The 120,476-nt window shown below is 39.4% G+C and overlaps 7 protein-coding genes across 8 annotated transcripts; 4 read left to right on the top strand and 3 right to left on the bottom strand.

The window, feature by feature from the left end:
* Window positions 1-1,926: 1,926 nt before the first annotated feature.
* Window positions 1,927-19,259, top strand: nsd1a (nuclear receptor binding SET domain protein 1a). Its single transcript, XM_084719330.1, has 22 exons — window positions 1,927-2,789; window positions 3,518-3,659; window positions 3,803-3,975; window positions 4,062-5,916; window positions 6,433-6,557; window positions 8,007-8,232; window positions 8,420-8,523; window positions 8,616-8,669; window positions 8,763-8,984; window positions 9,903-9,995; window positions 10,110-10,233; window positions 10,333-10,533; window positions 11,132-11,311; window positions 12,679-12,835; window positions 12,934-13,139; window positions 13,693-13,805; window positions 13,916-14,185; window positions 14,291-14,407; window positions 14,524-14,665; window positions 15,757-15,863; window positions 15,961-16,165; window positions 17,741-19,259. The coding sequence occupies exons 1-22, from the start codon at window positions 1,944-1,946 to the stop codon at window positions 18,514-18,516; spliced, it is 6,438 nt and encodes a 2,145-aa protein (XP_084575456.1). The 5' UTR covers window positions 1,927-1,943; the 3' UTR covers window positions 18,517-19,259.
* A 2,771-nt stretch (window positions 19,260-22,030) lies between these two features.
* On the top strand, window positions 22,031-28,951 carry slu7 (SLU7 homolog, splicing factor). The gene is made up of 15 exons (XM_084719326.1): window positions 22,031-22,187; window positions 22,430-22,589; window positions 24,163-24,316; window positions 24,402-24,482; window positions 24,602-24,766; window positions 25,086-25,151; window positions 25,260-25,391; window positions 25,546-25,643; window positions 25,743-25,810; window positions 26,797-26,936; window positions 27,177-27,338; window positions 27,414-27,515; window positions 27,612-27,689; window positions 27,782-27,910; window positions 28,002-28,951. Exons 2-15 carry the CDS (start codon window positions 22,438-22,440, stop codon window positions 28,179-28,181), a joined length of 1,707 nt encoding a protein of 568 aa, XP_084575452.1. The 5' UTR covers window positions 22,031-22,187; window positions 22,430-22,437; the 3' UTR covers window positions 28,182-28,951.
* A 1,207-nt stretch (window positions 28,952-30,158) lies between these two features.
* c1qtnf2 (C1q and TNF related 2) lies at window positions 30,159-34,981 on the top strand. The gene is made up of 3 exons (XM_084718419.1): window positions 30,159-30,353; window positions 30,723-30,980; window positions 34,273-34,981. Exons 1-3 carry the CDS (start codon window positions 30,326-30,328, stop codon window positions 34,911-34,913), a joined length of 927 nt encoding a protein of 308 aa, XP_084574545.1. The 5' UTR covers window positions 30,159-30,325; the 3' UTR covers window positions 34,914-34,981.
* Window positions 34,982-37,442: 2,461 nt separating this feature from the next.
* ccnjl (cyclin J-like) lies at window positions 37,443-63,097 on the top strand. 2 transcript variants are annotated; one of them, XM_084719325.1, is made up of 6 exons: window positions 37,443-37,754; window positions 39,263-39,370; window positions 45,507-45,717; window positions 58,502-58,801; window positions 58,933-59,092; window positions 60,570-63,097. In XM_084719325.1, exons 2-6 carry the CDS (start codon window positions 39,293-39,295, stop codon window positions 61,102-61,104), a joined length of 1,284 nt encoding a protein of 427 aa, XP_084575451.1. In that variant the 5' UTR covers window positions 37,443-37,754; window positions 39,263-39,292; the 3' UTR covers window positions 61,105-63,097. The 2 variants fall into 2 exon arrangements, with proteins under 2 accessions (XP_084575451.1, XP_084575450.1); XM_084719324.1 differs by having other exon boundaries at window positions 39,260-39,370.
* A 12,291-nt stretch (window positions 63,098-75,388) lies between these two features.
* LOC146326956 (gastrotropin-like) lies at window positions 75,389-76,280 on the bottom strand. The gene is made up of 4 exons (XM_084718418.1): window positions 76,128-76,280; window positions 75,882-76,042; window positions 75,685-75,774; window positions 75,389-75,532 (listed from the first exon to the last, which is right to left on the bottom strand). Exons 1-4 carry the CDS (start codon window positions 76,192-76,194, stop codon window positions 75,473-75,475), a joined length of 378 nt encoding a protein of 125 aa, XP_084574544.1. The 5' UTR covers window positions 76,195-76,280; the 3' UTR covers window positions 75,389-75,472.
* A 2,159-nt stretch (window positions 76,281-78,439) lies between these two features.
* On the bottom strand, window positions 78,440-80,271 carry LOC146326955 (trace amine-associated receptor 1-like). The gene has a single exon (XM_084718417.1). It carries the CDS (start codon window positions 79,895-79,897, stop codon window positions 78,764-78,766), a length of 1,134 nt encoding a protein of 377 aa, XP_084574543.1. The 5' UTR covers window positions 79,898-80,271; the 3' UTR covers window positions 78,440-78,763.
* Window positions 80,272-80,953: 682 nt separating this feature from the next.
* On the bottom strand, window positions 80,954-98,085 carry LOC146326954 (alpha-1A adrenergic receptor-like). The gene is made up of 2 exons (XM_084719322.1): window positions 96,730-98,085; window positions 80,954-82,269 (listed from the first exon to the last, which is right to left on the bottom strand). The coding sequence occupies exons 1-2, from the start codon at window positions 97,682-97,684 to the stop codon at window positions 81,704-81,706; spliced, it is 1,521 nt and encodes a 506-aa protein (XP_084575448.1). The 5' UTR covers window positions 97,685-98,085; the 3' UTR covers window positions 80,954-81,703.
* Window positions 98,086-120,476: the final 22,391 nt, after the last annotated feature.

Genomic DNA, 120,476 nt, shown 5'->3' with positions numbered 1-120,476 from the left:
GGTGGTTGAATAAGTTGCTCATCGAGTGTTTTTACTGGAGCCTTCATCAAATAGGTCAGAGAAATTAAAAACATAAATATCTGAGCCAACAGCCCTGATAGTGTATCTAAAAATCGGCGCAGAGAGGTAAGTTCCTCTGCTGTCAAGTCGCCGTGTGACTACACGGTCTTTGTTTGATCTTCAAGGACTTGCCCACTGCAGCGAGCCTATTGTGCTCTCAAAGTTTGCGTGGTTATGGATATGCATACATTCACAATACGCGCACCAAATCCTGTTTAGTGTTATTTGAGGGCAAGCTGGAGGACGACCACGGCTTTATTTATTTTTTTTTTTATCGGAGCACAGCCCGTCTACACACGCTTACAGCCACACTGACTCTTTATCTCCTTTTCCTGAGCGCCTAGCGGCCTGTTTCCTCATGTCAGAGGACTCTGTGGAGAGGAGGCAACATGGCGCACGGAGTTTGGTTTGACCGGAGAGGCCGTGTGGCTGTTTGCGCATTGCAATCATTTTGCTCCCTCGACACACAAGAGATACACTCAAGGCTGCATCAGTCAGTAGAGACAAACTCACAAACAATGGCACAGACGCGCAGAAATGGGGCAAATCTCTAAAAACAGGTCATTCACTCGTTTATCATTAATAAGTCATGCTGTTATTTTATGACTATTAGAAACTTCACCTGGATGTGCATGCGCGCGCACGTGCGTGTTTGTGTGCGTGCGTGCTTGTGAGCGCGTGCGCGTCAGGAGGGTGAGTGTCACGGCCCAGAGCTGCAGACGGGGGGTTGGGTAGCAGTGCCGATTGGTTGCTGCTCACCAACACAGTCAGTCTGGGCTTGTTTTAACATAACCGGGGGCACTTCGACAGCAGGCAAAAATCATGTAGTAAATAAGCCGCTGTGGCTGCTAGGGGACCGGTTATGGCACACTGAATTTCGCCGCTGCGTGGTGTTGCAGCGTTCATGGAGATTTACTTGTTATTTTGTACCTAAAGGTGACAGTTTTTCAGGGGGCCGCCGCTGATGAGGCGATGAAGTGCAGAGAATGAGAGCTGTGCCTTGGCCTACTACTAGTGCTGCTGCAGCTGGGATTGTGCAGACTCGCTTTCACAAACCGAGAGAAATACTCGCTTTTGTGCCACATTATCAAACATCCGCTGTTGGTTTCACGCTGACCGACCTCCAAATGGTGAGTTATTCGCCTTTTTCCACGTGTTGGTGGTGTTGTGTGAACTTAGTGGCGATCAGACCTCTTTTTTTGTGTGTGAGTTAATAGTAGCTTCCTATGTCGGTGTGTAGCTTGTTTGTGTGAGCCAGTGCTCACTGTGTTTCTGTGATGGCTCGGTGTCACCACCTCTACTACAGCCTCAGCGCTCCTCCATTGACTGTACTGCTCGGCGATCGGTATGGCCCACGACCAGCAGACAAAGCGGTACTATTTTCTTGTAGTTTGTGAATGAGATGTGGCAAAGGAGCGAGCGTGTTCTGTGTTTTTGTCTTGTGCCATCCGACCGGCCTCTAGTATGGAGGCCAGGCAATGTCGGCTTATTAGTGTGTGTGTATGTGTGTGTGCGTACAGTCCATGGCTGGTATTCTTCTTTAGGTTTCTGTCGGACTCGATATGATTGCAGCTCTATTTCCGCAATGTTTTTTTTTTTTTTGCTTTATTGTAGTGTACAGTATGTGTGCCTCAAATACCTGCCCACAGATTATAGTTAGTGGGGAACTTGAATGGCACATTTACCTCATCTAACCTGCCTCTTTCGTTTTTCGACAGGATATAGCCATGACAACATATATCAGTCACACATGTTTTATTGTATTGTTAAATATAAAAACCACAACAACTCACACAGATTGTAGATAGTGATAAACTTGAATGGCATATTTACCTTATCTAACCTGCCTCTTTCTTTTTTTGACAGGATATAGCCGTGACAACATGAATCAGTCATACAGACCAGCTGTTAGGGTAGGCTCAGTGTTTGGCTCAGGCCAGCCGGAGCGGAGGCCCCACAATGGTCTTGTGAGCACTTCCTATGGAAACCAGTGTGGCATTGTGAGGCGCGGATCAGACCAACAGTCAGCCGTGCGACTGCCGTCCTCCAGCCTCAAGCAGCCGGCTGTACTGGGGTACAACCAGCCAGACCAGTCTCACTGCTGCAGCCCACTAAAAAGGCTGCAGGACCTGAACACTGTGGTCAACAGGCCTGACCTGGAGAGGGACCTCCATCCTAGGAACCACTTGCACTGTGCTAGCCCAATCAGCGATGATGACGAGTTTGAGGCACCGTCAGTCCAGCTGCCTCCTTCTCCGGGGGATGATGACATGGAGCCCTTGGAGACTCTGCAGGACGCTAACAGAAATGGGTTTTCTCCACACAGTCCCGACAGCTTGGAGCGCTGTTCCCCCATATCCAATGGCTACCTGCATTTTGGGTCCACGCTGTTTGACAGCAGTGACATTAAGGAGGAGGATGATGAGGGGGAGCACAGTAGTAGTGAGGACCTGCCTTTTCACCACTCCCCGAATATGAGTCAGGACCGGACTGTTAATGACAGTAAGACCCCATGCAGCTCTTGGGCAGATAAAAGAACATACAAACCTACTGTCTTTAATCTGATGTCCAAAACTATATCTGAACTCAACCCTACACTAAGCCCCAGTGCACTGCCAGAAATCACTATGAGAGATGGGTGGAGTTTGGGTGAGGAATCAGACAGTGACGGTGAACTTACCTCTCCTGTTGACCCTGGACTTATTTCACCAGCCGGCACCAACTCTAATGTGAGTCTAAAACATCTGGGACACTTACGCATGCACAACCAAGGCTACATGATGTTATCAAAGTTCATCTTTTTATGCATTCCCTCACAGAATAGTATGTGTCGAAGTGTTACTTGAATATAATTTCATTGTACCTGGACCACCCACCCACTGCCAGCTGTAGACCTGTGACAGTGCCATCCTAAGCATGACTTTATTGATCTGTCAGAAATTAATTGAGCCATGAAGTGAATGTTTTTAAATATGTACACAATACAGTAGGAGTGGGATGTTAAAGTAAATAATGCAAAAGAAAATTTTGTCTCTTAAACCCTTTTTATACTGGACAAAAAACCCAGTAACAACTGGGATAGGGTACAGTTGATATTCATCCCTGGGTCAAATGACTGCAGTTTAGCCTCTTTTCATGCAAAGGCAATAACAGCTTGTCACTTCTATTGGTAACTTATGCAACTCTGTTATCTCAGCCTGAAATTGAACATCATTCCAAATTCATTCATCATTCCAAAAAAAAAAAAAAAGAATTAATTAAAAACTCATGAAAACTCATAAAACTCATGAAAACCTTCATATACATGCTAATTTGGGTGTAAAAATTGTATTAATCTGTTATTACCCAGAGTGTTAGTTCAGTCATGGCAGAAATTTTGATTTGCTACCATCTATACAACATATAGTGCCAATGTTTTCTGCATTAGATATTAAAGTATTTTCATTGTCCTTGTTAGTCCAACAGCCCAAAGAAAAAGCCTCTTCCTACAGTGAAGTATGTGGAAGGGGACTTGGTGTGGGCTAAATTCAACAGACGGCCCTGGTGGCCCTGCCATGTCACCTGTGACCCAGAGCAGGGGACCCACACTAAGATGAAAGGTGAGGTTTCATTCATAAAGAGTGTTGCAGGTGGGAGGCTGCTTGTTTCCCACAACTTGTCTTTTATCTGACAGGTCAACTCCTGCCAAAGCATTATATTGTGTATGCGGAGTAAATTGACCATTATTTTAATTTTATTTCAGCTCCCAGTCCTCGTCCTTGTCGGATGTATTTCCTGGAGACAATTGGGGAGATTGCAGAAAGCGCTTGGGTCCCAGGGAATGTCATTCTTCCTTTTGAAGGAGGCCAACAGTTTGAAGATCTACCTGTGCTTCGACGGAGAGGAAAGCAGAAGGAGAAAGACTACAAGTATACGGTAAATTCATGAAACATCATCTAATTTATAATATCATATAATGTTATTGTAAGCATAATTTTGAATGTTATTTCTGTTCCTGGCAGATACCCAAAAGTCTACTGACTGCATGGAAAGTCAGTGTGGCAGAAGCTGAGTATCTGCTCCCAGATCGACAAAGGAATACTGAAAGTGTCCTTTCAATATCTGTCAATGGAGAGGAGCGTGTGCCCAGCCCACTTCCTACTGAAAAACTACAGGAGACCCCCTCTGTCTCCGTGGACCCTGATCAACCTCCATCACCCAATACAGCCCCCAACGGAAATGAGCTCCATCTCATCAAAAACTCTATTACGATTCAATCAAATAAGAGCAAATCATGTAAGAAGAAAAAGAAATGTCTGTCAGATATATTTGGTCATATAGTTGGTGGATCAAAAGAGTCATTTACCATCACAAACATGGCGGATCAGTTTCATACTACAACTCGTGCACTGAAAGAAGAGCCAAAGGACTCACCTTATGCAGACCTGGATACAGTTCCAATGCTTCATCGTCCTAAACGCACAATGTCTCCAATACAGGATATGGATATATTGGTCAGAAAAGAACAGGCTTCAACTAAAGCTAAAACAAAGTTTACTGAAAAGTTGAACCATTCTACAGATTCCTGTGATTCTCCTGGCTTTTTAGCAAAAAAATCATCATCTAAAAATACAAACTCTAAACAGAGTTTGGGCAGCTGTAATGAATTGTCTGACACCTCAACTGAAAAGCACTCTATGACTCTTCCTGCTAGCAGTCGTCTGATGACAAGAGCTCTGAAAGCAGAGGAAGAGACAGATCTCAAAGATGCACTGGACACGAGCCAAATCTCACCAGACGCCCGCACTGATGATTGTTCTGATAATACACCTAGTAATGCATCCATCAAAACTGAAATGTCTCTGAACTGGGAATCACCCAGCAATGCATCATCCTCTACAAATCATGGCTCTCCAAAAAGGCGTGCAAGGAAGCCTGATAAGAAACAAATTCGTAATGGCTCATTGATAAAGCCCAAATTTGTAGGGTCTTGTCCACCCACTGTGCAACCTATTGAGATCAAAACAGAAAACGTTGTCCCACATGTATCATCATCTTCTTCCCCGTCCTCATCTCTGTCTCCCATGGATGCTTTCCAGGATCCCAAAGAACTAATGTTTAAGTCTCTTGTGAAGGAGGACAGCAGTGACACTGATTTGACAGTATTTCGGCCTGATTCCAATTACAAATTCAGTACCTTCCTGATGCTCCTAAAAGACATGCATGACACCAGGGAAAAAGAAGGTAAACCCCTGACTCTCCCACCATCACCAGTCCTGATCAAGGAGGAACCCCTGGTCATCCCTACTTCCACAGGAGGGGACCTGGGTTCTTGTGATGGCTTCAGTCAAAGGATCAAAACGGAGAATGGGCAGCCAGTGAAATCCACAACATCCCAAAACAAAGCAGTCAAGCCCAAGAACAGGACTAAAGCTATCATGACAGCTGACACCTACCATTGTGAGGACTTTCCAGTTAATTCTAAGATCGGTTACTCAGACAAACAGCGCAGAAAACAAAAACTACCTGCCAAACTGAAACTCAGCATACCTGGCCTTTCTTCAGACCTGACTGACCTGGCTTTTGGCAGGGAGTTTGTTAGTGGCCATGCTGACTTAGCAGATCCTGGGTCTTGTCCTCCCACTGCTGTTGATCCCTCGGCCAGCTACCTCGATAAGAACTCAGGATCCACAGTGGCTCCAAAGAAACGCTGGCAGTTGGTTGAGGGGGCTGTTGAGAATAAGGGGGAAATTATAAGTGAGGTCTCTACTGAGCTGAAGGGGTCTTGCACCACCAGAGCATCACCAGAGGTGGATCTAGGAATTGAGAAGCAGGCAGAGAATGACTCATACATCCCAGAGACAAGCAGCACATCTGGTAAGACACAAACTGCTGTTGTTTAGTTTCCACTGAGATGGTACAATGAATAAGAAAGTGCTATACCTGTGTATTTCTTGTGCTGAGAAGACAAAACTATTCAGGTGCAAGACCAAAAATATTAGTGAAGGATATAAAGGAGAAAAGTCTGCACACTGTTAGGCTCCAAATAAATTTTTAATTCTCTTTGAAGGCAACATTTTGATCTACAAGGTCTGAGGAAGTTCTTGTAGATTGAAATGTCTCCATCTCCGTAAATGAAAGGCAGTGTTTCGGTCTACAAGTTGTGAGGAAGCTCTTGTAGCTCAAAACATTGTCTGTAAAGTTAATGTCCTAGGGGAGAGTTAAAGTATTTATTTGGAGTCTAACAGTTTGCAGTGTTTTTCCCTTTGTACTTTATTTGTTGTGTTGAGACACTGTTTCTCACTGTGGATTGCATTGTACCTCATTTGTCAGTTGCTTTTGACAAAAGTGTTATGAATAAATGTGTAAATGTATTTATGTGGGTTTACACAGGACATTCAGAGAACAAACGTCTCCGTAAACCGACTAAAAGGCTCCTGGAGTCAACGGAGGAGTATGAACAAATATTTGTCCCAAAAAAGAAATCAAAGAAACACACCTCAGAATCTTCCAAAATGGTAAGATGTTCTTCTTTGTTTTAGTGTAGTACAATACAAATGAAAATACACAGCAACTCAACTCAGCTTTATTTATATAGTGCCTTTTAACAAACATGCAGCCCAAAGTGCTTCACATAGCAAAATTAAAACAGACAAAAAACAAATAAAAACAAGCAAAGAAAAAAACAAAAAAAAACTGATATTAAATATTAAGTATATTCTATTAAAAACGTTTTTTGCCTTAGTCCTTTATATTACAGTCTGTTTGGGCACATTTTGCAATTAGAGATGCACCGATCGACCAGCCAGAGACTGGAATCAAGTGGTTTTCAATGTGACTGGCCCTGACTGGTGACCGGCCAGTCAGCGTCACATATCCGATTCTGTACCTGTGAAATTTACACACATGCTCTGCATGATGACCATGTCATGTGCACAGCAACACAGACTGTGGCTGGTCACAGCCACACATACTCAGACATATGCTGGCATCAAGTTGGTGTTTCAAGGAGACAGAACAACTGAGCAGCTGATGGTGTCGCAGAACAGCAGTAAACTCTCTAGCTCTTTAGGCTAATGTTAGCCAGCAGCAGATTGCTGTTCACAGACTGACCGTTAAAATCTCACCTCCTGTTCCTGCTGAAAAATAACCTGCATTGACGCATCTCCTCAAACTTTTTATCTTTTCTTTCTGTTTTTCTCACTGTGAAGTGTAACTACAGCCAACTGTTGCACCGCGTCAATCTCTGGTTTGTTTACATCTGCTTCCTCATGAGATCATGTGAAATCACGTCCTGCGAGATCCCGCAAGTTCTTGCTCACTCTAGTACATAATCTTAATATATTAATATAGTGAGGGCTGGCTGTAACCTGTAACACTGTTGGAGAAAACGTAAAAGTTATTTCATAGTCAGTGTTTTATTATGAAATTATGACATTTTCAAGAAAAGTTGCAAAAATATTTGTGAATGCTGTCAATTATAGTTCTTAAAAAGACTGAAAATTGGAATCGGCCAAAATCGGAATCAGCAGGTCAGACCCTTGAAAAAATCAGAAATCGGAATCGGTCAGGAAAATTGAAATCAGTGCATCTCTATTTGCAACCCATTTTAAAAGAACAGACATAATATATGTCTGACAGATTCATCTGGTAATCTCAATTGCCTTTCTCTGTAAACATTAAACTAATCTCTTAAATAAAATCAGTGGTGTAAAGTGCTCCGAAACACTTTTTTTTTTTTTTTTTTTTTTTTTTACAAGCTTTTAAGGTATAGATAGAGATATAATTAATAAGCTATCGTTACAGAAACAAATAGCAACTTGATCTCGGGAAAAAATGAAATATCACTTGAATATGTCACTACATGTTATCACCTAACACTGGTAAACACATGCTGTGTATTCAATTCAAAACAACTTATTTGTTGTACTTCACCGGTGTGTCCTCTGTATGTGTGTGTGACACAGATATCAGGGATAAAATCACCCCATGATCTCAGTACCACACCAGGAATTATTACCTCAGCCACGACCTCATCCTCGTCTTCTATAGAGCCCTCTGAGGCTCCATCAGAGGTGCAGAGTCCATCTCAGGATGAGCCCCCTTCTCTAGCACCCTCAGTATCTCCAGTCACGACCGAACCCTCCCCTGACGCAGAGGCAGTGGAAAAAATTGATCTACCTCCTGAATCTGGTAAATAAGTGTGAATGTGTATTCTTACTGGATGTTATGTTTAAGCCAGTATGGTTGATATGGGATTAAACATTATCTTGCTGTATGATGTAAAATAAACAGGTGTTGCTGGACAGAATATTTAAATTATTTGATTATGAAATAACAATTTGAATTATGACACATTACTGGGTTTTTTTTTCTTTAGACACAGGGTCATTAATCAAAGAAAGAAAGAGGCCAAGAAAGCTGTCGCACAGGGTGCTGGAGTGTACCATAGAAGAAGTGTCTGTTGCTCCTACCAGAAGGAAGGTATGTTTGGACTTGGAAACGACGAAAACAGTTCAGTGTTTTGGACTAGCATCATAATGCTAAATGCCTTCCGCAATCTGTTTGTTTTCTAGGAGCTCAAACGAAACAGTGGAGTTACTTCAGAGGTGAAAGTCAAGAAAACTCAGGTACTTAAAAAAAAACACAATCTCAAAGCTATCGCAATCCTCACCACCAAACAATGTGATACTAAAACTGTATATTAATCTCACATTGCATAGGTTGGATCTGTGAAGAAAGAGAAGCCTGCACCCAGCACATCATCTGCTCCTGCTCCTCCCTCGCAGCACACGGAAAGTAAAGATCCCCTCGGAGGCGTCAGTCCAGACAGACCTCCCAGCCCCCGAGGAGCTAAGACCCCCAAGCAGGAGGCAGAGATGGAGGCCTGCAGCACTGAGGAGAAACAAAACGTACACACTGGAACACTAACTGCCAAACCCGAGGTTTGCATGTTGTATTATTCAGTTATTAAAGCTGTATTTCCATTGCATGGTACGGCTTGACTCGACTGGACTCGCTGTACTCCGTTATAAACTGCAGATTGTACCAGGTCAGTGTAGGTGGAGCTGATTGTCATACCCATGCTATTTCAGCAGTTGGGAAACAACACACAGGAGCTTTACTTTTGTCTTGTGGAGCTGCAGCCTTTATTCACTAACAAACTGTAAGCTACACTGTACATTTACTGCCAGACTGACAGCTTTAAAACTAATCCTTTCCCTCTGCTGTACTACATTCACCATCTCTCTGTGCTGCTCACTCTTTCTTGCTCAACCACACGCTACACTACTCTTACAACAGATGATATCGAGGTAATTCCTGATTAGGGTTGTAAGAAAACATTAATACAATTGAGTATTGTGATACTGCATTGTAAACCCTGTCTTAATTCATATTGCCAGATTATTGCCAATATATGACCCTGTTCTTTCTTTCTTTCTGTCTGCACTTTGTCAACCAATTGTTAACCATTGCATGGTTTTGTGGACTGTTTTGAGTGAAAAAAAAAAATGTGGTCACCATTGATGGTAGTGTGGTTATTTCAAAATGCTGGGATTGTGCAGGACGTGCCATGTCACACAACTGATGAAACCCTTTGACCACTCACTGGTCTGTAATGTCTTCACATCCCTTTTTAGTATTGTCCCAACTTCCTTGGAGCTCCAAACAAGGAGAAAAAAGTACTTTCATTTGACAGACCACCAAAAAAGAGTGTGCCGAGTCGAGCCAAGCTGTACCATACAGTGGAAAAGAACCATACATGATTGGTCATCAAGCCAAGATGGAAATAGTCTGTAGCTTTGCATCCATGAGTATAACAGGCTGGTTGAGTAACAATATTCCTTTCTTAATCTCTGTAGGTGCTGTCTGTTGGTTTGAATGACAGCCTCTCTTCTCAAATGGATGGAAAAGGGAAAATAGGAGCAGCAACCTTAAAGGAGAATGTATGTCAGGTGAGATAATCTACATAATCTATCTACAGGGAGTATGAATTTTTTGCTTTGTATGGCTTGGCTTCTGACACACTTTATGTTTCTTATTATGCATTTGTGTGTATGTTCATACAGGTGTGTGAGAGGACAGGAGACCTGCTGTTGTGTGATGGCCACTGTTATGGAGCCTTTCACCCACAGTGTATTGGCCTGTCAGCGGTTCCCAGGGGAAAATTCCTCTGTCATGAATGCAACACTGGTGGGTACAGCTCGTGTCTGAAGGCAATCTGTCACTGATTATAAAATGTGTATCCTCATATACATAAGTTAAAAAATACTTCACGAATTATACTTTCAGGTGCCCACACATGTTTTGTGTGTAAGAAGTCTGGTAACGGGGTGAAGCGCTGCATGATACCATTGTGTGGGAAGTTCTACCACACCGACTGTATACTGGCCTACTCAGCCACCCAGCCACATAACAGAGGCTTCCGCTGCCCTCTGCACGTGTGCCTGTCCTGCCACATCACCAACCCTCTCAACATCTGCAGCTCTAAAGGTATGATCCAGAGGTGACCGTACGAGTCAAGTCACTGTCATGCAACAGAAAGTAAAGTCGTATTGTCATATTCTTAATCAGTTATTTCTAGCTCACCTGTCAGTTTGGATAAACACTGCACATCTCTTCTAAACGCATTATTAATTGGCTTTCAGAGATATCAGGATTTGTTTTGGTGATTATTAAGTTTTTATGAGTGACTCACTGTCTGGAGCAGTGGGCTGGTTGAATAAATGGAGTTACACCAAATGTAGTGGCTGTGAGTGGTAACTCTGGCACTTGTGCTCATGTGTCATGTGTCATCAGAAACTGTGCCAGTAGCCGGAGTTTCTTTGTTCATACTTTTCTTGAAACAGTGTTTGTTGTCTAGGATTTTGGCAATTTCACCTGGATCTATAAAACACTTGCTGCTCAGAATTTTGGCTCACTATACTTGGAGTGGACTAGCCGTTGGCTAAACTTGGCACCACAAGTGTGTTACCATCATTCAGTAGAGTTAGAGAACATTGTGTTGTCTGCTAATTGTCACACAACTTGAATCAAATGTCCAGATGTGCATGGATTAATCTGTCTTTGCTCCTCTTTAATTTTGTCGTAGGTCGGTTGGCTCGATGCGTGCGCTGCCCTGTGGCCTATCATGCCAATGACAACTGCATGGCAGCAGGCAGCTTGGTGCTGGCAAACAACAGCTTCCTCTGTCCAAACCACTTCACTCCCCGCAAGGGCTGCAAGAACCACGAACACATCAACGTTAGCTGGTGCTTTGTCTGCTCTGAAGGTGAGTTTGGCTTTGTTTCATGGTCATTTTAACTTAATATGCAGACGCTAAGAATAACTTTATCTTCCCGCTGATGGTCTGATTTGCTTATTTAGGTCATATAAAGGCATCAGTATTAAAGTGAGACTGTGTCATAGCCATTTAAAAAATTTCTTATCGTAGGTTTAAATAACTTGGATCTGAATACACTTTTAGCAAATCGTCTTCATGTTTATATAAAACCATAAAAGTGGCTGCTTTGGAAAATGCACTGTGCTTTACTCTCCTGGAGAGCATAATGTGTTGTAAATTAATTTTTATACCCCATTATATTTTCCAATTAAATGTTCCCCCTTGGTAAATTCATCTGTAAAATTGCTTTTATTTCTATCTGTGTACTGTCTCTACACACAAATGTGTCTTTGAAACCCAGGATCTGAAAAGGCCTGACAGCCCTATAGGAATATGTCAAAACGGGGCGTCCCTGTAGGTAGAGTGCATGAGCCCCATGCACTGAGGCTGTTAGTGGCTGCTGGTTCGACTCCCCCCTGTGGCCCATTTCCTGCTTGTCATCCCTTCTCTCTCTACCCCCTTTCTCACAGTTAGTTTTGTGGTTTGTGTTGATTTAGAGGTTCACTTTGTAAAGTTCACAGCCTGTCATGGTGTTGCATTGCTCTGTGTACAATGATGCAATTAAAAAAAAAAAGACCTGAAACTTGTTTAACAACTACTCCACTGAGGTTTCACCCTCTCTCATCAGTTAACCACCAGTACATGTTGTCACATGGAGTTTTTTTAAATTATTAAGTGTGTAACCTTATATGAAACTATATTTAAGTGCTATCTGTGTGCATTTCTTTAAGCTTCTACTTGTTTTATCCTGTTATTTTAATGCACACTGACAAAAATACAACAACTACTCCACTTGAACAATCTCAGTTGATGGAGGGGTCGACTTTCAGGGGACAGCTCTTCAGTTGAGGTCATTTGAAGGCCCTGCTTCTTGTGTCTTGAGTATCTGCATTGTCACTGCTTTGCATCAGTTGTAGTGTTGAAGTCAATCAGTGGATCAGCTGATAATCAATGACAGCTTTGATAATAGATAATAGTTTGGTATTTATTTACTGGTTGTGCCTCATAAAATTTGTATTATTGCTAGATTTTTCATGTTTGTTTCATATTGTTGTAAATCAAATACCCGTGTGTGTTTATTATTTAGACAAAATATGAAAATTTAAGACCACTTTTAAGATCTGGCAGTGTGAAATTGCCACTTGTCATAACTTTGAACATTTTATTGACGAGTCCAAAAAATGAAACACAGTAAACTAGCTAATAATGAAAACAAACAAATTAATGTGTTTATGTGTTTTCCTGTGATTTTGCAGGGGGCAGTCTGCTGTGCTGTGAAGCCTGTCCTGCTGCTTTCCATCGGGAATGTTTGAATATGGACATGCCTCAGGGCAGCTGGTTCTGCAATGACTGCAAAGCCGGAAAGAGGCCTCGTATTAAAGACATACTGTGGGTTAAATGGGGACGTTACAGGTAAGGGTGCAACCATGTCTTCCCTCTAAGTACAGCGGCTCTAAGCAAGAGCCAGTGTTCCCATATTTGCATTTCTGAAACCTGATCCGTTTCTCTAGGTGGTGGCCTGCAGAGGTCTGTCTGGCCAAAGATGTCCCAAATAACATCTTGAGGATGAAACATGAGGTGGGAGAGTTCCCAGTGCAATTCTTTGGCTCCAAAGATTTTGTGTGGACATACCAGGCCAGAGTTTTCCCCTACATGGAGGGAGACACTCAAAACATAGAGAAAATGGGAAAGGGTGCAGATGCAGTGTACAAAAAGGGTATGTGTTTGTGTCCTTAAATTGTATTTATGTGTTTTGCATTAAAATATGTTCCTGCTTTTGATATCAGCCTCTTCCACTCTCCTCTCCCTACCATAGACCCATGCCTATTCAAATTTAGAAAGATTAAAGAAGAAGAATTTAGATTGTATGAGACTTAAATAATTATGTTTGAAGTATATGATGGTCGTTCCACGTTCTGTCATGTCTCATAGGTTGTTGCAGCAATTTTTGGGTTGATACCATGTCTTAAACAGATTAAGTGCAAAACTGAATCATTTTTGATCACTTGAGAATTTATAAAAACAGTCCAAAATCCCTCCATAATACCACATTAAGATACCAAGACCTTGAGGAACACCACAAAAAAAATCCATGCTGTGATTTGTTATCAAAAACATTTGATATTTTGGAGATTCCTGTTTGAATTGCAGTTTTCACTGACTGGGCTGATGAGCAGCTTTTGAAACACAGCAAACACAGCTTTGGATGTGGGCATCAGCATGAAGTTGAAGTTTTAATTTTGAGTAAAGATGATTTTTTGTGTTTATAGCCCTGACCGAAGCAGCAGAGCGGTTCAAAGAGCTCCAGGCAGAAAAGGAGATGAAGCAGCTTCAGGAGGACAGAAAGAACGACAAGAAACCTCCTCCATACAGGCACATTAAGGTACTGTGTGTCACCACAAACTCATCTGTGTTATTTCTGGCTCGACTTCAAGAGCACTTCCCTGAGATGTACAATTTAAAAAAAATCAATGCCCCCTCTCTGTCTCTCAGGTAAACCGGCCAATTGGGAAGGTGCAGATCATTACTGCTGACCTATCAGAGATCCCACGTTGTAACTGCAAGGCATCTGACGAGAACCCGTGCGGCATCGACTCGGAGTGCATTAATCGCATGCTGATGTACGAGTGCCACCCTCAGGTGTGCGCTGCAGGGGAGCGATGTCAGAACCAGGCCTTCACAAAGCGCGAGTACACGCCTGTGGAGATTTTCAGGACACTTTCCTGCGGCTGGGGTTTACGAGCTGTGTCAGACATCAAGAAGGTAATTCAGAAGAATCACACGATGACAAATGTGTGTGACTATAACACTCGTATTCAACTCTCTAGTATTAATAATCTCTGACATTCTTCCTCTGTTGCTTCCTAGGGAGCTTTTGTGAGTGAATATGTGGGAGAGGTGATCGATGAAGAAGAATGTCGAGCCAGGATCAGACACGCCCAGGAGAACGACATCTGTAACTTCTACATGCTTACACTCGACAAGGTGATGCTGAGCCTGATGACCACAAACACACTACCTTGTTTAGCTTAGCAACACACTTGATTCATAATGTAGATCACGTGCAGGGTGCAAACCGGTGTCTTATTTTATTCTTCCAGGACCGGATCATTGATGCCGGGCCTAAAGGGAACCAGGCTCGTTTCATGAACCACAGCTGCCAGCCAAACTGTGAGACTCAGAAGTGGACTGTCAATGGGGACACCAGGGTGGGGCTATTTGCTCTGCAAGACATCCCTAAAGGTTAGAGTGATGGCCTACTTCTCATTTTAGTGTTTTTATTGTGTAAGATAATTAAGAGCAGCCTATCCGGGTACTTCGCCCTTGCATCATGCCCATGTCCCTTTTTGGGTGAAAGCAGTCTTTGCTGATTCAATAGCATGAAATAAGAATACTGTAATGCTTTCTAGATAGTAGGAACACAAATCCTATGGCCAATCAGGCAAACAATTGTGTTATGCCATTGTCAATCAACCCTCTGCATCATTATGTGGAAAAAAAACAGGATTAACCCAGCTACCACACTGAATCTCCTGATAATAACTTTCTGCCATCTATCATTTTTCCATTGTGTTGACACTATTTTGCTGTTTTGCTTATCTGTCCTTGCTGTAAACTCTGCTTAATTGGTGCTTAACACAGCAATCTTTCACTTCTCAAGAGCAGTAGAAAACAGGTCACTTTTAGTTCCACATTATGTTAAATAATGCTGTTTACAAGGTTCATTATTAGAAGATAGCTCAGCTCATTTTATATGAATCATTAACATTAAAATGCCCTCTGCTCCCGGCAGTTTTTCAAGTGGACAGACTGTTAAACCAAACCCCATTTTAAAAGCAGATGTTTTATGGCCAGGACATATTTTTTCATCATAAAAACTTTAGTTACATCATCAGTAAGACTCTTTCTGATTAGCTTCAGTCTACAGGTGCAATCATCACATGTCATTAACTAACCTGTGATGAAGTACACATCTGGCAAACACTTTACCCACAGTCCCACAGTTTACCAGTTCATCCTTGCAGTGGATGGCCTGAAGCCACAGATCTCTTCTTTTACTGTCCCTCACTCTTTCGGGAAGTAAATCAAATCATAAACTTAAAAAAAAAATTGTTTGACGTGCAAAATTAAATGCAGCAGCTTTTAGGCATGGCACCACAATTTTTTTTCCAGTTTGGTGCCAGCACTTCTGCAACGCTTGCTTTCACCCAAAGGGTGGTATGGGTGTTGTCAAGATAAGGATGCATTAAGTGCATTAAGACTGTAGATTATTTCATTAATTTATAATCAACACATCAGAGTGCAGCATAGATCTAACACAACATGTACCTTAGGTGTGGAGCTGAAGTTCAACTACAACCTTGAGTGTCTTGGCAACGGGAAAACTGTCTGTAAATGTGGAGCACCAAACTGCAGCGGCTTCCTGGGTGTCCGGCCAAAGGTAAATGCAAACTTTCATCCTTCAGATGATGCTCTGAACAGCTTAAGTTACAACTTGGAAGAAGAGCTGCCCTGTAACCTTTCTTTTCCTCGCTCAGAACCAGCCATCAGCTGAGAAACCGAAATTAAAGGAAGGGAAGAGGAGGGTCACCATGAAGAAGAAGACCAAGCAAGAAGTTACCAAGGAGAGAGAGGACGAGTGCTTCAGCTGTGGTGATGGGGGACAGATAGTGTCCTGTAAGAAGCCAGGCTGCCCGAAGGTCTATCACGCTGACTGTCTCAACCTGGCCAAAAGGCCTGCAGGCAAGTAGAGTTGGAGGGCTGGTACTGTTTATGTAATAGAGCTGTCAACATACCAGAATTTTAAATTTCAAAAATTTAAAAAAAAAACTTGATACATGTTTTGATACCACAGCAAAAACAAAAAAAATCCTTGGAACACAACAGAGGATTTTTTTTTTAATGCACAACCTGCACACATCGCTGGTACAGAAATGTGTACCTGTCACCGAACGCCATCTGGTTTCACTTCAAGCCAAAATTCAGACATGACAATAAAGACCTAACTCAGATCTTGAATGAGCACTTAGATATTTCTTAATAGTGGCACTTGGTACTTCCAATACTACTACTATTTACTACAAGTTCTTGTGTAGCCAAACAAGTTCTCATTGGGCTTACATAGTTTTTGAATATCTTAAATCACATGTGGTTATAAGGTAAGAAGAGAGACCACAAGACAGCCAACGTTTTTCAAATAATTAAAACACAAGTGTGGAAGTGAAAGTAGAAAATGACAAAAGGAAACTTCTTTCTGCATTAACAGGAAACATATCATTCATATCAACTTAAATGAATTAAAATTTTGAAAAAATGAGATACTCTTTGATAACTTTAATATATGTGTGAAAATAAATGTTCATAACTATTAGAAAACCTAGTTCGAAAAACAGCTGCAAAATATATTTTAGACACCTTAGAATACTTTCACCACTTTACTTTGCAGTCAGCCCTTTCCTGAAGCTGCCATCTATGCTCTCTTCAAGGAAACTAGACTCCTTTGACAAAAACTGCAATTTTACCTCACAGAACACAGGAATTGCTGGTGTACCACTGCCTCCACTGGTTAGTTTGTGTTATTGTGTGGTTTTAACTGTTTTTGTCAGAGTAGTCTGGAGGAATATAATGGCTTCAGTTCCCCATTGTTGAGTTGGCTCAGATTCAAAGAGACAGATTAAGCGGGAGCAGAGATTTTGTTGCACTTGTTTGAGAGGGACAACTGACATGGATGTTTTTTTGATTGGTTCTTGGAATCAACTGTGTCATTTTTGGAATAAACACAGAGCACGATCATGACCATTTCAAACCAAATATCAGAAAAGTGTACAAACACTTCAATGAAACTTAAAATTACATCGTTTGAAGGCTATTGTGGATTTGGAATTTTAAGTGGCTTTAAGAAAATATAACTTTTGTTCTTTATGTTTGACATTTTATAAAATGGTTTTGGTAATTGTAAGAGAAATTCGGAGGTCACTGATCGGCTGAATTTGGATGATGGTGAACTAAACATTAACATTTTCAGTGACTGTTTTGGGCTAAATGGTGACAAGGCAGATTTATTTTGAATAACGTCATTTCTGGAGGCATGCATTTTCAAACTCACTGCCAGCTAAATGGCTTCCTTGGGATTTTCATGGTCTCATTATCATATTTTTAAAAAGAATGATTAGACCCCAGTGTCACATTGCAAAACTTATGATTTATTTATCACTCTTATCAACCTTTTTGGTCAGAAATCCATATTGGCTCCTTCAGCCTCAAAAATACACCAGCTCTATTTTATCAAGTTAGTAATGATAGTGATCTTGTCTGCAGGGCGATGGGAGTGTCCATGGCACCAGTGTGACATCTGTGGTAAGGAAGCAGCTTCATTCTGTGAGATGTGTCCCAGCTCTTACTGTAAGGAGCATCGTGAAGGCATGCTCTTCATCTCCAAGCTGGACGGCAAACTGTCCTGCAGCGAGCACGACCCCTGTGGGCCTGATCCGCTGGAGCCGGGCGAGATCCGTGAGTACGTGCCCAACATGACCTCCATGAGGCCTGGGGCTGTAACTGTCCCTCTGTCACTGGTCCCAGACTCCAGGAGAGCCGGCTCCGCTCCCATCACCTCCCCTGCTGGTCAGGCTGCAACGGCCGGGCTGGGACCGCCTCCTCGCCTCTACATCAACACAAAGACCGCTACCTCGAGCTTCATCCCCTCCAACAGGTCGTACCTCACAGACAGGACTGCAGGGAAAGTGTTTTCCACTCCCACCTCTTCCAAGGATGAAAGAGAGGATGGGGAGGTGGAGGATGGGGAGGTGTGCGGGCTGGAGATGGAAGATGTGGAAGACGACGACGACGAGGATGAAGAAGAAGCGGAGGAGGAGGAAGAAGATGATGAAATGGAAGAGATGGAAATAGTGGAGGACGAGGATGACGAGCCGCTGTATGGAGGTGACCTGCTGGAGGAACACGACGATGAAGAAGAGGATGAAGGAGGGGATGTGTTTGACACTTGGGGTGATTATGTGGACGAAGATGCTGAGGATGGAGAAGTGGAGGGGGAGGACTTGGAAGAGTGGGGGAGGGTGGAGGATGATGACAAGTGACTCAGTCCATCTTTTACTTCAGAACTACTCATCAAAAGTTCTCAACAGACATTCAGAGGACAGAAAAGTTAGAAAAAGACAGCGAGAGTTTCCTATTTTGGTACCTACTTGAATGCGACACTGCCTTCACTTTGGTACTGCGTTGCCTTCTCGTCCCCAGACTGCTGGACTCACAGTGGGGATGTGTACTGGTGCTAAGGCTCGAGGACTGATTCAGTCCATCTCTTTATACTTCTGTCGATATGTTTATTTGTGTCTGGTGCTGTTATGTTCTTCTGTTCGTTCTCTCGACATTGTTTACATTTTTTGGCCTTTTTTTTACCAGTCGGAATAGAAGAAAAAGGCGAGAAGTTACACCTGACCAAACTGTCATCATAACGGCATTTTATGTTTGTTACTGTCTTAACCTTGTCTTTCTAATTACAAGAGTGATCAAAATAGTGTTCTCACTGGTCTGTGTTACAGTCAAGCACAACAATACTTGCTCAGTGCTTCTGAGGAATACAAAAATAAACCCACTGGAGTCATCGAGACTTTTAGATGATTCTTCTCACTACAACAACAGCTTGTTCTTTCTTTTATGTCATCCTTTTTTCATCCAGACAGGTAGATCAGAGCTCAGGATCAGAGGCACAGAGAAGTAAAGTAATGTCATGACATTCTACAATTTCTAACATTTGTTTTGCATCCATCACTGCTGTCCCATCCACTAAGTTGGAAAATAAAATCTAAGTACTTATTCACCTGGTATCCATTATTTCTTTCCATTACAGTTACATCTGGCAAAAGAAATATTGTCTAAAATGCTCACAAAGCAATAAATCACAAGGTTAGCTGCTGCAACCGACCGTGTTCGGTAAGTGCACATATTTGATAAATAAGCGAGCGGCAGCAGCAGTCAGGAGATGTTTTTACTTCTGAATTGAGTTTTTTTCAGTGCTCACTGTGCTTCCTGAAACCTGTCTTTATCTACTTGAGGTTTCCACTGCTCGTCGCAGTGTTTGTCATGAACCATGGCCCGTGGCCACAAATAGTTACTCTGTGGCCACCAAATATTCAATGTAGGCGGCCCCCCTGTGGCAACCAAGTTTCATCCCCATACTGTGAATCTTCACCAACAAACATTCTGATTCCTTTGTGCCTTTTAATTCAACATTCAATGAAAACTGCAAACTGAATTTTGCCAGCTAGCTACTGATATGTCGCGGGCTCTGAAGTAAGGATTCAAAAATCCTACTCAGACTGCTAATGTGATCCTTAAAGAGGAACCAGGAACTCAGGACTATTAAAAATGAAACTGGAACAACACTGGACAAGTGAATGGAGGCAAGAGTTTTCAGTGGCTAGAATATGACACGTCTAAGGTCATTATACTTAGCTCTGTGTGCTGGCAGTTTCCTCAACAGACAGAGAAGTCTGGCTTGGTAGTTGTGCTAAATTGCCTTTTCTGTATTGTTTTTACATAAGTTTACATTTGGGCCTCCAGAAGTGTAATTTAGTCACCGAGTTTGAGAGCTTTGTGGCCTGTGGTGCCGGTGTTTAAAAATATTAGCCCAGTATTGTGTCGGAATTGTTCTCCTAAATAAGGCTAACTAATAACTGACTTATAGTCAGGTGTCAAACCACGGTTCACGTCCTCCTGACCACACGGTTTATCATGATAAACACACAATTCAAAGAGAGATTTACAAAGTCTGTTGATGAAGGAACCAAAGATGACAAAAAGCTAGTTTTTGATGGACAGCAGTGCTTTATGATGACAGTATTTTCTATTTGTCATTCATGGGCAGATTAAGCTCTAAAGAGGAAAATGAGCTGCTGGACTCCTGTTCCTTCTAGGTGATGTCTTCAGTTTTTCTATGCTAGAACACTATAAAACTCCATATTTGCTGAGGGAATATTTGATGAAACATTAAGACATTTTCCACACAAGTATAACAGTTAAATAAAAAAGGTCATGAAACAGACCCACATCAAGCAAACACGACTGTATGAAATAGAAACTGTGTGGAAAGTGATACAGTATCAGGTGCATTAAGCACACAATGTAAACTTAATGTAACCAGGGTTGACAGGTTTCATAAAAAATGTATTCCAATACAGTTACTAATTACCTGTTAAAAATATAGTCAGTAACATAATCCAAGAATCACAATATTAATGTATTATGATTTGATATGTGTGGACTACCTCACTATAAAATATGGTGACACTGTTTAGCCTAATTTAGTGTTTTTAGGGCTGCAACTAATGATTAATTGGTTGATTATTTTCTTAATTAGTCGATTAGTTGTTTGGTCCATGAAATGTCAGGAAACTGTAAAAAAAAAAAAAAAAAAATGTTGATCCGAGCCCAAGATGACATCCTGAAATATCTTTTTTTGTCCACAACTCAAAAATATTCAGTTTGCTATCAGATCTGTCAGAGGGGAGTAAAGAAGCTAGAAGATATTCACATTTAAACAACTTTTTCTTCATTGAAAAATGACTCAAAATGATTAATCAATTACAAAAAAGAGATGCAGATTAATTTAATAGCCAATTAATAATAGATTATTAGTTGCAGCTCCAAGTGTTTTATGTTTCTTGTTAATTTTGTTGTCTTAATTAATTGAATAGCCAATTAATAACAGATTATTAGTTGCAGCTCCAAGTGTTTTATGTTTCTTGTTAATTTGTTCAGGAGCTCCTTCCTTTGTTGTGCGCAATTTATTGATTAATTGGTTTAAAGACAGGAGACGGTGACATTTCGAATTGGCAGCTGTGTGCACGCTGTGGATGGTGGTATATCATTCTTTGTTTTAAAATTGTAAACCTACTAATAGTCCCAATTTTTAGTAAATGTATCTGTAATCTGATTACATCTTTTTAAAATCTGTAACTGTAATGGAATACAGTTACTCTACAAGCCTGAATAAACCCTAATACAGGAAATAAATAAATAAATAAATAGAATATCTAAGGGCTATCTTCTAGTGATCAACAGTGTAAAGTAGTTATTTGCTCTTGTCCCTTTCATGTGCAAGTACTTCAGTGATTTGCACTCATGGAATGTAATTCTTACATAGAAGAAAGGTTACAGTGAAATACCTGAGGAATCCTACTTGAAAGATGGTGGAGGCAGTCCTTGAACGCATCACCACACATGAATCACACCTACGGAAATAAAATTATTAAGAAACACAAAAACTTTATTATTTAATTTTTGGCTATTTTATGTTTAATGGTGCTTAATTTGTGTTTACTTTACATTTTAGTAACTTTAATTTATTTTGTGCCTTTTTTGTTGTCGATGTGTTTTATATCTCTCGTGCTGTCTGTTCATTTCATCCTGGAAGGTGACGAGTCCTTGATATTTGCATTAATGTTTGTACATTACTTGTTTGAACAATAAAAAAGTCAGAACTGCAATCTAATCTTCCCGCGGGAGACACCAACGTCCTGTAAAGCGTCGGAAACCCGGAAGAAGAAGAAGAAGAAGAAAAAAAAGAGGAAGAGGAGGAGCGGAGGAGGACCGGACGTGACGCAGCTGTTGTTGCTGTAAGATGGCGACGATCGTATCGTAGTCAAAACACAACCGTCGAGCTCAAACACACGGCAAGATACCGATAATATTACCTTTCTTAGGAACGAAACGACAGCCGCTGTTCCATTTGTTGGATCATATAAAGGTAACCAGGTTATTCATTAACTTAAAATCAAAGTAAAAGAGATAAAATAACATCACTTCTGCCACGTTGAAGTCACTCAGCTGGTGAACAGCTAACAGCTAACTCACTGCTGTGTGAACACGAATCAGAGGAAGAGCATAGCTAACTCATAGTTATTCAGGGCAGATATGTTTCTACTGAACACTTGGTTGTGTTACTCGGGTCTGTTGAAATGTTAAAGAGGTGTGTATTCCTGGTGGCAGGCTCAGTCATGACCGAGCAGACTAACGGCGGCTCCTCGGAGGGGATCGTGGGCCTGGATGAGCCCAAGAAGATGACCCGAGAGGACTGGAGGAAGAAGAAGGAGCTGGAGGAGCAGAGGAAGCTGGGAAACGCTCCAGCTGAGGTGGACGAGGAAGGGAAGTAAGTGTTTGTCTGCATAGAGAGAGTGGGTCCTCTGAGCATCTGTAGACATGCTTCATTTGAGCTCATGACTTATTTACATCTGGATGTTCTTACTGGCAGAGGGCAGTGCTGTAAAATCATTTATGTATGCTTCAAACATTTAGTATCACACTTTCATGTAGAATGACCGGGGGCACAGCATTTTTGTCCTATGTCCTACATGTTGCATTGATGCACCTCATTTTGATTTGCCTTAGTTTTCAAAAGTCAAACCCCTACAGGACAGACACTTTTCTAAAAATCTGGCTTTTATCCAGCGATTTTGAAGAAATCAGGGTCCTGTCATCACAGGGCACATGTTGGTCAAGTGACCATCTTTGCTACCCTTCTCCCAAGGAGTCAACACAAAGTGTCAGGCTATGTAGATTTAGAAACTATCACAAACAAAAGGACATAGAACTTCAACAAAAACTGGGAACTGCGTGTTTATTGAATCAACAAGAGAGCATTGTATAAAGGTACTACAAGCTAAGGGGCAGAATAGACTTTTTTTAATCTCTCAGCACTGGTAACATGTCCCACATTGTCCCACACATAGTCTTGGTCCCACATTTTGTTTGTTGGGAACCAGTCACCCTACTTCCATAAAGTTAGAGGACTTAAAAACAACACCTGACATATTGGGCACTATGTTTCAATTTATCTTTCTTAATATCTTTCCCACGGAATGAATACCACATTCATGTCGTATGGAGTTTATCATAAGTACAGTCTCTGACTTGTACATAGGGTTCATATTAAGTAGGGATGGCTCGATACAACTTTCTCATGTACAGTATCGATCCTGCAAGTATCTGTCAATACTGTCTTCTTTCCCTCTCTTAAACAACTAAGCTGTTAGTAATATACATACATTGTGTTGCTGAAAGTTCAGTTAAGAATTTACATGATGGTTAATACCACTGGATCCAATTAGATTATACTGTTTGCGTTCTGATATCTGATCCAGTGATTTTCCTCAGTATTGAACTGATACTGAGCATTGAATTGGTCCATCCCTAACATCAACATTCAAATTACAATTATGACGAAGAAACTCCAGGTTACACAAAACAAACATGGATGCCTGAACTGTCAAAGTCCATCATTCAGTGGAATCAAAATTTATTGGATATTGTTCTATCTTGATTTTGATCCTTGCTCAACCAACTCCTCCATCATACAGCCATCTTGAGTTGATTGAGGTGAACCGTTGCAAATTGTAAACATGGAAATCTTTCTCATCTCTACCATCCTTGCTACATGATGTAAATGAAGCAACTAGTTTGTAACAGACTTTCTATTACAAACTTTAAGCCAAGGCTGAGATAATCCCAATGACAACATCCATTCTTTAGATGTGACAAAGGTCCTCCAAAGCCACAGGAGACATACATTTTTTTTTTTCACAGGCTGAGTGGTGCTTCTCATGATGAGTTCACTGATCTTTATGTGTAAAATCGGTGGTTTGCCTTTTTTATTGTCATATTAACAATGCAGCTCCTGTTGTAGCATTAATGTGGCCCTCTCTGTTGCTTCTGTTCTTTTCCAGGGACATCAACCCTCACATCCCGCAGTATATTTCATCAGTGCCATGGTACATCGACCCATCCAAAAGGCCCACACTAAAGCATCAGAGGCCACAGACTGAAAGTCAGAAGCAATACTCGGCCATTGGAGAGTGGTACAAGAGAGGAGTGCAAGAGGTCAGAGTGGATCAGTGAGTTATTTTCATGTAGCCATTTCGTGTTGACTTTAAAGGTAATAGCTTTTTTTTTCTTCCCCTAATAGAACACTGTCACCACTAAATATCGTAAGGGAGCTTGTGAAAACTGCGGTGCCATGACACACAAGAAGAAGGACTGTTTGGAAGTAAAACTGATAAATAAATATTTTATCTTCCAATAGAGAAAATTCTAACCTTGTACATTAATAGAATGTTATATCTGTGATGAATAATATTAAATGTCTGTTTACCTTTGTCTCATCAGCGACCCAGAAAAGTCGGGGCCAAGTTCACAGGCACAGGCATAGCTCCAGATGAACACTCTCAAGTCCAGCTTGACTTGGACTATGATGGGAAGCGGGACCGCTGGAATGGATATGATCCCGAAGAACACCAACGCATCGTGGAAGAGTATGCCAAAGTAGACCTGGTAAGCAGTCCAGTAGTAAATTAAGGTTGGTGTAACTCATGTTTAAGATTGTTTGTTGGGTATAATATAAGCAAACACAGATATCTGCTCTCTTCCAATGACCATCGTGTATTAGAAAACTTTTTGGATAACCAAACCAAAAATCCCTGATTTTTACAAAGCCAAACCTAGTAAATGTAACAAACTGAAGGAAGAATGGATGCTTACTTGACTTTATTTCTGCACATTTTCTTACCTGGTATATAGACCATAAGAATTACAAATGTGTTGTCTGCTTCCTTTATATGAATCTATTTCTGTATTTATTTCTGCTTCTCAGGCCAAAAGGACACTGAAGGCACAGAAACTTCAGGATGAGTTGGCCTCTGGAAAACTGGACCCAACCGTAAGTGTTCAGTTATGTCAAGATTTTAATTATAATGGATTGTGTTGTTGTCTACTTTAAGAGATGAAAGTTTCTTGTCATTTAATTATTTATATCCTTTCTGTGTAGGAGCGGGAACACGACAGTGAGGATGAGGATGAAGATAAATATGCAGATGACATCGACATGCCTGGTCAGAACTTTGACTCCAAGAGACGAATCACTGTCAGGAATCTGCGTATCAGAGAAGACACAGCTAAAGTAAGAGACACATCTGGAAACACAGGCTTATTGCCTTTCTGTGGTCAACTATGGTAGCCTCTGTTTAAAGTTGTTGATTTAAGTGAGAGATGTGGTGCTGCTGCTAACTCAGAGAATCTCAATAATGTAAACATCTCTGGTGTGTTTCTCACAGTACTTGAGGAATTTGGATCCAAATTCAGCGTACTACGATCCAAAGACTCGAGCTATGAGAGAGAACCCGTATGCCAACACTGGCATGAACCCTGACGAGTATGTTACTGTTGCTTTGTTTCCTGTTTATTCAAACATTCTCACTGGTTTACATTGAAATGATTTTAAATAATAATAATTTTTTGTTTTATCTGACAGAGTCGGGTACGCTGGAGACAACTTTGCTCGCTATACTGGGGACACAATCACCATGGCCCAGACACAGCGTAAGTTCCTAAGATATTTTCCAGCTCTCTTTCCAGTAATATAGGTTATATTATATATTACTTCTGTTTCTGTTATTATATGTTTACTCCTGCAGTGATGAGAGAATATAGTCTCTAATGGAGACATTGGTAAGGCAGTGATGTAGAAGTATTGATGGTAGCATCAAACTTTCCTGTGTTTAACTTAAAATTTACTCTCCAGCATTGTTTACATAGCAACTGTGAGTGTGTATGTGTTGACAAGAAGAGACAAGTTGGTTGTCTTATCAGACTTGATCTTTGCTTCATGCCACTTACTTGTGTTGTTTTGTCCTGACTAGATCAGACAAGATGTGACACTTAAGAGTGTCTGCTAAATTAAATTGTAATATTATTAAAAAAAAACCCTCAAGGGAGAACAGCTTGGAAAATTTTGGTACACAATAAGAGATGAAATTACATGAAAATGTCATATCACAGTTATTGTCACCAAATTTTTCATGGCAATCACAGTTTTATTAAAATGTGCTGGAAATGTTCAAAATGTTCTGTTCACTGAAATCATTTCACCAAGTTTTACATTGAAAAACTGAACGTGGCGTCATGTCCTTTGTGATGTCACTGTTTTAATGGACACAAAACAAACCCATGTTGCTGCTGCACCTGAGTCTTGGAGACTGAAAAAGTCACAGTAAAAACTGTCCAGCATCAACCAAATTTACCACCAAAGTGCTGTAAACAAACACTGTTATCACGATATGTACGGAGAAACAGATGGTTTCCTTCCTGTTTGTGCAGAGATGTTTTGACACAGGCGTGTCATTCAACTTTCTGCGGGGGTGTGTGAACTGAGTGGCCACAATAGGTTTTGCCAGGTCTGCAATTAGTTGCCATCATTATTGCATACACACTCAGAAAGCAACAACTACATTCACTCTCAAACAGGCATGTTGCATGTATTTGTGCTGCACCTTGTAAATAATAATCAATACTTCATCATGTGACAGTGTTTGCCTGGGAGGCCTATGAGAGAGGCTCTGAGGTGCATCTGCAGGCTGACCCCACCAAGCTGGAGGTGCTCCACAAGTCCTTCAAGGTCAAGAAGGAGGACTTTAAAGAGACACAGAGGGCTGGCATCCTAGAGAAGGTAAACAGCTAATATCTTTTTTAGCAGCAGGCTGTTAATTTCATGTTAAGTATAATGTAGCCTATAATCTGTGTCAGATTATTTAATAATCCGTTTTGATGAATGCAAAGAATATTATTAAGTCTTCAATATGTTTCTCTCAGCCCTGTGTATTTTTTTTTGCATGTGTAGAGGTTTATGTGTCCATACTAGCTGAAGACTTCACTTATGATGTCTGTGCTTTTTGTGTGTGACAATCAGTATGGCGGTGAAGAGCACTTGAATGCACCACCACGGGAGCTGCTGTTGGCCCAGACGGAGGACTACGTAGAGTACTCTCGTCACGGTGCTGTACTGAAGGGGCTTGAGAAGGCCGTCGCTCGCTCCAAGTACGAGGAGGACGTCCTCATCAATAACCACACTGTAAGGACTCTGGGGGAAAACTAAATTTTGTCACATTTGGTTTGTTTGTATTCTAAAAAAATCTCCTGTCTTTAGTGTATTTGGGGCTCCTACTGGAAAGATGGCCTGTGGGGATACAAGTGCTGTCACTCCATGGTCAAACAGAGTTACTGCACAGGAGAGACTGGAGTTGGATTAGTAAGTACATGTACTGACATTGATCAAAGGATCTGTTTGATTTCAACAGTAAGTTATGTAACTTACATGCTGGTTTTGTTCTTTTTAAACCCGAAGAGCAACACAGACTGTGAGCCATTTGAAGAGGGACTGACTGAGCCACAGGAGGAAGAACCGCCCAAGAGTCTGCTGGAAGTACGTGACATTAAGGAGACAGTTCCCCTTAATGATCACATTGGTGTTTTCACATGTATTCTGTTCATTGTGTGAATGTTTGTAATCCCCAGATGCATCGAGATAAGATGACGAAAGAGAAGAAGAAGAAGAAGAAAAAGAAGAACAAAAAGAACAAGAAGCACGGCTCTGACAGCAGTGATTCAGAGGATGAGGAGAAGAAGAAGGAGAAGCTGAAGAAGGTAAAGTTATTTTTGTTTGTTTTTTTTTGTTTTCATCTTTGGTTTTGTTAATTTCTTTGCGACTGACCTCCAACCTGTTTCCTCCACCCAGGCACTAGAAGCAGAGGACAAGCGGGTGAAGCACATAGAGGCTATAATGCAGATTGATGAGAGAAAGAGGCCATACAACAGCTTGCAGGAGGTAAAGGCGCCCACTGAGGAGGAGATGGAGGCTTTCCGCATGAAACGCGCCCGGCCAGATGATCCCATGGCTTCCTTCCTGGGACAGTGATGTCTTTTCAGTCCACGCTGACTCTTCCAAACTCTCCTCAAGGACTCTGTACTCTACCAGAGCTGCTGCTCGGTGAAACAAAATGTCTCAGACTCATATCACCCGGGTCGCACTGACTGTGAGCAGGGCATGTGTGTGGTGGAACCTCACCCTTTTCATTTTGGTGCAGTTTCAGCCACACTTCGACTAGAGATTCTGCATCTCACCTGTATTTTCTGTGTGATGGTTGCTGTTCTTGGCAAAAATAATGAGTGGAAATAACCAGTTGATAATCACATTGACATCAAACAAGCAAGATGACACCTCGGTATAATTTTAATGTCTTAATCTGTAGAATTCATCACAGACATGAATAAATTGGGCAGAATCTTTCCAGTGCTCTTTTTCCTTCTCTTGTCTTCCTCCCTACCCTTCTCTGCCTCTCTTTGAGGGCAGGGTGGTCACTGCTTTCTGGTTACAACTGGTCACTCCCTCTTCAAAACCCTTCTGTAAGCGCATCTCATAAACTTAGAGGCTTCTGTTTGGTTTCTGAATGTGTTGGAAACCCTGTACAGTGTTTTAGTCATTTGATTTTGTACACTTTTGGTTTTTGATGCCAGATGTTGGTAGACAATAGGACAATAATGATGTGTGCTTTTGTGTCTCCACAGAAAAAAATATGAAAATTTTTAATTTTCCTAGATTCGGAAGCCATGCTCAGTTTTCCAAGTAATATGTTATTAGTATGATTAATGCATATTTTTTTATAATAAAAAATGTATTTGTCTGAATACTTTGTGTTGTGTAAAAGTATATTTTTTTCAATAATTTAACCAAAAGTTAGCAATTAACTTATTATTGTTATTATAAATTGCCCATAGGTGTAAATGTGAGCGTGAATGGTTGTCTGTCTCTCTGTGTCAGCCCTGTGATGAACTGGTGACTTGTCCAGGGTGAACCCCACCTCTCACCCAATGTCAGCTGGGATAGACTCCAGCCCCCCGCAACCCTTCAAGGATAAGTGGTTACAGACAATGAATGAATTTAACCAAGATGTTTAAATGTCCAGTGTAAAAGATTTATGGGAGATTTACTGGCACATTATGGTAGAAATGGAATATTGTTACCTTAAAATGAACTGTTCAGCGGAGAATGCTGGTCCTTTTCCACTTTCACCATGTGGACTGCAGTACTTCATCCTACATGCTTGAAAGGGGAGCATGAGATGAGCCATATTCAGTTTGTTGGGATTTACAACTTCACCGCTAGATGACACTAAATTAAACTATTGTATGGCATGGATCAAAAGCACTAGAATAAGTTTTTCTTACAGGTCTAACAATTTTTCTCTTATGATTTGCAAGGAGTAGATCAGCTGCAGCAGATAAATGTGCATCATGTGCTTCTTAAATGGCTTTCTTTCATACAGTGTTTTGGAGATCACCAGTGTTAATATTAAATACTTTTCGTCACTATCCCACAATTCAAATATTATAACACCTCATTTTAATTCTTTGACAGTCAAAGCTAAACACAGGTCTGCAGTACAGTCTGTGCAGGTCAGATATGACTTGAAAGTAAGACTTGGATGTGATCATGTGTCTCATAGAAATCTGACACAACACAACAACCAGCTCTGTAACTTCTGTTCACATGGTTCCAGTTAAAGGTGAATATAGTGGACTGCTGAATGCAAGGCACTGCCTCACCCAGCAGCTGGAACATTTTTATTGCTCTCAGCTCTGCACCACATTGATAAACAAAAACACATCTGCTCATATTATTCATGCTTTTCGTACATGTCTGCAGACCAATGCGCTGTGCTGTTTGGTTTAGCAGAAAGTTTTGACTACATCATTACTTCTAACAAAACCTAAGTAGTTATATAACGTTCTGCTTTCCCACAGTACGAGTGTGTGAACACGTGATGATGCGTCACCACTTCAGCTGAGCAACACTGTTGCACTGACTTGAATTTAATGACATCATGGTGAAAGTATTTTTTGGCAGTGTTAACAGGGCGGATGTTATGGACTGATTCTCTGGGCTGCACATTTCTCTGCAGCGCTTCTCTTGAAGAATGATATCTCGACCGATTATTGGAAAATCATGTAGGGACGTTCGTGCACTCTCATGCAGAAAAAGGACTTGGGTAAAGCAGAAAAATGCCCACAGGTCATAATTTCTCCACTGGTGAGTTCTTTCTGTGTTTTTTTTACGCTCCCTTCACAAAAACAGGCTGTAAGCTGCATTCTGTGCCTTGATTTAACCCATACATATCTGACATATCTGATTTTATCCATACATATCTGACATATTTCTCTGCACGAAACTGACTGCACCATTTTTAAAATAACCACTGACATACTTTTTATTAGATTTTATCTGCAGATAGTGTGCATGTACTCTGTCGTCACTCTCCATTTCAGTCTCTTTAACTTGGCAGGTTTGATGTTTTTGTTCACAAACATTTCAGTCATCTGTTTGTAATTAACTCACAAAACTAAAACATATATTTTGCTGTAAACAGTTACTGTCCCTTGCCTTCTCGTGTCTCCACAGTGACCATCATGCTCCAGATGTGCACGATGTTCTGTTTGCTGGCGCTTGGATTCTCCCAGTCAGCAAATGCCTTGTCCAAGAAAGGTCGCAACATCACCATCCACTCTTCCCAGCTGGTCTGCAGTCTGCCTGGCCCAGCAGGGCCTCCAGGGCACCCTGGAGCCCCTGGATCCCCAGGGGCCATGGGCCCCATGGGGCGCCCTGGGAAGGATGGCCCTGACGGGAGAGATGGAGAGAAGGGAGAAAAGGGAGACGGAGGTAGTTATTGACTTACTCTTCTATTGTAATCTTCTGTTTGGGGCCTCTTTAGTAGCTCAAATAACGTGCTTAACATTATTGATAAAATAATGATGACCTGAGGCTTTATGACTTGATGAGAAGAAGTCTGCTGCAGAGACACATTACTTTTGTTTGTGTATTCAGCAGTGGTGGACAGAATACTGAAAATCTGTACTCAAGCAGAAGTACAGTTACATTACTGAAATATTACTCAACCACAAGTAAAATTACTGGTGTTAAAAATAATTAAGCAAAAGAACAAATCAGTGTTCTCAAAATCTACTGAGAATACTTACTTTTACCTGTTTGTGTTTATGCATTATCAATGGCAACCATTCAATTGAAAGAGGTACAGTCAGATGATTGAGAAGACGACTCTATATTTCTGAAAGGTCTTCATGCTTTTAGGTTGTATAACGTCTACTTTACAAATATGTATGTTATTTGTATGACAAGTTGGGGAAAAAAAAGTAAGCTATTGTTTTGTGCAAGTGCAAATGGCTCAACCTGACTGACAACGGAAAGGGCAACAGTTAAATCAGAATCAGAATATGAAAAATCATCTGTCATTGGTAAAAGAAATCAGGATCTCAACATCAAAATCTGTGCAGATTTAAATAGGAACAGTTTCCTGTGAATTACACAATAATGCCTATATCAAACTGGTATTAACAGGTGTTTATTGCTTTAGCAAAGCTATTCATAAAGGGACAATTCACACCAAAATCAAAAATACATGTTCTTCTCGTGGCCTGTAGTGCTGTGTATCCATCTAGATTTTCATAGCAGAGTTATGGAGATAGCCGCTGTAGAGATGTCTGCCTTCCCTTGAATATAATGGAACTAAATGGCACTCAACTTGTGGCGCTCAAAGCACCAAAATACATTTGAAAAGTTGTCTCTTTCTAGATATCATGACCCGGTTCTCTACACAGACTTTGTTGTTTGTCCATGTAGGAAAGACATTTTTTCTAGTAGCAAAAAAAGTAGTTCTGGTAGATTTTACTGCAGAAAAAAGTAATTCCTACATGAAACTGCTCACAACAAGGTCTATAGATATATTTTTGGCAACTGGGTAATTTCTGGAAAGTGACATTGCTGTCAAATGTATTTTTTGGTGCTTTGAGGACCACAAGCTGAGTGCAATTTAGTCCTATTATATTTGAGAGAAGGCAGACAGCTCTATGACTGATATCTCCAAAACTCTGAAACTCACACCAAAAAAAAATTTGATGGATAAATAGCACTACAGGCAAGAGGAAGAATATGTATTTTTTTTTATTTTGGGGTGAACTGCCACTTTAAAACTTAAAGATGGAAATAGAGTGTTGGTTTAGGTGTTGATGCAAGGATACAAGCCGATTTATTTATAATTTAAAACAAGTTTATATAATGAGACTTTGATCTAGCTCCCTCTTTGCTGATTAAACTGAATTGGTTGAAGAGATAAATGGAAATATAGAACACACTGATTAATAAGGTGGAGTGCCAACAGTGAATTCACAGCCTGAGGGAAGAAACGGCTCTTCAGTCTGGTGGTATGGAAGCAGATACTTCTGTATGTCCTGTCTGATGGCAGCAGGGTCAACAGGCAGGGGTGGGTTTTGGATTTGAGTATCATTTGGGCTCTATAGAAGCATCTCACCTCCCTGATATCACTGATGCTCAGTAGATGGGTACCAATGATGTTCTGGGCTGTTTAAATGACCAGCTGTAGAGTTTTTGTGTCCTAGCTCGTGCATATACCATGATGCCAGTTTGTTATATTTCCTCACAGGATGCTCTCACTTACTCTTCCGTAGAAGTTTAGAAGAACATGGCACATGAATTTCGCCTCCTTATTTTTTTTTTAAGAAATACAGCTGTTTCTGAGCCTTCTTTACCAGGGTGGACATGTGTGATGCCCATGACATGTTCTCTGTGATGCTGATCCCCTGGATCTAACACTAACAGAACTGAAACACTGGACATCAGCTGAACATATTATGGACTGACAAATCACACTTTTAGAATAGAATAGAATAGGATAGGATAGAAAAGACTAGAACAGAAAAACTTTGTCTTTGACAAAGTGACACAAATTCTTCTTTGGCAAGGTTCAAGAACAAACACGTAATTCACATTTAAAACGTAAATTTAAAACACATGATACTCATTTAAGATACATTCAGAAATGTGCACATTTAGAAACTCACACATGTCAAGAGTGAAAGTTAAAAAAAAACTCAACTGATAAAACAGTAAAAAGTGCAGTGTCTGTAACCTGACTAAACCTAATCAGTCAAACCACTGAGTAGACCGCAGAGGGAAAAATAATAAATAAATAAATAAATAAATAAATAAATAAGTACGACTGTTAACAAGTTTCTTATAAGACTGCTCACAAATGATGTGCAATCTAACAATAAACATGTTTATTATGCTATTATTACACATACTCATTACAGGCACCTTAATAAAAAGTGTTACCGTATTCTTCCCTGTGATGCAAAACTACAGGGACATCGAATAAATAGAAGTTTTAATAATTTAATTATTATCCTTTTTAGGCCAAAACTGCTTCAAATGTAAATAATACAATAATACTTTGTTTTTTTTTTTTTGTTTTTTTTGTTTTTTGTTTTTTTTAATCTATTTTAGTCATTACTGAAGGAAAGAAGAAAAACATCAATATAACATTCCAAACTTTTGAAAGTTGATATAAATAAAGTCACGATGTAGGATAGCATTTTGTACATTTCTTTGTTAGTGAATCACTTTTTGCTAAACAAAAATAATTAATATTCTTAATGAATGGCCCATGTAAAACAGTTTCCACATACCGGACTTGTATCCAATTTTATTATTATTTATGTATGAAAAGCAGTGGGATACTTGGGATCCCAACAAGAAAGTACAAGAGTTAATGCATGTTGAAGGTGGGGTAAATGATTTTGGAGAAAGACAGTTGAGTTTCATTTCCAGGTCGTCAAATACTGATGCAACAAAACAATAAACCTAACATATTAACCCAACTCAAAGCAACAGTATTCAACAACCTGTGAATCAGGCTCAGCAATCAACCATCTTTCTGCCCCATATTTAAGTTGATACACTCCAGTGCCACTGCACATAATAGAGGTCAAAAGGTTCCTTCAAATGATAAACTGTGTGGTATGAAGTCAGATCAAGGAGTTACATCAGGTTGTTCTGAGATTTTGTTTGGAGTATTTGTGCATATTGTGCTAAGCAGAATAATGTCAGTCTGTCATCATTTTGTTTCTGTTGTCAGGTGATCCAGGGAGGACCAGGAACCCTGGCAAGCCAGGTGTGAAAGGGCGTGAAGGTGTCATCGGCAAGGCTGGACCTCGAGGACTGAAGGGGCCACGAGGAGCACCAGGGACAGGTGGGAAACGAGGACAAAAAGGAGAGATGGGTGACACGGGCCAGCAAGGAGCTCCTGGAGGCTGCAACTGTGGTGGTACGGCCCGATCCGCTTTCTCTGTGGCAGTGACAAAGAGCTACCCTAAAGAGCGCCTGCCGATCCGCTTCAGCAGGATCCTGCTGAATGAGGGGAGTCACTACAACGCTAGCAGTGGGAAGTTTGTCTGTGAAATCCCCGGGGTCTATTACTTCACATATGATATCACTCTGGCTAATAAGCACCTGGCCATCGGGCTTGTTCACAACGGACAGTACAAGATCAAGACTTTTGATGCAAATACCGGAAACCATGACGTGGCATCTGGTTCTACTGTTCTCCACCTGCAGCAGTCTGACCAGGTGTGGCTGCAGATCTTCTACTCTGAGCAGAACGGACTCTTCTTTGACCCTTTCTGGACAGACAGCACCTTCACCGGCTTCCTGATCTACGCTGACCAGGCTTATCTAAACGAGTCTGATAGAAAAGCTAATGCCAAGGATGAAAGTTAATATCTTTATTTTATTTTAATAATTGGTTTAATTTCATTTAAAAATGTTGTGAAATCCATGTTTGAAAAGATTGCAAATTTCAGTTTTGTATCAAGTTTTGACACCAGGGGGCGCACAAGGAGAGGAAAAAGTCAACCTCTGATTGGGAATCACTCTAAATGATTTAACACTGAAAAGTGGTGTCCTGGTTGCAGCATGGTGCTACAATGCTGACAAAAGATCTGTCTTTACTGGAGCTGCAAGGTTTTTTCTAGAAAGTAACGTAAACCCATCTTCTGAAATGCAGAAGATTTTTTTTTTACTGGAAAATCTATTCCTGAGCAAACAAAATAATATGTGCGAGTCATTTGATGCCCTACAAATTTAGTAAAACCAAGAAATTGTCTCTTTGATAATAAACATTAAACATAACACAAGAAGTTTTTAACTGGTTATGTAACAGTCTCAGTTTATTACCGATGCTTCTGTATGACCTACATAGGTTAAAAAGACCATCTGTGAGGGGATATAGTTATTCCTCATGTCACCAGGTCAGATTCTCCTTGAAATCAGATGAAATCAGCCTGTGTTTACATTTTCCCTGGCAAAGTTACAGTGAGTACATCAGCCAGTTAAAAATATCAGTGGGAGATTTTTATTTAGAAAATCCAAATCCAGTATTTCCAGTCCAGTTTTATATTTTGTGGTTATGGCGATGGAAACACTACCGCTTTTATCCACAGTGGCCTCCAATGTCAACACGATATGAAAGTACCTTGTAGCTCTAAATTATTTTTTAGGATACTGTCATTTCTTCATTCACCTTTTTACACATAAAGTCATGCAATAAAAATGTCTGTTGACACAACTAGAAATAACATGATCTCAGCATGCATTACTAAAATGCCCCCAAAGTGGGGTCGAGTATGTCAGCAGGTTTCTCTGGATGAAGAGAAATTTAAGAAATTGATTCATTTCACAGTTTTTCATTTGAATTTAATGTAAAGCCTGAATGGGAAGGTTGGAGAGTAGAGACAGAAAATGCAGAGAGGTGTCCTGTATCTTTGTCCTTTTTTTTTTTTTTCACTCTTCTGTAAGTTGCATATCGGACCATGACTGGCTTACAAACTAGCTGTGATGCCACAGAGTTATCCTCAAATCTTCAACACAGGTACAGAAAATCTTCCTGTCTTCAGCAGATGAATTTTAAAACATCCCTGTAGTCTTAAACTCTGTACATATGTCATTCTGCTCATCATTCATTGTTCAAGCTCAAATATCCAAGTGAAGTCACAAATTTTTCAGCAGAGAGGGACTTTAAAGGTACCGTGTGAAGCAGTTTGAATGTATTTATTGCTTTGTGTTGTCCCAACACCCACCACAACACAGGCATAACTTTCCTTACCTCATCTATCAACATGGTGCTGATTGGTCACATTCAGTCTTGTGTATGTCACATTATTGTTTGGGCTGATGCTCAGGATGCCTGCACCAATGGAGTGAGAGTACAAGCACATATACCTTTTAACTACATATGTCATTAAACAGTTGCAATATTGCTCATTTGTTGCAGAAGGATTTTATTACATGGATAAAAGAAACCTATTGAATGTTTTCTTTAGAATTTATATCATTTGGATTTTTTTACTTTTAAATTACAACTTTTCCCTCTGCTCATTGCTGTTACCTTCTTATATGTAATTTTGACAACATATCTTTGTTTATCATGACCTCATGGCCTGTCAAAAAAGAAAAAAAAAATGAACTGGGTTATTATGAGAATATGGCGTTTTATGGAAGCACATTTACATCAGTAGTTCCCAAACTGGGTGGCAGGCCCTCTGAACTTTTTTGGGTTTCTGAAGAGGAGCATGCCAGAAAAGGTTTGGGAACCATTGTTGAAAGTCATTAGAATAAGAAACTTTCTCAAAGTAATGGCGTTGTATCTCAAAATATGAGATTCACTAAGAGTCTAAGTCATTTTGAGAGTTTCTCATTATTTCTAGGTACTAAATCATTATTTTGTGATACTGTTTTATTATTCTAAGATATTAAACCATTATTTTAAGAAAGTTTCTAATTATTTTGAGACATTATTTTGCAAAAGCTTTTCACTATTGTGAGATCAACTCATCATTTTGAAACATGTTCTCATTAAAATGACGGGATCTTTGTTTTCATCACGTTGGCGAAAATGGGCTTCCAAACATTTTTAACGGGGGTCTAAGATCTACTTTGCGCATGTAAACGGTGACATTAATCAATCAAACTTTTTCTAGAAAGGCTTGTGAAAAGTGCTCCACAAGTAGCCTAAGCTACATGCCAAAGTTATCATTGATTTATTTTTATTTTAATAAGGACCGAACTAAATTTATAACAGTAAAATTGTAACACTAAGAAAATAGAATATAATTCACGCGTAGTATAAAAACGTAAAAAAAAAAAAAAAAAGTGTAGCAGTTTGTAGTTCTGACGCTGACCTGTAAAGGACTACAACTCCCAGGCTGGAGGAGGGCCCGTCACGTCGAGCGCACAGCCTCGCTCGCCTCTCTCTCTCCGCAGCAGCAGCAGCTGGTGCAGCCGAGCCGAGGAGGTTACTTTGTTACAGCGGAGCCACCGGAGAGAAAACGGCCGGGACAAATCTCTCCGAAAAGTGCGAACAGACCGGGGGAAACGGAGCGACCGGACGGCTGCTGGCGGGATTTGTCAGTGGCAGGTGTTTTATGAACTTGTCAGCGGATTTTAACGTTGTCTTTTGGCCGATTTAAAGGGGTCTTTCTCAAAGTTGAGCCGAAGAGGAGTTCTCTGGTTCAGGATGTCGGACTGAGACAAAGGGGTCTGGGGGGCATTCCCATCGGAGCGGTGAGTGGCACATGTAATAACCACGGACGTGAAAAGTTCACCAGGTTGCTGCCGTGTCGGAGAAAACAGTCGTGTTTGTGCGGAGATGTTCAGTTTTATCTCAGTGTGTTGTTTTGTGTTTTTTTAACCGAGGCTCGGTGGGCAGTTAACTTCAGTTAGCCTCACTGTTTGCCCGCTGTCTCGTGGTGCAGACGCGTTTTGAATGATAACCGAAGTGTGGATGGATTTGTTATTAATATAAATATTTGTTGCGATTAGCAACCACGTAAAAAGTGGCATTATTGAAAGGCTGCTTTGATTCATTTGACCTACAGCGTGGTCGAGCGGGCATTTAACTGATCCATTTAAATTCCCCAGCAGAGAAAATGGCCTAAACAGGCAGGAGAGAGACCCCTCTCTGCTGTGGGGTTAGCTAGTGTTCAAAAACTTTATCAAAACCACTGTATTTTTCAAAAATCTGACCATTGACATATATATACTTAAAAAAATATATTTGCCAGTACAAACGCAAGTCTCTAGTTGATTAAATCATCCATTTTATCCCTCATCCTGCCAACATATTTAATATACAAGGACTTCCGACCAACTACTTTAAACAACAGCCGTCATAGTAGAATGATAATTTATTCCTTTCTATTAACATTATTAGTAATTTCTGTACAAAATATGTTATTGCTTTACAGTTAATTTTAGCTGTTTGCCAGACTCAGATGAGACGAAACGTATCTCGACCAAGGGTTAAGATTCAAAGTATTGTGATACTGTGAGCAAAGTGATATATTGCTTTTTCTAATTTAATTTAAGGAAAACTCATTGTGTAAAGTCCACAGATAAAATCTGACTCTAAAAAGTTAACTTTTTTATACAGTCAGAGCAGTAAAGATAACAACACTGCTATCTTGCAGTAGCAGGTTTGATCAGGACACACAAGGAACCACTTCACAAATGTTTGCATGTGTTATGATAGTACAGAATCACAGAACATAATATCACAATGCTCAATTGTATTGATATTTTCTTATACCCCTGATTAATTTGCATAACATGTAAAACAAAAATCGATTAAATACATTAAGACCTGATGATGTGTGATGATACTTTGAATTAGGATTCATGGTAAACATGAATTGATCAATAAATAGTCTCATCTATTAAAACTGCATGGGTATAATCAGATGATTTTGACAGGACCTCAATACAGTGGTATTTCAAAAAAGCACTAATTGAAACAGAAAACAGTGATATCAAGTTGTGAAATATCTGAATGATAGGAAAAAAAGCACCTGTGAGATATGACAAAAAGTGTACCTCTGGGTTCTGCAGGTTAAGGATTGAGGTTAATTCACAGATTGTCTGAATAACTGTAGTCACACCCTCTCTTGTATCAGATGTGCTTTTCTGTAAATATCCTGCTTTAAAACAATATATTTTCTAGTTATCTTCATCACTCTCAGCCCAGCGTTCCTCTTCTTAAGGTGTTTGAACTTTGGACACATCTGTCTCAGCAGGTAAAACTTGATCCTTGAAGTCTCCTCTGGATGGGAAAGATGGAGAGGGAGTTGCAATGGTGGAAAGGACAGCTAGCTGCAGACATCCATCAGTCTCTCCGCATCAAGGTGAGTCTGACGTTATCAAACATTGCTTTATTTGTATAGAAAACTATTGTTACAGTGGAGCTGAAATGATTAAACAATTAGATTTTGATAATTGATTAACAGGTTTCTCTGATTCCAGTTTCTTAAACGTGAATATGTTCTTGTTTCTTTACTCCTCTATGACTGAATATCTTTGGGTTGTGGACAAAACAAGATATTTGAGGATGTCCTTTGAGAGTCACTGATCGACATTTGTCACAGTTTTCTGACATTTTATAGACAAAACAACTAATTGATTGATTGAGAAAGTAATCAAGAGATTAATTGATAATAATAGTTAGTTGCAGCCCTTGTTGACAACATGGGCCAAACCTGTCTATTTAGCAAAGCCTGACATTTATGTTAAGCTCATTAAGTCTGTCTAGTCTTTTCCATCCTCCTAACGACCTGAGAATAGCATTTGACATTTAAAAAAAGTCACAGTGGGCTCTAGGAACATCTCATTTTAATAAGAATATAATCGGTGTATATATATTGTATTGTATGTATATTGGTATAATTGGTAGATTTATCAATAATGAAAAATAGTTATTAGTTACAGCCTTTTGCATTTAATTAATTGATCAATAGAAAATTGAAAGAAAATGTGTGTTTATTTATTTTATTGAGGGAAAAGATAATAATCATTACTTGCAGCCCTACAAATAAAGCATCTGAACAAGAGCTGCAATGATTAAGCCAATCAAAAGTAGCTGCAAACTATTTTGTTAATCAGTTAATTGTTTCAGTCATTTGTTAAGCAAAAATGTCAAACATTTGCTGGTTGCAGCTTCTGAACTATAGGATTTGCTGCTTTTCTGTCTCATTTATGATAGTAAACGAAGAGTCTTTGGGTTTTGGATTGTTAATTGGATAAAAGAAGGAGTTTGAAGTTGCCATTTTGGGCTCTGGGAAATTTTTCTCAACATTTTTCACACTGTTTTTGACATTTTATATACTAAAGCATGAATCGATAATGAAAATAATCGTTAGTTGCAGCCCTGGTCTGAACCAGGACGCCTGTATTGATGTTCCACAGCAGTATCATAGCATATGATATTCTGCACAATGTATTGAAAGTTGAGAAGAAAATATAATTACATGGTCCTGTTGTCTATTTAAACATGATCTAAATTAGATTACATGGAGGAGTTAAGGCTCATTAATTGAGAATGTCTTAATTAACCTCAAAGCGTGATCATATTTCTTCTCATGTGTCACTTTAATGGAGACATCTGTCACTTGACTGGCATGTTGGAGCTGGGACTGTGCTGCCAGCTCCACGCTGAAGGAGATGAATACAGATGAGGTTTTAGATTTCAGGTGCCTGAATGGACCAGAGATTGTATGCATGTGTAGAGTGAGGATTGTAGTGTATCAGATTGTGAATCATACGTTTGTGAGCCTTTTATAGTGACTCATTCACTCACACGCACAGGTTTACTCATGCTGGACCATGTCTGACTCACAGTGAGCTGTCAGTTAGACTGAAAATCTGTACCCGGAGCTGGAAACTAAACAACACATCCTCTCTTTTCTCGTATACTATAATGAGACAGAAAGATGGCCAGTCTAATGTTAGGTTGGATTGTTCTATATCAGCATTTCTGCAGAAATCCCAGGCAACAGGCTTACCACAGTATGTACTGTATAATCCAGTTCCCTCATTGTAAATGTATGTGATTCACATGGTGACACGATAAATGCCTGATTTTCCATTTCAATAGAAACTGATTAGAGTTGATCACTCTATTTAGGTGTGTGTGTGTGTCATTGATCAGCGTAAAAATAGTTGTAGATTACTTTGCTGTCACCGACTAATCAATTTTGAATCAGCCTAGCCAGTAATCTTGTTTAAGTCTCTTATTAAAATATACTTTTAGCGGAGATCCTTTTCTGATTTTTACCTTAGTTTTATTTGTTTTTTCACTACTTTCTTGCTTTTTACACTGTATTGTTTTTTATACACCAAATTGTCTATCAGTTGTCATTAAATTTGTTGCCCTTGTGAAGCACTTTATGACATGGATTTTGAAAAGTGCTCTACAAATGAAGATTATTATGTTATTACTTGATTAATTGATGCAGTTGATCTTTTCAGTCCTCAGAGGAATAAAGGTTTGGTATTTCTTTGCTATGACCTTACATTCACTTCTCAGAGTGACCAGGATCTTAGAAACTCAGATCAGCTTACTTACTTACATATTCATTAACATCATTGTCAAGTAAAAATATCAAAATGCAACAAAAATAACAAAAAACTTTCAAAAACAATTAAAACAACTATTTTAACAGCGTGGTGGTGTCGGAGCTTAAAACAATAAACTGATGTACCTTCTTCAGGCAGACTCCCTGCACTCCTACACCAACAATTCTTAAAAATACTCAGTGTTTGCTTCTTCCTGCTTCTTAAACATGAAGATTTGCTGTATTTTACTCATCTACATCTCATATAAACCACAGTGGGCTCAAATTAACAATTATTTTTAATACAGATTAATCTGCAGATTAATTTCTGGATTAATTGATTGATTTCTTTGGTTGATAAAACATCACAGTCCACTGTAAATATTATTAATAATTTGATATTAATGTAATAAACATCAAGAAAAAGCAGTGAATTTTTACATTTGATAACATAGAGTCATCAAATGTTTAGCATTCTTGCTTGAAAAATTACTTCATGAACAATTGATTATCGAAATACTTGCTGGTTGATTTTCTTTCAGTTGCTGTATGAATGATTTGTTGCAGCTCTACAAAAAATCAATCTGAAGAGTCACATCTAATATATTTTTTTTAACAGATTTTTGATATATTATTGACTGAACAATTTTAACAATCAACAGACTAACTGAAAGTAAAACGACATGTTTTATAGGTTGCAGCACTTATATTTTCTTTTTTTAGATGTCTAAATTGAGCAGATTGCTTTACATTTTAATAAAGATGCTCAAAATGTTTTATAGTGTACTAAAACTTTGGATGAGTGGATGTGAATATCCAGAGGCCTGGTTAAGCTGACAGCAGTGGATTTTGTAATGGAAAAGAGCAGTGAAATCAGCATCAGAGCTGTGTGTAAAAAGGCCTTCACACACACAGTGTTCCTGTATGGCGCCTGCTCCCCCACAGTCTCCTCCAGCCTTAATGACGTTTGCTGCAGCGGTAATGCCCTGATGTGGGAGATAGCTGTGCTGTGTAGCATGTGGCAAATTATCAGACATGCAAATCAGGCAGAGGCAGCTGTGGAATCCTTAATTATGGTGCGGGTCCCCCCACAAAGGCACCTCTCCACCCCACACAGACCCCCCCCCCCCCCGGAGCCCCTCCAGACTCCGGCAGCCTCCACCCCCCATTCTCCTGCTGCCCTTGTACCCCCAGACAGACAGATGGACCAGAGGCAAAGGCTGGAGCAGTGGGAGGAGAGGAGAGTTTGGGGAGGATTGGCTGGTATGGTTGCTTGTGGCACCGGGGGTGGAGAGACTATATGTGGATTTTGGGGTGGGGGTCTGTTTATTTTTGGATTCCATACAAATGTCAGTCTGAGTGTCATTGTTGTTTTACTTCAGCTAAAAATAAATAGTTGACATTTTGCGTAAGCTTGACAGTGTTGTCCTTGCAGCACATTGTGTTCCGTAAAGTATTGAATGCAGTGTGTGTTTCTTTGAGTTTGTTTTTAAATTATGGAGCATCAAAGCCACATTGGGACCAAGGTTGTTATAGTGAACTAAACTAAAAAGTAAAATCATGTGTGTAAAAAGCAAGTGCTAGACTAGAAAACATCACATGGAAACATACAAGAAATGATATTGTCTACTTACAAACCTAAAATGTAGTAAAATATACAGTATCTTTTAGTGTTTGTCAATTTGGTCAAAGTTGTCAACACAGCATGCATGAGAAGGTTTTGGTCAACATGACTACTACAAAATGTTGTGTTTGTAGAGTAATACCTATTCAAAACTTCTTAAATCTGACCCCTGACAAATACTCCCAAATTATGATTAGGGCTGCAACTAATGATTAATTTCATTGTCAGTTAATCTGTCGACCATTTTCTTAATTAATTGATTAGGTGTTTTTTTCTGTAAAATGGTGAAGAACCTGAAGATATTAAGTTTACAGTCACAGAGGAGTAAAGAAACCAGAAAATATTAAGATTTAAGCTTTAACTCTTTTTCCAAGAAACTCAACTCAAACTAATTGATTATGAAAATTATTGGTGATTAATTTAATAATAGATTAATTTTTGCAGCTCTAATTATGATTAAAAAAACCTAAACCTAATACTGAAACTAGAAAAAAAACAAGCAAACACTAAACATTTTAAAACTGTAAAAACTGAATAGAAACCAGCTAATCCACTCTGGAAATGGAACTGAATTGAAAACAAAAACAAAAAACACAATAAAAACTAATGAAAAATATAAAACTATAATAACTCAGTTTGAAGCAGCTGAAGATCAGGGACATTCCTAAACAACAGTCTGGCCATGATGTGGATGTTTTCTGTATTTTTCCTCTAATGTAAGGAGCCCTCATGGTTTGAATTTAAGGAGATTAATCTACCAATCCTCAATCTCTTCTTTAATCCAAATCAAAAGCCCTTGTTTTTACTCCGATTCACAGAGAGCAAAAAACTAGAACGAAACAAAAACATTTTTTTGATATAAGCAGCTTAAACATGGAGATGGTACTTGCTGTGAATCCCAGTTTTTACAGTTGTTGTATTTTTCATGTGTTTTTATTTTTATTTCATTTTTAAATTTTGTTTTTAGTTCAGTTTCGGTTTCCAGGGTGTCTTTGCTCGTTTCAGTTGGATTTGTGGTTAAAAATGTTTAGCTCGAGGTTAGTTGTTATCATTTTTTTTTGGTTATCGTTTTAATTTTTTAAATGGATAATATTATGGGTGGTATTTGTCAAGGGCGAGATTTATAAAGTTCAGAATAGCTATTACAATACAAACACAGCACTTTGTGAAGGCCACTGACTCACATTCATGTAGACATCCCAGTCTCAATAAACATTGTCTCCTCATGCTTGTTGTGTTGATGTATTTGACCAATTAACAAATATTTCCTAAAGAAATTTCCTGTATCGTTGTATTTTATTTTAGTTAGTTTTGTAAATACACCATAGGGTTGAACATTTTGTGCATTTTCCTTATCTGATAGTTAACCGATTTATCTTTAATAATTAATAACATAAAAACATTTTTCTCATTTTCAAGTTTGTTTCCTTATTCAACAAATGCCTTTGCCAGACAGAACAAATTTAATTAAATGAAGCCCAATTACTTCCATTTCTAAACTATCAATTAATTATTGATTAGTGCATTTTTAATCTGTTAAATTCCTAGCGGCGATTAGCCTAATCAATTAATGATTAATCATGAACATCTCTACACCATATAATTTCAGTTATGTGTTGTTGTTTTTTTTTTTGTTTTTAATAAAGTCTAATTTCTTTAGTTTTATTTTCGTTTCGGTTCACTTTTTGGTAGCTATAATAACCTTGGTATTTCCAGTACTAAATGTTTTTTTTTTGTTCTTTCTCTAAGGCAGATTTTGAAACTGGAGCTTTTTTGCTCTCCAGTTTTCTGTTCCTGATTGGAAAGACACTCGAGGCTGATTCAATGCTAATGCCCTCGAGTATCTTCCTTCCACTTTGAAACACATGCAGCTAATTGAACATGAATAGGAGATGTGCTAGGGGTGAAACCTAATCCTATCTACTACTCAACCTCCACTGGAGGAACCATGCCCCCCCCCCCCACCAACCACACACACATTTAGCCCTTTGCTCAAAGACCCCTGCAATGACCCATATTAGCTCCTGTTCTCTGCAGTGATGGTGAATTAAATGAAATTGAAATGAGGCTGAAGCGTAATGAAGAATTTCTGACGGTAAATTAAGTTTTATTCTCGATGTGAGTATTTTAGACCCACAGCAGCTCCCCTGTCAGCAGTTAAACACGGTCAGCAGGAGACATGCATGGCTCACTATTATTATGTATATTCTTTACAACCCCCGTGTTTCTCCACCGCTCCTTCCTGCCCACCATGCTCCCCACCCCCTGTCATTTATACCCCCCGTCATTCCTCTTCTCCCTCTCCAGGAGCTGAAGCTGCCTGTCTACCGGGCCCACTCCCCGCAGATTGGCATGCGACGGTACTTCGCAGACTTGTTGGCCATCCTGAGTAATCGCTACCAGCTATGTCCCACAGCGCGTCATCTCGCTGTCTACCTGCTGGACTTGTTCATGGACCACTATGATGTGGCTGTCAAACAGCTCTATGTCATTGCCCTCTCCTGTCTGCTCCTAGCTAGTAAGTCCACCCCTTAACTAAATCTACCTTCATTTTTCTTTAATGTTTTAGGCTGTTTTTTGTTTTACAGGAACATTTAGACCAATTCTTCATCTTTCTTCTCAAGACTGCATTTAAATTGGTGTTTTGTACAATATATTTCTTAAGGTAACTTTTCTCCAATAAGGTTGTAAGTTTCATCCTGAACAACATTGTATTTTTACTTGATCTGTAAATGCAGAAGAGCTACACTGCAGGTTTTCTTTTGCTGACATAGAGACTGTGGCTGTGGTCTCTGCACAGATGGCACAAGGTGAAACACTTCCTGTAACAAAGCTAATTTGAGTTACGCTCAAGAGATCGTGATGGTATTTTTTTTCTTCCAGCTCCACTTTTCAGACTGATCTGATAGCCTGTAATGACAGCTTACTGTAGCTGCAGTGTTTGTTTAAAAACAAAACAAGGTTGCCATTGTAGCGGCATGACTGTGCCATTGTTTTAGGAGAAACTGTTGGGGATTATGCTCGTGTCTGCAGAACATTTTGTATGTCTTTGATCCTGGCTGTACCATCACATCTGAGGCTGCTGCTGTTACTGTAGTCACCTCCAGTCTGTTTGACATCAACTAGTATCACACCTGCTTCGGTCAAAATGTCCTCTAATCAAAGGTGTGATTTTTTTTTTCTTCTTTTTATTCTCTGTCATGAAAAAAACATGACTCATTGCTAAAACAGCACCCGCAGTCCTCATACAAGACCTCAATCTTCTCTTCAGGTTTATTCTTTAGTGTCACCTTTCTCTTTGATCAGCCTATTTTTATACCTTAAGCATAATTATGACAATCTGCATGTTTCTTATAGAGTGACTTATTTTTGTAGGCCAACCTGGAAGTCAGCCGCTGGTTCCCTCCACAAAAAAGCAAATGGGATTTTCCATTAGATTTTGGATTAGTGCAGAAAATAAGCTAATTTTAGGCTGTAAATGAACTACACTATGATTGCATGACTTAACAGACTAGTGTTTGGTGGGATGATGTTTAGCCTAATATTCCCCCAACTACCTCTGTAGTCTCATTTAGCCACTTGTTAGAAACTGTCTTTTTTGTGAGTTTGAAGCATTTTATGTCGCAAAACAAGAAGTGAAAATTTCTTCAGCTTGTGTTAACCACTGACCTTATTTCAGGCTTCCAACAAAAAAACATAAAAAAAAACTCACTTACAGACATGGGAATCAGAAGTGCTGATATACTAACTAATTTCTGTGTCCCATAAAGGACCAAAAGCTGCATTAAATTATTGTAACAAATGTTTCCTGTGCAGCCTGATGTGGCTCATTCCTCTTTACCATAGAGCTTCTGTTGTTACTGGGTGACAGTCATTACCAGGAACTTTGGCTCTATAGTTTGTTTTGAGTCAATCGAACAAACACTGTCCTGCGGCAGTAAATACTCACTTAAGTATCAAATGTATATTAATCTATGGCTGAAAATAGATGCCATCCAGTGCACTATTTCCCCTTGTTTGAGAAACATTTGCTAAAACCTATATTGCCCGGCTGTTGTAGAAAATTACTGAGCCTATTAAAAAAATTAAGCTGGAAATTTGCGACCATTTTTTTTTTTTGTTAAAGATTTACATATTCAGTTGCAGTGAATACACTTGGAGCACAGTGCCACAGATAGGATAGGAAAATTAGAAAGTATTGATAAATGGACCAAGGAATCATCTTTTCTTTTCTTTTCATGTATTAAATTTTATGAGATTTATGAAAACTTTATTGTAACATCCTTGTGTGGTGGTGGCTGTATCTGTAGTGCCCCTGCCCTGCATCATTATTGTCAGTAGTTAATTAATGTCGGTCAGAAATCTACTTGCCTAAGTCAGTATGTATTTGCCCCTTTACATGTTGTTTTATTAGCTGTTATAATACGACAACAAAGACTAAAGTTCATTGTCATGTTTTATCTAGGGCCGCAGTGTCTTTGAAATGTCAACTGTTCATCCCAGTTTTTCAACTAAATGTCTTTCAAAGTCTCATTTTATTAGTTCAGAACACAAATTAAGAAAAGCAGAAAATCTGCATTTGAGAGGCTGAGGCCTCTTCTGCCATTTTGCATAAAAAATTAATTCAGCGGTTAATCAATCTAAATATCTCTTCTTACACTGATGACTGGTTGATGTTATTCTTTGCTGGTGGTTGTTTCCTTTTCTCAAGCTGTCAGTGTTTCTGTAGAAGTGAGTGAAGTGGTGATTCAGTTTGATAACAAGTAACCAACATGCTTCTTTGCTGTGAAATGCAAAATTGTGTCTTTGTGTGTGTTTTGTGTGAAGCAGGTGTGTTAATCATTCTTCCCCTGCTGCTGCTGCACAGCGCAGGATGTGTGGTAGTTATTAGTGTCTCTGTGTCTGTCGGGTGATTAACAGACTGTGAGGTTTTCTGTACATTAATGCAGCCCTTGGCATCATGGGTAATTAGACTAATGATGCCGTCAAAGTGGGAGTCTGGAACAGGGCCCGCTCGCTTGGGAGGGCTGTCTGTGTGTGTGTGTGTGTGTGTGTGTGTGTCTGTCGTGACGCACAAGCCATCTTTGCAATCAGAGTAGTTTCTGTGGTGGGATAAATTTGAATATGAGACTTGAAAGAGGTTTTTATTAAAAGCAGCCTCATGAGAATCCAAGAATAGCTTTGAGAGTTAGCTCATGGAGGGATATAAATATTATCCTGTCAACCTGGACAGAGGTTCTTCTTCTATTCTCTAATAGATTAAACATGTTTTTATTGAATGGTTTGATTGTGGCTTTCAGTTAGTCAGGCTCTCTCCTCTCTGCTCTCCTGCCTCTGACTCCTCCAGGACTCTCGGGAGTCACTGCCTTGATTGATGAAGGCTTGAAAGGGCGTTTGATTCAAAGTTGTCTTGGGTTTTTATCTGTCCTGAGGTGCTTTGGAATCTGGCCTAGTTATTGAACAGCCTCCCCAGGTCCCACTGCCTGCCTTTAACAGACACACATACATTGTCTGTCTTTAAATTTCTCTGGCTTCCGCACTCGGTTAATTAATCGCTACCTCTTTTGTGCCTCTCAGCAGTCACTGCTTAATCCTGTTACTCTATTGTGTGTGTGTGTTTTTGTGGCTGCTTGTGTGTGCATGTGTTTGTTCATGGATGAGCTCTTCTTCATTTGTAGGAGTAAGATTATGGTCAGTTTTTAAATCCACGGGGATTGATTGTTATTGACTGTTGGGCACTTATTTAGAGACTTTGTCTAATTCTAGGAAATCCAATTACTCAAAGAAACCAAAATCCCGGGTAATTTAATGTGTACACTTTGTGCACTGAATATTTTCATTTAAAAACAGCCCATATCCTCAAACTTAAGGTTCTATTAAGTTTTCTATTGTGTTGCATTCCACAAAGTCCTGCAGTGATCACATCAGTCTTCCTGGCAGATCCTGGTCCCTGAAGTCACAACTCTGCATACTGCAGCTATTTGTTATGGTAAATGACATCATGCCTCTGCTGCCAGCTAGAACAAGAATGTTAAGGATTTTTGTAGTCACAATGGTTTGCTTTTTACTGGCATCTACTGCATCTACTGATTATTTTCCTTTGTCAACTAATCTTTTGTGTATTTTCTTGATGTTTGGTCTTGAAAATCCCTGAAAATGGAAAAAAAGGTCAATCAAAGCCCAAAGTGACATCCTCAAATGTCTTGGTTTGCTCACACCCCAGGGATATTCAGTTTACTATCATAAATGACACCACCAAAAAGACACCAGAAACTTTGGCTAGTGGTTCAGAAATCTACTTGTCAGGCAGTCAGTTTTAACTTGCTCCTATACAGATTATTTTATTAGCAGTTATCAAATCACAACAAAGATTAAAGTTAATTATCATGTTAAGTCTATGGCTACAACCCCTATAAAGTGTCAAAAAATGTAAATGGAAATAGAAAATTCCCACATTTGAGAGGCTGTAAACAGTCAAGTAAGACAAATAAGTTGCTTGACATGGCATTTTACTTGCCCCTGGCAAGTGGACAGTGGGAGTGAATCCTGCCTTTATTGAACAATAAATCTGATGTGGTCAGTATTTTGTTTTTGTTCACACATTTTTCCCCCTTTTCATTTAACATGCTTTTACTTTCTTCTTTAAATAAAATGAAAGTAGCCAGCCATGACATAAGATGTACAAAAAAACTGACATTACTTGTCGTTGTCAATGAATGTGTGAACTATGTTTGTACAGTTGCAAAACAAAAACAATGCAGCAGTCAGTAGCAGCCCTGTAAAATAAATTAGAAAGTAATAAAATAAAATAAATAAGCATGTAATATCACACAAAATATTGTCACAGCCTAGTGCAGTGTGAAGACATTTTTTTGTTGTGATATCTTGATATGCTGTACTTTGTTATATCCATACTAATGCATGTATTTTGTCAAGTTTTTTGTTTGGTTCTTAGCTGATCTTGTGATCTATTTTCTGTGGCAAGTTCTTGTTGAACATGAATTTAATCTATTTTGTTCAGTGAGCTTGAGTTGTCTGATATTATGTAGAATTTTTAAACTTTGATACAATTCTACTTAATAAAATTATAATCTATTTATTTCAATACCTTGGCAAAAAAAGTTCTGCACAAATAATGTAGTGCACAGTGCTGGTATAGAAACACTGTGGTTTTGCTGCAAGCCAAATTTCTGTTAGGACAATGAAGGCTGAATTGAACTGAGGTCTTGACTAATCTTTTTTTTTTTTTAATAGGTTTGGTACTTTCGATAGTATGATTAACATCATTCATATCATTTTATTGAAAAAGTATTGGTAGTTCAGTACTCTTGACAACTTTATGATCCATTCTGTAGTGTGTAGTGTCTTTGTAGCAAGTTCTTCTTGAAACTGGATTTAATCTATTTTGCTCAGTGAACCGGATTCAGTCTCAAAACAGAAAAAAAGAGCATCCTGTGAAACGCACAAGAAGGTTAGTCATATTGACTACACAGTGCACTTAGACAGGCCTCGGAGCCCGGGGGTGGGGAGGAACTGTGTGCTGAGGGGCACCTGCCATATGCTCTGCGAGTCAGGCCTCAAACAAAAGCCCATCAAATGCAAGCAGGACAGCCAGCCAGCCAGCCAGCCAGACCCTTCCCAGAGAGGGGGAGGGGAGCAGAGTCTGAAGGGTGGAGGTTGTTGTGCGTGCAGGCGAGTGTTGTGTATGTGTGTGGATTTTTTTGTTGTTGTTGTTTTAATGAGGAGATGGTCGCTGTGGCAACCTTTGGATAAACCTATAGACTATGTTGTGATTATCTAATTAAAATTCACATTGAAGTCTAATCCATTGGAGAATTTCCTGCTGAAAGGCCACTGCTCTACTGCCATATAACCATTTAACTGACTGGGCTATGGTGGTGTCCTTTTACCTTTTGCTGCTGGCTCTGTTTCCTCTTCTTTCTCTCACCTTGTCAGGGACAGGCAAACTGAGCCGGTCCTGGGACAGGGCAGCCAGTAAAAAGCAGCCCCTCATCCCAGGGGGGGTTGGGAAACGAGGGGAGCGGTACTTCAAAGGCAGGTTGGCTGCTGATGTTAAACAGGATAGAAAGGGAGGTAGAGGTGGTGGCCTGCAAAATGGGACATGTTAGAACTGAACCACTCGGCAGGGTGTCCTGAAATGTAGATTAATGGGGAACCCACTTCCCTCTTTATCCCCCATTCGGAGGTTTGACAATAATTCTGGTGGAACTGTTGTCATGTGGGTCTCTCATAATTAAAGAAATTATGTAAAGATGGACAGATGAGTTTGGAAAGTTAATATTATTTGTTATCATCAGATGCTACGAAAGCACCAGTATATCTTTGCATTTGTATTGAGACTTCTTGTTTAATTGTAATCCATAGTCAAAATTAAATCACATTTTGTGTTTTGTCGTGTAAATGCCTGAGGCTCTGTTTGCCCACACACTGTCAGCTCTCATCACCCATACGGCAAGATAATTTACACCAGATCTGCAATGATTACTCAATTAATCAATGGTTGTCAACTATCAAATTCATAGCCAACAATTTTTATAATCGATGAATCGCTTTGAGTCATTTTTAAGAAAAAATGCACAAAATCTCTGATTTCAGCCTCTCAAATGTGAATCTTTCCTGGTTTCTTTCTGGTTGGGATAAAACAAAGGCTTTGTGGAAGTTGCCTTGGGCATTTTTACCATTTTCTGACATCTTATTGGCCTGACAACCAATTGATTAATTGAAAAAATGATTGACAAATAAATTGATGATAAAAAATAATAAATAGTTGCAGCCCTACTTTGCACCCTCAGTTGATGGATCTCCAAAAAATACATCAAACACACACATGTATAGGCTTTATACACAAGGCTGGGTTTCTAGGATTCTCCTTGGTCACCCAGGCATTAGCATCAGGGGTCAGGGGTCGGCCCGGGCCTACAATGTGAGAGGTGCCGGGGCCAGGGGTGGCAACACGGAGATTCTGTGATGGAGCTGTGACCAATTTCACACTCCCAATGAAAGATGAACCAGCAAATAAAAGGAGTTTAAAGAGCAGAGCAAATTCCTCCAAGGCTCTCAAGTCGAGGAGAAAAAGACAAACAGAATGAGGAAGAAAATGAAGGTCGTCTTAAATCTTCACCCAACTGGCTGGAGATTGTCAACATTAAATGATAACAGTAGGAGATATAAAAACTATTTGAAAACACATCCACATATTTCCTATCATTCTTGGAGTCTTGTGGAGGGATTCATTTGTCCCTGTCTTGGGTTTTATATGATGTTCATTTTTGGTAGAGGGAGAGTCATTATGCCCACATCATATAGGTGCAGAAGTATCAGAAACAGTGCCAAATAAAATAAGGTAGTGTCTGTTCACTTACTCCATGCTACATAAGTTAAATAATGTTTTTATTAAAAGTTTCAAATAATGTAATTATTTAAGTTTTGTCGCATATAGTAAGTGCATGTGTTACCTTTTTTCTTTGATAATGTTCCAGTTGTGCTGCTTGTAGTATCAGGATATATTTCAGTTTTTTTCCCAACAATTACTAGCCTACTGCTACTGGTCCCAACTGCTGTTGGCTACTATCCCTCTTTCTAATAGCTTTTTCACTTGTTAGTTAGTGTTTTTTTAACCACATATGTTTCATTTTTTTCATCACATTTTCAAAAAAAAGAGTGAATGTAATATACAACTCAAGGGATCTTCTGTCCTTGTATTTGTTGTAGCATTTTACACACACACACACACACACACACACACACACACACACACACACACACACACACACACACACACACACACACACACTGTCTGTGTGAGTAATCTACAACAAGTGACCCAGCATGTGTGTATTGTAGCTGCTTTTTTTTTTTAGGTATTTTTCTAGGTGTTTTTTTATTGGACAAACAAACAGTTGATAGGCATAGTAGAGCTGCAACTAAGTATTATGTTCATTATGGATAATCATTTAGTTTAGAAAATATCTAAACATTGTGTAAAATGCATCATCATAATTACTCATAGCCCAAAGTGACATCTTCAAATAGCTTCTTTTGTCAAAAAACCCACACTTTAATTTACAAATGTAAATAACAAAGAAAAGCAGCAAGATCCTTAAATTAATTTTCTTTCAATTGTCAAATTGATTAATTGACTGATCACTGCGGCTCTAAGGCATAGAATTGATTTAGGTCTCATTAATTCTATTTTAGAGGAACTTTTTCTACTTTGAGGACTGAGCAAAATGGACTAGAGTTACATGATGTCTGGAGAATGAGGAGCAACAAAAACAGAGGCCTTTCTCTCTGTGTAAGAATAGAGCTCTCAGGTTTCCAAACAGCCCACACCACTCAAAACCTCTCCCCACCCCCAGCCACACCTCCACCTCTTCCAAACGGCACACCTGGGGGGAAAGGCCCTGCATCCTTCCTGGCCTTACCTCTCCCTAACCCCTGACCTTTAACTTCTCCCTGTTTGCTCGACCTTTTCTCATCATCACCATCACCTTGTGGGTGCTGTGAGAAAGGAGAGGTGCCTCTAGCTGTGGTCTTTGGAAAGGTAGTCAGAGTGGATGAAAAGGAAGTCTGTTTTTTTCCCCTCATCAGTGTTTCTCCTCAGATTGCTGACTGAAGATAGGATCATTTAGTCGCCTGCATTCCAGGTAGGCTGAACTCACAGGAGAGGAATGCACCGTCTCTTTCAGGCCACATTCACACAGTAAAATGGTACAGGGGGCTGCATTAGTTTTGGCATGTTGCTGCAGGGGTTTGGAGTGAGGATGACATACAAATTAGGAAATCCAGTTTAATGGCTCATCATATACTTTTACACTGGATGACAATTTCTGTTTACTGAAGATGGAGTTGTACCATTTGCGATGCAAATATTAAAATATAACAGTGCCACAAGGTATTCAAACTGGTGCGTGCAGGTATTGTTTTTTTTATTGACCAGTGCAGTGTGTTGGTGGATACTTTTTCAAAACTAACCAAAATGTTTTTGTAATATGACGTATCAAAAATGAGTATTAAAAGTTAACATTTCATTTTTGGTCAGAATCTTAGTCTTATTCATGTATTCCATGGATCAACTATTTCCTGTCCTAAATAATAACTCTGCTAATATTAGCTTGCATGTAGTCAAATATCCTGTACATCTGTCTGTAATAAGACAGATAAGACACTAACTCTTTGATAAATATGGCATATTAAAATTTCTGTTAAGACATGTTTTAAATAGACTGCTATGATAGATATTTTGTTAAACATTGTTCTCATACAAAAGGAAAAAAATCATGGAAGCATATCTATTCTTTGTCCCTCATTGGATTCTGGATCTGGCCAGCAATTGGCTTTTGATTTTGTGACAAAATCTAGAAGTGCACCAAGAAGTGGTGTTTTAATAGAGCTTTGCAAAGGATCAGTACACAGTCACACAGAGTGTAAAAGGAACTGATAATGAGTCAAGAATGTAAATCTGTCTTATAGGGTTAGGAGATGAAGGAGGTTGGGTCAAGATGGACCTGAAGTGCTTATCAGGAGTCAGGATGTGATTGTGTTATCAGAAGTTGCTGTGCCAAAGGGAGAACAGCTGTGTGTTCAAGGACGAGTAACCAATTAGTGTCTGACAAATCATGAGAACTGACTATGAGGAATAAAATATAGTTCAGCATATATTTTACCACTACAATAAATTCCAAATTTCTTTGGGTTTGAATTTGGTAACATTTGGGATAATGTAAGTAAACAACTCAACTCAAAAAGTATACAACTTTGTATACATTTTTCAGGGGATAGATATTATAGCTATAGTTGGACCAATTTAGACCAAACTATCAATGAATCAAATAAGTAATGTAAATAGTTAGATGCAGCCCTAAATAGCACTTCAAATGTTATCTGACCCTGTTGCTTGATGATGTTGAATTGTGCTGCAGATAAAGTAGTACCAAGATCAACTTTTTTTGCTGTTTTTTTTTTTTTGAGCCCTCTGTGACTGCACCCTGCTGTGCCAACTCATTGAAATGAATGAAACCACTGTTTCATCACACATGCTGTAATACACAGAGGAGTCAGATCCTCTGACAGTAAATGAAACCGGTTTGTGGCTCTAATCATACTGTACTTCTGTAGGTCCCTCTGAAGTTGCTTTGTTTTTTGTTTTCAAAGCTTTTGGGCGTCCTATGTCTCTTCTGTGCCTCGTCGCCCACAGTATAAAACCAGAGGCGTAATCACAGAGCAGAGAGATTGACTTGTACTATGTCTTTCTTAAGATCAAAGAGGCCAGGGTCGTGTGGAGATTGGGGGCATTGATGGCTTTTTATGGCGGCGTCTGTGTGGACATAGCAGTCCAGCAGCAGACAGAGCCCTTATCCAGAGGATATGAGGGTGAGAGAATGGGGCAAGTGTGGACGGGGCTGTGGTACGAGCCCCAGTGGGTGTAAACAGCCCCGTTTCATAGTGCTTCCTGTTCTGCTGGAGAGACGCCATTATTGCCTCTCTGCTAATTACCCCCATGGCCTGTTTGGGCTGCAGATCCCCCACACCCCTCCCCTCATGCTCTCTCAGCCGTTCCCTTTCTCTTCCTCTCTCCTGTCCTGCTTAATGGTTGGTCACAACATCAGTGGTAAAACTCGCACTCGGTAGGAAGACGCCCCACTCCCTAAAACACGGGCATAAAGAGGCAAATGAGGTTCATGAAAGACAACCACAATAGCTGTGGCACTGCAAGACAATTGTGTTCCACTAACTGCAGCTCGTCCAACGTCAAGGACACAGTACTCTGTTGATCTAATTTTGAGTAAAAAGTTGTGGTACAATTTTATTTATATTTTTCTTCTCAAAGATGCTCTGTGAATAAGGGCCAGCCTTATTTTGATGCACAGACTTGTACATTAACAGGATCGCAGCACAACATAGAAGTGAAAGCAATGTTCTGCTTATTTAAATGTGAAACTGCATTAAAAATATTTTGTCCCTAATATTAATAAATAATTGTGCTAAATAATTATGATCTCAGTATTGATGAAAAATAATCAGGATTATCCCTTAACCCTAATTGTGCAGCCCTAGTAGCCGTGCAAAAATACCAGATATGATATGATGAAGATATGTTTTTTTTTAGGTTGTTTACAAACTGTTACCATTACATAGCTTGGCCATCTAACATCTTTTTAATGGTATGTTCTCAGTGAAACTTTTAAAAACGATCTCTTTATCTCAGCTAAAACTTTAGCCTTTAAAAATATAAAAACATTTAATAAGTGGTTTCTAATTCACTATAATGTAGTTGTAAGCAGATATGAAATCATCTTTTTAGATTGTTACTGTGTATTATTTATCAGCAATTAATCATCTTTCCTATGAAGACATATTTTATATTACAACCGTTTTACTTGTATTGTCATTCATTATCTGTTTGTACAGCAGCCTCCTCTCAGCCCCAATAGGAGCAGATATAGTTGACAAATACTACAAATAGTACACAGTGAAATGCAGTTACAGCCCCTACACACACAGAAAACAGATATTCAAACCTTTAAATTAGAATAGAATATGAATTACAAAAAAGCCAATGAAATAGACCAAATTATATGAATGTAGAATGAAAAGATGAAATGAAAAGGAAAACTTAATTAAACACATGTATCTGCTCACAACTACACTGTGATATTTAATAAACCATTTATTTATACTTTGTATATATGATTGCTGAGGTATAATTTTGAGTTCCAGTCAGTTTCATTTTAAATCTGCTGTGTGTCCCAACATCCTCCTTCTTAAAGCTGTGTGCAACTGAGGCACATATTTTAGAGGGAAGCCTGTATCAGAGTAACCTGACACCTCCTCAACCTCATTCTTTAAAGTTTGAGCTGAGGAGGCCTGTTGGACCCTTGGATTAAAGGCAGAATCGCCCCTCTTCATTGGTCACACGTACCCCCGAGGCCTCGAGGCTGTTGCCATGGAAAGGAGGATGTCTTGAGATGGGGAGGGGGCTCACCATAATAGCGCTGCTATAATGTCTATGAGGATCTGGAGTGAGCGATAGGGGCAGAAATATTGGGGATTGAGCTGACTGGCATTTTCATAGGAAGTGTTCTGCTTATATAATCCCACACTAAGTGCCCCACGCTCTGTAAGCCAATAGTGACGCTTCCCTGTTAGTGTAATAGCTCAGCTTTATAGCCAGATGTTCAGTAATAGTCAGCTTAATTGCTAATGCTTAGCAGGCACTTGTTAGGTTTTTGTGGAAGCTGGAGATCTCTCAAGGGCTGACCCTCTCAATGTGGCTGTTGATGATGATGATGATGATATTAATTTAATACTGAGAGAAAGCAATTTATAAACATTCTTTCTGAAGATGACTGTTTTTAACTTTGGTTCTGAACAGGGTAAAATAAGCCTTGTTCCCAAACCTTTTCATATCAAGGAGCCCTAAACTGACAAAACCTAGATCACAGACACCCATTTAATAAGAATTTGTCCCCAGAGTTCCCCACCTGACAAGAGTTTTACTTTTAGATGTGTTATTACTAAAAGCATATAGAACCCATGACCAAATTAGTCATGTTTTGTCATTGTGCTACTTATGGATAGCATTAATGTGAAAACAAATTATTTTTGCTCTGATCATTTCTTTTTCATAAATCCATTAATTTTGTTGTCTGTATTTTATTTCCTATACAGTTTATAGGGACAGTGCGCATTAATACATGAAGCAAAATGTTGATTGCAATTTCCCAAGAGCCAAGGTGACTGGTTCAAATTCCTTTTTTTTGTCCAACCAACTGTCTAAAACCCCAAATGTTTCACTTGTAAAGATACAAAACAGATAATTCTCATATTTAAGATGTATTCCATTTTTTAAATATTTTAAATGATTATCACATTCATTGCAGATAGACTTTCTGTTTGTCAACTGATCTGCTAATTGACTGATTATTTCAGCTCTGCAAAAAATATTTTTGTAGGATAATGTGTTTTGCATGAAAATAAAAAGAAAAAGAAAACAAAAAAACTATTTTCATAAACTTCAGGTTTTCCAACGTATAATGTAACAACATGTAATCCGATCAGAGCATGTTATGTTCAGGTGCTGTTATGCCACTTTTCCACCTTGCTAAAATTCTTACAATCCCAGTACAGTACACAGAAAGTCTTAGTAGGTATAAATGTAAACTCTATTATGAGCCAACATATTTTACATATCATCAGCTCAAACTGCTGAATGTGTCAGTAGAGTATGAATTGCAGTTATGTAACAGTGTTCGGTAATAATGCTCATCCTTTCTCCTTAGGTAAATTTGAGGAGAAGGAGGACCGGGTTCCCAAACTGGAGCAGCTGAACTCTCTGGGATTCATGTGCAGCCTGAATCTGGTTCTCAACAAGAAAGATCTGATCAAAATGGAGCTTCTGCTGCTGGAGACTTTTGGCTGGAACCTGTGCATGCCCACACCTGCCCACTTTATCGACTACTACCTCCATGCCTCGGTGCAGGAGGGCGACCTGTACAATGGCTGGCCCCTCTCCTCCCTCTCCAAGACAAAGGCTTTCATGGACAAATACACACACTACTTTCTGGAAGTCTCACTGCAAGGTGGGTGAAGAGGAGGAAGACAAACTGCACTTTTCTTTGTTTGTTCCAGAGGTCTTAGACATGAATTTAAAAGCGTGTGGTAAAAGTTTAATCAAATAACTTATGAAACTCTTGCCTCTGTGTTCTTCTAGACCACGCCTTTCTGAGTTTCCGACCATCCCAGGTTGCTGCTGCATGTGTGGCAGCATCTCGTATTTGCCTTCAGATTTCCCCAAGCTGGACGACAGCTCTGCATCTGCTAACAGGCTACACCTGGGACCACCTCACCCAGTGCATTGAACTCATGCTGCTGTAAGGGACACACACACACACACACACACACACACACACACACACACACACACACACACACACACACACACACACACACACACACATACCTTTTTTCCTCATTTTGGCCGACTTCTGAGGTCCTCTCTGAGAGAAGCATATAGGCGTAAACAGCCTGTGGATGCCATTACTTTGGAAAATAAAGTGAGGACCAGCCTAAATATTCTCACTTTGCAAAGTGGTCCTCATTCCACAGGTAAATAACTGTTGCCGGTCCTCACAACGCAGCTGTACAAACACACACATCCACATTCTCTCTCAAGTAGCCCAAAAAAAATGTCTAACAGAAAGCCAGGCAGGAAGATGGGCCTCTCACAGTGTAATGGGCAACTCAAGATAGATGGCATTAAGGCCTCTATCTCTCTGTATTTTTGGTTGCCATGGTTTTGGATTATAAGATGCCTGTTGCTGGTTTGTAATGTTGTGTGTATCAACCGACAAAGCTGGTCCATCTGATAATCCTTGCTGATAGCCTCAGTGTTTAATCTAACAACTGTAATGAAATTGCACATTTCTTGGTCAGTGGGTGGCTGTGTGTTTATTGGTGTGCGTCTGTGTTAAGTGTAATTGTTTGCACATGTTCACACTAATTGTGTGGGAGTGAAAAAACGTTGGTAAAGACTAATCTCTGCCACTGTTAATGGATTTATGTGAACGGCCATTTTTTCTCTATGCATCTTTTACTACAAGGATGCAAGGATGGCTTGAATTCTAACTTACCGCTTTTTTGAATTTTTGAAAAAAATATTTTAATGGCTGTTCTGTTGTACACTGACTGCTGACTGCTCACTCCTTTTAACCAGACAGGGGGCTGCAAGTCATCAACAACTGCTAGGTTAAAAACAAGGCTTACCTTATCTGTTGCAGGCCATTATTTGGCCTTTGTTGTGGCTCAGAAACTGATATCCATAAAGTTTACTTTCATTTTAAAAAAGAGCCTCTGCAGATTAATTTCATATGTGATACATAATGATCCTCTAAAGTTGAGTATGATACATGGTGAATAAAGAGCCATTTTGTTAACACCATCTCCTCTATGCATCTGCACAGTTACCATATATTTAGGGTTTCCGGTTTTGTGAGCTTCTCAAAAAAATGTATATTTCTATATCTATTATATTGCTGTAAAGCCTGCTTCTTGCTTGCTGATGTTCTAAAAACCCCTCTAACTAAAAATTAATGTTTACATTGAGAGGTTCTGTTCATTTTTTCTTAATTATGTTTATACATTAAGGTGAACCCAGGATGCTCATTTACAATACCATTACACTATTATATGCATCTTAAAGAAAACTGAGACTATATTATACAAAAACATGTTATTAAAAACTTGTCATATGTAAAATAAAAATACATACTATCCAAAAAGATGTTGTTCAGACCTCCTATAGTTATTATCAGCTTTTTTTAATGTGTACTTTTTCTGTATTTTCCACAGTGCTCATGACAATGATGTTAAGGAGGCCAACAAGACCAAATCCACTCCTCCTCACCGACCCTCCTCTCTGCAGTCTCAGCCCCAGACCTCTCATCTCTCTCCAGTATCAGCTATCCAGAGACCAGCCTCTTCCTCCTCATCTTCCTCCTCCTCCACCTCCTCCACACCGCAGCTGCTCTTTCAGCCGGATGGCTTCCCACACCTTTCCCAGCATTCCCCGTCCCTGTCCCAGCTGCAGGTGCTAGCTGACTCGCAGGCTTTAGGGCCTGTAGTAAACATGTCTCAGGACTTCCTTCAGAGCCACAGGATGGGTCTCCTCACCGGGGCTCCTTCCATGACTCCTGGGGGTGGGTTCCCCTCATACCCAAGCCTGACCTCAGGTCTCCAGCCGGGGGCTCGCGCGCTGCCGCTCCAAGGCCCCATTTCTGTGCAAATGGCCCTTGCCGGGGAGCCACGCCACTGTCTGAGTATGGCCTACAGTGGGGGATACCTGGGAGCTCATCACACATTCACAGCTGGCTGCTTTGACAGGTGACGCCAGAAGACGGAGAGGGAACACAAAACCCTGCAGGAGTGCGCTGCTATGCTTCCATCCCAAGTCCCGACCCCGAAATATCCTTTCACAGACCTCCTGTCTCTCTCCGTCAGCTCCGCAACACCTTCAGCTTGTCCAGCTCCCCTGTCCCTCTCACAGAGACGCCTCAAACGCAAGCAGAGGTCCAAAGGCAAGACAGACCCAGTGGAGGTTATCACGCTGACGTGACACATGCTCCACAGACTCGTATGAAACACTGAATATTGCCATATTGTGAACTGGATTAGTAAATCTGTGTTATCATGAGACTGTCATCACTGTGAATGAGATGAAAGCAGCGGTGTGATCCAACACCCACCTCATTCAGTGCCTGCTCTCAGTTGTGTGATAGCTGAACCATTTTTAGAAGTGCACAGAACACAAAGAATCTGTGATAAGGATATCTTGCTGCTTGACATAATTTTTTTTTTTAAACATTTCTGATCCCAAAAATTGAACACATTTTAGAGAGGAAAAAATTGGCTGGTGTTATTTATTGAGCCACCATGTTAGAAAGATAAAAGAAGTGAAGAGGCTGTATGTCAATAAAATTTTCAGTTGTGTCCCTTGAATGTCAGTGAACATTGAACTAACTCTCTTCTGGAGCTGAAGGGCCCCTCTGGGAATTCCTCGCCACATAAGCCCTCAGAGGGGACGAAGAACTCATTGTTTTGAGCACAGCAGGTGAAGTCCACAGCCCGAACATGCCTGCAGTGTTTCAGGTTTTGTTTGCTTTCTCACTTCTCTCTCTCTGTCCTTGTCATCTCATCTCTCCCATCTCCAAAGCTCAGCCTCATAGCAGAGGCGTCACACTCCCGGGTGAAAACGTGGCCCTCTGGCAGCTGCAGGCTTTGTCGTACTAAAGTTTTTATTTCACCACTCAAAGAATCTAACACAAACTGATGTGACTGGACCAGCATGGTGAAGGAGACATGGACGTCAGTTGTGTGTATTGTACATATGAATTGCTGCTGCCTTCTTATGAACTGTTGGTTCTGTGTCTGTGTTACTGACTCCAATGTTTACATGAACCACTAAGTATCAGGGACTTGAACAAGATTACTTGAATATGATGCCATTGAAACATGCCATAGCTTTTATTTATGATGACTTGTTTTATCTCTTTTTTTAATCTTAATTTTTGTTTGATGTAGTTTAGCTTTTTATACCAGCTTAAAACACACCATTGATTAATTATAGTCCTTTTTTGTGTACCTGTTCATAGAAACTGTGTATTCAGGCTCAGGTTTCAAGGCTGAAGCTAACAGCCTTCCCATTATTCTGTGCTATTATGCTTTAAAGTGGATGCTAATGCAGCATCTGCAGGGGCTGGAATATTTCCCCTTTTTCATCACTGGACCATTCTCTGTTTACAGGTCAGTAAATGCACAAAAACAGTCGGTTTGCATCGTAGTGGAACAACCTCGTGGTCACTGGTTTCGCACACAAACATCTGCAGCCAGTCCACAGTAATTGCCTCCCAGATTTCCAAAGCTGCAAAGCCCAATCTTCCACTTCCTGTATGAGTATAAACACATCCAGATTCCCAGTTTCAGTCACAAGGGTTGCCATGGTGATACCTTAAATGACCGTGGAGCCCAGGTTCTGTGATGTTGTTGACTGAATTAGGGCTGCAGCAATTATTTTAATGACTGATTCTCTCTATTAATCGTTTTGTCCAGGAAATTGCAGAAAAATAGTTAGAAATGTCTGTTATAATTTTCCACAGCTCATGGTGATTTATTCAAATGGCTTGACCAGCAGTTCAAAACCCAAAGATATTCAGTTCACTATCGTTTATGACAAAGAAAATCAGAAAATTCCCACATTTGAGAAACTGGAACCAGAAAACTTTGGGTGTTTTAATTAATCATTGCAGCTCTGGTTCCCAACTTCTGGGATGATGTTGACTGAACCAAAATTAACAGCCACTCAGTGTTGTGGAACATTATGATCTTAATTTGTGATATGTGATATTTGTGTGTAATTCTGAAAAAAAACCTGACTCATTTCAAACTGTTTTGCTGTGGATGCTGGACATTTTAAGCCGGTCGGCAGTTGCCATGCTCGAGCTGTGAGCCTTAAGTTCACAGACAGACGTGTGCATGTCTCAGATAACACTACATGAAGCCTTCTGATATTCTGATACTATTACAGTCATGAATCACCAAACGTTTGTTTATTTTCCTGCCACTGAAAAGGACTAATATACTATGCCTTTTGTTTAAACTTTTTATGTACAGTTTTGTTGTTTTTTACATTCCTTTTCAGTGTGTTTTAGTTAAAGCTTTTTGTGATTCTCCTGATGAATGCTGTTGGAGTGAACTATTTTTTTTTGTTTGTTTTAAGAGTTCAGCTTGCTGTTTTCCTCATAGTTCATGAGCAACTTCTCACTGAGGTGTCAAAGGTGCAATATGTTGTCTTTCTGTTGAAACTGAAACTGACCACAGCCATCACTGTCTCACTGTGTTCACCACTGGTTCATCTTTTGTAACTTATTTTTAATAATTGTGTGATTTGACTTGCTGCAGCTTGATCTCCTCCAGAGGGCAGTGGGCCTCTGAACACGATGAATATGTTGCATATTGCAGCAGCCACCTTCTTTGAATGATAGATATTACTAAATGCTTTTGTCCTTTAGCGATTTAGAGATTTTAACCATGCATTTTTCCCTCTCCCATGAAAGGTGCTGACATCACTCACACCAAACAACACTTTGTCTAATGTGATAGTAATGAAATTACACCACAAACTTTCAATTTATATTTTTGTATTATTTTGTACCAATTTGTAGTCTTGGTTTATGTGACACTGAAGGATAGAAGAATTCTTTTATCATAATGTGCCATGGAAAAATAAACACACAAGTGAACTGAGTTTCTGATGGGCATTTTTCTTTTGTCAGGCAGCATGACTGAAGCGCTTGCAGCAATGATGGTTTTCATTTATTCATCTATTCTAATGGACAATTAATCAACGTCCCTCTAAAAGTGCCAGTGTTAGCCAAAATGCTGATTTTCAGCTGTGGTCCTTTGGCCTGATGTTAAATTAAAACCACTAATAAAACACACAGCCTGTTTAAGACTAGACTGGAGAAGACTTGACACAAACATGAACTGTTAAACAGAATAAAAAGCTTAGAGGAGTAAGGCAGGACATGTAAAAAGCAGATAATACAAAAGTATTTTAAACAGACAATCATCACTTAAAGGAGAAATCTGTAATATGTTTAATGTAGTAAATCACAAAATGACCATGATATGTCATCAGAGATTAAGAAAAAATGCTAAATTGGAAAAAACAAGAACAAAGCTACAGTTCTCCTTTGAAACTTCCATTCCAGTCTTGAATTCATGTTTGTACGTTTCACATTTATTAGAGTTCAGATTAATGCCTAATGCGTAAGTGTCTGTTTATGAGTCATAAGAAATCATTAATAGTCTTGTAGAAAGAGTAGATATTTGTAATGGTTAAACTGAATAATATCTTAATGGAGTCTGGAGTAGGCCTTATGCTCCACAGGAGGTTTCTGTCCTCTGCACTCTTTTCCAGCATGCTTCCAGCATGGAAAAAAGTTGAGACATGAGCATGTTTTACATCACCTTTTCTTTTAACAACACTTAGTAAGCCTTTGGGAACTGAGGAAACTAACTGTTGGAGCAGTTTTTCCCATTCTTGCTTAATATATGACTTGAGGTGCTTACCAGTCTCTTCATATATTCAATGGGAGACAGGTCTGGACTGCAGGCAGTTCAGTCTCATAACTGAACTATTTTACTACAAAGCCACACTGTTGTAACACACAGAAAGTGTCTTGGCATTGTCTTGCTGAGATAAGCAGGGCTGTCTCTGAAAAAGACCTCTGGATGGCAGCATATGTTGCTCCAAAGCCTGTAATTGCCCTCAGCATGAACGAGGCCTTCACAGATGTGACAGTTACCCATGATGCCATGGGCACTAACATGACCCCATACCATTACAGATGCTGACTTTATATTTGTGTTGATAACAATCTGGATGGTTCAGTGAAAGTGGTGAACTACTATCACCTCTTACCTGTTACCAGTTAACCTCTTTACCTGTTGAATGTTTCAAACAGGTCTGTTTTGAGCGTTTCACAACTTTCCCAGTCCTTTGTGCCGCTGTCCCCACTTTTTTTTAAATGTGTCCAGGCATCACATTCAGAATGGGTGTATATTTACAAGAACAATAAAGTTAATCAGTTTCAGCATTAAATGCCTTGTCTTTGTACTGTATTCAACGGACTACAAATCCAAAATGTTGTTACAAAATGAAAACCTATTTTTGTAATCTATTTTTGAATTGAGGTTGTATAATGTTGCGCTTGTCTTGTGTTTGTGTAGGTTCAGTGTTGCTGCAGCCTGCAGGCAAACTGTCTGTGCTTACAGTCAGGGGAGGAGGGTGGGGAAACAACCACGGATCATATATTAAATTGGGTTTTTCAGCCTATTTAATGAACTGTTTATGACTCCAGCTCACTATTTGGACTGCAGTACTCATTTTGAATGCTGGGGTCTTACATATTGGTCCTTTACATAGTTAAAACCTTACAACATGACCTCACATTATGAGAGACACAGCACAAACAGACAATTATTGCAAGAAATTAAAACGTGACAACATAAAATACATTACAGAGGACATGGGTAAAACCAGAGGACATGACAGAGACACAGACAAACAGCCAGGGAAACGAGAGTCGACAGGTTTCCACTGCATTGCTCCAGTTGGTTCAGAGGGAAGACAATGCAGGAGCTCCAGTGATAAGACCAGCAGGTTTTACACACAGTCCTCCAGCTGTGACCACATGCTGCCAGTGCAACACATTATTCATGAAAACAGTGTAGAGGTGAACTGTGACTTAGTGCTGTGCTACAATTCAGTTTCCCTCAGCTTTATTCTTCTTCTCCACTTTTACTTTTACTCCACTGCATTTAGACAGCTGTAGTTACTTTGCAGAAGAGATTTTACTACAAAACATATGAGGATCTTATAGATGGTGATGCGTTTCTCCATATTAAAGGGACAGTTCACCCCAAAATCAGAAGTAAATATTTTTCCTCTTACCTGTAGTGCTCTTTATCTATCTGTATTGTTTTGGTGTGAGTCCCCGAGTTTTGGAGATATCGACCATAGAGATTCTATCAAATATAATAGAACTAAATGGCACTTGGTTCGTGGTGCTCAAAGCAACAAAAAATACTTTTGAAAAACTCAGCATCAATGTTTCTCTCCAGACATCATGACACAGATATTTAGGTTTCATGACTACTGTCTTTTTATTTCTTCCTTTCTTCTTTTATTCATTCCTGTGTCTAACCTTTAAAGTTAAGAATTTAAGTGCAAAAAACCTTTTTAAATACTTTTTCTCCACTTTCACAATTCGAAAAGAAACATTATACACAAAAGTAGAGGGGAAATAATGCACCATGTAACCCTAGATCAGATGTAGCGTGTTTTAATAAGCACAATGTGCTTTATGTATTTAACATCTTTTCATTCAGTTTGACCCTTCCACCTTTAAACCTTAGTTAAAACCTTTTAAAATAATAAGTGTCTCTGAACTGAACAACAGACATATACAATGAATGGGATAATAAGCCTACTTACAAAACTCACAACTCATGTCAAAACTATCTAGATGGACAAAGAGCACGACATAAGAGGAAAAATATGTATTTATGATTTTGGGGTGAACTGTCCCTTTAAGCTGTCCAACAGGTTGTTAAACTTATCCTCAGGTACACATCCTACACAAGCTAAGATGCATCTTACAAATAAACTCTGACATGGGTCATTCTTTTCTTATTATACTATTACTTATGCGCTTCTTCACTTCACTTTCGAATGCAGGATATTTGCTTCTGCTCGAGTATTTAGTGTGTTTTTGCTCCTTTAGTAAAAGATTTGCATGCTTTTCCATTACTGGCTAAAGCAGACTTTGTATTTGAGGTCAAGTCAAAAGCAAATAATTTAATCTTACTTTCCCACACTAATAATCATGGGTGGAACAGCATCTCCATGAGCAGAACTACTTCTCTGACTGCAGACAAAGTTATTATTCAGTGTTTAAGAAAGAAGTTCAGTCTCTCTTCTGCTTCCTAACTCCGCCTCTGCAGCTCGATCACAGCTCTCTGTGTTTTATGGCATTTTGAAGTATAGAAATCTATTCAGTGTGGAAGCTCTCTGTCACACACAGGACATTATTCTCCTCTTTAACACTCACACACTGACCGCCCTCTCATGTTGAACACAGTGCAGTGGACTGAGCCTCAGCTCTGTTCTCTGCAACAGAATATTTATTTTATTGTGAAACTCTCATGTTTGGTAGTTTTTTTTTCCTGAGTCAGAAATCTGGAACATGTGCCTAATCATATCAGCTCACTGATCTTTAATTAGCATTAAGTTAGATAACAGGCTTAAAAAAAATAAAATAAAATAAAGCTACATAATATTCCTCCACATAAGCCTGATCAAAACGTAATTAACTTGGCATACAGATTAAAGAGCAATCAACATTTGGCAGGGCTCTCATGAACACTATTTACATGATTTGTGTATTTTTAACAACTCTGGTAAAAATAAAAATGTGTTGAGCTTGAGAGGAAATTTTCATGATCTCTGTGTGAAGTGGCACATCTGTAAAGGGAGGTGGAGGGGGTGGAGACGGGGGGGTGGGGACTTCTCATAGCCGTCAGTTTGATAATGGATCATTCTCACAGACTCCTGTAAGCTTTTCTAAAGAAGAAGGCTGCTGTTTTTTCTCCTTTTATGTGCCCTCGAGGAAGAATTTGGAGCGGTTTGGTTGTTGGTTGGGGGTGAAGCAGACAGGACCGCTCACCTTCTGTTTGTGGTGGGGGTCTCAGTACAGGTGCTTTAAACCTGCGATACAACATTTAATCAGCAGTGTTGTAGGGACCACAGCACTTACATCAGGACCAGTGAACAAAGTTTCAACACAACTAGTTTGTGCTAATTTATTAAACATTTTTAAAGTTATATTTGTGGTTAAAACACAATAGACTGATAAAATAAAAGCCTTAAGATGGGTCCTGCTTTATTAGCTGATCTTGTGATCCTGTCTGGCTCTGTACACCTAGAGGCCCTTAGCAGGTTTGCAGTTTTGACAGGTTTTAAAAATTAATTGAATTATGAAGATAACATTATTTTTTATAAAGTTACATTAACTTCCGTCTCACTATTAAATGTTTTTAGGGAAAAAATGGAGTGATCTCGCTGCACCGATGCACTGAGGACATAGGCAAACAGTTTCAAACCATTTTCCCTGATTCTGACATTGCTGAAACCTATGTAGTTTTTTTTTTTTTGGGCAGAATTGGTGTGGGTAGGTATCAAATTTTCCTGAAAAGTCTTAAATTTAATTTGCTGAAAGTGCAGAAGCCATGTTTTGTAACGTTTGTGCATTTGTTGTACCTCTATCAACACGATGGGTCGCAGGTCTTTTCATCAAATACACTCAGTGAAACACTCAAAGTAAAGCTAACTGACTGCAGTTCACCATGTTTACCTCTACTTTGAACAGCAGAGATAAAGATATTGTGGCAACAAACAGGAAACCTCAGTTGTATTACTAGAACCAGCCACAGGGGACAAAGATGTGTTATCTTGAGTGTGGCATGGTGATGGGCCTGTTATGAAATAAAAAACATTAAGATTTGTTGTTTTATTAATTTGAAGTCTATTAGTTTAAAGCATTCTCTTAATCATTACAACTGAATCATACATGAGGTCAGTTTATTGTAAATACAAACATTAATTTACCAGGATCATTTTGTCTAATAGAGATCAATCATTCATTTTGTGCTTACTTAGCTTGGTAATAAAACCCCATTTACTCTCTTTAATGTGGTCCATGAAGAAAAAAGCAATCATCAAACTATCTGAAGGATAAAATGTAGAGGGAACACATGACCAAAAAGCTGCCTTCCTTCCTTGTGATGTGTGACGTCACACTCATTTAAAAGCACGACTCCATGACAGGAACCTTGTGATATGATACCATAAGTGGGATGTTTGCCCATACAGCAGCTGCAGAAGGAACACACTCTTAAACAAGTTCTTCTTTTTCTCATCTCCACAGTGAAATGCAGCATGTCAGATGTGTGTGGATGTGTGTGTTGATGTCAACAAGACTGTTACAGCAGGAGCAAAATATGTGTTTCCACTAGAACACAGGAGACTCTTTCTCATTTATTTTGCCACTGTGCAACAGCATGAAAAGGTCACATTTTATGCAAAATTAACACAAATGTGAATGTACCACTTTACATTCCTCTTGCAAAAAGTAGAAACCAATTCACTTGATGCATTGCAACTGCTGGTGTTTTATCAAGGAATGAGGGCGCCTCTTAGTGGTTGCAATGGAAAAGTGCAGCCAATATCAAAGATGCACAACAGTGGTATGCAAAGAACTTATTTATAATATTTATGGATATAACTGTTTGGGACACTTGTCTTTCATTTCAGTATCAACATTTTCACTTAACACTTTCATGACAGCAGAAGGTTTCTTTGTTGACGTTAACGTGTTGGTAAAAGAAGCAGTAGAGAATTGTTTTCCATTGTATCATTTTGCATCTTGTTCTGGTGTAAAATCAGTTGGGACTAGTCTTGTTGTTTGAAGCAATATTCATTTGTGTGTTGCTCAGGATGCATTAATGAAGAGACCAGAGATATAGATTTCCTTACAAAACATAAGCAGAAAATACAGGATATCCCCAGAGAAGCATACCTAACAAACTTAAACTAACAAATTTCATTATTAAATTACTTAGAAAAAATAAGCCGGGAGCAAACAGACTGCATGATAATGCACAATGTGTGTCTGGTTATACTGGCAGTCATGAGACCTGCACAACCTAGACTGTAAATACTAACATCAAGTTTAATTACAGACACTGAGTTCACCTAACTCAGTTTTTATCAACTTGTACACTGAGGTCAAAAAATCTGCCAAACTCAGTGTTCTTGAGTTGGGTTCACTTAAACAAACCAGTACTTAGATGTTATGCTTTTTTCAATGGTGAAATCTAACTAAGTACATTACTCTTGTACTAAGTAAATTAGAGGCACTTTACATAAGTGAGAATGAAAAATGCCTCTAAAAATACTTGTCTCAAACCATCCAGTTATTGAAAGTAAAAAAAAATGCTGCCCAAACTGGGGCACCTGGACCAAAGTTGGCTCACCATAATGTTTGATTTCGGCCCACCAGATGTTTCTATCTTTAATTAAGAATGAATATATAAATTGTTATTAATGCTGTTTTATTTTTGTCTGTCGTCTTCTTTGTCTCTCTCACCTTTCCAGTCTACCTTCACCTGTGTTGTTCAATAGAGGCAAAAGCCCTCCAAATAACATAAAAAACTATAAATAGGATCCTTTATTATTAATTATTTTTCATAATCTGAGCTGACAGAGCGACTCTTTGCACAGGAAGTTAATGGAACTTGGGATCTTAGTATAAGTTTGTATCTATACAACACATCAGGTGTGTGCTTTTGGCTCATGGTCCTAGAGCAGCTCTAATCCTCCATCTTGTGATCCAGATCAAGGTTTTTTGTTTTCTGTTTTTCAAGTAGTTGGCCCACATCTCTTACTTTATAATGGTGGTAAAAGGGAAGAAATGGTGTCTGAAAGACGGCGTGGGAAAAATGCCAAGTGAGTCCTATGAAAAGACCAAATATCTCCAGAACCAGCCGATCAATAATCTCCCTTCAGGGAAGGTAAATTGGCAAAAGCCAAACACGCAAATGACTCCACTCACTTTGCAGAGTAAATTCAACTATAAAATGCTAAGACAGGGTGACATGGTGGTGCAGTGGTTAGCACTGCTGCCTCACAGCAAGAAGGTCCTGAGTTCAAATCCCCCAGCTGGCTAGTGCAGGGCCTTTCTCTGCAGAGTTTGTATGTTCTCCTCGTGTCTGCGTGGGTTTTCCAGGTTCTCCGGCTTCCTCCTACAGTCCAAAGACACGCATGCTAGGTTAATTGGTGACTCTAAATTGCCCGTAGGTCTGAATGTAGTGTGAGTGGTTGTCTGTGTCCCCACGTCTCACCCAGTGTCAGCAGGGATAGGCTCCAGCCCCCTGCGATCCTTTGGGAATAAGCGGTTACAGAAAATGAATGAATGCTATAGACATTCTGATAAATAATTACCCATGAGAAGAGCCAACACTGCCCTCTAGTGAAGAGGTTTTGCTCTCAGCAACATTGAATGCCTGTGACCTTTGATCCCTCAGAAAGCGCTGCATTAAGAAGTTAAGTAAAAGGCAAATATCAACAACATCCTGAAACACTGCTGACTTCACTTCAGTTTATCTGAGATGGATGAATATAAAGTGGAAAAGCATGCTGTGGTCTAAAGAGTCCAAATTTCAGAATTCCTGGATGTCATGTCCTCCAGACTAAAGAGGGAAAAGACCATCCAGATTGTTCTCAGAGCAAACTTCAAAATCCAGCATCTGTGACCGTATCGGGGCGTTTTAGTGCGCATGGCATCATGGATAACTGTCACATCTGTGAAGGCCCCATTGATGCTTAAAAGTACATACAGGGTTTGGAGCAACATATATTGCCATCCAGAGAATGTCTTTCAGAGACATCCCTGCTTATTTCAGCAAGATAATGCCAAGACACATTCTGCATGTTCCAGCAGTGTGGCTTTGTAGTAAAGGAGTTCAGGTACTAGACCTGCCTGCAGTTCAGACCTGTCTCTCACTGAAAATATGGGATGCATAATGAAGCGCAAAATACACAAGTACTTATGTCACATTTATTTTTCTTGGGTTTCTCAGATACAATATAGTGTATGTGTTGGCTTGATAATCAGACTGAAGTGCCTTTTTACTTTATTTCTTACAAATTTTCTTTTTATCATATCATTTTTCATTAGCATTATCAGTGAACAGAATTGGAGACAATGCTATTCAGAGGACTGGAACAGGACTGGATATGTTGTATTTGAAATCAATAGCACTCAAATACGATAAACATTTTACAATATACTGCAATGTACATCACAGACCTCAATTAATAATCATTAAAGTTGAAGGAACACTTAATGTGACAGGCTCACAATAAATTAAAGTTTTTCTTGCATCCTGAGATATTGCATTGTATTAGTTTGCACAGGTGTTCATGATATTGTGTTCATGACACCAGAACCTCCTCAGGCACAGTCCACATTAATTGAATATATCTAATATTAAAATAAATTCTACCACCTGGGCCGAGCTGAGGCCCGGCCCTGCTCAGCTGCTGTGCTCGCACACGTTCATGTTGCTTTTTAAAAAAAAAAACAGGGCAAATAAGCAATGAGAAGAGGAGAACAGAGCAACATAAAAATTATGAAACCTAACAGGTATCATATAAACATAATTCCTTTTCAATCCTTCCTCACTTATGACCCAGTAGAACGCTAGAAATAATCACTGAATTTGAAGAAAAAATAAGATACAGAACTCATTTGTCCATGCTGCAAGATAACTGTATTCGCAAAGAAGTCTTTAAAAAAAATGTTCCAATCTAGATATAAGTATGCTGTAAGTGTTCAAAGTTTGAAATACGTAGAAAATCCAAATTGCATGAGAATGAGATGAAGCTTTCAACAGCAGAGTAAGGAAAAATACAGACCATATTTAAAGAAAGGAGCAGACTGTACACATGTACAAATAGTTCAAATGGTTAGTACCAGTTATAGCGTGATAACATTCATTATGTCAACAACATAACCGGAAATACAACAAGAGAAAAAGATCAAAAATGAAAAAAAAAAAAAATCATAAACAAGGAACACAAGACAATCATACATAATAAAATTTAACGTATTGAAGAAAGGACCCAAGTGTCATTAAATTTATTGGATAAACCAATGACTGAGAGCCGAGTCTAATAAAATATAGGACATCCCTCTCAGGTCTGTCAGTGCTGTGGCAGTCAGACAAGTTTATTATGGAGCTGTGACAGCCTGCCTTCCCATCATCCTTCACTGCAGCATTTGTTCTTCAAATGGTGGCCTGCTCCAGTGTGACGGGAACACGGGCAGGAATGTTGGTGTCATGGCAGCTGGTGTGCAGACTTTTATAGAAGCGGAAATTCAGCTTTATACACAAACACCACAGATGGCACAGAATCAGACAGACTGATGTAGTTACACTCTGTGGATCGACAGAGCTCATTTTCAGGAAATGGAGCTGGAAGTATAAATGTTTTCAGTCCTTATCCTGAGACTTTTATTTCATATTCTATGACTTCTGTTGTATTTTCCTCAGACTATAATTCTATATTCTGACTTTCATTCTCTATTTCCAGACTTTCATGACATACTCTTTGACTTTCATTCCACATTTTCTAGTGGATGTCAACAACATTCATTTAATAACTTTAATTTGATTATTTCAGTAAACTACTGTGAAACAAAATAAAGTTCTATTGTTATGATTCTAAAATTTGTTATTTAACTGATTCCAGGTGTCAAAATTATATGAAAGGTGAGTTCATGTGTCTTGTCACTACTCATGTGGACATCAATTCAAGATGGTCGCCATATAAACCCCACGAAACATTAGCTGACCTTGGCAACATCAAAACTTCATAACTAGAATCCATTAGGCTTAAAAAAAAACACAAGCTAAAAAAACTGCTATGCAGATGCATGGTAACCTCCTACTAGAATATCACAATGACAGCTTTGGGTTGACTAAATTTTTGATGGACCAGGAGCAGATTCCTCATTTGGAATAAGAATGAAGAGGAAACTCTGTTTTTTTGATATTTCAGATGTTTAAACACTGATTGTGACCACTGTCACTTTGGAAGGGAGTAAACCTTCACACTGCTGAGATGGTTGATGACAAGCTTTTTGAGGTGAGGACGTAAAACTGGTGAAATGGTGAATGTGTGTGTGACAGGAAAAGTAGCATTTTGAATGATCTTTTACAATTCATTGTCATCTTCCCATTACTTTTTTCATTGTTTGACTCATAATATCCCAAAAAGCTGCATTAAAGATCCAACAGTAAATTGATTCATTTCAAGCATTCAGTAATCGTCTCTTTGTGTCTCTGTGTAAAATTCTTATTTTTTTCAACAGCCCATGTTATGTCATAAATATTGCACAATATGTTTACTTCACTGAAGACTCTCTGCACGGTTGCAAATAATTTCAGTGTGTAAATAAAATGACTTTTGGTCACATATTGTTAATATGGTTAAAGTTCAGATTATAGCATGGTCTTCATATTTAAAAGTTTTAAATGTGACTTCGCCTTCTTTTATTTTATATTTTTAATTTACGATTTTGAATAACACTTTTTTGAATTGTACTCTTTTGTTATAAAATATATATAAAATATATTACATTTAGGTTAAAACTATATTAGACATACAAACCACCAACTTTCCACATCCAAACAAGTAATAACTGACTAATCACCATTTACATTTAAAAGAGCTACAAATCCTGGTTAATCCAGGAACAAACATCTTGCTGTCTTCAGTTTACCATCTTTTTACCACCACCAACGTGCAAATCACAAACACAATCACAAGTCCCAAGCGACTGTGGTGTGAATCAAGTAAGTCAAGTCACTGCTCAGGTCAACCAAGTCACAAGTCGAGTCATTTGTCTGTGATTAAATAACTGTATTGTTTATTCAAATAAGTGGACCTGAAAAAATCTAAACTGAATAATGGAAGGGAAAACTGTAATTTCTTCTCATTTGAGAAATGTCTGCAGGATGACACATAAAATACCAGATGGATGCTGTCAGTTATTTGGCACAAATTAGCTGAGTGTGTTTGTGTCATTTTAATTGCATCCTCCACATGAATTCAAACTTTACCCATAAATAATAATTCCAAGGATAATAAATCTATCATTAAATCTGCTTTAGCTTCTTGTGAAATGGTAGGGGTTGTCTTTGCAGTGGATGTGTGCAAGTTACCCAGAAAAAATGTTTGTCTGTTTTTAATATTTAGACTCAGAGACAAATAACACAGCATCAGTGGTGTGAAACAAGTAAAAGAAAATCCCATTATTGCTTTGGAAAAAAGGCTATTTTTAGGTGATTTTTATTGGATAAGACATGGAGTCTGGTACAGACAAATTGTTTCATCCTTGTGAAAATACAGTACATAGTTTAACCATTTCTATTAGGTTGGATCTGAAGGTACAACAACATAATGCAGTCACGTGAAGCCATGCTTCAGTTATTGCAGAAAGCTGTTTCATGATGTGTTTGACCTCCTGCAGCCTCTTTTCCATCAAAGCATGTTGAGACCCGTAGAATCAGATTCTCTTGCTAATTCTTTTGAAAGTCACACCCTTCTCTCCTGGAGTTACACAAATCTAGAGCACATGGTATAGAAAAGATTATGAGGATTCGGAATGAAAACACAACAAATTTTGTTCAGGTTACTGACAATATTCTGAGAGACTTTTTCTCAGTGACTAAGTGTTATGGGGTCAGAGTTTCATAGTGAAGTGAGTTGTTCTCTTACCATTACCAGCTTATCTTGCACGATCTCTGCTGTGAGGTGGTACTGAGGAAACTGTATGGAAATCTTGCCGCCTTCCATCGTGACAAGAGCCTACAGGTCAAAAGACAAAAGATCACACAGGGAGTTGTCCACTGAACTCTAATGCATTAAAGTTTTTACTGTTGGATCAGTTTCTCCAGTTGTTGTTTTTGACTCACGTTGAATTTGGAGCCCGTCATTGTCACCAGCTCACACTCCTTTCCGATGGTGAACTTGTTGGACCAGGTCCAGCCGGGAATGCTCTGTGTCCAGGTGAAGTCGCTCCCATCCTGAAGCACCTCTGTCACCACTTTGTGGTCTGTCTTGGCATTGAGAAGCCCTGTGACAGATTCACAAAGTTTAAATGCATGACAAGTCACATTTATTCATTTATAGCTTATATATCAATAAGAAAATCTGTATACCAATCGCTTCCAGAAACTCCTCGTACTGTTCTTGACTCTCCAGCTCATATTTCCCAGTGAAAACCATGATGGTGAGGCAGAAGAGACGAACAGACGAAGTGAGGACAGAGTTTATGAGGCAAATAAAAAAGAGGAGTGGCCCACTGCAGACTCTCTCATTCTGTTCTTTCTGAACTGCTGCCCGTACCCGCCTCTTCCTCTCCTCTCACGTAAGCCTCGCAATGTGTCAGCCCACATGTATGTGAAAAATGTCTTCCGTTATTTTTCCAAAGACGTTTTTCTGCATTGTTTTATTCTACAGTGTCGCAACTTGGCAAAAATCCCAGCTATGTCCCTTCTCCTGTCAGTGTCAGTTTTTTTTTCTTGTACTTGTCCTTGCAAGTTCAAGCATGTATGGTGAAGTAAATGGCATAAAATACAGCGTGTGTGTACATGTTACCAAAGTTTAAATAGAGGTCATGTAGGTATTTTCAGCTTTATCTTTTTCTGTCTTTATTTGAGCTTCAGCATTGACTAACCCTTTAATGTTGTCAGATGAAAAAAATATTAATAATTTTGTTTTGCATTTTTAACTTCAGTGGCCAAATAATAACAGTAAATTGTTATTGTAACCCGCTACAATGTTTCTGGCAATGTCCCTGACAAATACACCAATAAATAAATGCATACATGAATGAATGAATGAATGAATGTATGACTAAATAATCCAGTGTATTTCAATGTAATACAGTGTAACCAAATGTTTTTTTAAACATCCATTTACTATTAATGACCCAGAAGAACAATTAAATAAAATTTAATGAAAAAAAATTACTCTTTTTTCACTTTATTCCTCTAGATGAGGAGTTTGCCAGAGTGAGGCCTGAACTTGTAGAGAAAGTGTCCAGAGAAGTGATTAATCTGCTGCTGGATGACCTTTTAAATGACGGCGTCATTGAATTATGGGGACAAAGATGACTGGCTGCTTCAGGAGAACAGTGCAGACAGGGCATGTTACCTTACTGACATATTGAAGAAGAAAGGACGTGAAGCCAGCAGGAGGATAGTTGCTCACCTTCAAAGCAGAGACCTCACACTGTCTGCTGAGCTGGGGCTGCCCTCTGGTCTGCCTGTTTAACCAGGCGAGGCTTCATGACCTAGGGAGACCTTTATTTGATATTTTGCTCGACAAATAGTATAATTTTTCTACATAATATAATTTCAACAGTAATTTCGGTCCTTGCAAAGTGCCTGAGCTGGAGGTACCGTTTTTCATTATCTTTTTGCTTGACATTAAATATTTGAAGTATAGTGCACAGAGAAATAATGAATTAATAATTTTAAACATTAATCTGAATTTTGGTGTTCTGCAAAGTGAAATCTACACTTTGAACACTCCTGCTGCTGATGCACTGTGGACAGAAAAAAAATGAAGACAGTCCAAATTCATTATGCACTGAGAGCCATATCAGGTGACTAATCAATGTTTATTATTATGTTTATTAAGCTCAAAGAACTTGATTAATGCTGTACTAACTGATATTTCTGTATTAACAGTAACTTTATATGTTGATAACTATTTTGCTGATAACAGACAAATAGGTTACAACATGAATCTGATGAATTTAAGATCATTATTGAAATGATTAATATTAGTTCAGTTTTATGCAAACTAAAGACTGCTTTGTTGTCGTTTTCTGTTGTGCAGTGACTCCACCATTTACTTCAATTGCAGTTTGATTGCAACATTATTTTGTAATCAGATTTAAACAACTTAATTCTGATCAATTATGACATTCTACGGTCTATTATTTCTGAATAGCACACTGCTGCTATGAATAATTGACAGCTGCTATGAACGCAGTTCTGATCATAGATTCTGGAGAAGGACTGGAGGATAATGGATGGATCATGGAGGACACGGCTGCCCACTTCCACTTCCACTCCACTGTCTTCTATTTCAGTGGCTGCCAGGTTACCATGGTGGTTGCCCACAGTTACACATCTTACACAGAGACAGACAAAACATTCAGTTTGAACTTGTCAAAATGTATAAAATGATTAATTTACTAAACATTAGGAAAAGTGATTACTTTCTAAATGTGCTTCTAAAAGCTCTGTGGATGTGATATTTTTTAATTCTTTGTTTATATTAAAATATTATCAATAAAACCTTTAAATCAATAAAATACATTTTAAATCAATATTTTAGATCAAATTATTATAAAGACTGGAGATGATTTTGCACATTGAGATCAGTTTATTTCCCATATGTAGCACTACTCACCCTATGAAACAGCTGTATAATATCACCTGTAGTATGGAAGTGAATTTTCCAAAGACTGAAAAATTTAACAACATTTATAACAGAGAGCATGTAACAGAGTAGGGGTGTGTAGTTTGAAAGACGTGTGCGTTTACTAGTATGGGATAGTCTAATGAAAGGTGCTATTAATTTGCATTATGGGAAATGTAGGATCCAGTGTTTTGGAGTTTGACTAAAAGGACTAAAAGCCAGGATATCTTTACCTGTGCTACACCTGTTTTGATCAGTCTTATATCTATCGCTCATTGGTAGGACAGATGAGTAACTTGCTATTGATTGGTTGTGGCAAAATCTCAAACAAGAACCACATAATCAGGCTGGTACACAATGATCATCTTGAAATGGTCTCCAAGGTAACAACAGTATGTGCTTGTCTACCGAAGAGTGAGGAATCCAAACCTGCTCTTAACTGCCTCCCTAAAGACCCACAGTTAAGCACGGCTGCAAATACATGACGGTAGTTCTTGTTGAAGAAGGTATAAAGGAAAGGGTTCAGAGCAGAGTTAGCATATCCGAGCCAAATTAACGCCTCCAGGACCAGGGGACTGATGCTGTAGCCCTTCAGCGGATGAACCACGTTCACACAGAAGAAAGGAAGCCAACAGACCAGGAATACACCCATGATCAGACCCAGTGTCTTAACAGCCTTCCACTCCTTCTTCAGAGAGTATCTTTCCACATGAGTCTGACCTTGTCTGGTGGAGACAGTCCTCACAGGGCTCTGGTTCATCTGGTTCAGCTGGCCAGTATGGTGATTGATTGCATGGATCCACCTTGCTTGTCTCTGAGCCGCCTTGAAGATTTTCCCGTAGGCAAACAGCATGAAACCCATGGGAATGAAGAAGGACAGAGTCGAGGTTGCAAAGGCATAGGGGACGTGAAACACGGCCAGACAGGTGAGAGAGTCCTGCAGTGTGATGCTGCTGTTTACCACAGTGAGAGGTGACTGAGTGTACATGCCGAGAGAGACGCAAAGAGAGGAGAGGATCAGTGGCAGGATCCAGCAGAGCAGCAGCAGCAGGGCCACATGTCTGCGAGACATTCGGGCAGGGTAGTGCAGTGGGTCACACACTGCTATGTATCGGTCCAGCGCTACGCAGCTGAGATGAAAAATGGAAGATGTACAGAAGGTAATGTCAAGCAACAAGTGAGCTCGACAGAAGCAGCGCCCGAAGTGCCAGCTGTCAATGAGGCGCACCAGACTGAAAGGCATCACCAGCACAGCAACCAGGAAGTCTGCCACTGCCAGGGAAACCACAAAAGCACTGGTGGGCGCCTGGAGGCTTTGGAAACATGCTACTGCAGCCATGATGAAAAGATTTCCTATGATTGCAAAGATGGGAATGGGCAGGAGCAAGCACAGCACACATACTTTAACAGTGGTGCTATAAAATAAAGCAGAATCGCTGCCATTATTATTCAGGCTGTGGTTATCTGAGGTGTTAGTCTCTGCCATGGAAATCATGATGCAGCAAGAACCAATCAGCCACTCAGTATAAATCCATGTGCTTCATCAAGTGGATGTCTTTCCCTTCAGTGCCGATCATGTCTCACTGGTTAATCTACGCCGGTCTCTGTTCCTTCACCATAAGGAGCTGCACGTCCTTTGGTGTGTCTGTTTGTCAGGGCGTCTGTGCGCATTTGTCCAGTATCGATCTGTTGACAAAACAAAGCCCATCAGGAGTAAATGATTAACAGGTTTGTATAAGGCGTCAGTGAGCCATGAAGTAAATGGACAGGCAGGCATATACAGTTAAATGTCTCACGACTGAGCTGTGATCGAAGGTCCCGTTCATATGAGCAATAAACCCACAGATTTATCTCTTCCCACCGGAAATATTCTTCTAAATAACAGCATAATGTTTGCTCTCAGATCTGTGCCCCTCTCTTCACCCAGGACACACCCAAACTTAAAGGTCCAGTGTCTAAGATTTATGGGGATTTATTGGCAGAAAATGGCAGAAATTGAATATAATATTCATAAATATGTATTCATTAGTCTATAATCACATGAAAATCAGAAAAGTTGTGTTATTTCTACCTTTCAATGAGCAGTTTGTATTTACAGAGGGTGCAGGTCCTCTACAGCACTGACAAATGAAACACCAGCTTTAGATACTAGATACTATGATACTTGCACAAGTTGCACGACCACTGCAGGTTCTCCTACACGCCTGGAAGATGAGAATGAGATGAGAGGTTTGCAATCTGCAAGCTCATCACTAGACTCAAATAAATCCTACACTAAATCCTACACACTGGTCCTGTAAAAAAAGTCTATGTTTAAGTGTTTTTATGATATGGTATTGCACCTATATGCCAGTATCTGGCCTAACAATGACAAAAATTTTGTTTTTTTTGTTTTGTTTTTTTCATTTAATGGTATTTCAGGGTGTCTTTTCCTGGAAAACCAAAATTGTTGTAAAATCATCCTGCACATGTGGGTGTACACTATATTTCCCCTTTAACATCGACATTCAAAGCCGCGCCCTTCTCGTCACCCAAGACACACCCCAGATTAAAACAAATAACATCAGAATGGCATCTTTGATCACATATAATGGTACAAGTTCTAGTTGACCAACAGAGAGAGAGATTTCACTTCCAAGCAGCGTTTGAGCAAAGTTCTATGTTTATTCATGTATCACTCACATTTCTAATATTGATATTCAGAACCTTTTGAACATCAAACATACAAACAAGATGATATCTGACAATTGTGCGCACAGCAGATAAACCAGGATATACTTTATTTCCACAACATACCATGAAGAGATATCAAGTGACTGCAACAGAAGGGTGATCATTTGTCTTATCACACATTTTATACGAGTCTTTGTAATGTTCAGTCTTTTTACAGGGCAGATGTGGATTTTAAACTGAAGGGGAGGGGTGGGGAAGGAAGGCTGTATTGTTTCTCAAAAGGTGTAATTTTTCCTTTAAATTAATATTTTGTTGAATGAAAATGCATGCACTGGTGTTCCAGTCCCGAAGAGAATGGCGATGATTTCTGTCATGAACTCTTTACTGTCCACTGACATAAACAATCCTGTCTATGTGAACCACAGATACAGTAACATAGACAAAATACCTCTGATACAGCAGCATAGTACTCCATTATCTTCAGCTTACATCGACCACTAATGACAATGACAGTCCACTGACTGATGAATGATCATGGGTCCATGTACAGTGAATGCAGCAAACCTGTGAAACCCGACATCCACGCTCAGTTTGACTTTAACCCCATCAAGTAACAAACGTTTCACAGTCACACCTTGTCATCAGGCACGATGCTGTCTTTGTTCATCCCTGCCTTGTCTCGATTCTTCCCAAAGGAAAAAGAGAAAACACCCCCAGTTGTTTCCTCAGCTGGTTTCCCTCCTCTCACCTCCCCTCTCAGCACTCGCTGCTGGCTGTCTGCGGGGCTGCCAGGCAGCAGGCTGGGTGTGGACGGAGTTGGGGTGGTGGCCCCCCAAATGTATAATGTTTCCCCTTCAGGGCAAGGCGGGAGACCCTTGCTCAGGTAGCTGGGGCTCGGACTGGCCGAGGAGGGAAGGGTACGCTGGCTGCCGTTCAAGCAGCTGGAGTTGTGATCCGCTGAGCCTTTGCGTGAGTTTCCAGAGGAGCTGAAGTTGGAGGAACGGTAATTGTATGCCTTCCAGCCGGGACGTTTGCGCTGGTGACACTGACATTTCAGGATGCGAATGAAGGCCAGCTTGAACTCGCGGTTGTAGCAGGGGTAGATGATGGGGTTCAGGCAGCTGTTGAAGTAGCCCAGCCAGAAGATCACTTTGAAGAGGACATCAGGCGGGCGCAAGTTCACATTAAAAGACCCTGGAAACAGTAGAATAGGGAGAGAAAAAGGAGATACCAAATTCAATTATTAGCGGGAAATATGTATAGAAACCTCAAATGATCCCTAGGCTAGACATATACCTGCTTTTAACTATATGTTTGAATGAGCATTATGGCTGCCTCATGTATCCTGTATCCGTTTAGAGCATTGGCACATCCTCAGAAATCCACCAATCACAATTTAGCAACATTTCAATCAAAAAGAGATGACATTTTGTTTCTTATATTGTTGGCACTGTCAATCAGATGTGATCAAACCACACACAGTTTTTAAGTACTTATTCATTTTAAATAAATAAGTACATGAATAAATAATACTCACAAATGTTGTTTTTTTCTGACTTAACATTGATGGTTGCTTATTTCATTCATTCTAGTAAATACGCATTTGTTTTTTAAATGTTTTTTTTTTTTTTAAAGTGGAAACAGACAACTTTTCATCCCCCTAGAGTTTCCAAGAGGTATTACTGTTGTGCCACTGTGGCAAGGTCAAAAGGTGTTTTGAAATAAAAGAGAAGAAAGATGCCTCACTGAAGAGGAAAACTGTGATTGTCACATTGCTATATTGAATTTTGGAACAGGCATAAGCTGTTGTGATGATGTGCATTGCAGAGTAATGACACAGTTTGAGCAACGTTGCTTCGCATAAGCACAAGCAAGAAACTACAGGGGACGGTGTTGTGGTGGTGGTGGGGGGGGAGAAACTTTTGAATAAAACAATTTGTTCAGTCATTTAGTCTATAATGGAGACATAATTTTCCCAGGAAATATCGTGCCCGGTGGCTGACTAAACTGCATCGTGAAAATGAGGCTTACAGGGAACCAATCTAAATGCAGATGGTGTCATTATTCTATAGTGATCACACAATGCAATCAACATTTACTTCACATACTTCTATTTTCACCTTAATCAACATTTAGATGAGAAGATCACTTCCACTCACATGCCTGTGTGTCACACATGAAGCAAGAGCCAGGAAACAGTTAGCTTAGCATAAAGACTTGAAGCAAGGAGATAGAACTTGTCTGACTCTGTTCTGTTCTCAAAGTTAAAAAAGACACCTACTAGCACCCCTAATTGTGTTTATTAAATCTGCTCACAAGAACTGTAAAAATGAGAACTTGTGTTTTTATTGGAAGTTATGTGTTCCAGGTTCTCCCTGCTTTCAGTCTATGCTAACCTAAACTAAACTAATCACCTCCATCACTGTACTTAACACACATACATGAGAGTCGTATTGAGCTTCTCAGCTATTTTTTTGGAAAGAAACTGCAATATTGCAAACTCAGCATGAACTCAGCGCTGACCTGCTGGTAGAAATATCATTACAAATACAAATGTTCAAAATTGCGCAACTTTATTTTTAATTCTAGTGGTAATTCTTGTCACTCATCTCATTTGCTGGGGTTGAAAATCAGTTCTGATGTTGTAGCCTTGTTATATTTAGACTTAGATTAGATTAGATTTAGATTATTAGATTTAAAATTCTGTGTCGTCAATGCCGAGTCTATGTTTCCCCATGGTATCAAACATATTGAATATCTTTATTTTTTTTAAGGTATTGTATTGAAATTAGAAACTCGTGTATTGTGACATCGCCAGCACTGATCCCACTTTTCCTCTCCCAGTACTAATACCAGTACCAGTACTAAAGTGATGATGCATTATCAGTTCTCTCCTTTTCTCACATTCAAAGTGTGTATCTTACTGCATGAAAAACACTGATGATGAATTTTGAAATGACACTGATGAAGATCTGATCTGTTTAATCAGGTCATTTATGCAAGACTTTTGATTTTATCCTTACTATGACAGCAGGCTGTATTTTACCCTGTAGGTGGCAGCATTGGTTAAGAATAATCTAGAGTTTTCCGGTGAGCCTGTGGGCAGACGGGCTGTGAAGTACAAGAGCGAAAGACCAGAGAGGCCATCCAATTTCACATGTTATTTACCATTAAAGAAAGACCTTGTGCCTCCTTTTAAAAAACTGATGCAGGCGCTCTGTCACAGTTCATCTGGAGGACTTTCATAAGAACACAGAAGGAGTGGGATGATCCTGAAATCCCTTTTAGATAAACACACTGTCAGAGAGACGCTTCGCTTCCAGCAAAGGCTAGATATTTTAGCTGAAATTAAATGGCACCTTTTCTCTGAGAGGTTATGGAGGTTACACAAACAAACTTGCAGATGTGGAGGAGTCTTAGGGAGTGTGCGCTATCAGTAAACTCCCCCCACAATTAGAGCCAATCCTAATGATGGAAACAACAACATTAAACAACATTGCGAAGCGGGTTTGTCATGTGTGCTAATGACTGAGTTTAGCCTGCATTTAACTGCACTAATCTACCCTCGTGGTGCATCCTCTCCTCCTGTGGCCAAGCTTAACTAGAGGAATAATATCTTACAAGCTAATGAGGTGAGGGGGGGATGCCTGAAGATAAAAACAAGGAATTTATGAGCAAGTGTGAGATTAGTGTGAAAGAAAGTAAGACTTTGTGTGTTGCTGTGTGGGCAGATGTGAGTAAAACTGTTTCTTTACACCAACCCACGTTCTTAAATTAATAACACATTCCCGGAGAGGCTGAGGATGCACTATAATCTCAGGCTTTCAAGTGTGAAATTACCTCTGGTATGATATTATAGACAGCCACCTTCTTCATGGATATCAGAACAACAGCTTTGACAATTATTTTAAGTGATACAAGGTTCATTATATACTCTCGGAAAAAAAAAAAGTTCTTAAGTGGTTCTTTAAAAGGCTCTGTGGTTCTACAAAGAGCCATTATCAATTGAAGAAACTCTTTATTTAGGGGATGGAGTTTCATGTACTTTATGTGGTTTGTTAAAGTACTAAAGGTTATTCATTTTATTGTTATTTGTGGTGGTTATTTGGTGTTTAAATGGTCTTAAGGTCTTTTAACTTGGATAGCTGGTTGCTGTAAAGCTTTTGTGTTTTGCACTGAATGTATATAACAATATGACTACAGCTCATAAATGCCTTGTGCCAGTGTTTCTTGATTTTTCTAGAGTGGATCCACAAGTTATTTCATGGTTTTAGGGCTCTACCTACCCCCTATTAGTGACTGAATTTGTGTTTATGTTTGACCATTCCTTTATGCTTCTCTGAAGCTGACATTTTTAATATCTTACTTGTCAGTGAGTCACAGTGAGTCACAGCTTGTTTTCAGCCTCCTGGTGTATATCTTTCCTGACACAGTATGTTGCCACCACGGGTTGTGTTGTTGCCTTGTTTGGCTAATTTCTTATGAGTTAAATAAAATAAAATCGTTATCAGTGCATTTTACACCATATCTTATGTTGAACAGTACATACACCTAAATACACAATACCAAAACTGTCATGGTAATAATTTATATTTTGGCAGTTTTACATTACTTGATTGTCAAATGACGCAAATCAAACAATTTAAGTTAAAAATTAAACTTTATTCATCTAATGATGTGAAGCCATTTTTTTTCAGAAGTTTGAAATGACAAAAAATATGTTTTCAGATCATTTTTGTAGAGAGAGATGATAGAACTGAACCAAATGAGGACAGCGGCAAAAAAGGGTTAACCCTTCAAAGGGTTCCAGAGAGTCGTGTGACAAATGAAAACACCGCTGTTAGTCTCCTCAGGGTCCTGACTCTCTTTTTTCTAAACTGGAGTTGGAGCAGAAACTGAATCTCACTGCATGTTGCACTCTGTACATGTCACAATAAAGTTGACCTTCACTTTTAAAAAGGAATGTTAATAAATGGCCAACGTGTTCATGTACTTGTCTTTTAACCTAGTCATAATAATTTCCTTTAAATTGTTCAAAGAACCATTTGTTTTGAAAAAAGTCAGAATAACCCTTTAAAAGAGTTTCTTTTTTGAATAATCATTTTTGATGGTTCTTGGTTGGTTCTTCTTTTAAGAACCTGTTGGTTAAAGGTTCTTTTTGGAACTTCTTTTTCTATGGCATCACTCCAAAGAACCGTTTTTAGTGCCAGTTACCACCTTTCTTTGTCTGTGTGTAGTACGTACATAGCTTAAGGGTGAAATGTATTATTGGCTGCTATTAATGATAACAGCCTGGAGGCAGCCGTGTCCACGTAATGAGTCGAAAATAATCAAAAACATCCCACATTGTTTTGGTTTGATGCACACAGACACACACAGGCACACATACAAGCAACGCGGCAGTCAATTTGTAAACCTGGAGGAAAGTGAGACAATATGAGGAAATCATATATCACTCGCAACTTGCATTATGACAGCACTATATGCTGTCTGCCTGTGTGTGTGTATGTGTGTGTGTGTGTGTATTCTGACTGCTGTCTGAATGTGACTTGGCCTCCTGTGCTGTAGATGAATGGCTGTATAGTGGCTGGTATTTTCACATGCTATTTTCGCCTCCGAACAGCCACTTAAATGTGATTACATAAGCCTGTGAGTTATGCCCGCGATTAGGTTACAAAGTACGATGTAGTACAATTAAAAATCAGTCATTCTTTCATTTTCCTCCCTGTCTTTCACACTCCTTCCATCTCCCTTTGATAGTAGCTAGTTGTAAATATTGATAACTCTCTTATTCTGGTCTAGCAGATCACAAATAAAGAAAGCCCAATGAAAGAAACAAGCTACGCATTGGTAAGGCTCTGACCATCACGTTTTGGATTTTTGCATGAAAAATCACTAAAAAAATACTGAGCTAATCAGTGAAGTTCACTGCATGTTGATTGACCAAAATTAACATTTTTTTTTAACACTAGAAAATGGTGTTACTAGTAAAATCTGTGATAGTAGCCTACCGAGATCCCAAATGTCTCAACAAATGTTTCATCTTTGTTAAATCATTAATAAATATTTCTATGCTCTGTTTTTGCACTACAACAGTGCAGTAAAGTAAGTAAAGCATTTTTCCCATTAATCAGACAATTACTTTCTCAATTAATAGTTTAAAACAGACAAAGCAGCATATCCTGACACCGGAGAAGCGGATAACAAAGAATGTTTTGTCATTTTTACTTGATAATTGAATTTTCTAACCACTTAAAGGTAAATTATGAAGGATTTTCCCAAGAAACAAAGCATACAAACATAATATCTCTCAGTCATCACCCACAAAGTCTGCCGTGGCACCTGTATCTGCAGAGATCTGCCCTCCTACCCGCTTATTTCTCTTTTTCTTTTTTTTGCTGTGCTTGGGATGCTTTACCAACCGAAAGTGTTGGTACATGTGTCCTGGTCCTGGGAATGAGACTCAAGAACTGCAGCATTGCTGCCTATTTAGTGAGGAAACCCAGCTTGTGGCTCTCTGACAGTGAAATTTCTTTGTTTAATTAGTAGTTCCGATGTTTGAAAAATTATACTGTTTATGTGCTGTGAATCAGCATTTTATTTACCACATTATTCTCATCACTAGCGTATTGCTGCTGTTTACATTGTTTTTCATGCATATTCAAAAAGTGATCCACACAGTTAAGGAAGGGCCCCCTTAAACCTCTAGAGGCCCCAACAAAGACCAAAAGATGGGACAATGCCAGCGTGTTCCTTTCTGGGTCAGCGCTGGATTAAAGTGTCGGAAACAGAAATCTGGTAGACAACAGACACTTCCTTTAGCCAGACATGGTTTGTTTGTGTGTTTAAGTTTTGAGTGAATGTGGTCCATTTTTGTCCCTCGAGGAGTGTTTATGTTGAAAGCCTATAGTATAAACACGAGGGGATGCGAGGGCTTGGCTGTGAGACAATGGTATAGAGATAATCGAGGGAGGAGGCTTGTTGTCGGGTGACGCGCCCCTTCTGTTAAGAGAAACGTTTGCACCTCCTTCCTCAGGACAGGCACACGTACACACATCTCACCATGAAACACAGGAACATCTTAACAAAACAAGGCATCCTGTTATTCCAACTAATTGGAAGAAGCGATGCCTGTTCTGTGCCATGTCGAGCACACACACAAACGCACACGCATGCAAACACGCACACACACAATCTGCTCTCCAAAAACTCACCCATCCTGTTTCATAACCACCCATAAATATGATTAATATGTCTTGATCTAAAAGGACAGAAGTGTTATTGCCCTCGCAGATTGCTTTCAATGAAATCATAGCATGAAGCTATTTCTGGAAAATTGGGTTGACATCCCAGGGACCCTCACTTTCACCCCCGCTGCCCTGTGGCCCCTCCAGCTCAGCCCTGCCACCTCCTCTCCTCCTCATCGCCTTGACACTTAGCACTCTCATTATTTTTCCCCTTCAAAAACCATTTCAATTACCTCCCCAAGCGGCCAGATCATGGAACAAAAAAACATACACACACACATGTGTGAGATGTACACATGCACACAGTGTCTCTTCCAAAAAAACACATATACACTGATATAATTGGTTAGCACCCCAAAGTGTTGGTTTCTCTCACATATGGGCACACTGCTTTCACCAGTTGCTATTTGCAAGGTCTTCACAGGACATTAGTGCCTGCGCTGGGTGCTAAAGAGCCGTGGGACAATGTGTGCAATGAAATAACACCAGTATCCCCTGAGGACTGGTGATTTCTCTATGGTAGAGCAGAAAACAAGAAAGCAGCAGATTGAAATACCTTAAAATAGATGTAACCTCACTACTGAACCTATAGTTCTCCACAATTTAAAAAACAAAAGCTTTTGTACACTTTAAATGCACAATATGTAAGTTCATTAAACATGAAAAATCGTAAAACAATGACAAAAGACATAGTTTGATGATGTCATGAAGCATGGGATCATGGGAGTTATTTTCTTCACTGATAAAAATCTATCTGACAGGACTCGTGTTTTTAAGTATGATTGCTTTGTACCATGCCTAACTATGACTGCCCATATTTCAGACATCTGTCACTTTTTATATCATCAAGACGAACTCCATTCTAAAATCAGGTGTTTTATGGTAGGACCATATTTTTTCACGGTGAAAACTTTAATTCCACCAACACTGAGACTCTTTTATGATTGACTTTGATCTATAGGCACAATTGGCACACGTCATTTACTCAGTAACATCATTTACTAACCTGTGATCAAGTGTTTGATACAGACACACATACTGACTGGCCTCTTTTACAGTGTTTGTTTTCACTCAAAGGGGGTTGTGGTCACAGAACGTGACATATGGCTATTTAAGATCCCAACAACAGTCCACTTCTGATTATGGTACAGTTAGTTTTCACACAAGATGCAAAACAATACAAGTACGCACGAACCGTGCTCGAGACCACCTTTTCATGGGCATGGATCAACAAACTGTGCCTGGGTACGGTACACTAAGGAGTTCCTAGTGACTACTTTCCCTGTCAGTTAAATGCAAATTTTAACTTAGACTAGTCATTTAGTCTAACCCGCAATTTCCACCAGGCATGGCTGTGCTGCATTACAGCTATGCCAGGGCTGCGCTATGGCAGTTGGAGCAATCCGCGGCCATTCTAAACAATGCTTGTGATTCAACCAGAAGTCCCACAGCGCTTTTCAGATGCGTCCCACAAGCAGCTCAGCGCTCCGCTCCACGGAGAATACGCACTGAGTCTATTTTTGATGGATCCCGTGTCAATTAGCACAGAGCAGATAGAACGGGCAGGAAGTCAGACACAGAAAAGGCAGGGAGAATCTGCTTAATTTTCAAAATTAAAGTCCTTGTGCAGACTCACAACCATAAAGTCAGACAGAAAAGAAACTATTTAACCACATAGCCTGGTTATCCATGGTAGAAGCACAAAGAGCAAGTACACATAATCAGGCAGGCAAAACGCTCCACTGCTGAAATGCTTCCGAAACTGCTGGTGGGGCTTGCAGCCATGTGGAGGACAAATCAGAACCGTGGCGCATGCGCCTGGTGTAATTTACCAGCTACAGTAAGAAAACGCTCAGAAAGCAGGTAAAATTGAGCACAGTTTATTAATCGACCATGTAAACTTTGTCCAAAAAAATACTATCTGTATTAAGAATCATTTGTCATTCTACCATGACCAAACCATATTATTAAATTCTGCTGAAATGTGTTTGCACTATGCCTTGTGAACACTGCACATTATCCTTCAAAACAGAATAACTAACTAAATGCTTTAACTTTTCAGTCTGAACAGAATCATAGTGTAAACATCACTGCTGATGTTAGCTACCAGCCTGCCACACAGTGTGGCTAACATTAACAGTAATAACAGCTGCAGCCTGCTCTGCTTGCAGGTTAATGTTCGTGTCTGTGCTGAATGTGGTTGTGCATTGCTCCAGTTGAGTGGGTATATACCAGTTTATTCCAGCACACCCTACATTCATCCAGTTTCTACATCAAAGTACTGATAAACAGCACTGTTTACAAGGGGCTGCTGTCTGCCAGGACTGCAGCAACGGCTAGAGGCAAGCGGCTGCGTAACAGCTGAGAGGCAACAGTTAGGTGACAATGTACATCAATAAAATGTTGATAAATTGCTTAAACAATTGGTATTTCCAGTGCCAATTACTAAGTGTGGCAACATTTAATTGCATAACCGACTAATCACTTATATCTCTAATTCATATTAATCAAACTGGACTTTGAGGTCAAGTGTACTTGGCCCGAGTCTCTGATGTGAAAGCCCACTCAGACACAAATCACAGTCACAGATTAAGTAAATGTATTAAGTTTAATTCACGTTTAGATGTACACTGTGTTTTCACAGAAGGTATAGCAAATAGCAGCTAGTGGGTTATACAATATTACCTTAAATAAAATACAGATTCCTCTGGGTTTGAACATTGTTGGAAACATTTGAGATCACGTAAGTACACAACTAATAATAATAGTTTATGTTTATTTTTCCTTGTCTTGGTTTAGCTTTGTGGCTGATCGGTCCATTAATTGATTAATCAATGGAGAGGAAATTAATTAGTTGATGAATCTGTCAACTAGAGCTTCTTGAGAACTAAAATTAAACTTAAATTAACCCCTCAAAGAGGCAGGTTTAACTCCTGCATATGGCTGTTTGTGAGGTAACATGAACTATTGAGAGTATTTAAAAACCAACATGCATTGCAGAGGCCAGATGAGTCTGGTACTTTCGATAACTGGATGGTTAGTAGCATTTTTTCACACTCAAACCAGTTGTGGTGTTTTTTATTCCATTCTGGGGTTTTTGTGAGCACCAGTAGTTATTTACCTTCCTCCAGGACTCATGAAAGCTACTTAAATGTATTTGTTTAACTAGTACAGATTAAAGCTTTCTCCTAGATTAATCTAAGCCCTGTCAGTGTAACCAGCCCCTGATGTTTAATGACAGAAGAACAGCTGGCAGAATAACTGATAATGAAAATTAGTTAGAAGAACCCACAGCTGCAAGGCTGTCACTTTGTGTTAAAAAATGGTTGGGACATAAATGTTCAAATAGAAAAACATTTTTTAAACAGTCTTCGACATATGGAATTTGAGCTTAAAGCAGATAATAACGACTGGACAGAAAAAAAAATATATATATATAGTATATCCACACTGTAACAGAGACCTGCTGGTGGGTCAGGCGTGGGTTGAAAGGTGACCAAGATATTAATGAAAATACATGGTTGTTATTAAAAATAAAACTGCAGATCGATAAGAATTTTTGTGAGACTCTGGCTGCTTTCATTGTCCCCTAAAAACATTTTTTGGTCAATTTCTGCTCTGGTCTCTGATGATTACTGTGTAATTAAGATGTCACAGCATCGTTTTTTCATAACATGAAAGAGGAATGTGTTGTGAAATAACTTAAAGTTTCAGTATGTCACCCTTACTGACAAACATGCTAAGCTAGACAGGTCAACGAGTGTGTGTGAAATTTCAGGCTGCTTTTTGTCCCAGGAAGCCTGCCTGGAGTACCACTAACTTAAAAACTTTGATGTGCTGTTTATAGTCTTCTGTCGTCTGTATACCTTACTTTGCTCCAAGTTAAAGGCGTAAAAGGAGACACTGGAAACGAGTGACTCAAACTGGACCGGTAGCTGCATGTTTGCCATTTATGTACAAAAAACAAAAACAAGGTATTTATAGAATTTGAATCTGATGGGTTAGATCAGTTGTGGAGGAGAGAGTTCACATATTTGTTTAAGCTGACTATAGACTCAGGCCTTCAGGGGTCAGAGGTCACAGTGGCTGCTGCTGGAAGCGTCCAGCCTCAGTTTCATTTTTACTTGCTTTTGACTTTTTAAAAATCAGCTGTGATAAAGGGAGAGAAAAGCAAGCAGCTGCAGCCACATTAACACAATCGCCAAATACTGTGGTTGTTGAAAGCAGTGTGGCACAGTTAATTGAAATATTATCAAAATTGCCATATGGCCATATGCAATATCCAGCAGCAAGTAGCATTATGATGAAGTACAGCGGTGCTGCAGAGATGTCCTGTCCTACAATTCTTGTTCTCCAGATGTAAAAAAACACATTTATTTGGGACAGACCCCAAATAAATTGATTACATAAATCAAGTGATCTTAAAGTGTTCATTTTGATTCTTTTCATACATCTATAAAAAAAAGTTCAAACTAAGGTTATTAATTTTGTTAAACTTTTAACTCCCATGATATTGTACTTTGCCCCAGTTAACCAGTCTGTTTCCAGGTACCAGGAAAAATAAAGTAATTTTCTATCAATGAAAAGTCTCCTTGAAGCTTATGACAATTGATGCTCCTTTGAGCAGGCCCTCGATGAGGGAAAAATAGTGAGGCTGCCAATTCATCACTTTGTATTCATGTAATAAATATACAAATGTCAGTTAGATGTTAATCTGCATGAGAAATATAAAGGAAAAGAAATCAATTTGGTTATAATAATCATCCACTTATACTGATCAATTCCACTGTACTTTAACGCTTTTTCAAAACCACACTTTTAAAACAGTACAATTTTAGTTAACTGTAGTATCAAAAGTACTGAAGTTATAAAAAAAAGACCTCTGTTCAGTTCCATGTTTATCATCCTGCCTGAAATTTGGCTTACAGCAAAACCAGGCAGTATCCAGTGTACAGGTTATTCATTTAAAAAAATTGAGAAAAAACTATTTTGTGTGCCTGGGACTTTTTTCTTTTTTTCTGTGGTATTGAAAGAAGTATTGAGTTTCATCATCTCCACCAGGTGGGTCTGGGTCATGGGCTGGAGCTCGCCAGAAGCTAATCTCGCGTACTACTGGACCAAATAGGCCTAAGATTTTTGTGCACATTTATGACTGTATGCTGAAAGACCTCTCATGGTTGCAATGATTCACATTTTTTGAGAAACCTTGAAAAAAAATCAGTGTATATAATCTATACCAACTGCTGATTCCTCCTTGTTTTAACCCGAAGGGGCTGCAAGCCAACAACCACTGCTTGTCTAAAAACAAGGCTTACTTACTGGCAGTGTTGGGGGGTAACTGGTTACACGTAACTAGTTACAAAATTAAATTATGGACTAACTGTAATGATAATCCATTACAGAAAGAAAAGTAATAAAATAATAGTTACTAATCAAAATTTTCAAATCCCCGTGTCGGGGGGCTGAGGGATCTGTGGCTGAGTCTGAGTGCAGTCTTTACATTAGTATTATATGGAAGTTTAAAATTCACTCGTACATGTGCAGCACTCCTCCACATACTCACATACACACACACAAACAAACAACACACTCATACCATCCACTGCCATCAGCACACACAATATGCCAACCAGAAACCCCCACATCCTTTACATATCAGTGACAGTATGCAGAGGAAAGGAGCAGAGTAATAACAAGTGTGAGACAGGAAATCCCACTCTGTGGGCGGAGGCTAATGAATACTCAGGGAGCAGCACAGGAGAGCGCCGCTGCCCTTTAAGAACTATTATATTTTTGTGAGTTCAGATGAGAGTCAAAAAAGAGAGCAGAGGTACAAACTTAAATTGAAAATCTCCCACAAATCTTTTGGACACGGGATGCTCTGATGTCAGGCAGAGACCAGTTTCAGTGTTCTGCTTTGACATACAGTGGATGCACTATGTGGAATTCCCCGCCTGAAGACTGTTAGTATGCTTTTCTTTCACGCATCTCTGATACCAGTTGAAAAAATAGCATGAAATAAGGTTGTGTGGTCATTTGTCACCGTGTCTCAGTATGCTACAGCAAAGACTGCACAGGGAAACGTACCCTCCGGGGTTTCTTGGCAGTTTGCTGATTAGTGTTACGTAAACAGGTCCTCCTGGACCTGCAGTCCCCCTGATATCTGCTTTCTGAAGCCTCTCACATCAGAAAATCAGAACTTTGGAAAATTGCATTTGCTGCATGCTTTCGGAATCGCAAAAATCGCCTCAAGGCCATATAATCCCCACTATGTGACCTTGCATAGTGATCCTGCCCCAGGTACTAATGTGTGTGTCTCCATGTGATGAGCTGCAGCTTAAAGCCAGCGGCATAAACAGACTCCCAAATGACCACAGTAAATGTATGCACACAGACACATGCTGACAGACAAACACACACTCACATACGTGCACAGCTATAAGCCGCACAGTGCCACATGGGATCGGTACACTTCAAACAGTGAATCAGGAAAACAGCAATCATCTAAAATACAGCAGCCATGCTTGTCACTCAGACTGAGGCTTAATGTTTTCTTAACCTCCTTGCCACAACAGAGCCTGCAGCATGAGGGTTTCACCACAGAATATATTGTTTAATTTCCTCTGCAGTTTTTAAAACAACCATGACAGCGGGGTGTTGACTGCTCGCCAGTCTCAGTAACATCAGGGAGCTGCGGCAGGCCCCACAGGCCCCTGAATCAACTGACCAGAGCACAGAGACTTCACTTGGCAGCTCGACGAGTGCATTTGTTGCACTGAGAGATTAACTGAGGCTCGGGGGATAATGCAAAGATAACACTAATAATGTTTAGAGAAGCTTGAGAAGAATTCCTTCTCAGTCTCTTGAAAATATTTTTTAAATCCCTGTTTAGAGACGAAAACGTCATTGTGGCTACAGCAGCGTAGAGTGAATGAAGCAGAACTGGAAAATTTTACAGTTGGTTTATTAATTTTAAGCCAGACAGATATATCGGTTGGCTGATATTGATCTATCATAGCTCTATCAGTCTATATTGGTATTGGTGTACATGTTGTCTAATTGGTGTCGATATGAAAACTTTTTTGACAGACCATAATGCTTTGATGATTTATTTTTTTTTTTATAGGCAGTGATTTATTCATATTTGATCCTTTTTCCTAACATATATTAGGGCCCAACCAATATTGGATTTCTGGGGCTGATGCCAATATTAGGGAATAAAAATATTCTTATAATAGAAAATATATTATGCACAATATAGAATATATACATAAACACATATTTTTTACAATGGTCCCTCAGAAGTCATTAACACACCTCTAATACATTTTTTTCTATTTGTGTTGTTTTTTTTTTATTTATAGTTATTTATAATTATTAGGCTTACATGGTAAATATCAAGGCTGATAAATTATCAGCCAGTATTGGTCTATCACAGATATATCAGTCCCATAATATTGGGGATAATATCAGATTTAACAGATTATGTCAAAGCATTTAATCAGAATTTTTAGGCAAAATGCTCTATAAAGCATTATTAACTTAACATAAATATATGTTTCATAATGATGTCATTAGATTTGGTTCAGTCAAAGCTTTAAAATATTAAAGCATTCATCTTCGCTCACTATATCTTAGCCTTTCTTAACCTCAGGTGTGCATAAACTACAGGCTACATGAGTTTCTTTTCAAAACACAAAAATATGAACATATCGGTTGTCTTGTAACTATCATCCATGAGAAGTAAGTAATTATTGGTTATTGTTTTAACTGTATTGTGCATCCCTAATTATTAAAAATGCTGGTGAAATTCACTGTTTCAGTATCCTGATATAAAGTTTATCGTTAAGCTGTAAAATATCCTTCCTGTCTTTGTCACAAGTGTTTGACAACCACATTTGAAGGATCATTGCAATATTGGCTGATATATCAATATCTGAATTGTTTTTGTCCTTAATATCATCATCAGCATCGGCCCCAAAGATCCAGTATCGGTCAAGCCCCGGTCCTGAATCATAAAATGTGATGCAAACTAACTCAATTACTCAAACAGAGGCTGTGAAGTCAAAAATAATATAGATCCACTCTCGCTGCAGCCTGTATTGAATGCTGCAGTAATATAAGGGTGATGTTATTTTTCATTCCTGCGTTTCAGAGAGACCACTACAGTATATCAAAGCCCACTCACAGGTTTGGTGACAGTGCAGTAAATGTTACCCAGGAGACTCTTCCAGTGCCAGCTATAGATATGATTTACAGACCTGCAGCAGCCTGTAACTGCCTCATTTTTAACTTCCCCATGACTTTATCATCTTCTCTGCGAGTCTCATTAACTAATTGAATTCCATTAAGTGTTTACACTGGGTGTATTTTTTGTAACATAAGTTTAATTTATGACCGGACCTACCTATGGGTAAGGCGAGAAAGAAGGGCAGCCAACAAAGCGTAAACATGCCGACAACAACTCCCAAAGTTTTTGCTGCTTTCTTCTCTCGGGAGAATTTCAGAAGTTTCACCGTGAGAGAACTTCTGGCTTGGTGCGCGCGGCCCTTGCCGCCGGTGCCTGAGCTGCCGGGCTCCTCCTGCACCTGTGAGCCCTTGTGGATCCTGAGGGTCAGCTCGCTGGAGTTCATCCTCTCCCGCATCACCCCCGCCTCCAGGTTCTTAGTGGTCCGTTTGGCCACTATGTACACCCGGCAGTACATGACCAGAATGACGACCAGCGGGATGTAGAAGGAGCCGAGGGAGGAGAAGAGTGCGTAAAAGGGCTCTTCGGTGATGGGGCACACCGTGTCGTCCGGCGACGGCGGCTGCTTCCACCCGAACAGGGGGCCGATGGAGATGACCACCGACAGCGCCCACACTCCGAGCATTGCCAGCAGAGCCCGCTTCTCCGTCACGATGCCCGGGTACTGCAGCGGGTGGCTCACTCCGATGTAGCGGTCGATGGAAATTACGCACAGGCTCATGATGGACGCGGTGCAGCAGAGCACGTCCACCGCCGCCCAGATGTCACAGAAGATCCGGCCGAACACCCAGTAGTCGAGAATCTCCAGGGTGGCGGACACCGGCAGCACCGTGGTGCTCAGCAGCAGGTCGGCGATGGCCAGGTTGATGATGAAGTAGTTGGTCGGGGTGCGCAGGTGCCTGTTGCACACCACCGACAGGATGACAAGGATGTTGCCCGCGATGGCGAACACGATGAAGGCGCCCAGCACCAAGCCGAGCGGGATGGCCCGGGTGAGGTCCACCTCGGTGAGGTTCCCCCCGGAGCTGTTGGTGAAGTTGAGCCGAGAGGATGCATCGAGTTCCGAGGAACCATTTTTCCACAAGTTTGTGACATTGTCAGTGCTCAGACTCATTTTGGCTCAAGAAGTCCTCCATAGCAGGCTTCAGATCACTTGTAACTCACGAAAGAGCTTCACTAAACATAAATAAAGAGTGTGAATGTTCTAAGTCCGCATATTTTCACAACGTGTTTCGTTTCCAAATGAGCGCTGAGAGAAAACGCAGCCGTGCCGTCCCCATGCAGTCCTGCTCCCTGCGCTCTCCTGAGGCTCAGTGGAGGAGAAGTAAGGGGGGCAGCAGCAGTCATCTCCTCCTGCCTCCTCTGCACCACACACAGCTCTGCCATGCACTGACCAGACATACCTAAACGCAAGCCTATGAAGCGCCCATGACGCATCATGACATGAAGAGCTGCGAGTCCACAGAAAAGGCACAACATATATTTGCATCATTTTACGCAACTATGCGGGATGGAGTAGAGATTTGGACGTTTTGTGAGAAACGCCTCTCTGGTGTCTTGTATTTGTTTTTTTCTCACTGTGGGAGGAGGGTGCTTAACTGGACAATTACAAGTGAAAGACTTGTGCCAAAACAACCTTAGCTTTGCCCCTAAAAAAATCACAATGCTTTAATAGCAGCAGAAAATATGTATATTACAAAACACTGTAAAACACCATACAGGAATTTGTGGAATCTTTTCACATTAACTTGACATAAGTATAGAAGTTTTCTTTGTTCAAGTTCATTTAACTTGAAAGTTCTGGTATTTATTTTCAGAACATATATACATGAGATCTTCTTACTTAAAATGATAAGTTGAATGAATGAACTGTACAGAGCTCAATCAACACATTAGATTAAGTTTCTAAAGAAACAGTGGGCATATTAAGAAACTTTTTTTTAATAGTTTGAAGAAAACATGAATCATTAAAAAATTACCTCAATTTGTCCTTTCAAATTTAGTCAACTTAAAATTTTAAGGCAGGCCAGACACAATAGTTTATTTTCATAGTGAAGGTTGAGCACATATCTCTGTGTAAATAACCCTTGGGGCAGCACGGTGGTGCAGTGGTTGCCTCACAGCAAGAAGGTCCTGAGTTCGATCCCCCGGCTTGCTGGGGCAGGGCCTTTCTGTGCAAAGTTTGCATGTTTTCCTCGTGTCTGCGTGGGTTCTCTCCGGGTTCTCCGGCTTCCTCCTACAGTCCAAAGACATGCATGCTAGGTTAATTGGTGACTCTAAATTGCCCGTAGGTGTGAATGTGAGTGTGAGTGGTTGTCTGTCTCTATGTGTCAGCCCTGCGATGAACTGGCGGTAGGCTCCAGCCCCCTGCGACCCTTTGGGAATACACAGTTACAGAAAATGAATGAATGAATGAATAACCCTTCAAATAAGGTATTTTTCTCTTTGTGTGGTCCACATAAATATTTTAATGTCCAGGCAGGCATCGTAAGGTTAAGCTACAAAGGTCAAATGCATTCAAAAGTAGATAACAAAATCACATAAAATCCTCTCTGCTACAACCATTGACTGTATAATAGGTATTTCTCTCCTATTTTGGTCAAATGCAGTCTTGGGTTCCTCTAAGTAACCTCATTTGAGCCCAGTTAGTGAGGAGTGACTGATTTACTGGGCTGAGTTCAGGAACACGCACATTCCTAAAACTGAGGTTTAAGAGCTTTTTCACTACTCATGATGTAACACGAGGAGGAGGACCAATAAAAGGAAAGTTTTATTATGAAAACCTGCCAAATAATTGCAACCTTTATGATTTAATGCAAAACAAAGTTTCCTCTCATAAAGAGCCTTTAAAGCTCTGCAGGTATTTTGGTAACATCTTACAGTAAGGCTACATGAATTATTATGGAATTACTTTATGCATGGAAAAGGATGAATTCATTCATGGAGTACTTCATGGACTATGAAGGATGTATATGAAGTAACAGTAGCTCATCCGTGACTTAATGCAAGAACAACATGTTAATTATTGCTCCAACTTAAGTATTTAAATCATCATGATTTTATGAGTTATTAATGATGTTCATGTCTTCTTTGTGGGTAAGTACAGTTTAATGGACAGGCCAAAAAAACTGAGCAGTCACAGCAGTGTTCGTGTATTCTGTTGAATTAAAAGTATTGTACTTTGGATTAAAGCATTACTTCTTCATGACTTCATTATATTTGCCAGCCCTTCTAAATAATTCGGCATTATATATTTGGAAAAAAATAGATTATAACTTTGGACGATGATCAATTATTTAGCTATTAGTTAATTATTAGGAAAAGAAAATCATTATATATCATGCATGCATAAGCAAGAAATGGTCACCATTAATCAGATGTTATTCATCAGAGTTAAAGACGGATATTGTGATTACAAGGCTTGCAATGCAACAGAATACATGGGCACTGCTGTGACTGGTCAGTTTTTTGACTTGTACCTTTGACTCTAGGACTTATGAAGAATACATGAGCATCATTAAGAACTTAGAAATCATGATGATTGAAATACCACAGTTGTTGCAATAATTAACACATTGTTCTTGCATTAAGTTACCAAGTACCACATGAATAAATGCATGTTTTTCCTGCATAAAGTCTTGTATGAATTCATGATAATTGATGCACCCTTACTAAAAAGTGTTACTGGTGTTTTTTTATTCACAGAACAGATTGCACTATTGAGATTTACAGCCATTCACTGCCATGATTTTATATTTATTGTACCTCATGTTTGTTGGAAACATAACACAGGCTTTATAGTCTTAATCTGCGTTGATTTTATTGTATTTTTCCCAGGAATGTTTATAGCTTCAGGTTATCTTTTGAACCTGCACAAAGGTCTGGGATTTTGTTAGAATTTGAACTCATTTATTTACATTCAGACAGGTCACAGGACATGCAGTACAGCTCATATGTTATCAGTAGTTAACTTTGTGTCCAGGGTTACTTTGGTTATTTTCCCAATAGTCCCCACGAGGAAAGTAAGGCAGACAAAGACAAGATTAACAGGGCATTGATTAAGGATCACTTCAATTCCATATCAGTCTTAGTCCATCTAGTCCTCAAATGAAATTAAAATAATTATTGTCTTATGACATTTATCACATATAAACCTAATCTAAAAACCCAATGAGCAAATAAATCACAAAACAGGGAAGAATTGTAAGTGTGATCATACCATTAAACCACATACACAAAATTACTCACTATGCTTTTTAATCAACCAAAACCTTGGTCTTTACTCTTTATTTGTTTACTTTTCCAGTCATTTCAGGTATTTACCTGCACTGTTACTTCTCTGCTGTGCTGCTGGTCACGTTCTGTTTTTATCTTTATGGTGTGCAGAACTGGAGAAACGCTTTAAAAATTTATGTAAAAACTAAATGTTCTTTGAGATGCACTTGGTGCTGATGACTGATGTAAAATAAAAGAAAAAAAAATCTAACATTAACATGTTCTTCACAGTTAAGCTGTAAATTGACAGCTTCCACCTCTTGCATATTCAGACAACTCAGCAGCATCTGTTTCCATAGAAACAAAGTAAAAACAAATTAAGAGGTAGGTAAAGGTAAAGTAAAAGTACTTATTTATTTTCTGATTCTAAATGGAAAAACATTTTTTATTTATCTATTTACAATCTTATTTGACAGGGACCATGCATAATAACATAATAAACATAACAAACACAACAAATTTGAATACTTGAAATCTGATGCATCATACAAAGATAAAGCTTAAAGCTAGTTTTCATCCACAGTCCTCAGGCCGGTGAAACAATAAACAAACAGCATACACATTACATACAACAGGTATTATAAAATACCTGTTTACTCAGAAGTTCACCCTTAAAGTGTGAAGTAAGTCAATGAATAAAACACAGGAATGGGATGAAAAAAATACTTGAAAAAGAAAAAAAAGTTTATTTTAAATACATTTATCTGATTATGATATTTTACCTTCTTCTCAATTACATTTATGTTTTAAAGGTTCCATGTGGAGTTTTCAACCTCTACAAGTGCTGTGGAGCTGTTTTCCTGTCTTCCTTTATCTCCTGTACATGCAAAAGGATGCACAGGCATGATGTGACGCAGGGCACAGTCCAGCCAGTGGTTTCATACTATCACACTGAACTACAGGTGGCAGTACCATGCCAAGGTATTCTGCAATATAACCGCAAAGAAGAGGTAGACCACAATCCAGTAAACAATACTGATTTAAAATACTTTGCAACTGAGGAAGTAAATGCATTCATTGTGTTTGTTAGACCTCAAGGATGCACAGAGTTTTGGTGACTAACACTGAACATAACCTTTGTTTGTTTCAACAAGACTCCACAGGTGCCTGCAGCAACTTTACTGCAGTCTGGATCTTTTTGAGTTACCTGACTTTAATGAGCCTAACCATGGTGATCCTGGACAAAGCTGCTATTAACTGGCTTTGTTAACTCTGGGTTCTCAAATTCGGCTTTGAGTGCGAGGAAAAGTCGTTATTAACTATAAGTGACATCATCAGAACCATGAATGAAATACCCAATATGAAATGTACCCACAGGAAAATTCAGTTATAGCGACAGCAAAAGCTGAAATGCAGCGAGGTGAAATGTGTAGAATATAATCACAACTAAAACAAGAAGCTGCAGAAACAAGAAATCATCTCCGAGTATTAAAGGGTTATAAGCCTATAAATAAATGGGGTTAAAAATTAATGTTAGACTGTTTCTGCTGCCAAAGCAGAGAGGAGAGAAGATAGGAGAACAAACGTTACCCCAGTTATGTCTGAAAAGATCTATCTGACTGAAATGTAGCATTTATAATCACTGAAGCCAATTGACAGTGTGTGGATTATTTTTCAGAGTTTGTTTTTTCCCCACCAATTATCATCACAGAGTTAGCTCATGTTTTTCTGAGCTGCAGTGATGTAAGAGTGTAAAAGCATCGACACTGACAGGATTCCTGTCAGGAATCCAATTAAATTGCAGCTATAATCATCATTATGTATTTAGTGCCATGAACTATTCTCCGTTTTGTTCAAAGCTCTATTTTAATATCAGGGTGGAAATGTTAAGCATAGAGCAGTAAAGCTATTGGACTGCTCTATAAATATTGCTCTTTATTATTTGTCACTTTATTATAAAGTCAGTAGTTTTGTTCCTGTCAGGATCCTAAAGAAATTATGTTTTTACAGTAATCTGAGTGGTCAGCAGTTGGTCTGTTGGCAAGAATTTGATCTGATTCTCTGAAGTTAAGTGAAGTTGAACCAGTTTTGTGATACCAGAAAACCTGCATTAAACCCACAGATATCTGGATAATCAATGGTCAGATTTGGTAGTGCAGGTCATAGGGCACCTTTGAGTTTCTCCATATTTGTTTACATTGCTTAACGTGTTTTAATTTTAGGGTAAGAGACTAGAAATGTCAGGGACCGTGTACAAAATACAATCGTCTAAAAAAAAAAGAGATAAGATGCTTTGTATCAAATTTAGCTGAATAGCTAATTTACATGTGTTTCTCTTGAAAATATTCAGAAATTATCCAAAGTAAACTTTAAGTAGGTCTTCTTGGTGTCGAATCCAGGTAAAGAGGCTGATGAGTTCATAGAGATGGAAGGTTCAACTCTTTTTACTGAATCAAGTTTGTATAAATAACTCACACAAAAAAAGTCAAGTTGCACCAGAGATCAAGCCAGCTAACTCCCAGTTTGGCCCTTTGCTAAGTTAAATGGGACAAAATCATTTTAATTGCGTGTCTCTTCTAGACTTTCCAAATGGAATTCTGATAGCGAATTGAATCATTTCGTTGGATTATGATGCTCATTCATGAACGGTTACTGACTGTGGCATGGAACTTGTAGGTGAGTGAGTGATTTGTGCTGCGTGGGAAAGACCTTCAGCTCAGGGCAGGTCTCGCTCTCTGAGCTGGGAGAGTAGAAACAAGCTCCAAAGTGGTGGATTTTCTCATAGGTTAATATAGTAATTAACCTGATACAAATACTGTTAATATAAGAGTGTGATTGGCATGTCGTCTCGCCTTGTCTTTGCTAGTTAATGTGTTTATAATTAAACTACAGTATAATAAATAAGATCCAATCCTAATGAAAGCCAGTGTGCAGTAAGACCCTTGCAATCTGAAGTTTGGTGTCATCACTATTTCAGGGTTACCAAAAGATCTTTAAAAATCAATTTAAAACACCACTAAATAACAATAAATGAACAGGATTCATACAGGCACCTTAGGATTCTTTATAGTTCAATAAAACCTCCACTGAAAACTAAGAGATACCTAAATTTGCGATAGCATTCCTTCAGAGAGGATTAGACATTAGACGCCCACGCCATCTTTCAATCCTTCAACAGACACCAGAGCGCACAGTTATTATGAGCATCTTTCTTAAAAGATGAATCACCTCGAATTATATCACTTCACATCTGAGACTGGATTTCAGCGCTAGGATGAAGTGCATTTCACTGCCCATTTCACTTGATTGAATACACCGAGCTTTCAAATAACATAAAAGCTTCTGCTGCTTAGCACGCTGCCAAGTGCTCCGGGTGAGAGAAGTTTCATATCTTCTCCGTCTGTCTCTGTGCTTCGGTGCTGAGGATTTGCCTCAAGTTCAAGAGGATCAACTTTTCTTCTTGGCAGGGCAAACAAAATAAATCTTGAATTACATAAGATGTGGAGCGATTTGATTTCTTTTTAAAGACAAGGCTCCCAGTTTTGCGCAGTAATTCATCATTATTTCAATCCATCTAACGTTAGTCAAATTAGATAAAGAAAGAAGATGTTTTGTCTAGATTGCAGATAAAGACGTTTCCACATTTAGAATAGTTTGTTTTGATATGTCAGAGATTTATTCTTCTTTGTACAATTCCGTTGAAACATTTTATCTGAAGGACTGTCTGTCAAACTTGAGCAACTGGAGGAAGTTTGCAGCTTCACATGGCTCATCATTAATTTCTGGGCAACATCCAGATCTTCTGCATTAAACAGTTTTGGTTGAGGGACATTTGCTAAATGTTCTTCCTTCTGTGGAGAGTTAAGAGGTCAAAGGTCGGAGTCTCTCTTTGACCTTACCTGAAACCGGTCTGGTCACGCCAGTGTTATGCCAACTGACACCACATGTTCAGCATTATCCAGCTCAACAAGAGACATACTTTTATCATTACACTCAACACACAGGACAGATTTAGGAGCAGTGTAATCTGTGATGAACTGCACAGGAGTGTTTTAACAGAAATACAGATTGGTGTGCTGCATTCCAGACATGAGAAACATGACAAACCATTTTTTAAATCCAGGTCCTTAACTTTCCAATTAATTCATGAAAAAATACTCCAATTGAATTTTCAGAAGTCCCGCTGCTTTTGGAACCTCGGCCAACTTTCTCAACTGGCTAGCTGGCAAAACGCTGGCTAAGTTAATAACTTATCTGCATCAGTTGTGAGCTATGTTAGCTGATGTTCCAAAAATTCGAGCTTGAATCTCACTTGGGAGACCAGAATTGGGTGGGAAGATTCACCTGCCAGCACACAGGTGAGGAGTTTAGAGAAGAGGGAGGTTATGTAAGGTCTGGGATTGGTTCAGCAAGTACCTTTGTCTGTGTCTGTGCTGCTTCATGAGTAAGTTTGTTTGATTGTTTCAGTAGTCTGTTTGAAACTTGTTTGTACACTTTGAGCTGACATGATACACATGATACAAAGTTAATGTGTGTATTTGACTTCATAGCAGACAATGATGTCTAGGGGCTGTTTGATTTACCTGAGTAAGTCGGAGTGTCTGAAGAAGACCATGCACTGTGCTGGAGTCACCCTGTAGATAAGCTAAACCTGTAAGTAAAGAGAAATTGTTTAATAATATGAAAAAAGTTGCATATTTGTATCTTGCACTCACCTGACCTCAAACAGTTATTTGCAGTTCTTCTCATTCACTTTGGCTCGATTCTCTGATGATTATGTTTTTCAAAACAGAATGTTCAAATCTCTGAACAATATGGTTGTCTTTCACAACAGATTGTACTTTCTCATTCATTCAAGCAAACTGCATGTGTTTCGGCATGTGTGCAAAAGATTAAAACGATTTGCACAATAACCACTTGCACATGGCTTGCTGATCAAAACTGATGAGTTCATTCTCAGTGAAATCTCAGTGAAACTCTGCACAACTTCTAAACACGCTTTCTCTTTGAAATGAGCCTGAGCATTTACTCATCTGTTTGAAGGGGAAAAGGCTCCATTTATCACTACATCCTTGTATGCAACACATTGCTACTCAAATAAACTTAGCTGTATACTTATTAACATGTATGAGGTGTGTCAGAAAAGTAACAGGACTTAGTGTGCTGTGTGAACTATGAGTGGGGTAGGGATTAGCAGGTTGCGTCAGCGTGTGTCGTAATATCGGGGAGTATATAATTGCAATCTCAGCTTTCTGCCGCCATTGTATGTTTTCTCACGTGCTTTTGTAAACGGCTCCTTAATTTCAGGGCGTCAAGTGATGAGCACAGAGCAACGAACCAAACTGAAGTCTCTGTGGAAAACTTCGTCAGAAGCACTCGGCATACTGCAGCAAGTATACAGAGATGAGACAATGTCGTGCTCATGGGCTTTCAAGTGGCACAAGAGGTTTAAAGAGGGACGCGAGGATGTGGAAGACGACACCAGCGGAAGGCCTTCAACGAGCAGGAATGAGGCCAGTGTTGAGCGGGTGAGGCAGGTGGTGTGTTGCATTGCATGTGGTGTGATTTGGACATGCAGAAAACCTGTGTGAAGATGGTGCCGAAGCTGCTGAACGATGACCGGAAAGAGCGGCGCATGCAGGTGTGTCAGGACATCCTCAAGCGTCTTATAATCTTCCAGCTTCTGACGGAGTTTTCCACAGCCAAAACTTCAGGTTGGGTCGTTGCTCTGTGCCCATCGCTGACCGCCTGAAATTAAGGAACCGTAAACAAAAGCACGTGAGAAAAAATACAATGGCTGCAGAAAGCTGAGATTGCAGTTATATATTCCTCGATATTACGTCACACGCTGACGCGACCCGCTATTCCCTACCCCACTCATAGCTCACACAGCACACTAAGTCCTGTTACTTTTCTGACACACCTCATATATCCTTTTTCTGTATACTACAATATTGTACAGTCCTGACTTTTCCCAGTAAAGTTTTCCTGTAGTGCAACTACTATTGAAATCTAAATCTAAAAAGCTCAATGTGATACACAGTAGCATTCAAGGTTAAACATTTTAGTTGAATGCATTTTTTAAAATTAGTTCATAAGCAGTCGGTGTCAGCCAAAAAGTAGAACAAAACAGAACACAATTTGCATATAAAAAAATATTTCTAAGGTCGACTGCCACAGTGAAAAAGCATCTGAAGTTTTTTGAGCTTAAATAACTGAACATTCATTTTGGGGGCCAACTTACTGACACAAAAATTGCCATAGTTGTGATGATGTCCTGTGAAACAGTTGTGACAACCGCACTTACGGTGTAGGGAATGTTAAGACTGTTCTGAAAAATGACTGAGAAAAACTTTAAATGAAAACATCAGTGACAACACTGTCAGCAGTTTGTTTAAGTGGTTAAGAGCCTAAAAAAAGCTTCTGCTTTCATCTATTAATACATTGTATATTATGAGCAAATTTCTTTTATTCTGAAGCTTTTCTGAAAAGTAATTACACGGTAACTACAACTATCAAATGTACTGAAGTAATGTAATAAAGTTAAGAAATACATGTTTCCCTCAGAAATGTACTGGAGTAGAAGTTTTAAGTGGAAATACTCAAATAAAGTATGTCAACCCTGTATTTAAATACAGTAAATCTAAATGTACTGTAATTGTCACCTCAAAGGAGTTATAGAAACTGTCTTTGAAACTGACGAAACTTGAATATTTTTTTAGAAATATAATCTCTTTCTTTTGGATTTCGACCTGACTGGTCAACAGTGATTCTGACAACCACCAGAGAGGAAAATAAGTCTAAGACGTGGTCAACATCAGCACTTATATAACACAAAGTTTCTCGTTTTAGGGCAAAACTCCTCTTATATTTGTTTTGATGTTTTTATCCCATCAATAAGCAGATAGATGCCAGCTGGTAGTGAAGCCCACACACAGAGCTAATCTATAGCGGCCCACCTGGATGTGTGGGCTCCTGCTGCCTGCTCGTGTAGTCTCTCCCACACCATATATGGATGATGTTGTGTAATAAGCCAAGACCCAGAAAATACTTTTTGTTGTATAACTGCTTTTTGGGATTAGTAATATGATTTTGGAACAACCATAAATAGACTCAAGGAGCTAAGATAGAGAACATGATTAGCACATCCAGCTTTGTCGCTGTTTTCTCCAACCACACATCTCGGAGGGAAATTTTGGCCCTTCAAAGTAACAAAGAACAGGATACATTGCATCATGCCGTATGACAAAGCTTGTTATTCTGTATCCATCACTCAGAGGAAGTCCTATTTCAGTAAGTGGTAATAAAATAACCTTTATGCGAACAAATCTTTCATCAGCTAGGTTAGTGGTTCCTTTTTACAGTAATCCCTTTTACTTATACCTTAGAATACTGCAAGTAAACTGGCAGTAAAAATATTAACTGAACCACAAGGGTTTTGTAATTAACACACACTTTGGGATTTACGTATAAGGCCTTAAAACAAAAGCCCTGAATATAAGAGAAATTATTTTGAAACTGAAAGTATAGTACTTCTCAGTATTCACCTCTCCATTCTCAGGGCTGGTGTGCTGAGTTCCTGTGGTTACATCTTACACTGAGCACACAGAGCTTGAGGGAGAGAAAATGAGAAAAACAGACATAACAGAGCTGAGCTGAAAGACACTGGTTCAAGGAAATCGTCATTAGATGAAACCATTAGCACACTCTCTCACTACATCAGCATCGCACACACACACACACACACACACACACACACACACACTGCCTGTCTCCTTAACTGACTGAGACCATGGTGATCTGTCAGACTGGGCTGTGCAGAGACCTGGATGACCCTGCTTTCATCTGCTCTGTTGGTGACCCTGTTCGCCTCCCTGGACACTGTGCAAACAACAAACGGGGGATGGTGTCGTTAAAGCGTGACTTTGTGTACGTGAATGTATGTGGAAAGCTGCGGGAGCCTGGTTGGAGCCTATAAAAAGCTTTGTTGCGTTTAGTATCAGCTAATGACCATAGGACCACCATGAAGTGAAAGCAGCTTGTCCTTAAAGCTTCACTATTCAGTGTTTTTATATTAACTCTGGATCACACAATGATGTACAATGTGTAGAGGGTCGACTTCGCAGCCCTTTTTTGTGTTAAGGCCCACAGTTTACCGATTTGGTTCAGTCTAACTGCTCTCATCAGTGTTGTTTCCAGAGCTCTGTTAAAACCACCATCCAGTATCTACCCAACACCAGACAGCAGACAGACACAGTTAGCAACTAGCTGGCAAACATAGTGGAGCATTTAGCAGCTAAACAGATTTTGGTGGAGACCAAAACAGAGCTAATAGGATAATGGATGTTGGACTGTGTAAATAAGCCACTATTTCCTAACATGCTTGACATTTTAGCTATATAATGTTTAGATTTATCACTGCTGTATTTACAGCCTGTTGTGCTCAATCAATCAAGATCATTTAATGACATAGACTATGAAACTGCCTTTCCACCGCAGGAACTTTCTGCAGGGACTAGGAACCTTTGGAAGAACACAGTGCATCTCTACCCAGGGTTTAAAGGACATTATGTAACCCCGTAAAATGTCCTACGAGAGACCTAATTTTGTATATGTAGCGATTATTTTAATCACACTAATTTGACTGGGTGGTTTATAATATGTTTCTGTGGTGTGACAAACTCAGAGCACACATTTATTATTTGCTATGCATAGACTTTAATCTTGGTTGGTCTTCAGACCGAGGAGGAAATGCAGATAGCAACAGGCTGAGGGAACCTTTTAGTTCCTCGAAAAGTAGTTCCTGGGATTACAACTTCCGGGTACTTTGGGTAGACAGGGCCACTGTGATGTCACAGTTGCTCTGTGGAATATTCTGTCTCATCAGTCAGAAGTGACCATATTTGGATGAAAGAGTGGAGCTCAAGGGAATATGCATTGCTATGCCTCCATTATGATTGGATCTCACTCAGAACCTGAGAACACGCTGTAGCAGCAGCTTATTAATCATAGTTAGCCACGCCCTAAAGCATACCCTGCTTTATTTTCTATTTTACTTACTTTGAATGTGAGCACACTTAAAATTATTATAATAGGTATTAAAAAAAGACTTGAAACTAGCAACTGTGCCCATAAACTCAAGAGGAAATTGTTTATTATGGTAATAAATTAAGTGAAAAGTAGACTAATTTTTTCATAAGATTCAGATTAGATATTGTTTTGCAACCAGTGGAGCTGTCCCCTGCTAACCATGAGAAAGAATGCAGCTTTAAATAAAAGTCAAAATCGCACTGGCACATTGATTTTTCCAAAATTTGTCATCTTTATTTAGTTTTTGTGATTTGAAAAAGCCTACGTCAGAAAAAAATCCCTGTATTAATACCAAGCTGCTGTCATCACTTTTATTGCAAAAATCTTTCCATACATATTATACACATACCAAGCGATAATGATCCCCTCTGAATGTCAACACCTGACCATCCCTTGGAACAACATGGAAGCTCCCATCTGGTTTCCATCAGAGGAGCAGAGGATTCACACCTCAGCTCATGGTTGTGACAGGCGTAGCCACCTGGTAGCAAATTACCCACTAACCACAACATATGCAGAAACCAAACCCAGGCCAGCAGGAGCTGAGTTAATATTTTTGTTTCCCCGACAACAGACATCTGGAGCTGCTTCTGAATGTTTCTTATTTTGGACGAGAAATCCACATATCTGTCCAACTCTCCAAAGATTGTCACTTAAAATGGGAAGTGAAGTTAATGTGTCTTTTGGGAATTTGCCGGGACAGGCAGTGAAGGACAATAATAAAGACTATCCAGAAGAACCGACCAGTTACCAAAATGCTGTCTTTTCTGGTGTCTTTTACATAAAACAAACAGAATGTTATATGTTATCATCTTTATTTTTATGGACATGTTCTTTTCTAGCCGCTGTAAGATAGGATCTCTGTGACAGTCCACAGTAATGTAGCATTGGACTGATTATTGCAGTGTTAAATTGCTGTGGAAAAAGCCCAAAGCTTTTCAGCTGAAATGTTGGAGAGATGAATAGAAACCATTCACCCCGCTCCCCATAAGTCAAACTGCTGATTTTAGCGGTTTGCTAATGTTTTATGAATGCGGATGTGCTTATACTAAATGCGCCCTGCTGCAAAAGGAAATACCTGCAGAGACGGCAGATATTACATACACGGTGGTGACTAGCGATCATTTAATATACTTTACAATGCGTGCATTACACATCAGCTTCTCAGCTCCCTTATCCTGCATGTCATATTGGAATTTGTGTGTGAACATCATCCAGACAATTTTCTTCCATTTCACACTCCTTATCCAGTTGCTGCATTTCTTCTACTCACATCACAGTGGAGTTAAAGGCTATGAGAAAGGTAGTGCTCAGGATAAAAATGGATTTGATTTAAACATCAGAGTGAGTTTTTTGCTTGTAAGTAACAGTTTTCTTTATATCATAATAATAAGTTGAATAGTGTTAGGTTTCTTTTAGTGAACTGGTGAGTATAATTTACTTACTTACCATTCCCCTAATCCACATTTCTTCACTCCCTTCCAAACTTGCCCCCCAAAATGTTCAGGGGGCCAACCTTTGCATATGGTGATTGCTTGTGTGTGTGTGTGTGTGTGTGTGTGCTTGAATGAGTAAGTTAGTGAGTGAGTGAATGAGTGTGTGAGCAACAGACCTGAAGCTTATCTGCAGTAATTCTCAAATAGTACTGAACCAATTAGCAGATATTTTTATGTGCATTTGGTATCTCGAGAACACCTCGAGGAATTTTTCATCACACCTGGCACAAATGACCACTTGGACTGAATGATGAATTGATAATATTTTGATGATGAAAGGTGAAAGGTCAAGGTCACTGTGACCTCACTAAACATATTTCACTCAAGAAGTCAAGCGCCAGTAATGCCAAAATTTCAAACAAATACCCAACAGGATAAAATGATATGGTGATGACATTGTGTACCCGAAAGTTCAAAGGTCAACTTCACTGTGACATCATAATGTTAAGCGCTCTATCAGTCCTCTGTACTCCTCTGTAAAAATAGTCTCTGAATGAAGACAGCATGTTTCTCACATGTATTGTGATAATTTCATTTTTGCCAAAAAATATACTTAATACTTTAATTAAATTCCATCAGTTTAATTAAAGTGGTAAGTTCCATATGAAATTCCTTCAAAGTGCAGACATTGTATAAGTCTGGACAGACATGGATGTAAATTGTAACTTGAGCGGTCAGCAGACTTATACAACTGCATGGCTGTAATTCTATATTTTGACTGGTCTGTTTTATATGACCTTTGACAGCTGACTTCTCACTCTTCTTAACCAGCTGTTAGGGGCAGCAAGTGATCAACAACCGCTTTTGCTTGAAATCTTGTTTAAGTTAGGAACTTCATATGTGGGGGTCATGTTAATGTTGGTGGAAATCTCTGCATCTGGTAGTTTTGGTAGCGTTGCAGTAGGTGCTTCACCATCTGTTGCCTGGTGGGTATCTGCACTCTACTATATTTTGAAATCCAGAGCATTTGAAGTGTCACATGAAATTACAAACAAAGCATTTAATCTACTGAAACTTCCCAAGTATAGTGGTGATTAGCCACTTGACGTGAGCATGCTTCACAACCACCTCATAGTTTATTTGTAATTATGCATGTAGCGCTTAGTCCTTTGGTGTTCATTATAGGCATATGATCCAATTTAGTCAGTGTGTCTTAGCCTATATAAACATTTCACTAAAGTGTAATTATCAGTGTATTGACTCTATTAATGCATGGTGACGCACCACTGCTTGTTATTAAAACAGAGTATACTGTAGATGTCTACTGGTGTAGTTTTTCCTATAATTGCATGCTTTTGCTGATTACTGTCATGTGTTGATTACATTGTAATTTGAACTTCCTCTGTAAATGTCTGGCCTATGACTGGCAATAAACTAGAATTTGAAATCTACAGCAACAGTATTGTTGACTTAGTGACTGTTATCCGTCTGATCGGATCAGTTAATTTGTTTTGGTCTGATGTGAATCGGAGTAGTTTAAACTATTTGAAAATTACTCTTGTGCTTGTGGATCTTGGACGAGAGAGGCGCAATAATTTAAAGACAACAAGATTCTGGTGTTACATCACAGCTTCAGGATGGCTCAGCAACAGGCATCAGTCAGTAGAGAGTAATGAAAAGAGAAGAAAATGGATTTCATCGATGCTGCTCTGCTGCCAGTGCGCCAGATGAGACCAAACTGTTTTGGCTGCACAAAAGAGCAGATGAATAGCTTTTCTCTTGCTTGTAAAGAGCCTGAGGCATGATTGAGCTTATCTGGTAGGAGATACAATGAAACACTATTTTTTAGCTTAGCTTCTCTCTGGCTTTCACTTTGTCTGCCCTCAGCTTTCCCTCCCTCACTCGACATTACTGGCCATCCAGGATAAGTTATCATACCTGCCCACACAGTCACAATGACTGCCCATACAGTTATATACACCATGCAATGGGGCATTTACTGCCGCACATTGATACGGTACCTTACCCTGCTGGAAATGAACAGCTGGCAAAGAGGTGATTTCCTCCCTCAGTGAGAAAAAACTGCAAGTCCAGCACTTTCTTAAGCACTATTTATATTTGACAAAATGGACTCGGAAGCAGTGAACGTAGGGCCGCATCACTTAAATTTGATAAAGCTCTGGTGTGGTTCCTGGCTGACCCCATCCGAAATGCTCAGGGATGCAAAAATCGGTGTGTTAACGCAGGTTGTTTGACAAAGACAAAAACAGGAGCAGGCCAGGGGTGTGTGCGTGAGACTGATAGACTGTACTGTAGAAGCCTTGTAGGAAGGTGCGTTCATCAGAGGGGATTCTTGGCTGATGATGCTTGAGGCTGGAAATGGCCTGGCAGGAGCCCAGGCTGTACATACACAGAGTGCTGCTGAGTGGACACTTTAGCAGTGCGGTGAGCCCCAACCATTAGATGATTGCCTCTGAGGTTTTGTGAGGAGAGTGAGACTTGTTGGGTCTTAAATGTTTTCCCCCGCAGGATCATGAAGATGAGGTCTTTGCACCACAGTGTACCACAACATCATTGGAAAACTGTCCTTAAAAGTTAAAACTGACCTCTGCATGTTTTCTGACCAGTGAACAAGAAATACCAGTGGATGTGATGATGCAGTCGTCTCGGATGAGAGAAGCCTCCAGCTGATTGTTTGGTTTATGGCATGTCAATGAAATTGTGGCATTTCCCTATAAAATCAGAGAAAAGATTTTCTAGTCTAAAATTGAGCCATTTCACCTCACATGGCAGGTTGTTTGTTCTGCAAAGATGTGATTGACTCCATCAAACAGCAACCTCAGGCTCTCCATCATCTACAAAAAAGTATATTGTAGTAATTTGGCCCTACAGATGAGCATCTGAGCTGCACATCATCACTCTATTTGAACATCATCTTATTTCACCTGGAAGCAACCAGCAATTTGTGTTTGTGAAATGTTTGGCCCATATTCAAAGGAATGTGTGTGTCTTTATCTTTGTGTCTTTATGACTTTAAGATTGATTGTCATTTTGGCACAGAGTGTGTAACGTAAATGTAAGCCTGTCAGTGAATGTGTGAGTGTGTAGTGCACTTTGTGGAACAAATGAAGCTGACAAACTAATATTAACATGAGAATAAGAAGAGATTGGATAAATTATAGTGTTTCAGCTTTCTTTGTTCGTCTTTTTTGACACCAAACCAAATCAGAATTTAGATCTTTACTATGACCATCACAGTTACTTATAGTCCTCATGCTTCAGCCCATGTCTCAGCCCATAAAGGAAATTAAAAAGGGAAGCCGCTTGTGAATCGATGAGTGAATGATAGGCCCATTTCTGTATGTTAATCAATGTTGTGCTGCAAACTAAATTTAAACTTGGCACTGGGCCTTTAGAGTTAAATGAATTACTGTCAGTAAAAGCTTCTCATTCAAAGTATGCACTCAATATATCAAGGAAATGGTTATGGTGTCCTGCTTGTCTCATTTAGACAAAGCAGTATGAAAACACTCGAGGGTGACCAAGAAAGAGGAAGATTCTTGGTGGGTTATACACATGCTGCACAAAATACATTACAGATTTGATCACCATGGAAACTTATGATGAGCTTCTTTAGCATTTTTAGGAATGGCAATATCAGTTGGTCTGTTGGTCTTTCCACCACAGACTGAAATATCTCAACAAATAGGTTGCCAGGAAAGTTTGCACAGGCATTTATGTTCTTGAGATGATGGCATACTGAGTTTGGGGAACCCCTGATTTTCCTCTGGCCTAACCATTCTCAACTACCACCCAACGGTGGGGCTCAGTGTGCCATCTATTGGGCCTCAGAGGCAGAGGTACTGATAAATGGTTAGATTAAGATTAAATTATTGTTTGTTATTTACGAAGCTATTTTTTTAAAAATATGTAAATGTGCTCAAGGACTCATATGAAGAAATACTGAATTAAAATGCTCAATTTCCAGCCTGTCAAAACACATAGTTGTGGACAAACTTGTTTTGACACTGTTTGCTATGTCTCAATAACTATTGATATAAAATTGCCATGAATTTAAATCCAGTATAAGATGAGTGAATATTAGATGTTCATGTTCCACCCAGGATGAATTTCATAACCCTAAATTTTTCATCTGGTGGCATCCTCGGGTCAAATTTTAATATGTTGAATGCTTTGATTTATTTGTTTGGATCATGACCACATACCTGTGAAAACTAACTTACTAATTACCAAAATGTAGTCAGTAACCACAATATTACATTATATTGTCACAATATTAAAATAACGTAACTTGATTACTTCCTGTTACTTGTAACAGTTGCCTCAACACCAACTGTGGTGAAATGATTTAAAGTGAAAGTGAAAGCAAAGACGAGAGTAGTTTTGTGAGACTTAAGGGGCCGATTTAGTCATTTTGGGGCCTAAAGCAAAGACAGGCATGGGTCCCCCACATCTCTTGTAAATCCCCTTTTCCAATCTTGATAAATTATTCAATAAATTTTAAAATATGGTGGAGTATGGAGGATGAATTAAGGAGTCTCCCAGCTTCAGGAAAGAAGCTGTTCTGTAGTCTGCTGTTACAGCAGTGACTACTTCTGTATCTCCTCCCAGATGGCAGCAGTGTGAACAGGCTGTGGCTGGTCTGGGTATTGTCTGGTAGTATCCTCCTGCTTATTCCTTTTTTCAACACCACAGGGGTGGCCTTCTTGGATTTTTCAACCAAAAATGTCTGAACACCACACTGAGCCATTTGTTTACAGGAGTTGGCTACGGCCTTTGTGAATATTTTCTCCAGATGCACATTTAGATTATGAAACAGTCCAAATTAGTGAGGAGGCCCTGAGGCATTCATGAACTAAGCATTCTCATGCCATTTTAGCATGCGGATTTTCAGAAAGTCAAATTGAATTAGCAAAAAGTAAAAAACAAAAACAAACAAAAACTTTCTTTGGTGTATGATGCATTTTATGGGGCCCTCGGTAGCTTGGGGCCTCAGACAATTGCCAACCTCTCTTATGTCTAATCTGATTGTCTTTTTTATCTGTAGCTGTAATGAAGGACAGTTACGTATATTTCTTGATTTCAGTTTTTTCTGTTTTGGTCCAGATTTGAGAATATTTGTTGTGATTTGGAGTGTACTAGATGTACTTTGGTTGAGAAAGGAAGAATAATCAGAATAATCTGTCCCTATTGTGCACAGATCTTTCTAAAATTTGGCTGGTGAGTTTGTTGGATTTGGTGACAATTTTGCAACAGTGAGCCAACAGCTTCATTTTCTTATCTGATATACTGTTTCAAATGTCTGATTAATGGTGACTGCCTTTGTTACAAAATCTTGCGCAAAGACAAAGTGGACCCTTTCGAAATGATTTGTAAATTGAACTTACTTCATCAGGAGTTTCACCCAGAGGAGTCGCACCTAAATCCCTCCAACAGGTTTTGTCCATGCATTGTTTTTTTTTTTTAATACACAAAAGTGTGAAATAAAACCTGCATTGTCGGTCTGGACAGTCCGTATACAACACATCAGCTGCTGTGATGTATTGCTTGTTTGGCAAAGTAAAGTAACCAAAACCCATTTTTGTTCATTGATCCAAAAGGACACAGAGCCAATATAGGTCACGTGACCTCAGCTCTGAAGCGTTAATGAAAACCTATTGAGTTTGGGTGAAGTGATGGTGAGTCTTCTGCGTCAGTGGCTCTCTCCGTTTCTCAGAATATCCTGTCAAAAGTAGTAAATACGTCCCTGTGCCTGAGGTGTTATTTGAAGCCAAACAAACACAACAAGCAAATGTAACAACCGCTCCTCAGGAAGCGGGCAGAAAGGTTAAGACAGATGAGCAATGACTTGGTGGAGCCGTCTATTCAAATCGATTTTCTTTATTGAGGAGAGGGAACATGTTGTCCTCCTTCAGGTCCAGGTGCACTGTGCACTGTGCTCATCCCACACTCATTTTTATTTTCTCATGAGAATTGGGTTATTTTGAGCTGCTAAAACCCTTCAAAGGCTTCCTGATCTTTGGGACATGTCTCGTATGTTTGAAAAGGAATGTATACATTACAATTAAAAGCAAAAACAAGACGCTCTGGAATCTACAGGAGGCCTTTCCTGTTAGGAAGACATTTTTATAGAAAAAAAAAATTAAACATTTTCTATGGGAAGAGGCTCTATTTCTCAGTATCAGCCTGTTTGGTTAGCCTGGACATCTGACATTGGAAAGGGTCTTTGAAAGCAGCAAGAGGTTTCTGATGGTATGACAACGGCCCTGAACTCAGTGAGGTCACACCAGGCCCCCTTTAGATAAAAGCTGTCAGTATATGACATGGATTTCTCCTCACCATACATGATTTTCCCCTAAATCCCTGCTGCCTTGACTGTATTTAAAAAATATATATAACACAGCTGTGGTTTAACTGGTATGTGGTTCAGTTGAAGGTCATTGTCCTTGTAGCAGTTTTCCATCACATCCGAAGAAGCATGAATATAAGCCTGCTGTACGACTTTGACCTCAACTGTATTCTAATAAATTAGTGACTGTCAAGAAAATCTATAAAGAAAAACAGCCTTAAAAATCACCTTATTCTCGAATTGTGGTTGGCCCTCTGGACACCCTTGTAATGCTTCTTTGCCTCCCCAAGTAGAAACGAGCTACATGTGAAACAATAAATGATAAATGTAAACTACTGGAGATGAAAGGTAGGCTGCTAGCTGGTTAATCAAAAAGCTATCTTGCTAACCCTGCAAGTAGATAGTAAGTGGCCTTAATGCATTTGGCAAAAACAGATGTGCTAACTTGAGTTTGGAGAAGTTTTTGAAATGATTTAAGTAAAATTTAAACCTGCAATAACTGATTTTTTTGGCCACTTGCGTGCATCAGAAACAAGCCATGAACACAGTATTGACATATTATCACCCTTTAAGTTGATATGGCAAACTCAACACATCCTCATACCTACACGACAGAATCCGTTGATTGCCAATGAGCTTTGAAAGAACATAAATGACCATGTAATGTTGTACAACTGGTTTACATCGTAAAACAGTTGCAGTTTGGTTAGGTTAAGGCAGAGAAACTATTTGGGGAAGGTTAGGCAACAAGAATACTCTAGAAAAATTTCATGGTTGGGGTTACAAAAGGTACATTATGTAAGTCACATCACGGAAGAGATGTGATGGAACGGAAGTCACATACATGAGTAAACTTAAAAACTTTAAGTAACTCCATGGTAACTTTTCACGTCATACAGGATTTGATGTCTTGTCTTCCAAGTGAAAGTCCCGTGTTTGTTTGCGTCATCCATCTACCTCCTCTGTATGTGGGCTTTCTTGTTCCTTATATTTCTCCTGTCATAAGTACTACGCCCACTAGAGGTTGCACTCTCCACCAACAATATGTGGCTCTTCTGCTGCTAAATGCTGTTTCCAGAGAGTTGCTAACTTTGTCTGCAGTTTAGTGACAGGTAGAGTACAGGGAGTTTGTAGTTGTAAAACACTGCTACGAGAGCAGTGACAGCAAACAAAAACAGTAAGTGAGATGGAAAACTAAACCCATGAGCCTAAAGAAGCTGAGCTGAGGGGAACTGCAGAGTCAGACGAAGTGGAAGGAGCCACTGGTTCTACGTGTGTTATTACCCTTTCTGTATTTCCATTTTTAATTAATTCAACTTAGTTTCTGAGAAATCCTTGTCATCTATTAAGAATGCCAGACAAAACACTCTAATACCCGTGAGCCCTGGCTGCTGTTTCCATGGAGAAAACACCAGTCAGAAGTGCAAAACACAGTGCTACACACTGCTGCAGAAAAAAAAAAACTGCTTTTAGTTTTCTCAACACTTTAATCTTAAGCCTCCGCCTCCTGTTAGCAGTGCAAATTACAACATTCTAGACTCAGTCATAGTTTGTGTCTATGATTCTTTTAATCAAAGAACCAGATTTGATCAAACTCAGCTGTTAATATTTAGAGTGATGATTCAATCAATAGAATTATTCATGCTGATCCAATCTGTAAAAGTGCTCCAACTGTAGGACATGTAACACTTTCTGTGAGGAAAAACTTTTACCTCCTGAGTGCCCTGAGTAGCTCCTCTCACTTTGAAACTCTATTCATCTCCGTAAGCAGTCATTTGATCTATTGTTATTATAAACAATATTGATTAAATCCACGTTATTAATTTGAAATACTTTAGAAAGGTGGGACTGCTTTTTCAATATACAGTTGTTTAACTGGAGGAGCATTCTTCTTATCTCTACAATAGAGAAACAGTGATTAAATGGTTTCACTATTAACTTTGCTTTAAAACATCATGGTATTTAATCGTAAGGGCTACGCTACAGTGTTTCTGTTCTCACTCTCAAAGCAGGGACAATATGCTGATATATTATTTTTGGCGCAACCTACACAGAACGAAAACAAAGTTATACCAGTGGTGTTCCAGCTTAAAGTGCCATGGTTATCACAAGAGGCTTTATATCTACCAAAGAAATGCATGAAGTTGGCAGTGTGGGAGCATTTCGGGCACACCAAGAATGACCAGAGTTATTCAAGACCATGGATCGCGCATCTGCAAAACCTGCCAGAAAAATGTTGCAGCTAAAGGGTCTAACACATCAAACTTGATGCAGCATCTACGTTAAATTATGTCAGTGGCAAGTTACTTAATGAAACACTGAGTTGGTTGGGATTAAATACAAATGAGTCACTTATGAATCGATGGCGTAGTGCTGAGAGTTGGGCTTTCAGTGCAACTTAAACATATAGCAGCAAAACGGCATGTAGTCTATGGAAGACAAAAGTAATCCTCTCCAGAGTTTCGGCCAGTGACCACTTAACATTGCATCCTGTTGCTTCCTCCTGTCTGTGCTGAGTAAACACTAGGCATGACAGGTTAATTCTTTCACTTGATTATCTGGTTTGCAAAGTGTGATCAGATGTTGAGTAAACAGACCTCTGGCAATCTGTATCTTCTGAAAATTTGTTCTGTCTTAATGATGTGAAGTTTTAGTGGACAAGGTCACCAAGGTTCACCTTTTGGAAGTGTTATTTATGGCTCAGATATTTGCAAAGAGACTGCGCTGTATTGTGATGTTCTGTGACCGCCAGCTGGAAGATCTCATCACATCAAGTCTGAGAAGAGAGATGCTTT

This window comes from Lutjanus erythropterus, chromosome 5, assembly GCF_056507025.1.
Source record: "Lutjanus erythropterus isolate fLutEry1 chromosome 5, fLutEry1.hap2, whole genome shotgun sequence".
NCBI classification, from domain to species: Eukaryota; Metazoa; Chordata; class Actinopteri; order Lutjaniformes; family Lutjanidae; genus Lutjanus; species Lutjanus erythropterus.
Note: the sequence above shows the minus strand (reverse complement) of the source record. Positions and strands in the feature narration are given on the sequence as shown.

Excerpts from the sequence above, each read along its gene's own strand:
- nsd1a (XM_084719330.1), top strand. The coding sequence starts at position 1,944 with ATGAATCAGTCATACAGACCAGCTGTTAGGGTAGGCTCAGTGTTTGGC. Across the intron at positions 3,976-4,061 it reads AGAAAGACTACAAGTATACG|ATACCCAAAAGTCTACTGAC; the intron begins GTAAATTCATGA and ends TGTTCCTGGCAG. Across the intron at positions 8,985-9,902 it reads CACTAACTGCCAAACCCGAG|GTGCTGTCTGTTGGTTTGAA; the intron begins GTTTGCATGTTG and ends TAATCTCTGTAG.
- slu7 (XM_084719326.1), top strand. The coding sequence starts at position 22,438 with ATGACCGAGCAGACTAACGGCGGCTCCTCGGAGGGGATCGTGGGCCTG. Across the intron at positions 27,339-27,413 it reads TCCTCATCAATAACCACACT|TGTATTTGGGGCTCCTACTG; the intron begins GTAAGGACTCTG and ends TCCTGTCTTTAG. Across the intron at positions 27,690-27,781 it reads CGCCCAAGAGTCTGCTGGAA|ATGCATCGAGATAAGATGAC; the intron begins GTACGTGACATT and ends TGTAATCCCCAG.
- c1qtnf2 (XM_084718419.1), top strand. The coding sequence starts at position 30,326 with ATGCCCACAGGTCATAATTTCTCCACTG. Across the intron at positions 30,354-30,722 it reads AGGTCATAATTTCTCCACTG|TGACCATCATGCTCCAGATG; the intron begins GTGAGTTCTTTC and ends GTGTCTCCACAG. Across the intron at positions 30,981-34,272 it reads GGGAGAAAAGGGAGACGGAG|GTGATCCAGGGAGGACCAGG; the intron begins GTAGTTATTGAC and ends TTCTGTTGTCAG.
- ccnjl (XM_084719325.1), top strand. The coding sequence starts at position 39,293 with ATGGGAAAGATGGAGAGGGAGTTGCAATGGTGGAAAGGACAGCTAGCT. Across the intron at positions 45,718-58,501 it reads CTCCTGTCTGCTCCTAGCTA|GTAAATTTGAGGAGAAGGAG; the intron begins GTAAGTCCACCC and ends CTTTCTCCTTAG. Across the intron at positions 59,093-60,569 it reads TGCATTGAACTCATGCTGCT|TGCTCATGACAATGATGTTA; the intron begins GTAAGGGACACA and ends TATTTTCCACAG.
- LOC146326956 (XM_084718418.1), bottom strand. The coding sequence starts at position 76,194 with ATGGTTTTCACTGGGAAATATGAGCTGGAGAGTCAAGAACAGTACGAG. Across the intron at positions 76,043-76,127 it reads GGAGTTTCTGGAAGCGATTG|GGCTTCTCAATGCCAAGACA; the intron begins GTATACAGATTT and ends AATCTGTCACAG. Across the intron at positions 75,533-75,684 it reads TGCAAGATAAGCTGGTAATG|ATTTGTGTAACTCCAGGAGA; the intron begins GTAAGAGAACAA and ends CATGTGCTCTAG.
- LOC146326955 (XM_084718417.1), bottom strand. The coding sequence starts at position 79,897 with ATGATTTCCATGGCAGAGACTAACACCTCAGATAACCACAGCCTGAAT.
- LOC146326954 (XM_084719322.1), bottom strand. The coding sequence starts at position 97,684 with ATGAGTCTGAGCACTGACAATGTCACAAACTTGTGGAAAAATGGTTCC. Across the intron at positions 82,270-96,729 it reads CTTTCTCGCCTTACCCATAG|GGTCTTTTAATGTGAACTTG; the intron begins GTAGGTCCGGTC and ends TACTGTTTCCAG.